Below are 118,233 nucleotides of genomic sequence, written 5' to 3'. Positions count from 1 at the left end.
GTATGTATATAAGTAGTATAAGATGGTGTAGTAGGATGTGTGTGGCATGTTGTGTGTAGTATGTGGTGTTGGGTGTTGTAGTGTATTTCTCGTATTAAACAGTCCTTAATGTGTGGAGGTATATGGAGTAGGAATGGAGGATTCCAAGAGACATGATTGTATCTCTGACAGGGATAATTATACACAGCCAAGGAGATCCTAACAGTGGTTGTATGATCCCTTTGGCCCCTGCCAGTAGGTTTTCTCTTAACGTTCTCCTCCTCTTTCTCTTTGCAGAGTCTAAGAAGAATTACATTTGGATCAGTGGTGTGTTTTGTGCTGTACTTTTATTTATTCCCGTATTTATATTTCTTAGAAGGTAAGAAACTCCCAATTAAATTTCAGCCCTGAATCTTGGAGTTGGCACTAGGAGTTCAGGGATCATAACCAGTGGATGTTGTTGGAAAGATGGGACCTTGGGGAGTTCTCAGAATTGATGCTGGGATATTGTAAGTGTGGTTGTATGGCTTTTTCTGATGTTGCATTGGGGAAGAACTCTCCAGCTCATCTTTGTGTGGTGGTTTGTGACTCTGGGGAAGTGTATTGTAAAAAGCCTCCATTACTTCTCCATAATATGCAAGTAAGAATAATAATAAGTCTAACTGTGAACTGAACCTGACCTTACTAGTTCCGACCAGGTCTTTGAACTATGTGTGGGCTGTATTTATGGCCTCATTCACACATATGGAAACCATGGGTCAGAAAGGGGAAGTGTTTTGTAACCCCTGGCTTCCAGTCAGGATTCCTTCCCCTAGTTGCTCATATTTTGTTAATAACTCAATGGGATAAACCAGAGTTTGTTGATTTGAGCAAGAATTTCTACCCTTGCTAGATATTTCAAAACTAAATATGTAATCTGCAGTTTATCCCTGACTGTGGCTCAAATAGTAAATAAAACAGCTTGTGCTTTAGAGGTCCAAGAGATTTGTTAAATATGTTGGTTAAGATGGTTCTAGATGATAAAATTGCCTTCAATTATTCACAGGCCTGCCAAGGCAGAACCTGTGCAATGGCTAATACATATCATTGCAAATATTTTAAGAAATGTGGAATAATCAGTTAATCAGAGTAAAAAAGGCTGTTTGTTTAGCTAAAATTGGCCAGCTAATTCATAGAACTTATTCACATGGTTGGACCTAGGTAATGAGACAACTGGATAAAAAGTGGTTTTCAAATGTTTCTTGTAATATTTGTAATTGTTCTCATAATTCTTGCATTCTTTTTGTTTCTGATATTCAGAAATATTAATATTATTTGAAAAACAGTAAAGCTTCATGATCAGCATGGGTTCTATGGTGGATTGCAGTGACTGTTCCATGCCCATGTCCTTTGCCATGCAATTTTTCAGTGCTTTCCAACCATGGACTGACATTAACACTGGGCTCAACATTGTGACTTACTTTGGCCAATAGAATGAGATGGAAGAGAAGGTGTGTCAGTTCCACGCCTAGGACAGAAGAGGCCTTGTGTGTTTCCATTTGCTTTCTCTTGTGTTTCTGATATTACCAAGAGAAGGACCTGTCCAGGCTAGCCTGCTAGAGGATGAGAAACACATGAAACAGAGCCAAGTCATCCCAGCCACTCTAACTGAGGCCAGCCTAGATCAACTGACAGCCATCCAACTCCTGGACATGTGAACAAGGCTAGCTGAGATCAGCAGTGCCACCAGAGCCAACTCTCAATGTGTGAGAAATACTTATTTTTAAAAAATCTACCGTGTTTTAGGCTATTTTGGTACATAGCAAAAGCTGACTGATACAACTCCTCAAGAAACTGAATTTTGACAAAAGGACTATGGCAGCCATGAAAGTGTGCTGCTTAGATCTTCCTTCAAGAGAGAACCTGCTGTGAAGAGTCATGTTGTCAGTCAATGTGCTCCAGCGTCTCTGGGATCTGCTGCAGTATTTGAGCCAATGACATGCTCTCCCTGCGCAGCTCCAGGCAAAGACAGAGCAAGGAAGGTGTCTTTGCTTTGATAAGGGCTTAATATCCAGAATATATAAAGAATTCCTACAACTTAACAACAAAAAGACAAACAACCTATGATTAAGGTTGTGTGTTGTCATGGATTGAATTACATCCCCCCCAAAATGTATCAACTTGGTTAGGCTATGTATGGTCATCCTCCATTTTGTGATTGTAATTTTATGTTAAGAGGATTAGGGTGGGATTGTAACACCACCCTTACTCAGGTCACCTCCCTGATCCAATGTAAAGGGAGTTTTCCTGGGGTAGGGCCTGCACCACCTTTTATCTCTAAAGAGATAAAAGGAAAGGGAAGCAAGCAGAGTTGGGGACCCCATACCACCAAGAAAGCGCATCAGGAGCGGAGCACATCCTTTGGACACAGGGTCCCTGAGCCTGAGAAGCTCTTTGACCAGGAGAAGATTGAGTCAAGGACCTTCCTCCAGAGCCCACAGAGGGCCAGCAGCAAGAAAATAAGTTTCTGTTTGTTAAAGCTATCCACTTGTGGTATTTCTGTTATGGCAACACTAGATGACTAAGACATGTGTCAACTTGGCTGAGCCATGATTCTCAGTGTTTATATGTGATCACTCCCATGATGGAATGTTCTGTGTGTAGCCAATCAGTTGAAGGGGAATTTCCTTGGGGCTGTGGCCTACATCTGAATATAAGCAGATGTTCTGACTTTTTGCTCACTCTGGATTGTGCAGCTGCCTCCTGTTCATCTGACCTCTGGTTCTTGGGACTTGAGCTATCAGCTTATCTGCTGATCTTGGGATTCGTCACTCTTCACAGCCTGTGAGCAAGAGCCCTGATCTCTGACCTGCTGATCTTGGGTTCCACGGTGGCTACATGAATCAAGAGAAGGCTCTATCCTGATTTTCAGACTTGGGACATTCCAGCCTCTACAATTACATGAGCCATTTTCTTGATTTAAGTCTCTATATATTTTTTTATATGTATGGAAACCCTGGTGTCATAGTGGTTAAGTGGTACGGCTGCTAACCGAAGGGCCAGCAGTTTGAATCTGCCAGGCGCTCCTTGGAAACTCTATGGGGCAGTTCTACTCTGTCCTATAGGGTCGCCATGAGTTGGAATTAACATGACAGCACTGGGTTTTTGGCTTATATATATGTATACACTTTACTGGTTTTGCTTCTCTAGAGAACCCAGCCTAAGACATTTGGTACCAAGAATGGTTCTAGAGAAACATAGTTGTAAGGATAAGTTTTCTAAATTGGTTCTCAAGTCTGGTTAGTTTTAAAGATGTTGATGACTCTGCTTCCAGCAGTAAAGAGGGCACTGCTAATCCATGGCATGAGGTGATGATACAAATATGTAAAATATCACCACCATTAGATCAGGTATGGGTGAAAGGTGAGGCTGTAGGTGAACACATGTGATATCTTTCTACAGTTTTGTCAGAATGAGAAGTATAAGGAAGATGGTTTGTTGGTCCTACTTTTGCTAGACAGAGTGGTGAAAGAAAGAGATGCACTCAAGGCTTCAGAGTCAAAGCTCAAGTGCTCCATAAATGACCTGAAGGCTTCCACTTGTGCTTTGAAAGAAAGCCTTATTTCTTGTAGTACCAGAGCTGAAATTGCCAAAAACCAAACCCCTAGTCTTATTGTAAGAGTGGCTGAATTACAACATCAGCTCAATTGCCAACCTCCATAGGTGTCTGAAGTTAAAGTAAGGGCATTGACTTGGAAGAACTGGGATCCTGAAACTTGGGATGGGGACATATGGGCAGATAATCAGGAAGCTGGGGACAGGAGCCCCTAAATTTCATTGAATCACTCCTGCTAGCAGAACCTCTCCCATCTGAAGAGATTACTTCGTTTGTCTGCTAAACCACCCTGCCCAGAAAAACCATTAGCCCCTCCACTCCCATCTAATGAGATTAGCCCTAGTCCAGCTGCCTCTAAAGAGCCCTTGCCTGGACCATTGCCTGAGGCAAATCTTTACAATACAATGCTGAATGTTCTCAAAACAATTCCACACTACCGATTCTGGCTTCTAGACATATAACTAGACTTAAGTTTCAGGGAGCCCCAGAAGGTTGAAGTACAAAGTGTGACCTAGGAGGAGGTATGCTATGCTCCAAAAGAACTGCTTGACTTTTCTAAAATGTACAAACAGAAACCTGGGGAATATGTGTGGGAATGGCTATTAAGGGTGTGGGACAATGGTGGAAGGAACATAAAGATGGATCAGTCTGAGTTTATTGATATGGGTCCACTAAGCACATATTCTTCATTCAGTGTTTCAGCTCGAGAAGTTAGGAAAGGATCTAATAGTTTATTTGGTTGGGTTGCTGAAGCATGGATTTCATGGTGGCCTATCCTACATCAGGTTGAAGTACCAGACCTGCCTTGGTATACTGTAGAAGAAGGTATCCAGAGGCTTAGGGAAATTGGATTTATCAGGTTAGACCCACAGACCCACACATGGAGTGCCCAGAGGACACACCTTTTACCTCAACTGTGAGGAACAAATTTATGAAGGGAGTTCCAGCATACTTGAAGACTGCTGTGGTTTCTATTTTATGTAAGTCAGATTTGACAGTGGGAACTGCCCTAACTGAATTAAGACACCTAACTACAAAGGGGCTGATTGGATCCCATGTTGGTAAGAACCAAGTGGCTGCACTCAGTCGACAAAGACAAGGGGGATGTTTTTATAGTAATGGACAGCAGAGTCAAGGCAATAATGAGAATAGTCTGACTTGTATGGATTTATGGCGTTGGCTACCTAGTCATGGTATCTCTAGGACTGAAACAGATAGGAGACCTACTAAATATTTACTTGATTTGTACAAATGGATGAATTCTAGGTCAAGCGAACAGCAGTCTAACTCACATCGCCAGATTAGAGAGTCACAGTCCTTCATTCAATTCCCAGATTTGAGCAAGCTTAAAGAACCACAACCCCTTGAATGAAGAGGAGGCCAGATCCCCTTGAGAAAGGACTCCAAAACTCTGTCAAAAATTTTTACTATTAATCTTTCTCCCAGCCTTACCCAACGGAATCTATGGCCTTTTATGAGAGTGACTGTTCATTGGGAAAAAGGAAATAATCAGATTTTTCGGGGATTACTGGATACTGGCTCTGAACTGACACTAATTACAGGAGACCCAAAACATCACTGTGGCCCACCAGTCAGAATGAGGATGTATGGAGGTCAGATTATTAATGGAATCTTGGCTATGTGCCTCTCACAGTAGGTCCAGGGGGCCCCTGAACCCATCCTGTGTTGATTTGTCCAGCTCCAGAATGCATAATTGGAATAGATATACTCAGCAACTGGCAGAACCCCCACATTGGATCTCTGACAAATAGAGTAAGGGCTATTATGTAGGAAAAGCCAAGTGGAAGCCATTGGACCTGCCCCTACCTAGGAAAATAGTAAATCAAAAGCAATACCGCATTCCTGGAGGGATTGCAGAGATTACTGCCACCATCAAGGACTTGAAGGATGCAGAGTTGGTGAGTCCCACCACATTCCCATTCAACTCACCTATTTGGCCTGTGCAAAAAACAGGTGGATCTTGTGGAATGACAGTAGATTGTTGAAACCCAGGTAGTGACTCCAATTGCAGCTGCTGTTCCGGATGCAGTTTCATTGCTTAAGCAAATTAATACATCTCCTGGTATCTGGTTATTGATCTGGCTAATGCCTTTTTCTCCATACGCATTTCAAAGGACCATTAGAAGTAGTTTGCCTTCAGATGCCAAGGCCAGCAATACACCTTCACTTGCCTACCTCAGAGCTACATCAGCTCTCCAGCCCTATGTCATAATTTAGTCCACAGGGGTTTTGATCACCTTTCCCTTCCACAAAATGTCACACTGGTCAGTTAAGTTGATGACATTATGCTGATTGGACCTAGTAAAGAAGTGTGAATGACTCTGGACGTATTGAGTGCTAGAGGGTGAGAAATTAATACGATAAAAATTCAGGCACCTTCCACCTGAGTGAAATTTCTAGAGGTCCAGTGGTGTGGGGCATGTCAAGATATTCCTTCTAAAGAGAAGGATAAGTTATTGCGTCTGGCTGTTCCCACAACCAAAAAGGAGACATAACAACCAAAAAGGGCCTCTTTGGATTTTGGAGGCACCATATTCCTCATTTGGGTGTGCTACTCTGGCCTATTTATCAAGTGACTCAAAAAGCTGCTAGTTTTGAGTGGGGCCCAGAACAAGAGAAGGCTCTGTAACAGGTTCAGGCTGCTGTGCAAGCCACTCTGCCACCTGGGCCATATGATTCAACTGGCCCCATAGTGCTCGAAGTCTCAGTGGCAGATAGAGATGCTGTTTGGAGTCTTTGGTAAGCCCCTATTGGTGAATCTCAGTGCAGATTCAGAGCAAAGCCCTGCCATCCTCTGCAGATAACTACTCTTCTTTTGAGAGACAGCTTTTGGCTTGTTACTGGGCCTTAGTAGGGAAACCCTGGTGGCGTAGTGGTTAAGAGCTACAGCTGCTAACTAAAAGGTTGGCAGTTCAAATCCACCAGGCGCTCCTTGGAAACTGTGTGGGGTAGTTCTACTCTGTCCTATAAGGTCGCTCTGAGTCGGAATTGACTTGATCGCAGTGGGTTTGGTTTTTGGTTTGGGGGGCTTTAGTAGAGACTGAACATTTAACCATGGGACACCAAGTCACCATGTGGCCTGAACTGTCCATCATGAACTGGGTGTTTCCTGACCCACGAAGTCATAAAGTTGGATGTGCACAATAGCACACCATCATTAAATGAAAGTGGTATATATGAGATTGGGCCTGAGCAGGACCTGAAGACACAAGTAAGTTGCATGAGGAAGTGGCCTAAATGCTCATGGTCTCCACTCCTGTCACATTAACTTCCATCTCCCAGTCTGCATCTATGGCCTCATGGGGAGTTCCTTATGGTCAGTTGACTGAAGAAGAGGAAACTCACGCCTGGTTTATGGATGGTTCTGGGAAATATGCAGGTACCACTCGGAAGTGGACAGTGGCGGCACTACAGCCCCTTCTTGGGACCTCCCTGAAGGACTGGTGAAGGGAAATTCTCCCAATGGGCAGAACTTTGAGCAGTGCACCTGGTTTTTCACTTTGCTTGGAAGGAGAAATGGCCAGATGTGCGATTGTATACTGATTCATGGGCTGCGGCCAGTGGTTTGGCTGGGTGGTCAGGGACATGGAAGGAACATGACTGGAAAATTGTAGACAGGAATTTATGGGGAAGAAGTATGTGGATAGATTTCTCTGAATGGGCCAAAGAAGTGAAGATATTCGTGTCTCTTATGAATGCTCAGCAAAGGGTGACCTCAGCAGAGATGATTTTAACAATCAAGTGGATAGGATGACGTGTTCTGTGGAAACCAGTCTTCTTTCCACAGCTACTCCTGTTATTGCTCAATGGGCTCATCAACAAAGTGGCCATAGTGGCAGGAATGGAGGTGGCAGGGATGGGCCCAGCAACATGGACTTCCACTCACCAACGCTGACTTGGCTACAGCCACTGCGAGTGCCCAATCTGCCAGCAGCAGAGACCAACCCTGAGTCCCTGATGTAGCACCATCCCTCGAGGTGATCAGCCAGCAACCTGGTGGCAAGTTGATTACACTGGACCACTTCCATCATGAAAAGGGCAGCATTTAGTCCTTACTGGAATAGACACTTACTCTGGATATGGATTTGCCTTCTCTGCATGCAATGCTTCTGCCAAAGCTACCATCTGTGGACTTACAGAATGCCTTATCCCCTATCATCGTATCCCACACATCTTGCCTCAGATCAAGAGACTCACTTCACAACAAATGAAGTGTGGTAGTGGGCCCATGGCCATGGAATTCACTGGTCTTATCATGTTCCCAATCATCCTGAAGCAGCTGGCTTGATAGAACGATGGAATGGCCTTCTAAAGACACAATTATAGTACCAGCTAGGTGACAATACCTTGCAGGGTTTGGGCAATGTTCTCCAGAAGGCTGTATATGCTCTAAATCAGCATCCAATATATGGTGCTGTTTCTCCCATAGCCAGGATTCATAGGTCCAGTAATCAAGGGATGGAAATGGAAGTGGGATCACTCACTATTACCCCTAGTGATCCACTTGGAAGATTTTTGCTTCCTATCCCCATGACGTTATGCTCTGCAGGTCTAGAGGCCTTAGTTCCAAAGGAAGGAATGCTCCCACCTGGACAACATCACTGATTCCATAGAAATGGAAGCTAAGAATGCCACCTGGCCACTTTGGACTCCTTATGCCTCTGGATCAACAGGCAAAGAAGGGAGTTACCATACTGGCTGGTGTGATTGATCCTGATTACCAAGAGGAAATCGAATTGATATTACATAATGGAGGTAAAGAAGAGTATGTCTGGAATGCAGGAGATCCCTTAGGGCATCTCTTAGTACTACCATGCCCTGTGATTAAAGTCAATCAGAAAACTACAGCAACCCAGTTCCGACATGACTACTAATGACCCAGACCCTTCAGGAATGAAGTTTGGGTCACTCCACCAGGCACAGAACCACAACCAGCTGAGGTTCTTGCTGAGGAAAAAGGAAATTTGGAATGGGTGATGGAAGAAGGTAGTTCTAAATACCAGTTATGGCCATGTGACCAGTTGCAGAAATGAGGACTATAATTGTTATGAGTATTTCTCCCTTGTGTGCATCAAGTATTTTTATTTTCTTCACTTATAAAATATAAGATGTAAATAAGGCTAGTGCATCTTTAGTTGTATGTGTGTTAGTTATATCATGTTAGGCACAAGTGTGACTTTATAATTGTCTTTATTCAGGGATTATGTATGGTTTAAGGAGGTGTGTACATGTGTCAAGTCAACAAGGGGTGAACCGTGATGGTTAAGATTGTGTGTCAATTTGACTGGGCCATGATTCTCAGTGTTTATATGTGATCATTCCCATGATGGAATCTGCTGTGAGTAGCCAATCAGCTGAAGGGGAGTTTCCTTGGGGGTGTGGCCTACATCCAATTATAAACAGGTGTTCTGGCTTTTTGCTCACTCTGGATCCTGCGGCTGCCTGCTGTTCATCTGACCTCTGGTTCTTGGAACTTGAGTTATCAACTTATCTGCTGATCTTGGGATTCATCAATCTTCACGGCCTGTGAGCAAGAGCCCAGCTCTCGAACCTGCTGATCTTGGATTCACCAGCCCCTGCAGCTACATGAATCAAAATAGTCTCTATCCTGATTCTCAGACTTGGGATGTTCCAGCCTCTACAATTGCAAGAGCAGTTTCCCTGATATAAATCTCTCTCTATACGTGTATATTAATATGCTTTCGTGGTTTTACTTCTCTAGGGAACCCAGCCTAACACACAACCCGATCAAAAAATGGCCAAAGGACTTGAATAGATATTTCACCAAAAAAGATAAACAAATGGCTAGTGAGCACGTGAAGAGATGCTCAATGTCATTAGTTATTATTGTTGTTGTTAGGTGCCATTGAGTCCGTTCCAACTCATAGTGACCCTATGTACAACAGAATGAAACACTGCCCAGTCCTGTGCCATCCTCACAATCATTGCTATGTTTGAGCCCATTGTTGCAGCCAGTATGTCGATCAATCTCATCAAGGGTCCTCTTTTTCGCTGACCCTCTACCGTACCAAGCATGATGACCCTGTCCAGGGACTGGGCCGTCCTGATAACTTGTCTGAAGTGAGAACAAGTCTTTCATCCTTGCTTCTAAGGAACACTCTAGCTGTACTTCTTCCAAGACAGATTTGTTTGTTCTTCTGGCAGTCCGTAGTAATATTTGATATTCTTCACCAACATCATAATTCAAAGGCATCAATTCTTCAGTCTTCCTTATTCATGGTCCAGACTTTCCATGCATATAAAGTGATTGAAAATACCATGGCTTGGTTCAGGCACACCATAGTCTCCAAAGTGACATCTTTGCTTTTCAACACTTTAAAGAGGTCTTTTGCAGAAGATTTGCCCAATATGTCATTTGATTTTTTTTATTATACTGTAGATGAAGATTTACAGAACAAGCTAGCTTCTCATTAAATAATTAGTACACGTATTGTTTCGTGACATTGGTTACTGACCCCACGACCTGTCAACACTCCCTCTTCTCAAACTTGGGTTCCCTATTGCCAGCTTTCCTGTCCTCTCCTGCCTTTCAGTCCTTGCCTCTGGGCTGGTGTGCCCGTTTAGTCTCCTTTTGTTTTATGGGACTATCTAATCTTTGGCTGAAGGGTGAACCTTGGAAGTGACTTTGTTACTAAGCTAAAAGGGTGTCGAGGGGCCATACTCTCAGGGTTTCTCCAGTATCTGTCAGATCAGTAAGTCTGGTCTTTTTTTGTGAGTTATAATTTTTTTCTACACTTTTTTTCTACATTTTTCTCCAACTCTGTCTGGGACCCTCTATTGTGATCCCTGTCAGAACAGTCAGTGATGGTAGCTGGACACTATCTAGTTGTGCTGGACTCAGTCTGGTGGAGGCTGTGGTAGTTGTGGTCCATTAGTCCTGTGGACTAATCTTTCTCTGTGCCTTTGATTTTCATCATCCTCACTTGCTCCAGATGGGGCAAGACCAGTGGGGTATCTTAGATGGCTGCTAACAAGCTTTTAAGACCCCTGACGCTACTCACCAAAGTAGGATGTAGAACATTTTCTTTATAAAATATGTTACACCAGTTCAGCTAGATGTTCCCCAAGACTCCCGCAGCCCTCAGCCCAGTAATTCAGTCCCTCACTTGATTTCTTGACTACTGCTTCCATGGTCATTGATTGTGGAGCCAAGTAAAATGAAATCCTTGACAACTTCAATCTTTTGTCTATCATGATGTTTTTTATTGGTCCAGGTGTGAGGATTTTTGTTTTCTTTATGCTGAGGTGTAATCCATACTGAAGGCTGTATGTAGTCTTCGATCTTCATCAATAAGTGCTTCAAGTCCTCTTCGCTTTCAGAAAGCACATTTGTGTCATCCGCACACTGCAGGATGTTAATTAGTCTTCAGCAAATCCTGATGCAGCATTCTTCTTCATAGTCCAGCTTCTAAGATTATTAGCTCAGCATACAGATCGAATAAGTATGGTGAAAGAACAACCTGAACACACACCTTTCCTGATTTTAAACCATACAGTATACCCTTGTTCTATTCAAATGACTGCCTCATGGGCACACTTAAGTGTTCTGGAATTGTCATTCTTCACAATGTTACCCATTATTTGTTATGATCCACACAGTCAAATGCCTTTCCATAGTCAATAAAACACAGGCAAACACCTTTCTGGTTCTCTCTGCTTTCAATCAAGATCCATCTGACATCAACAATGATATCCCTCATTTCACGTTCTCTTCTGAATCCAGCTTGAATTTCTGGCAGTTCTCTGCCAATGTACTGCTGCAACTGTTTTTTAATTATCATCAGCAAAATTTTACCTATGTGAGATATTAATGATATCATTCAATAATTTCCACATTCTGTTAGATCACCTTTCTTTGGAATGAGCACAAATATGGATCTCTTCTAGTTGGTTGGCCAGGTAGCTGTCTTCCAAATTTCTTGGCATAGATAGGTGAGCACCTCCAGCATTGCATCCATTTGTTGAAACAATTGGTATTCTGTCAATTCCTGGAGCCTTGTTTTTCACCAATGGCTTCAGTGCAGCTTGCACTTCTTCCTTCAGTACCATTAGTTCTTGATCATATGCTGCCTCCTGAAATGGTTGAATGTCATCCAGTTCTGTTTGGTGCAGTGACTCTGTGCATTAGTTATTAGAGGTATGCAAATCAAAACTATAATAAGATACCACTTCATTCTCACTAAAAAAAAAAAAAGTCTATAATAAAGAAAACAGCAAGTGTTGACAAGAATGTAGAGAAATTGGAACCTTCATCCATTGCTGGTGGGAATTCAAAATGGTGCAGCTGCTGTAGAAAACAATTTGGTGGTTCCTCAAAAATTTAAACATAGAACTACCCTATGAACCAGCAATTCCACTCCTAGTTATATATCCCAAATAACTGAAAGCAGGAATGTAAGCAGAAACTTGTACACCAACGTTTATTGCAGCACTATTCACAATAGCCAAAAGGTGGAAACAACCTAAATGTCCATAAACAAATGAATGAATAAACAAAATGTAGTATATATATATATATATACACACACACACACAATGGAATATTATTCAGCCATAAAGAGAAGTCCTGATACACGCTGCAACATAGGTGAATCTTGAAGACATTATGCTGAGTAAAGTAACTCATTTGCAAGAAGATAAATATATGATTCCACTGCTATGAGCTATCTAGAATAGGTACATGTATAGGGACCAAAGTTCATTACTGCCTATTTAGAAGACAGGCCTGGTGATCTGCTTCTGAAAGGTCACAGCCTTGAAAACCCTATGGAGCACAGTTCTGCTGTGCACACTCAGGGTTGCTTTTGAATTGGAATAAAATCTACGGCAACTAACAACAAAAACACTAGCAGGGTGGAAGGGAGGGGAAGGGGGAAGTTGTTGCTTAGGGGGCACTGAGTTTCTATCAATGGTGATGAAATAACTTGGAAACAGATAGTGGTGATGGTTGTACAACATGATGAACGTAATCAGTCTCACTGAATTTTACATGTAAAAAATGTTGAATTGGCAAATTTTGTTAAAATGTATTTTCATACAGTAAAAAAAATCTGAGTTATTCTTTGATGGAAGGAGTGACTTGTTATGGGTCTCATGGCTAGTAAAGGGTAGAGTTCAGATTCTTAACTAATATGGCATACCAGGAAAGGCTCCAGGGAAGGGGCAGGCATGGAGTGGGGCCGTGAAGGATGGGCTGGGTTGTTAGCTATAGAGAAAAGGGCTCACTGTATAGTTCTAGTCTGTTCTTAGAGGAGGCTCTGTCAGTTGGAGTGCTTGGCTCTCGCCTTGTTTTCTGTAATTCAGCTGATGCCTTTCCTAATTGGACAGAAGTGGAGAGGCCTTGTCTAGGACAGAGGCTGATAGGGCTGTGGAGGGTCTCCTGCCAGATAATGGACATGTGTAAAATACAGCATAGTCCTGAGTGTAGTCATCAGGGATCCTGTGGTTGTGTTTTTGCATGGCAGAGAAGCCTTATTCACATCGCTATTGGGAGTTGGAGTAGTGACCTGAAAAATAGTTCTTCGGTCACTCTGGAAGGTCACAGTGAACACATACACAGAATTCAACATGGCTTATGAATGTCTCTTGGCTTAGAGACAAGAATAGGCTCCTTAGAGCTGACCTCCTGCCTAAGGGTGATTTAGAGTGGCTTCTAGCAGTGGAAACCTTGGTGGTGTAGTGGTTAAGAGCTACAGCTGCTAATCAAAACGTTGGCAGTTTGAATCCACCAGGTGCTCCTTGGAAACTATGGGGAAGTTCTACTCTGTCCTATAGGGTTGCTAGGAGTCAGAATTGACGGCAACAGGTTTGGTTTGGCTTTGGTTTCTAGCAGTGGAACATGGGGGATGCAGCATCAGTGTGTTTGGTGCCTATTAAAAGCATATACTATAACTAGGGGAGCCAGTGAATCTCAAAGTGCAGAAATGGAAAAGGGAACATGGCAATAGTTAGAACCATTGGACCATGAAGCAGTCCAGAGCTGTTTTTGGTGGTCAAGAGGATGACACCCTTTGGAAAAAAGTAGAAAGGCAGTTAACATTTCATAAAATTAAGTAAAAGAAATTACATGATGTAGAGATCATAACAGAATAGTAAAGTAATATGAGGGAAAAATAGAAACGAAATAAAGTTAAATGGGGAAAATCACGAGTGGGTTCTTTTTTATACAAAGATAAAAAAAGTTAGATGTAAAATGTGGGTGATTGTTGAATGGAAATTATTGATTGGGTGGGAATCTATCATATTGAAAAAAGAAATGGCATCAAGGAGTCGATAAACTCAGAAATAAGTATGCTGGCCAGACCTCGAGAGTCCTGAAGAGACAGACATGAGGTAGAACTGTGGAATCCCTGGCATTCTGCTTCCCAGGTAAGTGGGAAACCAAGGACACAGTAGGGATTTAACAAAAAAGAATCAAAGTATCAGTCAGAACTGCATTGCATTGACTTTCTCTCGGTTGCCCTGAATTGAAACTCCCCCACCCCCAACAATAATGCGCTACGAGAAAAACTGAAATTGATCAAATGAGGTAAAGAGTAAACAGAGACTGTTGTTAGCAGCTGTAGGGTGGACTCCGACTCGTGGTAACCTTATGTACAATGGAACAAAATGTAGTCTGGTCCTGCAGCATCCTCACAATTGCCAGCATGTCTGAGTTCACCATTGGCAACTACTGACAGAGGCAAGACTACCCAAAGTCCGTTTGCTTCACCTTGGATACTGCTGATCCAGGGAAGAGGTGTTTGGGATGTATTTGTTCTGCAAAGAAGGATACCAGTTTATAAAGCGGAGGTATATGACTAACATATAATTTAATATATAACTTAAACCTGAAGAAAGCTTCTGGGTACTGCTGACCTGTTGCTTCTCCCAGTGAAGGTAATAAATTGTGTAGCTGCATATGTCCTTTTTTTCCAGGAAAAAGAGCCAGAATTTATTAAGTTTAGACTATATTACAGGTATAGAACTAGATATTAATACAATTTTCAGTATTATTTTATCACATCTACTCTTTATAATTAAATTAAAACTCCGTGATGTAGGTATTATCCCCACATTTCACTGTCTAACTCCCAACATCCCAAAGCTCATAAGTAGCATAGCTGGAATTTGAACCCAGATTCTTTAAAAAAATCATTCATTCATTCTTATAATTAATCATTAACTTTTGTGTACAATATTACTTGTATTTTGTACATAATATTCTTATATAATAAAGATATAAACTATCAATTTTAAAACTGGGAGATGTTTTAGCAATCAGATTAAATCAATTGATGGCTTAACTGGTCAAGTGGTTGTTGAAATACCCCCAAAAGGTAAATCAAGGATGCCATGCTATATGAATATATGTCCTGGAGTAAAAAGCAAATACATGCCTTTTATAAAATCTAAAGATATGCTTAATATATATATATATATTTTTTTTTTATTGCAGTAAAATATACAGTCATGTGCCGCATAACATCCATTCCAGCAACATTTGACCTCGGTCCCATAAGGGTATAATAGGGTTCAATAATCCCAGTCAGAAAACAGGAAGTAGCAGATGTAACTGGACGTAGCGAATGTAACAGGTTCCTGCATGCAACACGTGTATCTCATGTCTCTTGTATACAAGGCAATTGCGCTGCCAGGTGTATAATGGTACAGTACATATATAACCTATAATATGCATGTCTTGATAGTCCTACTAAATGCCTATGTTACTGGCTTATTTATATACTGTACTGTACTTTCAATTGTTCTTGTGTTATAAATGTCCAACTTAATGTACAACCCGTAGGTATGAGCCAACCCCCATGAAGCCCATTATATTAAAAATTCAAGATTTATAATAAAACAGGCTCTATTTTGTGACACACATCAAAACATTATTATTTTTATTACTGTATTATTAAGTTAAAGATGTTTTAGTGTATTTGGAAGTGTTTCTTTAATTTTTTTTATGCATAGAAAGGTACACTATATACTCAGACAAACATTTGACTAACTGATGTTAGACACAAACCATACCTAACTGTTCGGACTTAAAACTTACAAATTTGACTTAAAGACAGACTTAGGAGCAGAACTCGTTCATAAGCTAGGGGAGTGCCTATATATAATATGGTGTTCGTACAATGTCCAAATGACATAATGTCCTATTTCACAGAACATAAACAATGTATGACTCTATATATAACATAATATTTCCAGTTTAACCATTCTTAAGTTGGATATGCATTTTGAATCAGCAGTTCCATTCATTGGCATCAGTGCCTGGAAGGAACCAAGGTCAAGGGAAAGGCAGCAGTTCATACTCCTGCACCCAGGTTGGCCAATCTAAGCAGCCTGCACTTAACATCACTCTAGAGTTGGGCCTTCCCAGGATGGAAATAGAATAGAGTCTAGGTAACACCTGCTCCCCTTTCCAAGAAGCTACACAACACCCCAGGTGGGTGTGCCTGGCAAAGAGCCTTCTAATAACCTAGATTCTAGGGCAACAAAACCCACTCTTTGGTCCCAGTTCTGCTTTTCTTTAATTCCATGGTTCTTTCTTTCCTTTCAAACTGAAATAAATCTGTTTTCAACATCACCATGACATGCAGAATTCATGTCTTCTTCCTCAAGTCTTCCGCGTGCTTTGGTATAGGATAGAACTGATACCTGGACCTGGGGGAGACCTCAGAGGCCCTGGTGAGCCCAGAGACCTGTGGGGAGCCAGGCTGCTCTGTTCCTGTGACGGTGAGAGGAAGTTCTTTCTTCCTAGGAAAGGAAGATATTGGGTGGCAGCTCAAGTGCAGGGCAGAGCTGGGAGGATGCCACCTGTGGACAGGAAATGGGTCCTGAAGAAGCTGGGTGAGTACTCTCTAGCAGAAGGGCCAGAATGCACCTTGTGGGTCATATGTAGGCCTCATGGTGAGACTGGCTGGAGAAGCCAACTCCACGTGGTTAACGGGCTAGTTTTTCCAGACTAGCAATTCCATTTCATTACAGGAAGAAGGTGGACTGGCTTCTTCTCCCCTGTTGAGCTCAGGACTAAGGCCTAGGAAAATGTCACACCATCTGGTGTGAGTTGGGGGAAGACAGGTGAGAGATATGTCCCATCAGGCTACATTGCCACCTGAATGGCTGGGGGGAGCCTAGGAGCAAGGGGGAAGATGGAGGTTCATCATGCATATCTCATCTGTGAGCTCCTTCTGGTTCTCTGGATGTGTTGGATATAATTTAGGCTGTCAATCTCAAATCTGGGACCTCAGCAAGGCCTAGGGACCTGCTGAGTTACACTTTCCCGCTTGTTCCTGGCCTGGAGACAACTGTCTCCCTGTGGTGACTTGACACTTAGATGGCACCCCTACTGAAAGCTAGAGCTCAGGTCAGTGGGATTGTGTGGCAGGGCAAACAGCAGGGTTTTGGCATTGGGCAAACTCAGGTCCAAAACTTGGATCTGCTACTTCCTAGCTGTGAGATCTTAGCAAGATAACTTCTGATCCTGTCTCGTCTATAAACTCACAGGAGAACAAATAGCACTTTCTTCGTAGTGTTGGACCACAGTAACTCATGCTACTTCCCTTCCGCTTTCTGGGGCCTGGAGTGCAGCTAGCTCTGCACACAGGGTGTGGACTTGCTTGGATTGACTTGTGATTACCAATGCAGTCCTGGAGGCAGAATATCAGAAACAAAATTCTCATTGAAGTTTCTTTTGAGCTCAGGGGAGTTTCCTCATCCAGGTCGGGTCAGTGCCTTAGAGAGGGGGGTGCCTTCAGCTGGAGGTAGCATCATCAGCAGGCAAGTAACCCCAGTGGGAGGAGTTAAAGAGCAGGGTCCAGCTGCATCTCCATGCTTGGAGCTTTCCAGCCCCTCCCTGAGCAAAGCCTTAAGGCTTAGGATTGGTTGAAAGCTTAGGATCAGTGGCCTTGATTTTCTGCGGTCAAGTAAGTTATCCCTGTGGCCAGCAGGTGGCACTGAGTCCTCAGTTCTGCTAGCCTCGGGCTCACTGTCATCAGCCTGTCTGTGTGCCTGCGAGCACACAGGGAGTTTATTCTGCATGGGGTCCCAAGGTTGGGGCTTCTGAGGGGCTCTTCATTTGTAAGTCTGGCCCCTCCTCTGGCCTTAAGGAGAGCCAGCTGAGTCTCAAGAGCCAGGCTCTGAGCAGCTTTTTACCTTTTTCCCTCTAAACAAGAAACAGGGCAGCTTAGCATGAAAAGAATCCACACTGGGGGGCTGCATGGGAGCGGGGATTGGGCAGCCCAGAGTTTGGACCTGCACCAGCAGCTTCCTGGAGCCCTCCCTCTGGAGCAGCCTGGGACATACACTTGCTGATCAGATGAAAACCCAGGCCTCACTGCAGCAGCAACCCTGGCTAATTGTCCTGTACACTTCTTCCACCATTCATTCATTCATTCATTTGGTGCCTACTCAGTGCCAGGCAGAGTGCTGAATCAGGTGCTTGACATGGGAAGGAATGATCACAACCATCTTAATAGGACCACTCACCGTGGGGGTGAGGCCAGAAGCAAGAAGATCAGGCAATAGGCATTGCCCCGGCACCTGTAATCAGGGTCTGAGTTGGGAGGGGCACTGTGTAGAAAGTAAGATCAAGCAAAGAAATTCATCACTGAGGGGAAATAAAAAAGGACCTTCTGTCTTAACATTTGCTTGGTCAGTTTTCTCATCATGTGGCTGATTGAACAGCAATCACAATTGTTAACATTTCTTAAAACACATATTATAGACCAGGCACTTAAGCATTCTACATATGTTTTTCACTTACTCCCCACAAAAATTCTATGAGGTAGGTACTATTAGTACACCCATTTTATAGATGAGGCAACTGAGGCACAAACAGATTAAGGTCTTACAGCTAGAGCTCAAGAGCTCATGCTACAATTACCACACCAATACATATGACATCACCATCTCTCTCTCTCTGAGCACCCCAGCCTTCTAGTAGATCCCTGGGAGTGGAGGCAGGGCCCAGGGATATAAGTTCAGCGAATGTCCAAAGGTGGAGATGTCCAGAGGGCTGGGCCACCTGAGGCATAAAGGGGAATGGCCCTCTGAGCTGGGGGAAGAGGAGCCAGCTCCAGGTGCCTTCCCTGGCCTCCTTGCTAGGGTCCATAGCACCTCTTGAGTGTGAGGTGACAGCTGCCAGCCCCTGCCCTCCCTATTCACCAACACACTCACTGCAAATCAACATTTTTGTCTCCCCAAGAACAGCCCAAAGTTTAGGTCATGAAGGGAGAGGCTTTATTGACAAAGGAGAAGGCAGAATTCTGGGCAAGTACACACAGCACTGCCCCAAGAGTCTAGGCTCACGATCAAGGGCTTCCTTGCCTCAGCAACCTTGCTCACGCCCACCATCCTGAGCTTTCCAACACCTCCTTTTCCAGCAACCCAAAGATGCCCATGGCCACCTGTGGACAGACAAGGTGAGTGGCAGCCACTGTTGGGGAGCCAGAACCCGAGTCTGGTCTGAGGCCTGCGGTGTGTGGCATGCCCCCGGACGCCTCTCCTCACCCTCTTTCTAACTGGCATGTCAGTGTCTGCAGCAGCAGTAGCAGCTGCTGCCCCAGCCCACCCCAGCCTCCCAGGAAGGGGGACAGAATGGGCACAGGCAGATGCAGCAGCCACAGCTCACGGAGCCCTCACTGCAGAGGGCTGGTGTTGGGGCAATGGCAAGGGGCACAGACCCCATCTTCTCTTCCCTGTGCCTGAGCACTTGCCCTCCCATGTCATTAGTTTCCCAGGGCTCATCTAAACAAAGCCTCCTTTTGTCGTTTCTCCCCTGCTGCCTCCCCCTTCCTGGCCTGAGTCTGCCCCATGGAGGGGAGCCCTGCCATTCTCAGCCTGTCCCTTTCTGTGTAGGCTCCACAGCTCCAATTCTCCAGCTGGGGTGTGCTCTATCATCAACTGCCCCCCCCGGGGGCTGCCGGGGCCCACCATTAGCCCATTATGCTTCCACGGACCAAGTAGGCCTGGAGCCTGACCATGGGCATCTCTTGGTGCCACAGAAATAGAGCAGCAGACCTCCAACCTGGGGATTGTTCTTCCCCGCCCACCTGCCCATCTTGTGGTTGGTCGATCTTGGGGGCCTCAGACAGGAGATGCAGCTCTAGGTCCCAGCACCTCCCACAGCCTCGTGCTGGGTGGGTGGGGCACAAGCCAGTCCTGAGCTGGGGCTGGGAGGCACACGGACAAAAATAACCCAGTATAGGCTCCTGCTGAGGCCAGAAATAACGTAGTGACAGTGCCTTGTAACACCGTGGCCGAGCAGCAGTGGGGGAGGCTGAACTGAAGAGGGCCCAGCCTCAGAGGTCCTGGCCAGGTCACAGGGCCCACACCACATCCACTCTACATACCATACACACTGCCCATGTGCACTCAAGGGTGTGTGTGGGACCCGAGGGTCCACGGCTCAGGACAGAGCATCCGGAGAGATGCTAAACTTGGGCTTGGCTTTAGCCACTGCCATGCTGCGCTTGCGCAGGGGCCCACGGGCTGAGGCAAGGGGCAGGGCGTCCAGCAGGCTTCGGTCCTCATCAAGCTGACGGGCTGTGCAGAGTGGCGTGGGCACTTTGATGGTGTTGCCAAACTTGGAGTAGTCCACAGAGTAGCGGCCGTCCTCCTCGGCTACAATGGGCACAAAGCGCTGGCCCCACAGAATCTCATCAGCCAGGTAGGAGGTGCGGGCCTGGGTGGTGATGCCTGTGGTTTCCACCACGCCTTCAAGGATGACAACGATCTCGAGGTCCTGGTGGTGGTGCAGGTCACTGGGTGCCAGGTCATAGAGTGGGCTGTTGGCATCAATGACGTGGTAGATAATGAGGGGGGCCACCAGGAAGATGCTGTTGCCCCCCACACCGTTCTCCATGGGGATGTCCACCTGGTGGAGGGGCACTACTTCACCCTCAGGGCTGGTGGTCTTGCGCACCACCTGCATGTGGATGGTGGCGCTGATGATCATGCTCTTGCGGAGGTCGCCCACACGCAGCATGAAGCAGAGGCGGCCCTGGCGTACTGCGATGACTGCATGTTTGCTGAAGATAAGAGTCTCTGCCCGCCGGTGGGCCTGGGCAGTCTTCATGAAGATGCAGCCCAGCATGATGGCATTGATCATGAGCCCCACGATGTTCTGTACAATGAGGACCAGGATGGCCAGTGGGCACTCCTCAGTCACCATGCGTCCACCAAAACCGATGGTCACCTGAACCTCGATGGAGAAAAGGAAGGCCGATGAGAAGGAGTGGATGCTGGTGACACAGGGCACTGGGCCGCCCTCGCCGGGGGCCAGGTCACCGTGCGCGAAGGCAATGAGCCACCAGGCCATGGCGAAGAGCAACCAGCTGCACAAGAAGGACATGGTGAAGATGAGAAGGGTGTGGGGCCACTTGAGGTCCACCAGGGTGGTGAACACGTCCTGCAGGAAGCGGCCCTGCTCACGGATGTTCTTGTGGGCCACGTTGCAGTTGCCGTTCTTGGACACGAAGCGGGCCCTCCTTTCACGGGCATGGTACCGGGGCTCTGCAGGGTCCTCCGCGAGCCGAGTCAGCACATACTCCTCCGGAATGATGCCCTTGCGGGACAGCATGTCTCCAGCCGCCCCCTGGGAGGCGATTCTCCCATGGGGGTGCCCCCCGACCGGAACTAGGGCTCTTGAGCCGGCCTCACTCTGGGGTCTCTTTGCTGGCACCCTCTCACCCTGGGACCACCCTCAGCCTGTGCTGGCCTCACTTTTGACCCTTCCTCACCTCCACCTGAGCTCTGCCTCACCTCTCCGTACCAGCTTCACAATCCCAGTCCACCTGCCCATACCTCCTGAGCCCTCAACCCTGCCTATTCCCCACCTAGCCCTGGATCCCTGCTCAGCACCTCCACCAGCCAATCACCCTGGTCCTCCCCCTAAGACTCCTTCTCCCCACCCAGGCTTCCTTTTCAGCCTACCTCTTCCACCTCCAAACCTTCCACCTCCAAACCTACCACCTCCAGATCTGACCAACTAGTCACACATCCCTCACTGTTTCCCGCCTCACCTATCCCCTACCCCCACCCCACTCCCTGCTCCCCTCCAAGCTCCTGTTTCATAGCCTGACTACCCCCAATCTCACCTCCTGATATGCCCCTATTTTCCCCGGTAGCGCTCCCGCTGCTCTTCAGGTTCCCCTCCAGCTCTCGCCCTCTCTGTCTCCTGGGGATCGTGAGCCCTCCGGAGTCGCCACCCTGCCCGGCTCCACTCGGATTCCCTTACCCCCTGCGCGACCTGGCCGGGCGCACTGAGTCGCGGCCCCCCGGTTCCCCGCCACCCGTCCGCCCGCCGGCGGCCCCGGCCCGGCGCTTGTCCCTGCCCCTCCCGCTCGTCGCCGCAGCACCTGCTCCTGCCCCTCAAGCCGCAGCCGCAGCCTCCCAGCCCCCTCCCGCCGCAGGGGCGCTGTCGGCGGGCGGGCCTCTAGTCCTTGCGTCGGTCAGTGCATGGGTCAGCCGAGTCGGACCTGTGCGAGGTGGGGGTGGAAGACTGCGGGCGGGGGCACGGCGGAGGAGCGGCGTGGGGCTCCGGGGCCGCCAGGGGGAGCCCAACCTATTCCTGAGCCGGAGAGGGGCGGGCCCAGGCGCAGGCCCCGCCCCCGCCTTCTCAGGACTCCGCCTCGAGCGCCTTGAAATTGGGGGAAGGGAGGGGGAGAGCGAGACTCACCCCTCGGTGACTCGCCCTTCCTGTCCGGAGACCGTAGCCCCTGTCGCCTCGGCACCCCTGCCCCAATTTTCCCATCCGCAGTTGAGTCGATACCCGCCTCGCGCAGTGCTGGGCTCTGCGGTTCCCCAGGGAAAGGAGGCGCCGAGAGGCTGCGCCACGGATGGGGAAGGGGCTGGAGAGAGATTAGGTGGACCGAAGGCTTTTCGACTAACCGTTTCTTCCTTTTAGGGGACGCTCTTAATCTTTTCTGGGGCATAGACCCTTTGAGAATCTGATGGAAACCACGGACTGTCCCTAGACAATTATGTACCTTAATAGATGTAGGAGCACAGTTTAACATTCACTACACAGGGGATGCTAGATGCTCTAGCCCAGAAGCCTGGCCGGCTCCGTTCTTTCGATCAGGACTCCCTCTCCCACCCCGCCCCTGCATGTTAAAGCGGGCTTCAGCCTCTGGCATTGGCTTTACACCTCCTCAAAACTGAAGCCTGATTTCTTGCACCTTAGGTAATGGGAAGGAGCCCTAGAGGTACAGTGGTTAAAGCCACTGACTGCTAACCGAAGGGTCGGTGGTTGAAAACCACCGGCAGCTCCGCGGGAGAAAGATGTGGCAGTCTGCTACTATACGGATCTGCAGCCTTGGAATCCCTATGGGGTCGCTGTGAGTCTGAATTGACGCAATGGCAGTAGGTTTTTTGGTTAGGTAATGGGAGGCACCTGGGTGTGAGTGGTGTATTGGGGCTAGCTTGGGCATCCAGGCTCTTGGCTGGGACATGGGTAGTATTTCCATTGCAGGCATCAGCCTAGGGTTGCCCCTATGGCCTGGGCCCCACATGGGGTTCCCCAGTTCTCAGCTGGGAGGGAAAGCCTGCTAGGTCTCTGTTGTTGGAATAGTAATGGCCTCACCCTCTCTGTGGGGCTCAGATCCTTGCAGAGGAACCACTGACCCATGTGTGGCCGTTTGTTAGAGCAGGGCCTACAGGCAGGGGCTGGGAAGCTAGGAGGCAGTGGGGATGTGGGTCACAGTGGGGGCAGGGTCTGACTTTCATATTGAGTTTTGCTCTTTCTCTCTTTTACCCACCTGCTGGCAGAATGAACACTGCCACTTATGGTAAACATGATCTTGGGCTATATTAACAGAGGTTCAGCGTCTGTGATGGGGAGAGGAAAACATAATGAGTGAGGAGCTCAAGAAGACAGAGTTACATGGGAAACCTCTGAGGCAACTACAGTTGTTCAGTTATCAGAAGAGGCACCTTGGAGGGTCCCCTGGGAGGTTTGGGCACTATTGTGGACACCTCTGGGATTGAAAAAGGAGACAGTAGTTGTTTTGTGTGGCTGAAAGGGTAGAATCAGGACAGTGGGTAGAACAGAGGCAGGATTTGATTTCAGTTATGGAAGAGTCAGTTCTAATAATTAGAGATGACCCACATCTGTGGGGTATCCAAGCCAGGGTTGGTGGCCATCGAGGATGCTATAGAGGGCCTTGGGAATCCCTGCCATGCCCCTTCCTTCCAACCTCTTGGCATGGGAAGGATCCTCTTTTCCCTCCCCCAGTTCTGCTCTTGGGAAGCCCACAGTGAGGGGTGCTGCTGGGCCCCTAGAGGCATCTCAGAGCAGCCCTGAGGCCTCAGCCATTCCCTGCTCCATCTAGTCCACCAGGGCAAGCCTCTTACCCAAAAGGTTCAGCCTCCTACTGTTTCATTCTACATCTGCTCACACTTATCTCCCTCAAACACTACACTTGTCAGGTTACTTCCTTGTTCAAAATGCTTCTCCAGTCCCCTTTTGTTCATAGGTTTATCCCAAACTCGTTGTCCTGACACTGAAGGTTCTCTGATGTCTCACCCCACTGCCCTCATCTCCCTTCCACCTTCCTGGCCAACTAACACTCCTAAGTCATTCCCACATCACTCTTTAGCTCCTGCTGCCACCACCCCAAAGACCTTTTCTCAACCCCTTTGCCTATCCAAATCCTACCCCTCCCACTGCCCAACACAAACCCTGCCCCTTCCAGGCAGCCAACCAGGCTTCACAGAGCTCTCCTTTCCTGAGCTCCTCTGTCTCCTGCAGCATCCAGAAGGGTCTGTGCTGGGCCCTCTTCCAATGAGACTTGTAAATTATGGCCCTGAACCCTCAGAGCCAAGAGGGATGCAGGTCGCAAGACTCCTGGGTCCATACCCTCCAGGCCTGGAACAGCCAATATTGAAGGCAACATGTAAATGATAATAAAATGATACATCAATGAGCACCTGGGTTTCTTGGTTGAGGGCAGGTGTGCACTCCTGTTTTATGATGCAGATGGAGTCTGAAGACGGCTGTTGTTTTGGTCTTCCAGCTGTTGTTTTGGTCTCCCGGGTGTCTGGGCCCCAGCATCTCCCAGCCGCTACCTGACCAACTTGTGGTATATGCACATTGCTTTCCCTCTGAAGAACCATCCCTCTCTCACCCTTGAATGCCCCTGCTTGAGGAAACGAGAAGGGCCATGTGACCCAGGCCTAACCAGTCAGTGTATTCTATCCCTCTGGTCACAGATTGTGTGCGGGTGGGGATGTGACCCAAATTGGTCCACTGAAATTCACTCCTGAGATTTCTGCTGGAACTATTAGGAAAGAGCATCTCATTTTCCTCCGGGGCTACTAATTGGACAGGATGTAAGCTGGAGCTACTAGAGCCACCTGTCAATGGGGAGAGGAAAATGGAGCCCAGAAATGGGGACATATCCCTAATGTCAACACCTGCATCCAGCCATGCTTGAAGTAGTACACCTCCTGGCCTTTTCATTCACCTAAGACAATAAATTCCAGCTTTTGTTTAGGCCACTTTGCATTGGGTTCCTGTCACCTGCAGCTGAAAATCTGCTGACGCAGGGTACCCAAGCTCCATAATTCCAATCCAAAAATGAAAAGGAGAAGGATGGGGGAGGGGACCAAGCTGATGGGGTCTGATACCTATCTGATGAGATCCTCACAGAAACCCTACACAAAGAAACACGGTTTTGTCCAAGGTCACACAGCTTCTCCAGGTGTACCCAATGCCAAAGCTAGGCTGGCTCCACTGTACCCATGGCCTGTCACCATCCCCTCCCCATCAGACCAGGGCCTCTAGTAAGAAATAATCAATCTCTTTATTTACAAGTGATTTACAGTTAGAAAGCCCAGTTGAGGGGCGGAGCAGGAGTGGGGGATGGCACTTGGGCGCGACCGGTCACTTGTCTGCGCGGACAAAGGAGGCGAAGACACTGTCCTTCCGGCTGAGTAACTTCTCTGGCTTGTCAAACTCAAGGATGGCGCCACGCTTCAGGACGATCACCAGGTCTGCACTCAGGATGGTGTGCACGCGGTGCTGGGCGGGGCAGGAGAGGCGGATCAGGAGGGGGCGGGGCGGGGAGCTGAAGGGTGTCCCTCCTGCAGCCTTGAGGAGGCTACTGCCAGAATGCTCTATTTCTGTGCTGACTGCCTTTTCCTGAGGTGACTGTGACTATGAACCCTTCATCCCCTAATACCACCATTCTCCCCTCACCAAGTCTCAGCTCTGCCTCTACCTTTAGGCCTCAAGATCCAGAAATTACCCTGATATTCCACCTCCCAATTCTCATGGAGAAGTAACCCCAGTCTAGCTCACAGGGCCTGGGGACAGGAGCAGGGCCTTGGGAACTGGAGAAAGAGGGGCGTATCTGAGGCAAGCACAGGTGCAAATCCCCTGTACCCCAAATCCTGTAGTCCAGGCTCCCTGTAGCTCTCCAGACTTGTTGCCCTGTCCTGTTGTAGGGTACTCTCTTGATTACCAGGCCCAGGTGAGCCCAGGGGCTGCCCCACTAATGACAGCTGTGAAGGTCAGCCCTCTCTCCAGGTGTTCCTTCCCACCCCATCATCAAACCCCTTACCGCAATGGTGACCACAGTGCGATCTGCGAAGGCTGTCATCACCACCTTCTGGAGGATGTTTTCCTGCCAGGTGGGGGCAGCAGCTGTTGGCTCACCTGCCCAGTGGATGGGGTCAGGCCTGGCTTTGGGGACTTGGGGCCCAGGTTTGTGGCCCAGCTCCTATCTAACCCCAATCCCAGCCCCACCTCCACCCTCTATCTCTACCCAGAGCACTGACCAGGTTCCCAGCATTCAGGAGCTACAATCAACCTGTTGGGAGCTTAGCACTGTGTGTGTGTGTGTGTGTGTGTGTGTGCATTGTGTGATATGTGTTGGGTGTAGGGTTGTGTGTATGTGTGTGGTACGTGTGTACCTCTTTTTGTATATTTACCTGTGAGGTGGGTGACGGATGTAAATTCTATGTGGGTTTGTGTGCGGGGTGTATGTGTGTGCGCATGAACATGCCCTAAGACTAGATAGAGTCAGGGGTCCCCCAGCCTTTTGCTTTTTCTGCCACAAATGACTCTGGACATTAAAGGTAACTTGAGCTTCAGGACAGGTTCTCCCTAAAGCCCCACCCAGGCCCCCCGCCAAAAGCCCTGTCCCGTGAATGTGCCCAGAACCGACCGTGGCCATGTCGATGGATGCTGTAGCCTCATCCATGATGAAGATGCTTGTCTTCCTCACGAAGGCCCGAGCCAGGCAGAACAGTTGCCTCTGGCCCTGGCTGAAATTCTCCCCACCTTCTGTGATGATGGCATCTGAAAACAGCCCCAGAAGGGGGAACAGGGCTGAATAGGGCAGATGGCATGGCTTGGGGGGTGTTGAGGAATGTGTGTATGAAGGTGTATATTTGGGTGTGTGTGTCAGTGAGTACAGTTGTGTGCAAGGTTGCTACACCTTGTATAGTCCCATGGGTACAATTTGCATGGATAACCATGAGAATGGTGTCCACTAGAGGTGTGCACTGCTGCAGCCCTGGGCAGAACCAGGAGCAGGCCATGTGTGCACAGAACATGTATGTGCTGCACGCATGTGGGCCCTAGTGGGGCCTCTCTGGGTGATTCTCTGCAGCCAAGGCTTGGCCAGCCCCACTACTCCAGGAGCTGCAGCACATAGACCAGGACTCTACTGACTGCTGGAGAGGGGCAGAGTCTTCCTAGCAGCCCTGCTGTGTGACCTGAGCCTGTGATTTCTCAGTCTGGCCTCTCCAACCCCAGGGCAGAACTGGGCAGGCAGGTAGAAGAGGCAGGGCAGTTCCGAAGACACTACCATCATAACAAAGGACTTGCAATCTGGGCCCCATAAAAACATAGGGAGCCCAAATTTCCCCCCTGAAACCTGCAGAGAGGCTTGAACTAATTATGTGACCTGAGGCAAGTCACTTGACCTCTCTGGGCCCCTGTATGATGAGAGGTAGGCCTAAATGGTCTCTGGGGTCCTGCCAGAGCCCCGACTCCAAACTCTGGGCACACTTAGGACATGGGTGTGAGGTTTACCTCCTCAGCCCCTACAGGGGTCCTTTAGAGCCCAACCAACCCAGCAGCTCAGGTGGGAGTAGTTACCAAGGCCTCCTGGCAGTGCTTTTACCACCAGCTTCAACTGGGCGATCTCCAGGGCCTCCCACAGCGTGCTGTCAGAGCATTTCTTCTCTGGGTCCAGGTTAAATCTGGAGGATAACACAGAAAACCCCATTAGGGAGAGGAGCAGGGTCCCAGCTCCATCCTAGAGGACTCACAGAGGCCAAGGCTGTCAAGGAATCAGTGGCTTGGAATTAACTGACTTGAGCAGTCTGCCTGGGATGGGAGCACCAATGTGGTAGCAGTGAGGAAGACCTGTGGGTTGGGGTGTTGCCTAGGCCTAATGGGAAAGAGAGGGCATGAGGGTAAAATGTGGATCCTCTGAAGAATCAGTGCCAGCCCACAGTGCCCAAAGCCTGAGCAGGGCTGCTTGCCTAGAAAGCTGGGTACCCGCCAGGGCCCTCCTGCCTACCTTATCCTTCTCTCCTTCATACCCCAGATCTGATGGGGCCATGCCAGGCATGGGCTCTCCTGGCCTTCCCTATCCCTCTCTTCTACATACTGCAGATCTGATGGGGCCAAGCCAGGCACGGGGTTGGGGTAGGACAGGCAGTGTAGTGGGACTCACCGGATGGTGCCGCTGAAGAGGACAGGGTCCTGAAGGATGATGGAGAGGCGAGAGCGCAGGGTGTGCAGTGGCAGTTTTGCAATGTCGATGCCATCAATGATGATTCGCCCTGCATGGAGATGATGTCACAGCTGGGACACTGCTGCAGGGAGCAGGGCTGGGGACCAGGGTCCTCACAAGGAGGCAGGGGAAGGTAGTGATTGCTGGGCCTCCTGTGTGATGCCTGACCATACACCAGGACTGAGGTCCTGTCTGGTAGCTGTGGGTACACATGGGGTGCTTACCACACAGCCAGAGGGGTGGTTTGTGTGTGTGTGTGTGTGTGCGCGCGCGTGCGTGTTTGCATGTGGTCGGGGAGGCTGGTCTCACCTTCGAACATGTCCACCATGCGGAAGAAGGCGAGAGAGAAGGAAGACTTCCCACTGCCTGTGCGGCCGCAGATCCCAATCTAGAAAGAGAGAAGCAGGCATCCTCTGGGGCTCTGGGGGCTGCTAAGAGTGGAGGGGCTCCCCAGTCCTAGCTCTGAGGGTGTCAGCAGGTGTGGGAGGTCACAGCTTCTCTTCTAGTCCTGGTGTTTTGACCAGCTTCTGTTTGGGCCCCAGGTTTGGGCTTGTTTCCTGCAGTGGGTTTAGAGGGGTTCAAGCAGGGATGTGAGAGCATGTGCAGGGGGTGTCTGTAAGTGCAGGAGTGTAGGTGTCTATTTGCCTGGGCCTTGGTGTGGGTCTGGGCAGGTCTGGTACTTGGTTGCAGGGAAGTGGGGGGCACTGGTGAGTCTCCATGTGCATGGATGGGGTGGGAGGGCACAGGGATGGCTGAGTGTGCAGGGATGTGTTTGTGCCCTGCCTTGTACTCGAGCCATCACTGACTCCATCGCTGCCTGGCTCTTTCTGGTACCAACAGAAATTAAGGGACCAACACAGAGATAGTGACGTAGAAGGATGAGAAAGGCAAGGGCAGAGGTACATCCAAAGGTCAGAGATAGTGAGACTGACAGCCGCAGATAATGTCAAAGTGACAGAAACAGAGGAAGAGCAGCAGAGACAGAGAGACACACACGGGGAGTGAGGATGGAGTCAGAATTGGGTAAGAGCACCAGACTGGGCCTCCTTCCCCAGGGACCAGGGCAGTCTCATTCTCTGTCCTTTGACCCCTGCTCTGAAGCTCAGAGAGGGGTGCCCTGGGGAAAGACCCTGACCATTTGCAGGGAGGCCCTGACAATGCCCTCTAAGCCAGGAGAGTCCCAGGTGTCCATCTCATTAGTGGACAGTCAAGGAGGCAGGGTCTGAGGGCATCAGGAGAAGGGAAGGGGGAAGGAGAGGAGAGGAGGACTGAACCTCGTCAGTGTGAGGGGCCTGGATGGGGAGACTAAGAGTCTGAATGGCTGGGAAGCTGCACCACACACTGCTCACTGTCCTCATGGCAGAAGTGCCATCTAACCTTCTGTCCTGGGGAGATGAGGGCATTGACGTGCTTCAGCACAGGCTTCAGGGAGCTGTCGTACCGCACGCTCAGGTTCTGGATCTGGATCTTCCCTTGGTCTGGCCAGTTCTTCGGGATCAGTGATGGTGCTGGGGGCCAGGCTGGGGGTCAGCTAGTGCACAGGGATGCGAACCTACCCCCAGGCTCCCTTGGGGTTCCCAGCTCAAACCCTGCCCTCCTCGTGCCCTTTCCCCTGGAGTCCTCTTCTGGTGCTCCTCACCCAGCAGCCCCTCGTAGCTCTCTGCCTCAGTTTTCAGGAGCCCGTGGATACGTTTCACAGCCCCCAGCTGGATCTCCATGTCTGCTAGGTTCCTCACCATCCAATTCAGGTAGTTGGAGACCTGTAGGGAGAACAGGGCACGGAGTGGCAAGCAATCAGCCACAGACAGCGATCACTTGGTCCCATCTCCTGCCACCAGGATGGCTCTTTTCATAGCTTGAGGAGGGGCAAGGGGCCCTCAACTGCCTTTTGCTGCCCATCAGTTGGCTGTTAATGGTGGCTCTCCCTGGAGGTAGGAGGAGGGTTACAATGAATATGGGTTCTTTCCCACCACCTCTTGACCACATGGCCCCTCTGGCATCAAATCACGTTAAGGTATGGTCTACAGGTGTTTTGGATGCAGAGGGTGCCCTGGGATTCCCTGAGTGCTGGTATCTGACCCTTCCCTGCTCCAGCCCACTGCCCACTCACCATGAGGGCATAGGTGAGGCCAAGGCCCACCAGGCCGGCCGAGAGCTCCCCGTGCAGGGAGTTGGAGATGGAGGTCACGGCTGCAATGAGGACCACGCATGCACCAATGTACTCCTGCAGAAGGAGAGGAGATGGTCTGGGCAGTCAGAGGTTGGGGCCACAGTGCCCCCCACCCTACCACATACTCACTCGCTTCTAGGGCAGAGAGCAGGCCAGCCATGATTCAACCCCAGCCCCCACCGAGTCACATACACATCATCAGACCACAAAGGGGCCCCTGTGAGACAACATGTACACACAAGCTTATGCTTCCCCTACTCCCCAGCTACCTGCACACACCTACACACATGTACCTCATCAGCTGGCTCACATATGTACACAATATATATGTCATATGACACACACTCATCACAGTTAAACACACACTATTCTTGCACACACCTCAGATACACGACCCCCCAGGCAGTGATATGGAGGAAAGGGTCTCAGGTTAGACACTGGAAGGACATCTGGGCTGGGCAGGAGGGCTCAGTGTTCACTGTGCACCCGCACAGCCCAGTATCTCTTCCTCTCCTCCCACCCTCTGGTCCATATTTGGCCCTTGTTCTGGCTCCACACCACTATCAGAACCGCCTATTCTGGGACCCACAGTAGGGGTCGGTAGCACTTGCCATGCGAACTTCCAGCCATCTGTTGGCTGCTGTGAGGAAGAGGGAGGCGATATTGTTGGAGTCTGTGTATTCGAGGAGCTTCTTCTGGAACCGGGCCTCATACCTGGAGGGAAGATGAGGAGAGTCTGAAGGAGTAGTGTTGGTTCACGAGGTCTCTGGGACTCCCCCTACCTACAGAGGGGGCCATGTAGGCTTCATCAGCCCTCAATCATGCCATCTCTGCCACCTAACGAACGCTTTTCCTCCCTGGAATGCCCACTCTTTTATACTTGTCCAAAGTGGTCAAGAGTCTTCTTCAAACTCTTGTTTTTCACCCCAAGACCCATTCTTCTCTCCAGATCTTCCCCATTATAGTAAAGGGCCCCTCCATCCATTCAATTGTGCCGGCCAGAAACTTAGGAATCATCCTGGATTCACATTGAATCTATCACTAAGTCCTCTTATTTCTACCTCCACAATAGCCCTTGGCTCTGCCCACCTCTCTTCAGCTTCCTGTCCACCGCAAGCTCTCACCTGGACTACTGCATCAGCTTCCTAATAGGTCTACCTGCTGTCTCCTTACACTCCCCCTTTCCACATAGCAGCCAGCATCTTTCTAAATAACAAATTGCATCATCTCCCTCTTTCTCCCCTGCTTGGAATATCAATGGCTTCCCATTGCTTTTAGGATAAAGAATCATCTCCTTGCCAGAAGGCTGTGAGAACTGACCCCTGCCAACCTCACCAACCTTCTCCCATGCCACAAGTCCCCTGGCTCACTGTGCTGCAGCCATTCCAGCCATTTCTCAGTTTTGCAATAATATCAAGTTCTTCCCCGCCCCAGGGCCTTTACACATGTTGTTCCCAGGCCTGGAATGCTTTCTCCCTTACTGTTCACAAGGCTGACTCCTTCTCAACCTTCAGGGCTTACCTTAAATGGCACCTCCTCAGAGAGGCCTTCCCTGACCACTACTTTACCTAAGGCACATCTCCCTTATTTTTCTCTATCTCTGAAGCCTGTTTTCTTCATAGTCTTTAGCTATTTGCTTCATTTCTTTAGCTGTTTATGATTCATCTCCCTCGCAAGACTGTAAGCTCCAGGAGGACCAAGATCATGTCTGTTTTGTTCACCAATGTACCCCAGAACCTGACACTATAATAAATATTGAATTAATAATTGAATGGCGTGTCCCCTAATTCTGTAGGGTAGATCTCTCAGTACATGGAGCTCTGGAGGGCCCTTGTTTCCTCATCATGTTCTCCCCTGTGTTATTGCCCATGGACCTGCCTCCTCTCTCTGACCAGCCTGAGTTCCTAGCATCACTCTCCTTGGCCACCCCCCTCAGACCTGGCTGACTTGAGCAGGGTTCAGAGGAAGGGGCAGGAGCACTTGTTTGATGATGAATAAAAGAATAAATGAAAAGCAGCCTCAGCACCACTGGGCCTGACGAATAAACCCAGGGCACTCAGAGGAACTCAAGATGTGCCTTGTTGGGCACTGGCTTGTCACTCCCAAAAGGTGTTTGCTCTACTTTGATTATTTCTGGGTGGAGAGTGTGCATCTGAACTACATGTCTGAAGGGGATGAAATGAGTCCAAGGTGTGAGAGAGTGTGCGATTGCACAGCCAAGGGGTGGATGTCTGCGGTGAGTGATGTGTCTGTGGTGAGTGTGAAATTGTACATCTGAAGGGTTGAACTGAGTAAGTGCATGTTGAAGATGAGTGTGTGTGTGCAAGTGCACATGTGTGTGAGAGGAGGGACTGGGGCACTCAGAGTATGTGGGCCTGAGGGCCCTGTGTGAGTGACAGAGGGTCTGAGGGGTGTGTGACTGATCTGAGGGGCGGGTGTGTGCATGCGGGTGTGTAACTTGGGAGCTCCTGAGTGTGTGACTTTGTGTCTGAGGACTAAGAGCCTCAGCTCTGGAGCCATGCAGACCCACGTTGGAATATGAGCATCATTACTGGTTGTGTGTCAGGATTAAGTCTCAGTTTCCTCATCAGTAAAACGGGAATAATACTGCCTCCCACATGGACTGAGGCAATCTCTATAAAATACTGAGCCAAGAGCTGAGCACTCTTGAAACTCTTTTGGGAAAAAGTAGGGTATCTCAGGAATAAACAGAAGATTCCAAGTTCAACACCAGCACTCACTGTCTATGTGACCTTGAGTTGGTTACCCAGCCTGAGTCTCGGTGTCTTCATCTGTAGAATGTGGCTTCTCCTACCTATGTCATGGGGCTGTTGCGAGGATTAAATGCAATAATACATGTATAGCACTCTTCAGTATTTTGCACATGGTAAGTGCACAATTAATAAATGGTAGCTCTCAGCAGGGCAGGCTAATGGGCTAAAGCCAATGAATTAAACACATACAGGGATGATTTAAAATTCACCCAACATGTAAGTGCCAGGTGTGGGAAGCCTCACTGGGCAGCACTTCCTCTGGCTGCCCAAAGGCTCAGCCTGAGCCAGCAGCGTCTGAGGGTGGTTACAGGATACCAGGATCCACTCACAAGAGGGTCTCGCCCACTGTAGGAAAGTCACAATCTCTCGGCCCTAGGCCCAGCACGAAGGCCTCTGGGATACCAATTACAAGGAGAACATTGCCAAAACAGAGCAGATGCTGGCCCTGGGAGCTCAAGGAATGGGGCAAGTTCAGGCTGGAGAAGAGGAGGAGGCTCTGAGGTGACCCTGGAGTCATTTGCCAGTTTCCAAAGAATTTTTATGTGGAAGACATTGCAGGCTTGTATGGGGCTAAGAGGTGTCCAGGGAGCAGGGCTATGGCCCAGCTTAGAGCTCTGCTTCACTTTGCTTTGCTTAGACAGGCCTCCTAAGAGGTCTTTTCCCACTGGCCTCCGAGGACCCAGGGAGTGAACAGAAGCTGCAGCACTGCTCTGGGGGGTGGGGTGGGGCTGGGCCCCTCTTCCAGGGCTGTAGCTGAGCCTTGGGAGTTGGTGGAAGGAGATGTAAGCCTCTCTGGACTCTCAGCTGGTCCTTGAGCCCTGAGGTTACTCCTGGACACAGGGCTTGGTGTCGCATGGTCACTGCCATTCTATGCAGCTGTGCCTTCCTAAAAATAACCTAGAATCACTCTCTGGGTGAGGCTTGGAGATCAGAGCCCAACTATTAGGTGTCTCTGTCCTTCCTGGCCGGAGGAGAGATACCTTATAAATCAGATGGAGGTTAGGTAACACCTCCGTCCACCCCCAGGCCGCCTCAGATGTTCCCATCCTGCCCAACATCACCACACGGGGTGGTGGGAAGATGGCATAGTCCCTGAAGTTGTGGGGGAATTCCTCCAGCAGGGTGAACTCCTACCTATCCTTTGAGTCTCGGCTTCAGTGATACCTCCCCCATGAAGCCTCCCATGACTGCCTTTCTTCTACACTCCCACAACCTGTGTCCCCCCTTCTTTCAGAATATCTGTCACATGGGTTTGTCCTGGTCTGCTCAGAGTCTGGACTGTAAATAATCCAGGGCAGGGGTTTGTCTGACTCATCTCTGTCCTTTTAGTGCCTGGTATGGGCCTTAGCACATGGTAGGTGCTCAGTAAGTGTTTGTTGAATGAACAACTAGGTTCAAGTATGGGCTTCACAGGATCTTACACAGAGAGGTTCTGTAACTGCTCTGAGCCTCAGTCTTTCTGTCTGTGAAACAGGAATAATCGTGCTGACCACGTAGGATTGCAGTACAGAATGAATGCCATTGGTGTTTGAAGTACTTCTAGCATTGATACGTAAGGACTTGTCCCAGCCTTGCTTCTTGTCATGTTCTACCTTAGTTCACAGAGGCTCTGGGCTTGTCTGCAGGGCTGGAGTTTTTCTCTCTGGGGCTTCTCGTGGCTCATAGAGTTGGAGCCTACCTGGCCGACCTCCTCTGATGGAGATCTTGTGGGCTTAGGACCTGAGGAGAGGTTGGGAGAGGTGTGTCCTGGACCTTACTAAGTGGAGCCCTGAGGATTATATCCAATGACCTGTGACTCTGGCCCCACCCACACCTGGAGGAATCTAGACTCATACCTGAAGGCCCGGATGGTGGTGAGGCCTTCCACAGTTTCAGCGAAGTGCGAAAGCAATGGGAGCTGGGTGGTGTCATCCAGCTGCTGCAGGTCCCTGTGCCATGGGGAGCAGAGTGGGATGGTTAAGAAGGTAGGCTCAGGGTTCAGCCTACATTTGAATCCTAGCTCCACCACCTACTAGTGTGTGGGCAAATGACTTCGCCTCTCTAGGCCTTAGTTTCCTCATCTATGAAAAGGCAAGACGTTGGCACCACCCCATGGAGCTGTTGTGAGGACTTTATGGAAAATAAGTAAGCAGAGCATGCTAGGCACTGTCATTGTAATCCTGGGCATCACCTGCCTCACCGTATCTCTATCTGGCTGTGTGCATTTGCTGCACAACCTTGCTCTGAGTTCAGGCTTCCAGGCAGTGCTACTTCCGTTTCATAGGTGAACGACCTGAGCCTTCAAACAGCTGGTCAGAGGAATCCAAAGACCAAACTCAAAGCTTTCAATACACTGCCCCACCCCACCCCTGACCACAATAGGTTTCTGCACATCACAGGCCAGGATCTAAAGAGAGCCTTGGGGAGGAAAAGCCAGAGGTTTCCACGGCAACAGAATTGCCTGCCACTCCCCACAGCTGCACCTTAACAAAGTGCATTAGTGCCAGAAGGCCAGGCTGTGATGGAGGAAGCAGCTTCCTGGACCATCTGTCTCCAGGGCCAGACTGAGTGCCAGGGGAACAGGCGGCTTCTCTGGCAGAAGAAACGAACTTTGTAGAACAGCTCGTACAGTGTTTAAAAAGCCACTGTATTTTGTGAATATCAACGCGCTATGTTCCTTGTGGAAACCCTGGTGGCGTAGTGGTTAAGTGCTACAGCTGCTAACCAAAGGGTCAGCAGTTCGAATCTGCCAGGAGCTCCTTAGAAACTCTATGGGGGAAGTTCTACTCTGTCCTATAGGGTCGCTATGAGTTGGAATCGACTCGAAGGTGCTGGGTTTGGTTTGGGATGTTCCTTGTGGGTGCCAGGGGATTCTGGATCACACAGGCAAAAAGCCACTTACACAAACGTTGATCCTTGTGGGTAAGGTAATTATGGCCAAACTGGATCTGAATTTAATTATTATTGTTGCTAATCAGTACTTTTTTCTCCAGTTTCTAACCAACTATGTGCCCTGGGGACAGGTTCTGTGTTAACCTGCCACAGCCCAGAGTAAGTCATTTTATACCACCATCAGTACATACACACCTACACGACCAAAACAAAGGTTTCCTGCAGTGAAGCTTACCGCTACTATGTGAATACTGTCTGATATTTTCTATCCTATTTCACTAAAAAACAAAAAAAAAACATGCTGGTTGTAAGCCACAATATTGATTTCATCACCCACTAATGGGTTGTAACTGGCAGTTTGAGAAACTGCCTCAAGGTTCTTTAAAATGTTCCCTATAATTCTTTGGATCTATGAGTTCAACAGAATGATTCCCAGAAAGAACTTCCTAGAGAACGTTCTTAGAAAATTTTGAGTAGGAAAGAGGTGAACATGGCTCCAAGCCTCATGAGGGCAAATATAATCAATGGGGATGGCTGTGAGAGGCTCCCCCACTCTCCCAAGTCAACGCTTCCTGGATCGCCTGGGCTGGATGTGATTGCTGTACCATCCCCCATGCCAGGCGCCCTCTGATAACCACCCCCATGATTTCACCCATTAGCAATCAGCCTGGCCACTGGAATCATGGAATCCTCCTGAAAGCATTTGGGCAAAATGTAAGAAAGGCATAAAAGTATGTGCCCACCCTGACCTAGCAATTCCAATCTTGACCATAACTCCCATGGAAATAATTCTGATATTAGCTGTGGTGTATGTGTGCTAACAGGTGGTTATGTGAGTATTTCTATATCCTTTGCTTCTATTGTTATTACTATTATCATTTTGAAGAACATGACTGTACCACTTTTATGGTGCTGAATCTAATAATGTACAAGCTGCCCATTGCAAAGTACCTTCCACCCCTCAACCCTCCCCCTTCCCCATTGGAGGCTGGCAAAGGCTGCCATCACCTGGATGCCACCCGGAAGTACTTCTGGATGAAGTAGCACACAACGGCCAGAGGCAAGAGGGCCACAAGGAACATGGGTGTGACATAGGAGATGACGGCCAAGGCTGAGACACAGAGCAGGGTGGAACGGCTCAGGCACTCCAGTGTGGATGGGATGTGCTGGGGGAGGAGAGAGAGAGGGAGGTGAGGTCCAGGCAGGGGTGAACTCCAGGAAAAAAGACCTCAGAGAATTCTCGACACTCTGTAGGGGAGTTTCTGTTCCCTCACGGAGCACCTTGCTTAATTAAGGAGACAAGTCCTTCCTATAGGGTTAGGCCACATTTCACAGCTGCCATGAAGCCTAGTCCAGTGCCTCAAGCCTACACTTGAACTTCTAATTGCTCACCGCATGTAAACGGTCTTGTGTGTTTTGGTATTTAGTTATGTTTGGTGTTACCTGCCACGATAGCAGGGATCAGGGCTTTGTTTTCTTACCATCTAACACAATACCCACCCACTGCCGTCGAGTCGATTCCGACTCATAGCGACCCTATAGGACAGGGAAGGACTGCCCTGTAGAGTTTCCAAGGAGCGCCTGGCGGATTCGAACTGCCGACCTTTTGGTTAGCAGCCGTAGCACTTAACCACTACACCACCAGGGTTTCCTCTAACACAATGGTAAATAAAAAATACAGGCTGAATAAAAACGAATATTCCCTACAAAATCAGCCACCTTGGTTCAGAATATGCTGGAACCTTACCAGAGTGAACCAGTGGGATCTCATACAAAAGCCAAAGTGGTGTGGTTTTCTTCAGCCTTATTATTCCTTATTATTGGAAACCCTGGTGACGTGGTAGTTAAGAGCTACGGCTGCTAACCAGAAGGTCGGCAGTTTGAATCTACCAAGCGCTCCTTGGAAACCCTAGGGGGCAGTTCTTCTCTGTCCTATGGGGTTGTTATGAGTAGGAATTGACTCAACAGCAAGGGTTTTTTTTTTTTTTTGAGTTTTAGTATGAGATTTGGCCAGAGAGGCTCCTGAGACAGCATTATAATCAGATGGGGCGGGGGGAGGGGGGGCCACTGGGTTCCACCCACAGGGCTCTGATCACTTGATCTGGGGGAGCCTGGCACCAGGTAGAAAAGCCCCCAGGGGCTTGGCCTCTCTCTGAACTGGGGGAAATGGGTCACGGTCTTGTGTACCTGGTCAATGGTGTTACAATCAGACGAAAATCTGTTCAGGATGCTTCCCAGGGGTGTGGTCTCAAAAAACCTAAGAGGCAACCAGAAGAGCAGTTACTCATTCGTTTTCTCATTTACTTCCTGTTGATTGAATGAAAGTAGTTATTTATTTGTCTCTGCAGTCATCTGCAGAATGTCTAGGGAGCCGGTTCCGGCTCCCTGGGGGCAGTCACCTTTGCAGTTCTGCAGACATCTGGCCTATGTCCCAGAGAGTTCCTGCAGCCACCCAAAAGTTTGCTGGCCCCTCATCAGCCTGTCTCTAAGCCCATGTGTGACTGCTGCCACCTTTCTCAGCTCCTAGGCCCACCCGACTCACTCAGCAGCTGTCCTCATGGGGACACACAGGGCTCTGGGGACAGCCTTTCAGCTGGCTGACCCTGCGAGGACACTCTGGCTGTCATCGCTCTGGCTGTGACCCGGAGTCAGCCCAGCCTCAGCAAGAGGACTCTAGAACCACAAATTTGGGGCAAGTAGAGGATAAATAAACTTTGAGGCCATGTCGGTGGGCCACAGAGACAGCTCATGAGGCTGAAAAGTAAAATGTGTAGTCAGATGGTGAGGTCTGGCATTGACAAGGGACCAGATAACCTGTCTGCCTAGTGTGGGTTTTTATTTGTTTGTTCTTTAATAGACTTTATTTTTTAGAACTGTTTTAGGTTTACAGAAAAATTGAGCAGAAAGCACAGAGAGTTCCCATATACTCCCCTCCCCCCTGCACATCGTTTCTCCTTTTATTAACATCCTGCATTCCTGCGGTACATGTATTAACACTTTATTATTAACCGAAGACCCTAGTTTACAGTAGGGTTCAAGGTTTGTATTGTAAGGTCTTATGAGTTTTGACAAAAGTCCCCTGGGTGATGCAAAGAGTTAAGCACTCAGCTACTAACTGAAAGGCTGGTGGTTCGAATCCACCTCGAGGCACCTTGGAAGAAGGTCTGGAGATCTGCTTCCCAAAGGTCACAGCCATGAAATATGGAGCACAGGTCTACTTGGCAACACATGGGGTCGCCATGAGTCAGAATTAATTCAAAGGCAGCGAGTTTATGGGTTTTGACAAATGCATAATATTACATGCCCACCATCACACGATCATAATGAATAGTGTCACTGCTCTTAAAATGTCTTGTGCTCCACCTATTTACCCCTTTTCCCTCCCCCTAGCCCCCTAGTAACCACTGAACTTTTTACTGTCTCTATAGTCTGGGAAATACAGAACTACAGAGGCAGTGAAAAGTTCAGTGTGTTTGCCTATTAAGTTTTTAAACCCAATTGGCCAGCTGACCTGGCACTGGGCAATGGCAACCTTAAAACTCTTTCACACCAAGAGGGACAGCTCCCTGTGTCCCAGTGTCAGCTCCTGCAGGCTGGCTGAGGGAAGAGAGAAAGGTGTGGGGGGGGGGGTGCTGAGCTCCTGGGTGGAGATGGGCAGGTGGCACCTGCCAGGGAAGGGAAGCAAACATTTACCTAGAGCCTGCAGAAGCTCGCTTTGAAGGGCTGTTGTGACAATTAGGTGAGATAACCATACAAACTGCCTGCATGTGTGGCTGAGTAAATACTAGTCTCTTTCTCCTTCCTGGCACCGAGGACACTTTGACACATGCTGTATCCGTGGGTCCAAACTTGTTGGCTGTGGAGTCGACACTGACTCATAGCACCCCCATGTGCTACAAAACTGCTCCAAAGGGTTTTCTTGGCCTCGGTAGTGTAATAGTTAAGCGCTCGGCTGCTAGCTGAAAAGTCGATAATTCAAACCCATCAGCCACCCCGCAGGACAGAAGACTTGGTGATCTGCTCCAGTAAAGATTAGAACCTAGGAAACCCTGTGGAGCAGTTCTACTCGGTCCTATAGGGTCACTATGAGTTGGAATCAAATCCACGGCACAGAACGACAGCAATCTTTACAGAAGCAGATTGCCAGGACTTTCTTCTATGGCACCACTTGGTGGGTGTGAACCGCCAATCTTTAGGTTAGTAGCTGAGAGCAAACCGTTTGTATCACTGAGGGACAGAGGTCATACATCCCCATCTTACAGATGGGAGAACTGAGACTCAGAGAACTGTGACATCCCCATAGCCCCACCAGGGCTGGGGGAGGAGAGTACCTCATGGGGGCCAGGATGATCTGGTTCAGCAGGCTTCGGTGCAGCCTCTTGGCCACCTTTAGTCCCGTCCACTCCACGGTGACAGATGTGACGAGGCACAGCACAATGCCCAGGCTGGAGAGCACCGTGAACACCATGGCATAGACCGTCTGGTCGAGGGAGCACCCCTGGGCCGGGCAGAGAGTGAGGCAGGTCCCTGGGCTGTCCGCTGGCTCAGCCCCCACCCCCACCCGGCCAGTGCTGAGGGGCAGCCAGCCACACCTGGCTAAGGGAGCAGTTCCTGGCCATGGGGCTCAGGGTCAGTGCACTGTCAGTCCACTTGGCCAGCCAGTAGTCTATAGCCACCAGGACCATGTGCTTGAGCAGCTGGGAGAAGACAAGCAGCGACAGGAGCAGGATGCCAGCGGAAGACAGGTACTTGGCACAGGCTCGCCACGGGATCTTGGCGCGCTGGTGCAGCACCGACGACAGGTTGTCTTCCTCCTCGCTCTCAGCCACCTCCTCTACAGGCATCAAGGAACTACCCTGTTGCTTCACATTCCGCATCCCTCTAGGGATGAACCAGGGGGTATTTTATCCCCACTTACAGATGGGAAAATGAGGCACATGGGGATTTCATCAAAGGCTCACTATCTCACCACCCAGGAACCCAAACCTTAGTACCCCATGGTTGATCAGGCCTCAGGCCAGAATCTCACACCCAGCCCCACTGCCTGTACCTTCCTCCTCTTCCTCATCCTGCAAAAGGCCATCTCTCGAGGACAGGGCCCGGGGCAGGCCTTGGGATGGCTCTGTGGCCTTTCTTTCCATGACGGTTTCCTGAAAAACAGGTGGGGTCTGGCCAATGTCCTCAGGGTATACAGGGTGGGGAGAAGGACAGTGGGAGGCAATTGCCCCTGGTGATGACCAGAGTAAGGTTCCCAGGTTGCCCCTGCCTGGGGGAGGGTCCAGAGGAGTAGTGGGATGGGCTAGTCCTGCTCTGAGCTGGGAATCTAGCCTGGCCTGCTGGGCCCTCGCCCACCATGATGAGTCTGGCCATGCTGCAGGGCTCAGATGGTGAGGGCCAGTCTAGGGAGAGGATAAATAGCCTGGGGTTAGGGGCCAGGGGGTGGAGGTAGGCAGACTCTGCAGAACTGAAGGCTGTAGGGCTCTAGAGAGGAAGCAGGCTAGGAGTCAGGTGTGCGGGTTCCCAATTGAGTGATAACTTATGGCCCCTCGCCCAATGATCACTGAGCTCTACTATATGCCCGGCACTGTGCTAAGAACTCCAACCATATTATTTCATTTATTCCTCATGGCAACGTAGGGAGGTTGGCTTTATTATCCCCTTCTTACTGACAGGTGAACTGAAGGCCAGAGACCATGAATACCTTGTGGAGCTGGGATTCAAACATCGGTCTGTTTCGTATTAACCTACACCTGGGGAAGCTATACACAGCCTGGGGCCAGGCTCTGGGGAAAATATAAAAGAAGAGAATCCAGGCCATGTCCTCAAGACCCTCCTAATTGTATCTGAGAGACAACACCAACCAGAAGAATTTCAATAACAAGATCTCTTTGTGTACGTGCAGGACTTTCAAGTTACAAAGCATTCAATACCCAGGAGTCCACCTGATCCTCAGGCTGACCTAGGAGGCAGCATTTCACAGAGGAGAAACTGAGGCCCGGAGGCCACTCAGGGACAGGGACCCAGTTGTGCATGTTACATTATGTTGCCTTCTAAGGCTCCCTCCAGCCACTCTTCCTATCCTTCCTCTTCTTCAATACCCATCAACAGGGTCTGCTTCCTCCCGAGCAGCAATTGATGAGGCCAAGGTGCCTGCATTTTAACAAAGGGCTCTTGTTCTCAACAGATAGAAAAAGCCTTCAAAGAATGATCTGAATAGTGGAATTACAGCCTTAAAGAAAGAGACCTTTGAGGGGCTGAGGATTCCCCAAATCACAGCCTGCAGGCAGGCTTTTCTGTGCCCATGGATAGACAGGTCCCACATCTGGTAGAAATGTACTTCACAGGCCCCTGGCTGCCTCACTAGCCCCCTGAATGAACTAGGAAGAACTCCAGCCTTTCTAGGGTCCTAGAGGGATGCCCACAAAGTGTCTGCACTCCTGTTCCCTCCTCCCACCACTTCAGGATGCATCCCTGGCACCTGGGAGGAGGAACTTAGGGACCCACGGTGATTGTGCCAGGTGGTAGTTAACTCTTTGACTGACACAGCCAACGGGGTCCACTAGGTGGACTGTCTAGGCCGGTGCTATAGGAGATGGACCCATGTTTGTCTTGCTCAGTATTTACTCCTTCCCATTCATTAGCTCACAGCACCCCAACATCCCTGTTGGGAACCACTTTCTCCCATTCTTAGTGTCTGAGATTCCAGTGGGACTGGTCATTCTTCTTGGCTCCAGGGTAGACATGTGACTCAGGACTGGCCAATCATCACATTCCATATCCCTGGTCACAATGATTTGTTCAGAGGTGGGCACATGACCAAACTGGACCAATGAGAGTCTGCCCTGGGACTTTTGCTGAACTACTTGAAAGAGGCACTCTCTTTCTGGCTCTTTGTTGAGCTCTGAGCTGAGAGAATGTAAACCTGAGATACTGATGGCTCTCACTGCCACCATGAGAATGAAGCCAATATGTAGGGAGCAGAGTCAAGAGATAGGGAGAAACAGATTCCTGATGACATTGTTTGACCACCTAGATCCAGCTACACCTGAAGCTATGAATGACTTTTTGGTTTCATGACCAATAAATCCTTAACTTCCTCTTCTTTCTTTGCTTAACCATTGTGAGTTGATTTTTTGAACTGTGTAACTAAATGGTATCTGACTATTTCAGGATACGGAGTAGTGCCCACCTAGTTCTGCCCTGGGGAGCTGGTATAGGTACTGGCTCTCTTCTGCAAAGGGGCAAGTTCATGCCCAGCTCCCACATTTGTCCTTTGGGGGATTTCAGGATTAGTAAGGGTGAGAAGGCCTTTAGGAAGGCTCCAACAGAAACTTTTCCTTCAGCGGTGGCTGCCTGGCCCTCAGGGAACACTCACCTTCTCCAGTTCTTGGTCCTGGCGGTTCATGAGGGTCTTCCAGTCCTCAAAGAGCTGGCACTCAGACCTCTGGAAGTCCTTGAGTGTGCCCTCCCTCTGGATGGTGCCGTCCTTCATAGCAATGATCTGGAAAGGCAGGCATGAACCCGGTCCAGGGGCTGGCTGGAGAGGGGGAGTGGCAGTCATTCCCTGTCCTGACTGAGGAATCTGAGATGGGGGTGCACTCGTCCCTTCCCTCACCACAAATGGCCTCAGGCTCATGTTCTGCATTTGGCCGGAAGTGATGACCTACCTTTACCAACGTACTGCAAGTATTCAGAATTTGGTACAGCTAGCTTGAGCAGGACGTACTATTTTTTTTTTTTTAGTTAGTTATTTTTATTGTACTTCAGACGAAGTTTTACAGAACAAACTAGTTTCTCATTAAACAGTTAGTACATGAATCGTTTTATGACATGGTTACCAACCCCAGGACATGTCAACACTCTCCCTTCTTGACCTTGGGTTCCCTATTATCAGCTTTCCTGTCCCCTCCTGCTTTCTAGTCCTTGCCCCTGGGCTGGTGTGCCTCTTGAGTCTTGTTTTATTTTATGGGCCTGTCTAATCGTTGGCTGAAGGGTGAACCTCAGAAGTGACTTCATTACTGAGCTAAAAGGGTATCCAGGGGCCATACTCTCAGGGTTTCTCCAGTCTCTATCAGGCCAGTATGCCTAGTATTTTCTTGTGAGTTAGACTTTTGTTCCACTTTTTTCTCCAGCTCTGTCCAGGACCCTCTATTGTGATCCCTGTCAGAGCAGTCAGTGGTGGTAGCCGGGCACCATCTAGATGTACTGGACTCAGTCTGGTGGAGGCTGTGGTAGTTGTGGTCCTTTAGGCCTTTGAACTAATCTTTTCCTTGTATGTTTAGTTTTCTTCATTCTCCCTTGCTCCAGATGCAGTGAGACCAGTGGAGTATCTTAGACGCTCGTTCACAGGCTTTTAAGACCCGAGACACTAGAAACTCTGCACCTGTTTTAATAGTTTTTTTTTTAAATCTGGATTTTTCTTTCAGATCTTTTTTATATTGGGGGTCCTCATCACATGTGCATTTATTTGGGCAGGGTCATATGGCACAGGTTTCAAACTCAGGTGGGTGGGCCTCAAATTTTGCTGATCAGGGGCAAATTTATACAGGGAGCCAGGCAAGGCCCAGATTTCAAAAGTCATATAATTTGCATTTTAAAAATTAAGTGCTTTCCGATTAATCCAAGTCTGCATACTGAATATTATGGGAATTTAGTTAATGGAGTTTTACAAAATTGCATTTGATTGATTATATTGAAGTTTCTATTATGATTGCTAGGGTTTGCTTCTACAGTTTCCATATGATCCTAACTGAAACCCATCTACCTCTGGTAAGTCTGAGGGTGGGATGGCTCCCTTCCAAATGGGAACTCCCTAAAGTTAGGGGATGGGCCATCAAATGGCAGGAATCAGCAGAAGGTAGAAACTGAGTGCTTCCTTCTGAGAATTCTTGGTGCCAGCCTTGGGTATGTCCACAGGGGCCCCAAACAAGCTTGGGGAATGTCAGTGGTCTCAGATGACAGACACCAAACCCCCAGGCTGTGTAGCATCTCCCTGAGCTGCCCCATCTGGTGCCACCCAGTCTACGTGAAGCTGTCCAATGCTGGTCTCTTCTGCTTCATGGCCTTCTGTGATTGTTACCAAAACACCTGACTGACTCCTTTGCAGATGCCTGAATGCCCCCTTCTCAGCCCTCCACAGCCTGACTCCCCTGAGAACCCCTCACCCAATCTGCATGGGGTAGGTACTGTAGTTTGTGGGTCACTAGGACCACTGTCCTCTTGTCATCCCGGAGAAGCTCAAGAATCCCAGCCTGCATCAGATGGTCACTCAGATGGACATCCAGAGCTGAGAAGGGGTCATCCTGGGTAAAGAGAAGAGGGCAGAAGCAAGTAAGTGAAGAGAGGTAACAGCATAAAAACAACCAGTTATACCAGCTCTGGTCCAGGGCCTGACACTAATTAGTTGTGTGACCTTCGGACAACTCATCTAACCTCTCTGGGCTTCAGTTGCCTCATCTTAAAATGGGCTGTTTTTAGTTATCGCTCTCAATCAGATTTAATCACTCAACTTCCTGACTCTTGAGCCATCAGTGGCTCCCCAATGTCTATAAAGACCAAACTCCTTAGGATGATATTACAGGCCCTTCACAACCTTTCCAGCCTCACCTATCACTTGCCCCATCCTATACTCCAGGTCTCCAGGGAATTTGTCATTTCTGACCTTTGCCCAAGCTGCTTCCTCTACCTGGACTGCTGCTCTATCTTTTGTCTGCCTGGTGAACTCTTACTTACTCTTCAATGCTCCATCTAAGCACAAGCCCTTCCTGTGTCCTGTGTCTTGGAAGTGTGTTTAGTGGAGAGTGTTTGCCTGTGTTCAGGGAAGAGGAATAAACCAGGTATCAGGGACCTGAAGTTTCTTGTTCCAATTTCCTGTCCAAATGGTCTCCCTCTTTCCTTCTGTTTAACTGACTCATGATTCAAGGCCCTGCTTCAGGGAGCCCTCCCTGATTACTCTAGCCTTCATGGTTGACATCCTGAACAAGGCCCTTCATAGTCTGTGCCACAAAGTTGGGCCCTCAGTTGAGCTGTGGCTCCTAAGTATAGATAAATTCTGTTTCTCTAAACCTTTGAGCCCAAAAGTTGGGCCTTAGAATTCTTCAATATCAACCAAAGCACCTGACACAGAGTTTAGCATGAAGTAGGGTAGGGATAGTTAATAAGCTTTATCTCATGTTTGATTCTTAATAGTTGTCTGGAGTGCTGTGTTGAGAAGGATTCTGAGGCCAAAGTTAGTTTCTATGGGAAACAATGTCCTGATCAACTAGCAACGTCTGCCCTGGGCCTGAAATGGGAAGTAGCAGCACACATTCCACCTATTTTCCACTCTTATGGTAGAGTCTAAGTAAGTGTTGGCCGACTGGAGTTGTCCTATAGGCAGACAGCCTGTAACCAGTACTCGCTTTCCCTCATGGCTGCTGCAAAACTCAGTGTGAAGTCTGTAGTGGGTCATTTGCACTATCCTTACCTCCAGTAAGGATATTCTTGTCTATTAGTAAGATGAGTGGGTAATATCTATGGAAGGAGAGGTTTGCTCCTAAAGAGGGTCTGAGGTTGTTTGGGGGATGGTGCGTGTGTGCGTGTGTGTGTACAGGCAATGAGCCAGGGAGGCAGCCAGAGGTGAGGGCCCCAAGGAAAGTGCCAGTTGGACTGGAGCACTCACCAAGAAGACGACATTGGTGTGCTGGTAGAGGGCTCGGGCCACACTGATTCGTTGGCGCTGACCCCCAGACAGGTTGATGCCCTGATGCCAAAGAAAAGGAACACGTCATATCCTTATGGCCCTTCCAGGGAACCACGTCTAGGCCCCTCCTCAACTGTAAGCTCTTTGGGACAGAGGCCTGGCTCTATCCACTCTTTGCTCCTTCCTCGCCTTGCATACAGAAGGAACTTAGACATGCTTACTGAATTTATTCGGAAGTGGGGAACATGATCCCTAATTCTTTGCAAATTCATCATGCAGGTGCTAGGGACCATCTGATCAGTGAAAACCAAGACGGGGAACACAGGGATTCAAAGCATACAAAAGGAGGGCTGTCAGCAGTAAGGACTGTCACAGGAGTCCTATTTAAGCTTATGGAAGAGGTGTCCCATCTAGAGAGTGGACACAAACAACATAGTTCTGGGTCTAGCACAGAGCTGCATGGGCTCTCAATACATACTTGTACGAACGAAAGAGATGCCAAGTCCTCCCCAACTCTAGGCCGACCTTTCCCACCAAGTAGCTCTGAAAACCTATCTAGAACAACCACCAGTCACCCAGGGCTCAAGGAAATCATTTTTAACTCCACTGCAGGCAACTCTTCAGCCTTCATCTCTTTTCTGTTTCTCAGTTCCTGCTCTTCCTGAGAATGAGTTTGGGGCATGGTGGGGGTGCAGACGAGGGAGACCGATGGATGGGGAACAGAGGAGGTTGGGGGTCTTGGCTTTGAGAAAACCCCTTGGAGGCTGCTACTAACCCGCTCTCCTATCTGAGTCTGGTCTCCATGAGGCAGGATGTCGATGTCTGGCTGCAGGGAGCAGGCCTCAATGACCGTCTTGTACCTGGAGTGGGTGGGAGTGGGGGCACAGCTGACTGGCCTGGTCAGAGTTGGGCCTAAGCACTTGCTGAGGCTCATTAATCTCTGGGCAGCTGTGCTAGTGGTGAGCAATGGTTTTAATGGGCCTCCCGTTAGGTTTCAAGCAAACACCATATGAGCTAGAAAAGAGCTGAGGTCAGCACCTCACACAGTCTTGAGGCAAGTTAAATATTTGAAGGATGAAATTGGATGGCAGCAAATATGCTAAGTAAGTGACAAGAGGGGCCCCATGATCCCCACGCAGTGGAAAAGCTGCAGCCAGTGCCCATGATTAGGGCACCGCTGGGGTAAATCACTGCTGGTTGGCTTAGGCACTAATGATGATGGCTGATCAAATATTTGCCCAGCCTGTTATACTTCCGTAGCCAGCCTTAGCCTGGGCAGGTGCCAGCCAGGGTTCATGGAGGCATCAGAGTGTCTTGGTGATGAGTGTGTACTTAGGTGTTAGGCAGCCTTGGATTTGAGTTCCATTTCTGTAACCTACTGCCTGGGTGGCCTTGAACAAGTTACCTAACCTTCCTGAGCTTTGGTTTCTTCTTTATAAAATGGGGATAATAATGCTCCATTGCTGTTTGAGTTGATCCCGACTCATGGTGACCCCATGTGTGTAGAGTAGAACTGCACTCCATAGGGTTTTCATGCCTGTGAACTTTTGGGAGCAGATCACCAGGTCTTTTTATTGAGGTGCCTCAGGGTGGATTTGAACTACCACCCTTTCAGTCAGTAGCTGAGCACTTAACTCTTTGCACCACCCAGGTACTCACTGGGGATAATAATAGGATCTGCCTATTAAGGCTGTCATCAGCATTAGAGGAGATAACACATACAAATAGTTTGGCACTGTGCCCAGCACACAGTAAGAACTTGCTCAATGTTGGCCATTATTATCACTGGAGAGAAAATAATGCACGAGCCTTGGAGCTGGGATGGCGATGGCGGCAGGGCAAAGAGGATGGTCAGGCGGGGGCTGAGGCAGAATCGTGGAGGGTGGGGTCAGCCTTCCCACCAGCTCTGGGGCCTCAGGAGAAGGCAGCAACACTCGGCACCGCCCTCCCTTCCACCCTTTCCTCCACACCAGTTGGGTTGCCCCAATATGCCTGGGCACATGTGGATCTGTTTCCAGACAGACCATATGAAACAGGCTGGAGACCAGACCAGCAGCCTGGAGAGCAGGACGGCTTGGCGTGGGCGATGGATGGCTGCGCAGGGCAGCGTGCTGGGGCTGTGGGGACCAGGCAGGCTGGTTAAGGCTGCCATGACCAAGTCTTGCCTCCCCCAGCCCACCTCCCTCCAAGGCACTTTTACCGTTGCTTGTTAAAGGGACTCTCAAAGGTGATGTTCTCCTCCACAGTGGCATTTAGCAGCCATGGTTTCTGAGAAGCATAGGCCACGGGGCCTCTCTTCCTGGAAAAATGAGAGTGGGAGAGTGGGGGTGGAGGGCATTCTCAGGGGCTCTGTGAGGCAGCTGCCAAGCTGACGCTAGAGTAGAACAGCACTCCATAAGGTTTTCATGGCTGGGGCAAGGGGTTGGGTCAGTGCTAAGAAGGGGAGGTGCAGTCAGAATCTGTTTAGTGTGGTCTCTGGTGGCTTTTCCCTCCCCTGAGCCTGAGGGATGCTTGGGTGAGGTGCTTGATTTTGAGGGCTGGAGGGGGTCTGCTGACTGAAGGACAGGACCTTGGCTTTCCCTGCCCTATTCCTAGCCTGCCCCACTGCTGCAGTCTGCTTTCCTTCCTGACTCTACACAGAGCCACGGACGAGCTCGAAGTGTAGCCAAACCTGCTGCCATCCAGTCGATTCGGATTCATAGCAACCCTATAGGGCAGAGTAGAAGTGCCACAAAGGGTTTCCAAGGAGCGGCTGGTAGATTCAAAACTGCTGACCTTTTGGTTACCAGTCTAACGCCTAACCACAGCGCCACCAGGGCTCTGGGGTTTAAAGCATGACCAGACCAAGTAAAAACTCAATCCTGCCGTCCTTCCTCCTCAGTAGCCCTCAAATCGCTAGACTTTGAAGGTGGCAAGTAGCTCTCCAAGTTTTTTTTTTTTTTAAAGCAGAGTCAAGGAAACCACATTTAGAGTGATATGGTTTTTGAAGGCAAAAAAAAGAAAAAGGTGAAAAATGACAATGAGGTAAAGATGGTCTGTGGGGGAGGAGAAGCTCGGATCACATGAGCAGAAAAAAAAGCAGCAGTGGCTTCCAAATCATTACTTGATGGAGCCCACCCCCCCTCCCCCCACAGGCCTTCTCCCAGCAGCAAGACCCAAGCTGGGGGCTGCCCTCCAGAGCTATGGGCTCACTGGGCCTGAGAGTTCCTCTAAGGAGCCTGTCCTGGAAGGCAAATCCTGGGACATAGTACCTGACATCCGAGTCAGCTGATGTCTCCCGCTCCGGGCTGCAGCAGGGGAAGAAACACACACCTTCAGGCTTCACGTGAGTGGACCGAGTCCCCCATGAATGTTCTGAGCTCCCTCAAACCCAAACATGAGTGTGTCTTTATCATCCCTGTGGCCAGTCTGCAGTCACACATACATGGAGGGGTGTGGGGAGTGGGTCATGGTCTTCTTGGGGGACCTCCACTGCCTGAATCTGTGTGGCATCCGGAATACGCCTCTGGGTGAGTGAGGAGGGCCCTGGGGAACCTGGCTAAGTAAGAAGGAGAATGTGGGAAAGGCACCATTGGCTCTTGGGAGAAAAACTTTCTGGGGCAGAACAGTACGAAGTCCAAAGTATGGCTCCTCCAGACCCAGTTTCTGCAGAGCCAACATCTCTGGCTGACACGCTGCACAAACAGCTCAGACAGGGAGTGCTCTCTGGGCAGCTGAGGCCTTGGACATCAGAGCCTGCTGTGTGTGGGTGGGAACCCACAGCCGATGGAACTTGGGGTGGCAGCTAGAGCTAGAAGGGCTCCAGGCGAACTTTGCAGGCCCATGTGACCTGTCAGAAGATAGCCACGCGATCTGGGGGACATGCCAGAGAAGGCGCTGTCCGCTGCGGTGCCCACGTGCCCTGGCCTGCCCTGAACTGTTCCTGTGTCAAACATTCTGTCCCATTGTTCTCATCCACACCCTCATACTTGTTCTATACTGTGAGGTCTGATTTTTGGCTCAAGTAATATGATGATCACTGTGGCTAGAGAGGCTGGGCTTGTCATCATACCCCGGCACTTGAGGACAAGGTAGGAGAAAAGGCAAAGAATACTTGGGGAAGTGAAACTTCTTTGGTGTTGGAGGGCGAAGGTCAGAGGCTTAAACTTATCTACAAAGTTGTGTCCACCTTCCCAGTGCAGACTTCACCTGCCTCTAGTGGGTGTCAAATGTCCTGGGAAGAGGTGACAGTAGGAAAGATTTTGAGGGTCTCAGAACCTCATTAATCTATTCCATTTGAGTTTTTTAGATCTGTACATGGAATATAAAGTAACAAGACTGTTTCTTCCTGTTTGGTCTATGGGATGCCCAACTCATCTCCTTAGAGCAGTGCTTGTCAACTTCTTTTTTCATTTTCACCCCACCTAAGCAGCCTTCATAGATCTTTTTTTCCTAAGTGTCCTTCCCTTGCAATCAATTTTTATTTTCAATTCAGTGTTTTCTATTTACAAAGTTGTACAACCATCACTACTATCTCATTCCAGAACATTTTTATCACCCTGAAAAGAAACCCCGTATACATTAGCAGTCACTCCCTCTTTCCAGCCCCTGGGAACCATTACTCATCAACTTGCTGACTTTATCTGCTGTGAAATTTTAATACCACAGATACACTGTCTATCTGTTTATGTGCTGTGGCCCCTTGGAGGCCACAAACGTTATAAGAACCAATTTTTGCCCCCACTGTGAATGCTTGGGCCTCTGAAAGTAAGTAGGCTGCACGCCCTGAATCCATATACAGCATTCCTCATTTATAAGCTCTCCCCCGACCCCACTCAGCCCCTACCCTCGTCAGGACACACTTCCAACCCAGCCCCAAGGCTGTACCTGGCCTCCTCTCCCGTCTCGCTGTCAGGAAGGCTGTTGGGGCACAAATGGGAAAGACCAACACTGGTTACTTCTCATCTACTTACCTTTCTCTCCATCACACAGGGTCTTTGGGGAGAAGAAATCCCTGGCTCCCTTCCCCACCCTCCAACTGGATGGTCCCCAGTCAGCTTCCTTGGGGCAAAAACTGTTCGTCTCAATCTCTGTCCCTTCTGCAGCACCTAGATGAGCACCTCCAGAGCCACCAAAAAAACCAAACCGCTGCTGTCGAGTCAATTCTGACTTAAAGCGACCCTATATAGGGTCGCTATGAGTCACAATCGACAGCTCTGGGTTTGGTTTTTTTGGTCATAGGACAGAGTAGAACTGCCCCATTCGGTTTCCAAGGAGTGCCTGGTGGATTCAAACTCATGACTTTTTGGTTAGCAGCCGTAGCACTTAACCACTATGCCACCAGGGTTTCCCACCTCCAGACAGGAGGGGCTAAATCACTGTTTCTGGCATTGACTCAGAGCAGCAGTGCTGCTGGTTGGGCACCAAGATCGTTAAGTCAGACCTTGTTTTCTGGCTGGGAACACCAAGGCCTACAGAGGGAAAGTGGCTTTCCCAGGATCACAATCATTTCACATTGTGGTTTTCAATTAGGACCCAATAACTGGGTCTGAAATAAATGAGTTGCAACTGCCTTAAAAAAAAAAAAAAGGAAGAACAGACCATTGCATGTGGTCAAGATCTGTATTTTTTGCGTGAATTTTTAAATTTATCTATCAATGCATGCATGTACTGAATTGGGATTTTAAAAAATGCATTTCATACTGTCAATTATAGTAAAAAATTTTTTTGAAAAACACTGAGTGAAGTGGCCTTGATTTCGATGCCAGCTTTGCCAGTATTCTTTCCTCTGTCCCCGGCCACCCCGTAACTTTCCAGAAGCAGCCCCCTGCCCATGAAATATGTACTCTGGCATGCACATTTGGGGAAGAGCAATCTGCTGTGTTTTCACATAGATCCTACTTTAATAACGCAACCGACAGCTAACATTCACTGAACTGTTACAAGCATTGTGATAGCACTGTAATAGTATTATCTCTTAAAGCTCAAAACAGACATATGAAGGAGGTTTCTTTAAATTGCTCCCCCCACACACTTTACAGATAAAGAAAGTGAGACTCAGAGAGGTTAAGTAACTTGCCTAAAGTCACACAGCCACCAAGTAGCAGAGAAAATTGATCTGACTTCAAAGCTTCATGCTCTGAATTACCTTGCTACGTAACTTCACTATGATTTCCCACTCTACAGCTCTGATAAATGCCTTCTGTCAGGATGGACAAAAACAGGGATGGAAAAATTCCCTTCTCTGCTGAGGGCCAGAAGCAAGAGGAAACTCTGATGGATATGTAATTACCAGTCCTCACCAGGTTCTGTTCTCTGATCCTTTTCACTCCATCCTCTCAACCCAGTCTAACCTCACTCTCCCCAGTTACCAGATTGCTGTAATTTATGGACAAGCTGGTAACACGAGACAGATAAAAAGAAAATTCCAACTTTGCAGCCACAGCCCAGATAAGCCTGTCTCTGGAGCCTTCCTGCCTTGACTGTTTCCAGAAGCAAAGGCTATTATTTATCTGGGAGAAGACGTATCTGCAGGCTCCCTGAGGATCCCAGCACACAACGAGCTTTCTGGCCTAACTAAGTTTGCATCATTGCCTGGGCTGCTCAATTAGCCCTCATAATGAACTACCCTACTCTCTAATCAGCTCCTGTGTAAATCTTTTATTCCCAATGGGATTTTAAGGCAGGAAGAGCATCTTTTTCTGCTCCCACACTGCTTAGCACATGAAGATCTCTAAGAAATGGTAACTGCTAACAGACATATTAATCATTTGGGAAGAAGGACAAGGAAAGTAGGACTCATTTTGGTCCAAACTTGTGCTAAGTTAGTTATACTCACTATCTCATTCAGTCCTCACAACTACCTTATGATAAGGTGTTAGCATCCCATTTTACAGATGGGAAAGTTGAGGCTTGGAGTTTGTATAACATGCCCAGTGTTATTAAGCTAGAAAGTGGGAAAGCTGGGGTGTGAATCCTGGTTTATCTGCTCCTCTTACCAGTGTGGCACCCAGACTGAGCCTCCTGGAATAAGCCTCAAGGCTTTGTATTTTTAGTCTGAAAACTAATGAATGGTACATCTGACAGGCACTTTCTCTCATTGATTGCTGGGGCCTTACATGAGTGTTGGAGGCAGTAGATTCCTCCTGTCTGCACTTCTGGGACCAAGCACTGAGCTGAAAGGATGATTCCTCTCAAGCTCTCCAACCCCACGACCTTCCCTCCAACCAGCTATGAGCTGAATTTATAATACATCCTCCTGATCTCATTGTGAGGCTTGTAACACCACCCCCACTTTAGAGATAAATGGAGGTTCCTCTAGGTAAAGGGGCTTGCTGGCAAGAGGCAAAGTCAGCACTAAAAACCAGATCGTGAGCTTGCCTCTTCCTCTCCACATGACACCCCTTCCGTTTGCCTGCTCCAGTGGAAAGTCAGGTGCATCTGAGCCCCTGACCCCCTACCCTCCAAAGGCTTTGGGAACTGTATGGACAGACTGGGCTACAGGGTTGTCCTGAGAGGAACCAATTTCTCACTTCCTAGGGAGTCAGGGGTCTCAGGAGCCAGCCATCACACCAACTATCACAAGGCAATAATGTTCCGAGGTAGGCCCAGGGCACGCAGGGGCCAGCCTTCACAAGTGGACACAGACAGGAATAATAAAAAGTTGATATATGGGAAGCTGATGGCACAGTCTGTGACCACAGCAGATGGTGGTGGAGAGGAGCAGCAGGGAGCTTCTGGATTTGCAGTGCCTCAGCAGGAGGTGGGGAGGACTCCTTCCTGGCTAGGCTCTTCTCAGGGCCCTGCTTCCCGTTGGCTCCCTGAGGGTGTTTAACGTCATTTTACTTTGGATATTAATGGCCTTATTCTTTGTTTTCAGGAAAACAATTTCACCTGCATGTTATCTGCTAATATTGACTTTTTATCAAAATGTTTTCCTCTTAAAGATTAAGGAGATAATTTGAAAATACCCAGGATGACAGCTTATTTGAAGCAGAGCCCGGCAGGGGCAGGTGACTGTTATTAAAGTGAAGGCTTGGCAAACCTAAAACTGCTCTAGACAAATAAAGTCTACACTATTAAAAGGAAAAAAAAAAAAAAAAAAAACGGGGATAAGGTAGGCTGATAATACTGTACATGGGAAGATGTTCACAATACATTAAGCGAGAAACAAAAAGTTGCTTTCCCTAACAGCGTGCATAATAAGACCTCGTTTTAAAAATATAAGCTTGCATATACATAGAATGAGATCTGGAAAAATATGGGGGAAAAAAAAGTGAAGGCTTGGGAGGTGCCTGGAGCCAGGCTGCTGACATGCAGGGCTGACTCAGGGCTGCCACAGCCTGGTCTACAGGACCTCATTCCATGACCTTCCATGTCTACCCTGGGGCTTTGTCTGTGTACCTTTCTCCAGGGCTGATAAGCTCCCCAAGGATGAGGGCCAGGTCTTTGTAGCCTGCACAGAACAGTTTGCAAAATACATATCTTACAATTACTCCTGCGCTGAATGCCTAGGGTACAATGTGGAATAATCCCCGGCCCTGTCCTCAAGGAGCTCAGTGGTATGGGGAGACAGGTCCATTAAAAGATAATCACAATATAGTGTGAAGTATGCACTAATAATAAGGCAGAGGTCCCCAGGCTGTGGAAAATTTCACTGCCTCAAACAGCTAGCTTGTTTAGCTCCCTTGCAGCTTTGCATTAGAATTCTCTTTCCTTTGCTTGGGACGTCCCATAATTTTACATTAAAACCCTGGTGATGCATGAAGTTATATGCAAACCCCACTGCACCTGAGTAGTATGATTAAGAATGTTGCTGATGTAATTTGTGTGAACTTCCTACTAGTAAACCTCTTAAAAGTAACCTTTTCCCTCGCCCTCGCTGAGCAGTCTTGGCAGCAGCAGCAGCTCTGGCTGCCTCCTTTCCTCGCACAACGAAATAAAAGTGCCTTTCTGCTCCCCCACCTCAGTATATTGTTTAGTGGCCAGTATGAGTCATGCTGAGCAGAACCTGGGGTTTCCACCCCATAACAATAGGCGTTAGTTCATTCCAAAGTTGATGGAGAAGTTGGGTGGGGAATTCTGGGTTAGGGGACAACTTGGATAAAGGCATATGGCATAGAGAGATGTCAAGATGTATTTATAATGGCAGTATCTTGAAAGTCATAAGTTGTTCCTGGTTCATTCATTTAGCAAATACTACGTCTACTATATGTCAGGCATTGTGGATACAGAGACGCATATAAGATTTGGCCCCTGTCCCCAAGGAGCTCATTACTATCTCTCCAGTGAGACAGGCTGTATTACAATTAAAGGGTAGTAGGGGATTCTGGATTTTGTTCATGGCAAAGAAGTACACTGTCAAATAATAATACTTATAATAATAGTTATGGGGCACTTACCACATGCTTGAAACCCTGGTGGCACTGTGGTTAAGTGCTATGGCTGCTAACCAAAAGGTCGGCAGTTTGAATCCACCAGGTGCTCCTTGGAAACTCTAAGGGGGAGTTCTACTCTGTCCTATAGGGTTGCAATGAGTTGGAATTGACTCGACAGCAATGGGTTTGGTTTTTACTACAAGCTGGAACCCTGTTGGTGCAGAGGTTGACAGCTTGGCTGCTAACCAAAAGGCTGACAGTTTGAATCTACCAGCTGCTCCTTGGAAACTCTATGGGGCAGTTCTACTCTCTTCTGTAGGGTCACTATGAGTCAGAATCAACTCAATGGCAATGAACTTTTTTTTTGGTTTTGGTTACTACATGCTAGGTTAATCCTCATATCAGTCCCCATGGGTGATAAGGAGAAACTGATATAGAAAGTAATTTCTCAAAGCACAGAGCTGGTAGGTCATGGAGCCCAGATCTGAAGCCAGCCAGCCTGGTTCCAGAGCCTTTGCTCAGCGATATTGCTCGCTTGTTCACTGAAGGAATGAACTAATGGTTGTGCAAATAAAGCGCCTATCTCCCCTGAGCATTCTCCATTCTATACCCCTAGCCCTCTGCCTTGTGCCTCCTGGAACCCTTTCTGGCCGCCTGGTCAGCCAGCCTTGCCCTGGTGTGGATGGGAAGTCCGGCGCCAGAGTCACCGGAGGGGCTGCCGGCTCAAATGCTATCTTGCTCTTGGCTCACTTTGCAAGTGCATCATCTCCCTGCAAATCTGGGACCGGATATCTAGGCATGGAACTCCTGCCAGTAATAGAGGGGGGCCCCCAACATACAGCCCCAGAGCATAACTCATCACTCAGGATAGGTGGCGGGACAGAGCTGTGAATGTGCCCAGGATTTTGAGACAAACAGCAGACGAAGCCAGCTGAGTCGTGTCTGCCCATACTCCTTCTTTTCCTAACCACTGTAATGAGCTCCTAACTGGTCTCCCTTCCTGCAGTCTCTCTCTTTGATCCATCTTTCTTTATCACCAGTAGAATTCTTCTATAGCATTCAAGGTAAATATCAATTATCAGGGCCGGTATATAGTGGTGTCTGTGATCTAAGCCAAGCTTACTTTTCAGCCCCATTTTCCATCACTGCATTCAACATACCAATGCTCCAGGAACAGTTATTGTTTCACATCAGCAAACCTTCGCCCATGCTGCTGCCCTGCCTGGAACACCTTCTGCCTGCATTCCTGCTTTTCCATCTCGCTAAACTATACTCATCCGTCAAGGGCAGCTCAATACCATGTCCACAGTGAAACGACCTCCTGACTGCACAGGCAGAGTTCGTTACTGTTCCTCTGTGCACCAGGAATTTTGTTCATGGCAAAGAGGTACTATTATCGCACTGATCTCATTTCCCCTCCCTTAGAAGCAGAGACTGTGTCTTCATCATTTTTGTATCCTGTTGCAGTGTACAGGGTCTGGCATATAGTAGATGCTTCGTAAACATTGGGTGAGTGAATAAATCCATGGAGAGAAACTGGAGCATAAATCACTTTCTCACAACTTCCTAGTGCTGGCTGCAAGCTCACTTGATGCCCTCTCTATGTTTGGGAGGGAAGCTGGACAGTGGAGCAAACAGTGGATCCTGGAGATAAGAGAATCTTTTTCACAGCCACTCCCAATCCCTCTCACCTTCCCATCTTGAACAGAGCCAGGAGCTGGGGCCTGGCTGTCTATTGGGAGAGTGAGTGTTGTTGAGCGAGAGCTGTGAAGACTGGTGGGATGGCTCTGCTGAGGAGGCAGGGCGTGTGTGTGTCACTGCCACAGGAGCTGGCTTCTGGGCGGTCGCACTATTTCTTCCTGTTGCTCTTGGGCCCCCTTCTCTTTCAGCGAACTTGAGCACCAAGGTGCAAATCCCATTTCTGCCACGGAAGAGCTGGGTGACCATGGGCAACTTGTTTCACCTCAGTTTCCTCATCTGAGAAACGGGGATAATAATAATACCTACCTCACAGAGTTTGGTGAAAAGTGACTGAGACAGTGAAGTAAAAGTGCCTTGCACAAGCTTTATTCTTGGGGGAGAGCTACAAACCTCGATCAGATATCTTTTTCCCTTGGCTAGAGCTAAGAGCCAGGCTTTGCATTGATTGCAGTGGCTGTCCTCTGCCCAGGTTTATCTATACCTTTAACACCCGCTTCTTGACTCCCTTTACTTTTAAAAAACAGGTTCTATTTTATATATATCTTTCATCAATTAGCTTCTAGTGCTTTTTGGAAGTAAACAAACCAAACCAAACCTGTTGCTGTCAAGTCGATTCCAACTCATAGTGACCCTATAGGACTGAGTAAAACCGCCCCATAGAGTTTCCAAGGAGCGGCTGGTAGATTTGAACTGCCAACATTTTGGTTAGCAGCCGAGCTCTTAACCACTGCATCACCAGGGCTCCTTTTGGAAGTAGGTAGGTATAAACAATAGAGTCAGGACTGACTCAGCCTGAGGGTTCTGGTTCTTTAATTAAGGTAGTGATCTTTGCCCAGAAACCCACATGTCTGGGTTATCTCTGGCTCCTCAAAACACCCACTGAATGGTCTATATCTGATTTGCCGATGACTCAAGCTGGAAATCAATGTTTGCATTGCAACTGCCCACACTAGGAAGCAGTGTAGCTGAGTGGTTAAGAGCATGAGATTTAGAATCAAGCAGGACTAAGTTCATATTCTGGCTCTGTCACTTATCAGCTGTGTGAATTTGGGCAAATAGTGTAACCCTCACTGATAAAATGAGAACTGATAACAGTACTCATCTGGCTGACTGTCATAAGAATTAAATAAAATAATGCACCCAAAAGACTCAGCATAGTACCTGGTACATAGTAAGGGTTTAATAAATAATAACAATGATGATATTGGTAACAATGAACAGCAATTATTGAGTACTTACTGAATGTACAGTAGGTACTCAATAAATGTATGATGTAACCTCAATTGATAAGGAGACCCCATTTCTTTTTTTATTGCTGTAAAAATTATATATAACATAACATTTACCAATTCAGTGTTTTTCAAGTGTGCAATTTAGTGACGGCAATTACATTAATCATGGTGTGCAACCATCAACAGTATCAGTTACCAAATTTTCCATCACCATAAACAGAAACTCAACCCTTCCTAAACAATGACTCACTTCCTTTTGGAAGGGACCATTTCTGGCTGAAAGGAGGGCTGCCCACCTGAGTCTTTCCCCACTATCTTAGCCCTGGGGGTGGATTCATTACCTGTTCCAGAAGACGGCCCCTGAGATCTTCTGCATCTCCCCCAGCGTGGCTAGGAGGAGGGAGGACTTACCGCAGCCCACCTGCCCCACAATCATGGTTAGCTGACCTGCAGGGAGGCAGCAGATGGGAGTGAGGGAGTCTGAGCACCCACCACCCTGAAAGACAGACATATACACCTAACCCTGGGGCCCCATTTTCTCTCCTTCTACCTAGAATTTCTATCAAGTCCTCTCCTACTTTAGGCCCCTTCCTTCTGCAATCTACGTCTCCTTCTGGATCCCCAGGTCCTTCCTCCACCTCTGAGTCCCTCCTAAGCACTCACTCCCCAACCCCCTGCTCCCCAGGTTGAGCTCTGCTCCCCAGGGTGAGCTCTGCTCCCCCTGCGCCCCTCCTAAGTACTTGCTTCTCCCCCCGACCCAGTGCTTCCCAGGGTGAGCTCTACTCCTCCTGGTCCCAACAAACACCACCCTCAGTCCCACCTCCACTCTGTGCCCAAGGTGCTGCCTCTGCCAGAATGCCCTGCCCTGTGGCCTGAGGGACATCGCTTAGTCTCAGAAACCCCACCTCCTTCACAATACCTTCCCTGACTACTCTGGTCTGATCTTCTGAGACTCACCCAGACTGTCTTCAGCAGATGGTGTAACACCAAGGCCTGCCATCTTGCCTTGCCTTGCTGCTGATTATGTGCCACCTGGCACATAAGCTCCTTGAGGAGATAGCCACCCCCTCCCTCCCCAGCTTCCCTACACAGAGCACCTGCCAAGAGTGAGCATACAGTGGGTATTCAATAAATGCTGTTTTTCCTTCTCTCCATGTCATTCAATGGGACATGGGGAAGGGGCCCTCAGGTATGGCTATAGAAGTACCCTCTGAATTCCTCTGTCTCCAAAGGGGGACACCCCTCGACCATGATGGAAGGGTGAGCTGGGCATACCTCGGGGGATACGAATGGTGATGTTGGACAGTGTGGGAATCCCATTGGGGGTCCACGTGAAGAAGCCTCCGATGATCTTCATTGGCCACACCCCATTGCCCAGAAGAAAATAGAAAGGCCATTGAGCCATCAGTGTGAATCATCTCTTGCTTCCCCTCCCCCATGAAAGCCAAAAGACACTGATTCCAGTCCCTAGATAATTTCCAGGCCAGGGGAGTATGGAAACTGGCCTTCTTACACTGACCCCTGCTCAAGGTACCCTCCCTAAGAGGAAGGCCACCCTTTTTTTTGGCTGGGGTCACCTCACTGATAAAAGTACTTACCATGTTGATTGTCACAAGGACAAAATGAAATGCTACACAGTAAATGTTTAATAAATAATAATATGATGATAGCAACTAACCCTTTTTTGGGTAGGGTCACCCCACTCGGTGGAGATGGAAGCATTGTCTCTGGTTTCAGGACTCTTATGGACAAGGGACATAGCAGGGCTGGGTAACCTCTTGGGCACAGAACTCAGCACCAGTCTTTAGCCTTCCAGGTGCTGAGCTTCCTCCTGGAGGTGGTACTGAGCTCCCTCCTGGAGGTGGTGCTGAGCCTCCTCCTGGAGGTGGTGCTGGGTGACTTGGAGAAGTGCAGAGACTAGGACTCACCTGAACACAGCAGTTGTCGGCATCCCCATCTGCGCTGGGGGCCAGCCTCTGCAGCGGCCCCGTGAGGCCCCGGCGATCCTCCCATACTGGACGCTTGCGGTTCACAACCTTGAGGGGCTGGGGATAGTTAGGAGGAGGTGAGGGCCCACTGGGCAGAGAGCTATGCATGAGGGGGGAGCCCCTCTTACTGGGAGGAAGGGCTGAGGCTAGATGTAGCAGGGCATGAACAGGCATTAGAGAAAAATGCTGGGAGCAATAAGGGGAGGCGCGGGCACTCACCACCGCCTGATACTTGCTGGCTTGGCCTTGGGGTGCAGGCTCACGGGGAGCACACTGCTCCTCAAGGATCTCTGCACTGGACAGAAACTCACTCAGCTTTTGCACACTGCAGAGGAAGCACAGTGATACCCCCACCTTTGCCAGGAGCAGACTGAGGGGAACAGGAAGAAGGGGTGGCCTGAGAGAGCAGCTTTGAGAAGGTGTAAGTCCTAAGGTGTGGCCTCCATGCAGCTAGGGATGGAGTGGGAACAGAACTGTGGGCATCCTCATGGACACGAGGTTAGAAGTGTGACAGGGCTTGCCAGGACTGACCAGTGGGCTGGAGTAGATTGTTACCCTCAAAGGGTCTGGATTAGAGGTGAGATAGGTTTGTTTTAGGGTTAGTTTAATATTAATGTTGGTTAGTCTAGGTTAATTAGAGTTAAGGATGGTTGGTGTTGGGCTTTATTACTGTTGGAGTTATGGTTGGTCAGTGTTAAGGTTAGTTAGGATTAGGGTTAGGATTGGTTATTAATAACTATAGCTAACATTTGGTGGTGCAGTGGTTAGGCACTCTGTAGCTAACCAAAAGGTTGGCTGTTGGAACCCACCAGGTGCTCTGTGGAAGAAAGGCGTAGCAGTCTGTTTTCATAAAGATTACAGCCATGGGAACTCTGGGTGGGGGGGGGGGCTCTACTCTGTCCTATACGGTCGTTATGAATCAGAGTCAATTTGACGGCAATGGTTTGTTGTTTTTTTTTTTTGGAATATTGTTTGACCCTGTATGGCCAGGCACTGTGTTAACTGCTTCAGAAACATCATATAGTTTAATACCCATAACAACCTGGTCTGTCAGTTTGTTGGACTGTGGGGGCTTGTGTGTTGCTGTGATGCTGGATGCTATGCCACCAGTATTCAGACAACAGCAGGGTTGCCCATGGAGGACAGGTTTCAGCAGAGCTTCCAGACTAAGACAGACTGGGAAGAAGGACCCGGTGGTCCACTTCTGAAAAGCATTAGCCAGTGAAAACCTTATGAATAGCAGCAGAACATTGTCTGATATAGTGCTGGAAGATGAGTCCCCCAGGTTGGAAGGCACAGGGGAGGTGTTATGAGTCCCAAATCATCAAAAAGGCTGTTTTCTCCCTGAGAAATTTCCCTGTGGACCCAGAGGAGACGCCTGAAGCTTTGCTCTTACTGTTCCTTCTCTCCCATCCCTGGGTTTGTGGAAGCTGTCTGGGGGTGTTAGAGAGATAATTGCTTATATCTCCCTCATCCCTCTTTTGCTAAATGTCCAACAAGCCTGGGGACAGCCCCTACACCTCGATCCTCAAGGCAAGAACAGCCTAGGGCTCTAATCAGGCCCCTAGCCCCTGCTCTGTGGCCTCCCTTTCCTAGGAGAGCAGACCACCAGGCTCCCAATATCTGCCTCCAGTGTCCCCTCCCCCACCCTCTGGCACTCTCAATAGTTGGTGACTGGGAACAGTGACGCTGGTCCTCATCTCCTGGGGTAAAGCTTCAGGTGTGTCCTGCTCCCCACCATCACCGAAAGTCTAATCTCTGTCATTAAAAAGGCCTCAGCTACCCCGGTGTTTCTGATTCCTGGAAACAGTGGGACTAGGCATGTGTGCATATGGAAATATTATGGATCAGCTAAAAAGGTTTCTAGCAGGTGCAGCATCCTTGACTCTGTGGTGTTTACACAGAATCAGAGGGCTTGGTGGGAAGAAGGCTGAGCATTAGATGTCACTCTGTTATGGCCACTGAAAGTGGGGCCACTGAAAATGGGAGCTACTCCCTCTCCAGCCAGCTGCTCCCTGTCAGATACTCCTTTCACCACAGTTCTGCTGAGTTATGTTCCCGTCCATCCTTGAGTCCCTGCCACAGCTTCCCCATACAAGCTGCCCCTTCCCCTCCCTTCAGCTACTTCATTTTAACAGCTACTCTTTCTTGCAGGCTGCCTGAGACCAGTCAGGGTTCTATAAGACAGGGGTGTCACCTTCCTCAAGCCTATGGGGGCTTGGGGACAGTGGACAGTTTTTACTCTCTGGTCCTAGTGGCAATGGTAAGGGCATTGCCAGTTCTCAAAGAGCTATTTCGGAGGACCAAAGGAGATCTGTACTCTCCAGGTGTGGCATTCTCTAGCCAGAGCCTCTACATTCAAGCTTTCATTTCAAGAGAGCAATGTCCCTGGGAAAAGTGGCAGAGTCATCACTGGGCTCTGCAGCCTGGAAGGGGGGTCCTCCCAGAACTGAGGGCCAGTTGGAAACATGACCTGCGGGTGCCTGGGGGAAGCTGCTTCATTGACTGGGGCTATGAAGGCTCTGGGACCCATGGAAAGAACAGGAAATAGCGTGGAGAAGACAAGAGCCAATGAATACCTGAGGGATTGTCATGTTGGGGGGCAAGGAGTGTCTTCATTCTGGGTGGCTCTGGAAGGTGGGGATAGGACCAATGGATAGAAATTTTACAGAGGCCAATTTTGGCTTAACATTATTATTATTATTTTTTCTCCTGACAGTGAGTTCCCTATTCTGGGAGGTGACAGTGAATTCCTTATCCTTAGAGGTATATAAGCAAGTTGGGTAGTCCCTTCTGAAGGATGACATGGAGGGAAGCCACATATGGCCTATATCCCTCCTACCAATCACATACAGTTTCAGTGAGGCTGCCCAGATCAATGCAGAGGCACATCCTGGGACCAAACAGCTGTTGTTCCAGTGGTCACAAGAGCAAGCCCGGGGGTTGACGCATGAGCTGCCTGTCCAATGCCCTTGGCCTTGCCCTCCTCTCACCTGACTAGAGCTTTGACCGTGGATCGGACCACACTGGACAGCAGGAACAGCGGTGTGACCAGGATGTGGAAGAGAGAGAGGGAGGCGAAGGCTACCGAGGGAGAGAAGTCGGCCTCCTTGAAGAAGCTGACATGGCCCACAAAGGTCTGTGGACAGAGGCACAGAGGAGGTAGGGGGTGTGTCAGGGCGTGGGCCCACATCCTACTTTGAAAACACAGCCCCATGAAAGGAATCGACAGGGCTGGGGTGGACCTCAGGGACCTTCTGGTTAGAGACACCTTCATAATGGAAATGTCTCTAATGCGCTCAGGACTTCAAGCTGGAGGGAGGCGGCTGCCCTCCCTGCCGGGCCCCTCCTTACCAGGAATGACCAAGGAGGAGCCCTCAAGTTAGATCAGCGCTGCTCTCCTCAGCCAGCAGCCTGAGTGCTTATTTCCCCAGCCCTCAGTCGGCGGGGGTGGATGGGCGGGTAAATGTAAATACAATAATTACAAAGCCACCTTCTCTCTGTGCCTGCCCCCTGGCTACCTGGCCTGCTCAGTGGCCGCTGTTACCCAGAGTTCCCCAGAGAGCTAGGCCTACAAATCATGTTGAAAGTGAATTCCCAAGCGTGCCTGACAGGCTGTGAACTCAGGACTGATCAGGGACTCTGGCCTCAGGGGAAATAAATGCGTCTTTTAAAAGACTTGCAGCTGTCAGGGAAGCCAGGGAGGGGAGCCCTGAGTGAGGAGTCCACAGGCTCATGGGGGCACGGCCTTTCTCTAGGGGCATTGCCGGCCCCACTGCTGAGCTCACACACAGCTTTCAACAAAGGCACTTCAGAAAACCACCACTGTGACATTTAGTGACGTGGAGAATTGTTCCCGGCATATTCTTAAGTGTAAAAAAGTGGGTTACAGAACTGCACGTGCAGCACAATCCTATTTTTGTAGAAATGACATATCAGAGGCCTTAAAAAAGATGGGAGGGAAACGCAGTCAGGATATTACCAGTGGGATTAGGGGCGAGTTTAATTTTCTTTGTGCTTTTCTGAATTTCCCAACATTACAACAATAAACATCTTTTGCTCTTATAATTAAAACTTTTGATAGCGATTTTTTTTAAAGAAAACTTAATTTCTCTAAATATTAAGGCTTGGCTTTTTCAGGCCTGGAAGCAGAGTTCTCTGTCTGCCTAGAGGAGGGCAGGGACATACTCTGTATATAGACTTCCAATCAATCACCCCATTTTTGGCCCTGCTGTTAAGCCTAAAGGAGCCCTGGTGGTGGAGTGACTAGAGTGCTCAGCTGCTAACCGAAAGGTCAGTGGTTCAAACCTACCATTCGGTCCGTGGGAGAAAGATGTGACAGTCTGCTTCCGTAAAGACTTACATACAGCATTGGAAACTGGGGCAGTTCTACTGTGTCCTATAGGGTCGCTATGAATCAGAATCAACTAAATGGCAGTGAGTTTTTTGGGTTTGCTGAGCCTATCTTCCAAGGTGCCTGAACAGAAAGGCCAAACCCTGGGTGGCCCTTCATTACAGACATCCCACCATCACCACCCACCAGGACATAAAAAAAGGGGACCCACTTACGATGAGGACGGCTGCAATGGGGATGGCCGTGTTCATGAAAACTGCAGAGGAAGCATAAGGGATAGTTTAGCAGAGGAATGAGACAGCAAAAAACGAAGACACCTAGGGTGGTTGGAGGCAGTGCAACCCATGGAGGCCTCTTCCCAGCCTACAGGATGACGTTGGAGTAGGGTAAAGGCTGAACTCTAGCCCTATGGCACCTCCAGTTCCTTACCCTGTTTCCCTCAAGACTGTTGTCCTATGGGCCCTCACCTCTATTGCTGACTTAAGCCTTTAAATAAAGGTGTAAATGCCCTTATGGACATGTGGACAGGGTGAGAGAAGCCCCATGGGAAAGTGAACGGAGAAGGAATTGGAGAGTTGGCTCCCCGTAGCCAATTGTAAAGTCAGCAGGGTGTGTTTCTCGGGCATCAAGCTGCTACTCCTTCCTCTGTCTTTGGCTTCTGTATCCTCCCTAGCCAGGTCTCCTGAGGCTTAGTGGCTTCTTAATTTCCGGTGGCTCCTGGGAAGGATTTCAAACTCATTCACACTTAGGTATTAGTGACTAAAAACAGTTTAAAGCAGAACCTCCCTCTGATCTAAGGCTTAGAGGCCATGCCCAGGGCAGCTGCTCTTGACTAGGTCACTTAATCAAAGACAAACCACCAAGGGTCAGGGGATGGGTATCACAGTTATCTAGTGTCACTGTAACAGAGATACCACAAGTGGATGGCTTTAAGAAAGAGAAATTTATTCTATCACAATTTAGGAGGTCAGAAGTCTGAATTCAGGGTGACAGCTCCAGAGGAAGGCTTTCTCTCTCTGGGGGAATGTCCTTGCCATCAATCTTCCCCTGGTCTAGGAGCGTCTCAGGGCAGGGATCCTGAATTCAAAGGATGCTCCTGGCTCTGCTTTCTTGGTGGTATGAGGTCTCCCATCTCTCTGCTCACTTGTCTTTTCCATATCTCAAAAGAGATTGACTCAAGATACAGCCTAATTTTGTAGATTGAGTTCTGCCTCATTAACATAACTGCCTCTAATCCCCAGAGAGCAAAGAGAACTGGACTAAAAGTCAGAGAAGGGGGAAATCCCTGTTACTTATAAGCTGTGTAAGGCCATTTACCTTCTCTGTGCCTCAGTTTCCTCACTGGATTTTTATAAACACGTACTTCTTTATAGACCTGGGCTGTTCGTTCTGAGGACAGAGGAGATAATGCAGGTGACAGGCTCTGTGAGCCCTGTGCTGGCTAAGCATGGTATTTCATGTGCTACTTTTTTTTTTTTTTTTTTATGAGCTTAGCCCTGCTCCACAAGGCCACATCTGCTCTGGCCCAGGTATGAGATGCCCGAGAGAACACTGGCCTCAGGCCTTAAGTCCCATGGAGAAACTCCATGGAGTAAGAGGTAACCATCTCAGCTGTCTTCTTCCCATCTTACCCTCCTCCCTTCCATGAACCTCTTCCAGGCCAGCTCAGAAAGGAGCCTGGTTCTGCAATTAGCTGAATTAAAGCAGAAGAAGCTGGGTTCCAGAGACAGAGGGCTCAGCCTGGGTACACAGCCCCTGTCTAATGAGTGGCAAAGTCTGACACTCTGAACAAGTCCAGATGGTCAACAGAATTCCAAGAAGCTACTGCCCACTTACTCCAAGAATCCTGCACCGGCTAATACATACACAGTGTACCCTGGAGATGTGACCTTAACCTCAGGGAGTCCCAGCTGGGTGAAAGAGAACTGGCCCTATACTCTGGGGGCTCCCAATCTAAAGAAGGAGACAGGAAGCATGCTCACAGGGAGCCCCTGATATGATGAAGAGACAGGACCCCTACCCCTAAGAGTTCCTTGGCAGGTAGGAGAGACATTGTCCCCATCTTTGGGAGAGTCCTAATCTGATGGGGGAGACATGGCCCCTGTCATTGAGGATCTCCCAGTCACATGGGTGGGATATGACTGAGCCTGTGGGACACTGAGAACCTCTCTATTAGGCTTTTAATCAACACCAGTATCACATGTGACTGTGCTTTAAGTGCCCTTTCTAAAGAGGGCTCGATGGTCTCCAGGTGTCCACTTGCAATGCCATAGCCCCTCTCTCAAGGTCCCCAGCAAGGGGCACTATAAGCAGTCTTAGTTTTACCCAGATCTGGGCCATAGGGCATAGCCAGCAGCCTGTTCATCACTGTCTGGGGAACGAGAGGAACAGCGGACCCTCCTCTCGCCTGGGCCCTTGACCATCACTAACCTTATAGCTCTAAATATGTAGTAGCCTTGCCCCTTCCCCACAGGGCCAGTTATTCCAGACAGCTCCCTCAGGGCAGGGTCTCTCTTCTGCCCCTCCCTATAAATTACCACCGAGGGGGTACTCAAGCTAGAGGAGAGGTCTACACACTACTCTTCAGCTCCCCTGCCCCAGGCCAAGATCTCTCCCACACAGTCTGTGGCTCCACTCCCAGCTACAAAATAAGATCAGAGATGGATTGTAAATTGCTATTGCTTGCCTGGAACACAATCTGGTGCTTTGTAGCTAGAGCCACACAGAAGTTCAGACCTTCTGACCCTGTAATCCCTCCCCTGGGAATTTATCCTGCATAATCATTCAACAGAAGCACAAAGCCGTGGTCAAGATGGTGTTAGCTGTCACATTATCTGTCACATCAAAACAAAACCACCACCACAAATCACCCAAAACCGATTAACAAGGAACAGCCAAGAGGAGGAGTAAAGGATGGCCCATCAACTCTAGGGAGAGATTTTATAGTCATAAAATGTGTCCTAATTGACATTTTATTCTATTACATGTTTTCCCTGGTCCTGATTTTTTTTTTTTTAATTTTCTATTTTATTGTATTTATTCTTGTAGTTGCCTGAACTCCTTTGAGGGATGAGGCTATAAATAAATTTACAAATGAACATTCTGAAGCTGATGCAGCAGCATGGAGTATGCTTATAATTAATTTCTGCCCTGTTCTGGCTGTTGTATGGAGACGCTAAAGAATGAAATGTAATTTTCCATTTCCCTCACCCTCTCTTGCAAGGACAGCCTTTGTCTATGGGGTTCTAAGTCTCCTTCCTGGTGATGGTTGGGGTCGGGGGCTGGAATCTACAGCTGCATGTGTTTTAGAGGCCTCTCTGGAGATAACACCCACCCCCCCACCCACCAGGCCCTGGGGTGGATGTGGCTGGGATGTGGGATGTGAATGCCGGAGCCTAGGGAGCTGGGGATGTTGCAGGCACTGGTATCTCTCTGAGCCCAGCAGGCACCCCTGAACTCTATAGCTGGGGCACGGGGAGGGGACAGAAGGTAGCTGGGTGTCCATTTGTCATGAGTTAAAGACTTGAGGTCTGCCTTCTGCTTCCCAGAACCACATGAAGCCCTATAAGTTTCTAAGGTGGTGGAGGGGTAGGGAATAAGACCAAGAATAGATTTTTTTTTCAACTTTGGCATGGGGTGGGCTGACTCACCTTGATTTGATTTAGGGGAAAAAAAGATCGTGACAGTACTCAAATGAATGTTAGGGAGGAAGAAATACTGGTTAAATAATGTTAAGTGAGAACAGAGGAATACAAAATGATGCGTGTAAGCGTGGAAAAGTTCAGCTGCATGTAGGCAGGGCTGAAAGGCAACCTCTATAAAGTGAAAGATCTTTTGTAATGGTGTAGAAATACGGATACGTGGTTTTTTCTGAAAAAAAAAAAAATTTCTTTAAAAGCTATTCATTCCAGAATTATTTTTCAAGGGTCTACCCTGTTCCAGGCACTATGCTAGGTTCTGGGGGTGCAATGGTGAACAATTGTGTCAGCTTCTCATGAACACTTTGCCCCCCAAACAAAATAAAATAGCAAAAAAATGAAAAAAACAAAGCAGGGCTCAAATATCACCTCTCCCTAGCTTTGCCCAAAGAATGTTGCCTGGCCTCATGGGTCCCCAGCAGGGCATCACAATACTAGGAGCTGTTGGTTTCCAAAGCAGTGATAAATATTTCATAAACCCTGAGTCAGGAAGGCGTAGCCGGCTGTTTGTGCCTCTGGTTAACTTCAGCTTTGCCTCCGCCCTGAGCCTAACTGCAAGTTGCAGCTGCAGGAGGGGAAATGTATTTTGAAGGGCACGGGGCTACTCCCCGTTTAGTCTCAGTGTCCAGGAAATCAAGCGAGGGGGAAGGAAAGCAGGTAAATGGTGTGTCTATTGCTGGCTGCCGGGGAGGTAGTGTGGAGGAGGCGCCACAGTCGCACTGATTTCTGCCTCGTTAATTGATGAATCTTCCCAGCTCTTCCTAAATCACCCTCTCCCTACAAACCAGGCCAGGACATGCAAAGCAACCCACTGTGGCCACGCCAACTGGCAGAAGAATTTCAGGAAGCTGGAGAAGAAAGGCGGACCAAGTCTTGAGGTCACCTTGTCCCCCAGCACTGGCTGTTCTGAGTTAGGGCCTTCACCAAGGAGGACAGAGGAGAGCAAGACTTGTAAAGAATATCCAGACCCTGGGTTGTGGGGAGGGGCAGGTGTTAGGTGCCATGTGAATGGGATCACTGGCACCACCATGTCTCTCCCCTCCAATGATGGCAGAGTTGGTTTTTTGTTTGTTGTTTTTAGGACAGAGTGTGAGGCCAGTCACATTCATCTAAGGAGGCCCTGCCTGACTATGGTTCAGACTCGGGCTGGGAAGGGAGGGAAGACCCCTAACCAGTGGAAGAGATGGTGAAACACATCTTGCCCTAACTCAAACTCCTTCAGTGGCTCCCCTGACCCTCAGGATAATATCCAAAGGACTGAACACAGTGTACAAAGTACCACATGTCCTGGTCTAGTTTTTACACTCTTCACACTGAATTATGTCTAAGTCTTGAACAACCATCCTCTTTCTCACCTCTAGGCATCGGTGACTGCTGTTTCCTATTCCTGGAACACTCTTCTCCCACGTGGATAACTTGTCATCGTCCTTCAGTGCCCACTAATAGGTTTCACCTCTGACAAGGCTTCCCTGCCACCCATTACCTTAAGACTAGGATGTAGACAACTCCTGTGGGTACTCAGGATACCCATTCTGTTCCTATCACTCATCACACCATTGATATTGCTTGTTTGATTGGCTGGCTTCCTAACTAAGCTGTAAGCAACCTTTGGGCAGGAATTGACTTGTCTTCCCACCACTGCATTCTCAACGCTGAGCAGAGAGCTTGGCACATAGTAGGTGCTCAGTAAATATTTGTTAAATAAGTGAATGGAACGTGTCTGTCAGTTTGTCATACTGTGGGGGCTTGCGTGTTGCTGTGATGCTGAAAGCTATTCCATCGGTATTCAGATAGAAGCAGGGTCACCCATGGAGGACAGGTTTCAGCTGAGCTTCCAGGCTAAGACAGACTAGGAAGAAGGACCCGGTAGTCTACTTCTGAAAAGTATTAGCCAGCGAAAACCTTATGAATAGCAGTGGAACATTGTCTGATATAGTGCTGGAAGATGAGCCCCCCAGGTTAGAAGGCACTCAAAAGATGACTGGGGAAAAGCTGCCTCCTCAAAGTAGAGTCAACCTTAATGATGTGGATAGAGTAAGCTTTCACTACCTTCATTTGCTGATGTGGCACGACTCATATTGAGAAGAAACAGTTGCAAACATCCATTAATAATCGGAACCTGGAATGTACGGAGAATGAATCTAGGAAAATTAGAAATCGTCAGAAATGAAATGGAACACGTAAACATCAATATCCTAGGCATCGGTGAACTGAAATGGACTGGTATTGGCCATTTTGAATTGGTCAATTTTTTATAGTCCACTATGTGGGGAATGACAGCTTGAAGAGGAATGGTGTTGCATTCATCGTCAAAAAGAACATTTCAAAATCTATCCTGAAGTACAATGCTGTCAGTGATAGGATGACATTCATACGCCTACAAGGAAGACCAGTTAACACGATTATTATTCAAATATACGCACCAACCACTAGGGCCAAAGATGAAGAAATAGAAGATTTTTATCAGCTGCTGCAGTCTGAAATTGATGGAACATGCCATCAAGATGCATTGATAATTACTGGTGATTGGAATGGGAAAGTTGGAAACAAAGAAGAAGGATCAGTAGTTGGAAAATATGGCCTTGGTGATAGAAATAATGCTGGAGATAGAATGATAGAATTTTGCAAGGCCAACGACTTCTTCCTTGCAAATACCTTCTTTCACCAACATAAATGGCGACTATACACATGAACCTCGTCAGACAGAACACACAGAAATCAAATTGACTACATCTGTGGAAAGAGACAATGGAAAAGCTCAATATCAACAGTCCGAACAAGGCCAGGGGCTGACTGTGGAACAGACCATCAATTGCTCATATGCAAGTTCAAGCTGAAACTGAAGGAAATCAGAGCAAGTCTATGAGAGCCAAAATATGAGCTTGAGTATATCTCACCTGAATTTAGAGACCATCTGAAGAAGAGATTTGACGCATTGAACACCGGTGACCGGAGACCGGACGAGTTGTGGAATGACATCAAGGACACGATACATGAAGAAACCAAGAGGTCATTGAAAAGACAGGAAAGAAAAGACCAAGATGGATGTTGGAGGAGACTCTGAAACTTGCTCTCGAATGTCGAGCAGCTAAAGCAAAAGGAAGAATTGATGAAGTAAAAGAACTGAACAGAAGATTTCAAAGGGCGGCTCGAGAGGACAAAGTCTTATAATGACATTTGCAAAGAGCTGGAGATGGAAAACCAAAAGGGAAGAATACGCTTAGTGTTTCTCAAGCTGAAGGAACTGAAGAAAAAATTTAAGCCTCAAGTTGCAATAGTGAAGGATCCTATGGGGATTTTCCCATTAAATGGCGCAGGAAGCATCAAAAGAAGATGGAAGGAATACACAATCATTATACCAAAAAGTATTAGTCGATGTTCAACCATTTCAAGAGGTGGAATATGCAGATGACATGATCTTATACACAGAAAACCCTAAGGAATCCTCCAGAAAACTACTGAAACTAATAGAAGAGTTTGGCAGAGTCTCAGGTTATAAGATAAACATACAAAAATCACTTGGATTCCTCTACATCAACAAAAAGAACATCGAAGAGGAAATCACCAAATCAAATACCATTCATAGTAGCCCCCAAGAAGATAAAATACTTAGGAATAAATCTTACCAAAGATGTAAAAGACCTATACAATGAAAACTACAAAGTACTAGTGCGAGAAACTAAAGGGCTCTGTACATGTGCCCTCTTTCTTCCCTTCTCTAACAGCAAAAGGCAGTCTTGAATGCTTCAAAGGTCAGCGGAGCAAGGGCGGGGGTTTGGGGACTATGGCTTCAGGAGACTTCTAAGTCAATTAGCAAAATAATTCTATTATGAAAACATTCTGCATCCCACTTTGAAGTGTGGCGTCTGGGGTCTTAAATGCTAACAAGCGGCCATCTAAGATGCATCAATTGGTCTCAACCCACCTGGATCAAAGGAGAATGAAGACCACGAAGGTCACACGATAACTATGAGCCCAAGAGACAGAAAGGGCTACATGAACCAGAGACTACATCATCCTGAGACCAGAAGAGCTAGATGGTGCCCGGCCACAACCGATGACTGCTCTGACAGGGAGCACAACAGAGAACCCCTGAGGGAGCAGATCAGTGGGATGCAGACCCCAAATTCTCATAAAAAGACCAGACTTAATGGTCTGACTGAGAATAGAAGAATCCTGGTGGTCATGGTCCCCAAACCTTCTGTTGGCCCAGGACAGGAACCATTCCCAAAGACAACTTATCAGACATGGAAGGGACTGGACAATGGGTTGGAGAGAGATGCTGATGAAGAGTGAGCTACTTGTATCAGGTGAACACTTGAGACTGTGTTGGCGTCTCCTATCTGGAGGGGAGATGGGAGGGTAGAGAGGGTTAGAAACTGGCAAAACGGTCACGAAAGGAGAGACTGGAAGGAGGGAGCGGGCTGACTCATTAGGGGGAGAGTAAGTGGGAGTATGGAGTAAGGTGTATATAAGCTTATATGTGACAGACTGACTTGATTTGTAAACTTTCACTTAAAGCACAATAAAAATAATTAAAAAAAAAAGGGGGGGTGGCATATGATCAGGAACCAATGCTACTGAAGGAAGAAGTCCAAGCTGCTCTGAAGGCAATGGCGAAAAACAAGGCTCCAGGAATTGATGGAATATCGACTGAGATGTTTCAACAAACAGATGCAGCGCTGGAGGTGCTCACTGGTCTATGCCAAGAAATATGGAAGACAGCTACCTGGCCAACTGACTGGAAGAGATCCATATTTATGCCTATTCCCAAGAAAGGTGATCGAACCAAATACGGAAATTATAGAACAATATCATTAATATCACACACAAGCAAAATTTTGCTGAAGATCATTCAAAAACAGCTGCAGCAGTATATCGACAGGGAACTGCCACAAATTCAGGCCGGTTTCAGAAGAGGACGTGGAACCAGGGATATCATTGCTGATGTCAGGTGGATCCTGGCTGAAAGCAGAGAATACCAGAAGGATGTTTACCTGTGTTTTATTGACTATGCAAAGGCATTCGACTGTGTGGATCGTAACAAATTATGGATAACATTGCGAAGAATGGGAATTCCAGGACACTAAATTGTGCTCACGAGGAACCTTTACATACATCGAGAGGCAGTTGTTTGGACAGAACGAGGGGATACTGATTGGTTTAAATTCAGGAAAGGTGTGCGTCAGGGTTGTATTCTTTCAAAATACCTATTCAATCTGGATGTTGAGCAAATAATCCAAGAAGCTGGACTATATAAAGAAGAACGAGGTATCAAGATTGGAGGAAGACTCATTAACAACCTGTGTTATGCAGATTACACAACCTTGCTTGCTGAAAGTGAAGAGGACTTGAAGCACTTACTAATGAAGATCAAAGACCACAGCCTTCAGTATGGATTGCACCTCAACATAAAGAAAACAAAAACCCTCACAACTGGACCAATGAGCAGCATCATGATAAAGGGAGAACAGATTGAAGTTGTCAAGGATTTCATTTTACTTGGATCCACAATCAACACCCATGGAAGCAACAGTCAAGAAATTAAAAGACACATCCCATTGGGTACATCTGCTGTGAAGGACCTCTTCAAAGTGTTGAAGAGCAAAGATGTCACCTTGAAGACTAAGGTGCGCCTGACCCAAGCCATGGTATTTTCAATCACATCATATCCATGTGAAAGCTGGACAATGAATAAGGAAGACCAAAGAAGAGTTGACGCCTTTGAATTGTGGTGTTAGCGAAGAATATTGAATATACCATGGACTGCCAGAAGAACGAATAAACCTGTCTTGGAAGAAGTACAACCAGAATGCTCCTTAGAAGCAAGGATGGAGAGACTGCGTCTTACATGCTTTGGACATGTTGTCAGGAGGAATCAGTCCCTGGAGAAGGACATCATGCTTGGCAAAGTACAGGGTCGGTGGAAAAGAGGAAGACCCTCAACGAGGTGGATTGACACAGTGGCTGCAACAATGGGCTAAGTGTAACAACAATTGTAAGGATGGCTCAGGACCAGGCAGTGTTTCATTCTGTTGTGCATAGGGTCGCTATGAGTTGGAACTGACTCGACAGCACCTAACAACAAGTGAATGGGAGAAACAAAAGCGGTCTGGGCCAGTTGAGTATTACAAAATAGAAAGCAGAGCAGCAGGAAATGAGCCTGTGGCTCTGACCGCACACACACAGCTCCTGCTCATGGGCTCTGTCTCCCACAGGACTGGGAAGGTAAGGACCGTTCCTACCTCCTCTAACCCTCAGGGCCCAGTAAGGCCTGGCGCAGAGAAAGGGCTTCAGAATGGATGTTGCACAAAAGGCAGAAGGAATTGGCAGCATGCCAGTCGGTTGACTGGTAGGGCCTGGAACTCCTTTGTCACTTCTGCAAAGCTTATCCTTAAAGACATGGCCAGATGGACACCTGGGGTTATGCTGCTTCTGCAAGGAAATAAGAATTGAACTGACTTCTAAGGGGAGTGACCACAGCATTTGCCTCCATCTTTCTTCCACGGATTCTTCTACTCATCGGAGTCCTTCCTGCCCATCTTGCAAGGTGCGGCCCAAGCCTTCGCTTGCATGCAGCTCTGTGTGAACCCCCAGTCCAAATGGGCCTCCTTCTTCTCTGTTCTCTGCCATTTACTGGCTGGGGGACCCTAATGAGTCATTTCACCTCACTAGGCCTCAGTCTTCTCTGCCGTGAAATGGGGACCATAGAGCTAACACACTTCACAAAGTTGTTATGAGGAGTAACTGCAATCAGCCTTGCTAGGCAGCCAGCACAGAGCTGCCCACACAGCTTAGCACTCCCTGCCACCACTGTTCTACATATGTTAGTTCTGATTTCTCAGCTAGAGAATAAATTCCTTAAGGTCCAGGAGCACAACTTATCATCTCTTGCTTTCACCAAGCTGGGCACACAGAAGGGGCTCACTCAAGACACACTGAGTGACTTACATCTCTGTGTTTCTTCAAGAGGAAATGCTGATTCTGGATTTTGATGTTGGGGGAACAGTACTGTTTCCTTTGCAATGCCCTGCCTCGCCCTGTACCAGCTCAGGGCTCCAAACACAGGGAGCTCTCAGTGATGCTGATGCGAGACCATCAGATAAAGTGTCAGAGATAATCTTTTCTGCCTGACAGTTGGACAGCGGGGCCACGTGGACGACCAGGCTGAAAGGCCCGCAGGCTTCACCTGGATGGGCCCATCAGGAAATATGACTCTGGGGCTCCTCCGCGGTGCCAGGACCCCGTGGTTGGTGCCAGGGGCAAGAACGAGAGATATTCCATTACCTCAAGCCTAATGACCCGTGTCTTGGTGTCTTGATCCCTGCTAACTGAGAGCAGGAGGCAGGAAGTCCAGGAGGAGGTAAATCAAAATGCACTCAAGGTATATGCCTGCAGCCGGAGGTGACCCCACCCTGCCACCCTGTCTCTCCCTTCATCCCCCCTCCACTGCTAACTAACAAAAAGAAACTCATCCCAGAAAGGGCAAACACACTGAGCAAACAGCACTTGGCTTTCAAAGCTCTCACTTAGGGCTCTGCCCTTTCCCTTCCCCACTTCCCTCTGCCAGGGACAGACCGAGCTGCTCTGTTTATCCATTTGAATTGCTCAGCCCTAGACAGGTGAGGGGCCTGGGCAGGGCCTTGCATGGCTCCAGGGTCCTCAGCCCTTCCAGAGTTATCTCAGCTCTTGACGACATGAAATCTCCTCTCTCTAGGTCCTCCTGGCCCCAGCCCTTCAAAAAGCCATGGGGTGGAGTGGGGGCAGAGGGACAGCAAGACTTGCAAAGAATATCCAGACTCTAGGTTGAAGAGAGGGAGAGGTGCTGAGTGCCCTGTGAATGGGGTTCATCAGCACCCCCAGAGCTAGTTTTCAGAGGGCTCCATGGGACAAAGAGTACCTATCTAATAGGTTTCAGTGGGCTAGCCTGGGACCTAGACATCTGTAATGCTGTTTACATAGGAAAACATGTCCCAGGTTGCAGTTTGGAATGCAGGAAATGAGTATACGTATCCTAGGAGCAGCCAAAGTAGCTACCACCTGCCCCCATCTACACAATCTGAAGCTGCCCCCAATTTCCTGCCTGCTGTGCTGGGAATCTAGGGGACCCAGGGCCCCCACTTTTCTTGCTGCTTCTCTTCCCTCTCTCCCATCACAGCATTGGTGAGCGAACCCTCCCCTACCCTGCTATGCTACTGCTGGGAGAGGGAATCCCCTGGCTTTGGGGGTAAGGCCTCCCCCTCCTCAGCAGCTGTTCCCACTGATGGGATGTCTGGAAACCAGGTGCCTGTAACTCAGGGTCTGTATGGGGTTACTGTCAATACAGCCATCCTCCAGGGGAGGCAGACCTGACAGATAAAAGGTTGACCAGTGTATGGGGCTGGGGGCACTGGTATGACCAACTCACAGATGGGTGGTGGCAGTTTGACATGTTGTTATGTTTACTTGTTTGTGTTTACATTTAATATCCAGGTATGCTTTCCTTTTGAATTACTCCTTTAACATATTTTCTCCCAAGTTGCAGAAAATATTTTCCATTTACCTCTTCTTTTCATATTCTGTGTAATTTCCACAGATCTATCTTCTAATTCACAAATTCTCTCTTCGGCTATGTTAATTTGTTTAACCTGTATGCTGTGTTGTTTTTTATTTCTATTCTTTTCCTCTCCAGGGGCTTCCACTTGGCCCATCCCATCATAATGACTCTTAAGCTACAGTGTGAGATCTGTCATATATATCCTAACTACATGCTTACGCAGTAACCACCGTGAGTTGGGTCTATGGAGCCACTACACTGACTGTGAGACTGATTGAGATAAACTAAGGCCAGAACTCCACTGATTACCTGACTTTCATAAGCCCTCTCTCTAATCAGGGAACTATTGTCCCTGGTTGAAACTAACTGAATTAATTTCAATAACTAAATTTTTCATTTCTAGAACTTCTTTTGGTTTTGTTTCCCTCCATACTTCCTTGTTTTGTCTTGTTGGTTTTATACCTTCTTCTAGCTCTTTATTTTATGTGTACTTATTTTATTATGTCTTTCAGACTATTCTATTATCTCCAGCTATTGAGGGACATATTCTCCTATTTTTTTTGCATTTATCTACTCTCACTCTTGGTTGTATATTTTCTCTTGTGAATTTTTATTTATTATTAGCTCATCATTCAACAGGAACATTTGCCATGGGAGTCCCATGTTCTCTGCAGAGTTGTTTAAATGTGTTGTCTCCTGGAACCCTAGGAGTTTTACCAGTTTTGGTCTTTTTTTGTTTATTTTTTCCTTGTTTCTTGGCTTGGGATTCCCAAACCACATGGTTAGTATAAATTCAGACCTTACAGCTGTGAGTGCCTTAAGCTTGGGCTTCTGATTTTTAAGGATAACTTTTTTTACTTCATGTGGCCCCACATAGATAGCAGTTTCCTTGTAATTTCCCCAGGGCAGTGGCAGCTAAGTGTGAGATACGAGAATTTGAAACTGTTGTTATTTATTTACTGCTCTCTCTCCATAATGTATCAGCTCCATGGAATGGGACCTCATGTTTCGTTTTTACCACTGCACCCTGAGGGCCAGCACACTGCAAACACATAGCGGCTCTCAACACATATTTGCTGAATGAATGAAGGAAGAACATGCTGATTTCCGAGGCTCTGCAACCAGAGCCTGTGTGACTGGATAATCCCAAACTTCTCCCCTCTGTCACCCAACCAAGCTCTGACTCCCTATCCTAGCATACAGGCAGCTGACCCAGGCTGCTAGTTGGAGTGGACTCACTGGAGATGGAGGTGTAGATGGCAAAGGCCCTGAGGCTGGTCATCTCCTTCCTGCGTGTCACCTCCACCCGTGTGCGGAAGATGTTCTCCCAGGCGTACAGCTTCAGAAGCTTGATGCCACGGAGCATCTCATTGGTCTGCTTCAGCCTGTCGTTGGAATACTCCTGCGGGATCACCAAGTCAGAGAGGTATGTCCCCCCTCGCCACCGCACCCAAGAGGAAAGAGCCGAGTCAATGTTCTCACCACCCTGCCCAGCTTCTGGCCCATGGGGTGTTCCTGCCCCACAGGGATGCTCCTGCCCTCTCCATTAACCCCATTTCACAAAGAAACTGAGCCTAGGGAAGTGACCCGCTCCAGGTCAATGACAGGTCAATGTGGGGGGAGTGGGGCTGTTTGGCCCAAGCAGCACAAGAGGAGGGGCCTGGGGGAAAAGTGAACTGACCCACTGATGTGAGAGGACTGAACAGGGAGAGGGAGCAGGTAGACATATGGGGGATGGCTGGGAGGAAAAGGTGCTTGCACACCTGTGGATACTCACCAGCGTGCTCCTCTGGGCCTGGGAGAGCTTGGTGGCCACAAAATACTGGACAGGGGCCAGGAGAATGATGACAGCTGCTCCAATTAAGGCACTGACTCCGAGGATGTAGTAGAGGAGAATTACACCCACAATTATCTGAAGGGGATCACGGGGGGCAGGGGTTGGGGGAGGCGGTGAGTTCCCTTTGACCTGGTGGCTGCCCTGCCAGGAGGTGTTGGCAAAATCCCTCTTTCCCTAGGCCCCTGGTAGGACATGCCCCGGTACCCAGGGCTCCAAATTGGGGCAGGAAATGTGACAGAGCAATTCCAGAGAGAGGGATTAGCATAACAGGCTCTCACACCAGCAGGGAGAGAGCTACGAACACTTCTGGGCTGGTAACTAACTGCATTTATCTACAAGGCTGGCCGCAGCGTCAGCACTCTCCAAGTCTGTTTTCCAGATTGAAGTCTCAGTGCTGTGTCACGGTGAGTGTGACAGCACCTTCTGTTCTGTTTGCTGGCTATCACGGTTGATATTTCGCACTCAATGGATAAAAAGTGATAGATAAGCAAAGGAGTAAAATTGCTGCATCCATGCCAGACGATACTCCCCCCGCCCCAGGGTCCCAGAGTTTGCTTTTTATTCGTTATGCATGTTGTGTCTAATTTTTTGGTGAATCTGGCGAGTATTCTCTGAAAGGGGAACTTGTTCTATTTCTAGCATTATATACGTGACTGCCTGCTTCTGAATATTTATGAGAAATGTAAATCACTCTTTTCAGCTCCTAAGCGTCAAAATAACAGTTTCTCAGGTTCCATCAAAGGCCGGCACCTCTAATTACAGGGCTTATTCTAGAGGAACAGATTGCTGCCTTCCTCGATTGAAAAAAAAAAAAAAGTATCCCTGGCTTGGCCCTATACCTCAGGAGGCCTACACCAATTTGGCATCAAGCACCACCTCAAGGACAGAGGAGTAGGTGGAGGCTCTGTAATTTCCATTAATCATAGAACGAATGCCTTTTGCACTAACAGATACCACAGGGGCTGGTTAGTAACCCTTCACCATCTGCCTCCTAGTGTTTAACTGACATTAAATGCTGGCACAGATGGGCAGAAGAGCGCATTAGGAGATGAAGAACCCTTCCACCCCGCTGGGCCACACTTCAATCACCTTCCTGGGTATTTGTTCCTGACATCCAGTCCGTTCATCAGTTGCTCATATGGAAGCAATCAGGGTGTCGTTCAGCCAGCTTGGGGTGAAGAGACACCATGTAAACTCCCAGGGCACTCCCAGAGTAACTCACAGTGTGCCTGCTGGGTCGGCTCATGCACCCAAACCACCTCTAGGTGCTTGGAAGCTGCTGGGGCAGGAGCTGGAGCTGGAGCTGGAGCTGCTGCTCCCAGGCTCCTTCTCATGCTGCCCCTCCCCCTGTGCTCCCAGACTCCTTTGTCCAGTGTTCTCTCCTGTAGGCGTCTGAATGGACCTCATGGGGGAGAATATCAGAAATCAGGGATTCCAAGTGTGCAAAACAAGCGTGGGGCATAAAAGGGCTATTTTGTCCCCTATTCAGAGTGTACTGTAATGGGGAGACCGCAGTCCCTTGAATCTGTGGCTAAGGGGGAGAATATCAGAAATCAGGGATTCCAAGTGTGCAAAACAAGCGTGGGGCATAAAAAGGCTATTTTATCCCCTATTCAGAGTGTAGTGTAATGGGAAGACCGCAGTCCCTTGAATCTGTGGCTAAGTTTGAATGCAGGCTCAGTGCTTTTCAGCTGTGCAACCCTGGGCAAATCACTTAACCTTTCTGAGTCTCAGCTTCTTCATCTTTAAAAATGGTGTTTAGAATGCCCGCTTTGCAGGATGTCCGTGAAGATTAAATGAACATATATGATAGGAGTCTAGAAGAGTGCCTGGATCTGGGATTTCTGCTTCTGGCCTGAGCACCAGAGCAAAGATTCATTCACAGCACAGGGATCACAGACTGTGTGGTGAAAGAGCTCTGAGGAGACAGAGCAGAGGAGGCCAGGGGTCCGGTAAAGCAGGCTGGAGATTCTCCTGCCATCATCAGCAGGGAATGTACCATCTCCAGAGCCAGCTCCTAAGGTTGTCTGGCTTAAAAAAAAAAAAAAAATTATGCTCTTGATTTCCCAAAAATAATACAGGCTTATTGGAAAACTTAGAAACACACACACAAAAAAAAAATAAAAATTACCTTCCGGTTCCTTTTTCTGTGTGTGAATCTGTGTGAGCATATGCACCCATATATTCCAATTTAGTAGGCAGCATGCTCCGTATTCTATTTTGTAACTTGCTCTTTTCACTTAAAAGTATATCATGAACACTTTGCAATGTAATTAAGTAGTTATAATTCCAAGGTAATTACTCTGCTACAATATGACTTTTATTGTTTGTAAACGTGTTCCATGTATTATTATTCTGAAATTTATTTAAGGTTGGGTGCACTTTGAAAGTCTCAATGAGACTGACTTCTCTGATCATCAAGAGAGATACCCAGACCACTTGCAGAGCCTGGGGCAGTATAAGGATGCAGGGGTACACCCCATGGAGATACCAAGGTACCCCAAGGGAGTAGAAGGTACAGGCAAACAGGTTTAGGTTCAACTAAGTCAGGACTTTCTACAAGTCTGAAGCCTGAAAAGAAGGACTGGAAGATGGTAGGCTCCCAGTCATTGGACATGGACAATCAGATTCTGGTTTTGTGTGCCCCCCCCACCCCCCGCCTACCGTATCCCTTACCTGTACTGGCATAGCCCAGAGGTTTGGGCACAAGAAGAAAAACCACATGAGCTGGTTGGTGTCGATGGCAACCAGGTTACAGATCTGCCCAGCAGTCATTTCCCCCATGGACAAGTTGGAGGTGGACAGGTGCATAATTTTATTGTAAATCTTGGTCTAGAAATGAGAGCAGAGTGTTTCACATGCATCACCATCCTTGTAACTGCCACTCCAGATGCCACATGTCTACAGCGTGCCATGGGAGTCTCAGACGTTCACGGAGCCCTCAGAGCAGCCATGTAAGTGGGCACTGTATTCTTGTTACAATTTTACAAATGAGGTAAACTAAAGCTCAGAAGGTAAAGGGCTTCGATTACAAAACAGGTAAATCTAGGAGGCAGCATCCCAATGAGGAATCCTCGTCAGAACTTGCTACTTTCTTAGGAAACTGCTTCCAAGGCAAGCGAGGCCTTTCCCTCAGGGACAGGACTTAATTAGCTCTTAAATCTTAAAAGCCGATCTTTATGTCCAATTGTATTCTTGATTTACCACAGGCCAGTGGAGAACAGGCTTCAGAGCCATAAAAATGGTGAAGCGGGCAGGCTCTGCTTCAATGTGGCCATCTCCCATAGGGGAGGGGGCACACCCTGGGGCCAAGGCCTGGCTTAATTGAGCCTGGGAAGGTCTGATGCAAGACAGGACAATGTCAGTGTCCATCGGTGCTGTCCCTGAGGTCCAGCCACCCCCGAGGACCTTGCTCTGCCTCCATGGTGTGGACAGAGACCAGCCATGTAATGACTCCCCGGTGAGGTCTGAACCTAAAAGCTCTCTGTGCAGTGACCGTGCCTCCAGGAAAAATAATTGCAGTTTTCAGGCTGCGCACTCTTGAATGAAATTCTATTGTGCATTTTGTTGTAAGGCAGGTCCTCAGCTCCTAATTCATCTATTGTATAAACCGAGGCTTTTTTGTGTCAGGTTTGCTTAAAGCACAAATCCACTCTGTGCCCTTTTGTGAGCATATATGCACCAAGGGAAAGGTTTAAAATAATGGGAATAATTTTTTTTTTACAAATCAATGCAAATTCTGGAGCCCTGGTGCGCAGTGGTTAAGAGCTTGGCTGCTAACCAAAAGGTCAGCAGTTAGAATATACCAGCTGCTCCTTGGAAACTATAGGGCAGTTCTACTCTGTCCTATAGCCTGTCCTACAGGGTTGCTATGAGTCGGATTCGATGACAACTTTTTTTTTTTGGTAATGCAAATTCTGGGTTATGTGAAATCATGCTTCAAAGAATAACCACCTAGTTTCAGGGACATAGAGTTCTCAAATGAAGCATTATTAAGTAAAGAACACACAGAAATGCACAATTGACTAATAGCTAGTATATTTCAAAAATGTAAATAATATATAGCATATATTATTTACATTTTTGAAATATACTACTATCAGTCAAGTGTGCATATATTTATAATGTAGTGTATAAGGAGCCATGGTAGCACAATGGTTAAAGCACTCAGCTGCTGCCAAAAAGTCAGCAGTTTGAACCCACCAGCTGCTCTGCAGAAAAAAAGATCTGGCGATCTGTTCCCATAAAGATACAGCCTAGGAAACCCTATGGGGCAGGTCTTCTCTGTCCTATAGGGTTGTATGAGTCAGAATCAACTTGATGGCACACGACAACAATATATTATATAAACTAAACCTGCTGCATTTGAATTGATTACTATTCCCGGCAACCCCATATATTACAGAGTAGAACTGCTCTCCATAGGGTTTTCTTGGCTGTAATCTTTATGCAGTAGATTTCCAGGTCTTCCCTCCAAGGTGCCACTGGGTAGATTCAAACCACCAACCTTTTGGTTAGTAATCCAGTGCAAACCATTTGTACCACCCAGGCACAGTTCCTGCATTTTATATATTAAACGTATGTAATGATAGCACATAAGTAATATATACATAATGCAGGAACTCTCTCTGCTTAATAACTTTTCATACAAGAAACATGGTTGTTTTGGAACTCATGAAGACACAGATCCTTATCTATAATTTTCTATAAATCTTTGAAAGGAAGGTTTTTTTCCTCTCTAATTTGTTTTCATAAGTAATGTCCACATTTCCTTTTTGTGGCATATGAATTAATCTCTCTTATTAATGCAAAAAAAATTTCTTTTTTTTATTAATGCAAAAAAAATTCAGACAGTTTAATAAAAACAATTACATGCTAATACATTTAAAAAACCATTCTTGGCTCTTATAGCATAATTGGAAAATACTAGGATGATATGTGATTTATGATATACAAATAGGGAGTAAATTCAATTACAGAACTTTCTCACCACAAAAACTGCTGCTGTTTGTGGCAGTGTGAGCGTGCTGAAGGAGCCTGAGCAGAGGCTGGGATTTTCAGAGAGGTTTTGTGAACTGAGCAATGTTTGATTTCTCCTAGCTCTGAGCCCCTGTGATTCTTACAGGGTCTTAGATTTTCCTGGGCTCTTCCCACCATTCTCACATATGACATCCCTGAGTAAATGACCCCGCTTTCATAGTGAAAAACACTGGGAGTGGTCAGGGTTGTCACCTACACTGCACAGGTTGTACACTACACAACTCCACGGGCACCATTCACATGGTGTACAGCAGAGTTTGGACCATGACACCCTACCCAGCCCAGGTTATACCCTTCTCCTCTTAGACCCTTTGCTGTAAAGCCTCTGATTATGCTTCGCGCAGGACCCGTCAATGTTAATGATTCTGAGGAACATTTCTGAATAAGGAAGTATCTTTGGGATTTAGCTGTAAAATCATGCTGCTGATCACCTGAGAATTGCTGGTCTGCTAGTTGTCCTCCAAAACCCATTCTTTTTCTTTCACAAAGAGAAATTTTAGCAGGGCATACATGGCCATCAAAAATAAAGAACATACTTTCTAGCCTCTGTAGGTATAGCCGTGTGGCCAATTTCTCATCAATGGAATGGGAGAGGAAATGATATGTACAACTTCTGTGTTATGGGCTTAAAGGGAAGAGGCATTCCACCCTCCTGTCCCTTCTTTTTTCTTGCTGATTTAAAAACGTAGATGTGATAGTGGGCGTTTCAATAGCTATCTTGGACCATGAGACAAAAGTTACCCAAAAGTGAGGTTGGCAGAGAAACATTATAGAAGGAACTCATGTCTCGGATGATTGTGTAGCTGCCATACTATCCCAGACTGCCAACCCTGACTATGTGAAAAATAAACGAATGTCTACCCTATTATTGCTGTCATAGTGGGTCTCTCTATTGCAACAACTGAACCAAAATTCTAATGAAAACACTGATGCTTGGGCAACTCTAATGTCTACCTTCCCCAAAGAGGCCTTAAATCTTCCTCGACCCTGGCCATCCTTCCAACCTACTCAAAAAGAAAGCCACAGAAGAAGGTAGGAGGAAAAGCCTAGGCCTACGTGAACTTTCAGAATAGATAAGTCCTCTCTCATTAGTGACCCAAGATTTAAGAGCTCAAATAGATCTAAGAAGCTATCTAGTCCTAATATGTCAAAAGTTTTCTTTCTGTTTTTTTTTTTTTAATCCAAAGAAAACTGCTTGGTAGGAGAACCCAAAACACCACCTGGAGAAGGATTCTTAGGCTGCATTTGCACTAAGCACGAGAGAGTGCTGTGATGGATTAGTGATGTCTGCCACATTCACGGCTGAAGAACAAGGGCTGAGTAGTCAATATCTCAGATCTAGTCCTAGGCTCCCATTTTACAAAGGAGAAGAGGGAGGCCCAAAGAAAGGAAGTGTCTTGCCCAAAGTCACATGGCTACTACGTTACAGAACCAGGACTAGAACTGCTTTACAGAGCCCAGTCCAACGCGCTTTCCTCCATTGCACACTGCCCTGTCAATGGTTAGTGTTTCAAAACACTGTTAATTACAGGGCAACAAAAAAATAAATTCACAGCAGAATTTTTCTTGAGTGTCTATGGGGATGAATAATGAGGTTCTTACTGTGACATGAAAAAATAATCATCTAAGTACCTGTATTGCTCCTCTCAAGTTAATTCCAGTTTCAATGGCGACATAGTAGGAAGCTTGCAGAAACGTCCTTTGCAGCAGGAGAGCGAGGAACAAAAGCACAGCTAAGACGTAGGCATTAGCAAGGAACTCTTGGGATGAGACAAAGTAAACCCCGAGAAATTGTGTCTGTTGGAAAGAGAAGTTCAGAGGTGGCTGTTATGGCCAGCAAAATGACAACCATTATTAGTACATAATACTGTGCCATATGGTCATGGTTATTAAAGGACCCTTCATACTTGGAAAGCCCAGTGCAATTGTTTATGAGTGGGAAACCAGGTTGATAAATCCAACTAAACATTTCTCTAACTTCAGGGAGGGTTGCCTATAGCCTCTTCCTCGTTCACTTAGGGGGACAGAATGGGGCCCATTTCTAACGTGAAGCCCCATAAATATGAGTTCCTGCTTTGTGGCCACCAGGCCCGGGGCACTCACTCTGAATGGAACAAGAATAAACAGAATGAACCGTGGAACAGTCACAACTCCTAGAATAAATCCCACAATGTGTGTTCTCTATTTTTCTGCCATAAAAACAGAATTAGCAGAGGTCTTGTCCCATACTTGCTGACAATCTGCTCTGTAGTGATGTCTAGGTAGAAAAGACCAGTGGAAACGCAGCACTGTAGTGTTCCCGCAAGAGAGTTGTAAACTTGCACTTAAAATAGACTGGACAGATTTCAGACCCAAGGCCCCCAGCCTGGTGGGCTCTCAGAACTTCCTCTTAAATTTAAGGTTCCGTTACTGCACTCTCAGCAAGATCTCAGATGTTAAGCAATGGAGAAAAACAAACGTTCTGACTTTGTTGCTAAAGATACCAGAGAACAACAGTGCTTCTGTTTCCAGATTCAGCATCAACAGCTCCCAGCACAACTTTGACCTTGACTAAGTCCACTGCTCATCAGCGGTGTCACATCAATGTTTCCATGAAGGCAGAACTCTCCCTTTCAAAGACTCTGCTCTGAACTCTGCAAGGTATTTGGAAGGGTGTGGGAGCTGCTGCAGGGTAAAGAGTGAAGGGAACTGGAACGAGTGATGAGCAGGAGCCGGGGGGCACGTCCAGGAGCGGGCTGAGGGGAGACCTTTCTCTAGAGTCAGAAGTTCCTGGGTCTTAGATGCAGGGCTTCCTGATGGTGGAAAAGACCTCACCCCTTGGTCTAATGGGGACCCCATAAACCAGGTCTCATTGCTCCCTGGACTGTCTGGTCCAGCTTACAACTGTCTCTCCTTTGCTCTCTAGGATTGGGGTCTTCTCCTATTAGGGACAGCAGGAAGCTGACTTACGGAGACCACTAAGGGGTACATGCAAGATTCCGCATATAAGGTGATTGAAAATACCAAGGCTTGGGTCAGGCACACTTTAGTCCTCAAAGTGACATCTTTTCTTTTCAATACTTTAAAGAGGTCTTTTGCAGCAGATTTGCCCAATGCAGTTGTGTTGTTTGATTTCTTGACTGCTTCTTACATGGGCGCTGATTATGATCCAAGTAAAATGAAATCTTTGACAACTTCAATCTTTGTTTATCATGATGTTGTTTATTGGTCCAGTTGTGAGGATTTATTTTTTTTTTTTCATGTTGCAGTGCAATCCATACTCAAGGCTGTGGTCTTTGATTTTCATCAGTAGGTGCTTCAAGTCCTTCCCCACTTTCAGCAAGAAAGGTCGTGTATCTGCCTGTCACAGGTTATTAATGAGTCTTCCTCCAATGCTGATGCCGCGTTGGTCTTCATATAGTCCAGCTTCTTGGATTATTTGCTCAGCATAGAGATTGAATGAGTATGGTGAAAGGATACAATCCTGACACACTCCTTTCTTGACTTTAAAGGATGCAGTATCCCCTTGTTCTGGTCAAACAAAATACTATATGGTATTTATTTATTAAATATACTTGTCAGTATTTGTACATTTTAAACAAAGCGACAAATTCTCTTTATGTCAAATTGTAAGTCCTTGATGTGTTATCTCCTGCTGTGGTGCCTTCAGGTTATTGGCAGTGGCCAGTGTCCTCACGCTCATTCCTGGATTCCCCAGGCCCTTCTCTCCTTGCTGGGCTCCCCCAGGGTCTGCCTTCCTTAGATCGCACCCCAGGGCTCTTGGCTAGTCTAGTATCCACTTCTTAATCAAAATTTGGTTATCCCAGGTTCCATCCCTTCTAAGCTGTCTCTCTCAAGAGAGATCCTGTAATGGCCTAATGACTCATAGTTGTAGGGAGAGTTTTAATAAGTCACAAAATTCTTGATCCAAAGAAATATAGTTTCTGACCCCGGCGGGGGGGGTGTGTGGGGAGGGGCACAGGGGGGTGCTGTTAAGGCTTTGTCTTTAGAGCTGTATAAAGAGAAATTGTTGCTTTTTAAAAATGTACAAATATTGACAGGGGCACTTAACAAATACTACCTGTAGACTAAACAACATAAGCAATCGGTTGATTTTTCCAGCCCTCACCCTCAACCTATCTGAGCTTCAGTTTCCTGTTTCCAAGCCCTCATCCTCAACCTAAATAAGGCTATTAAGGGTCTCTATTTCAGGGAGTTGTGAGGATTCACTGTAACAATGCAGGTAAAAAACAAAAACAGAGCGTATAGGCACTCAATATACAGTAACTTCTGCACTATTCATTAAAAATTCATTTCCCATGTGCCTCCTGGATGTCAGGCACAGAGCCTGGTACTGGGCACACAGAGGCCAGATGATGCAGTTCCTGTTTTAGGGGGCTCAAGGTCAAGCTGGGGAAGGAGACAAGGAGTGTTTTGTTGGCTGAAGCATAGGTCGTCAGGGAACATGGAGGAACGGCATATAACCCAACCAGAGAAGGCTTCCTGGAAGAGGTGACATTTGAGTCAAGTCTTGATGGCTGAGAAGAAGTTAGTGAGGTGAAGGGGAGTCCTCCAGTCCATAGCAGCTACACAGGTATTTTCATGAAGAAATCAACACAAGTACCGACATAACTAAGTCAAAGAAGCACCAGTCCGTATAAGTTCACAAAGTTGCTCACAGTGATAGACATAAATATGGACACACTAGCAGACACGCACAGAAAAAGGCACCCTGACAGACACAGGGACAGACACAAGGACACGCACGCAGATTCATAAGCAGTTCTCAGGAGAACTCATTCAGAAACAAAATACAAACCTACACACATTTCCCCACTGAGGTTTAGAGGTGTGTTAGAAGCTTTGGCCCGTAGGTCAAACCCAGACTGTTTTTTCTTTCTCTGGCTCGCTCAGCTGACAGCCTAGAGTAGTGCTGGCAGGTTTCAGGAGCCAGCAGGTCTTTGTGAATCCAATTCTCTTGCCCTCCAGGCCAGATCACGGGCCATGGCCAGCCTGGACCCAGCTTTCCATGAGGAGTGGAAGAAGGCAGAAGCATTAAGTATCTGACAGCCCCTGACACTTTCAGCAATTAAAGAAATAAAATATATTTGTCCTTGCAAATGCCAAGGGCAGTGTATTTCTTGCCAACTCTGAGTGTCCTGTAAAGGGCAGAGAGGACTGGTCAACCACTGATAATGATGTAAACAATGGGTGCCTGGCTTTGCAGACTGCAGTGGGATGGACTCAGGCTGGGCAGAGCTTGGCTTCCTCACCAAGACAGCTGTTAAAACACTGCAACATGTGGCGAGAGAGATCCCTTCTTCTGTCAGTTCATGAAGACCAGAATGGCACCTATCTCTCTGAGTTAGAGCCAGACGACCTCAATAAACGACTCCTTTTCCCCCTTTTCTGCGTGTAGAAGCCCAAATGAGAATGACACCATATCCCTGGCAACTCCAGGGATATGACACTGGAGACTATATTTATTTTCAGCTCTCATTTCTATGTCTGTAATTTGCTGATTGTATTTGGGCTACAGGGAACAAATATTAAATCTGATAAGGCCTGCTGCCACTGAGGCAGGGCCATCTGGCTTAGAGATTTATGTGCCGACAAGTAACTGGGACCAGAGCATTCCTATGAGGGACAGTAAATCTCAGGGGTTATGTATAAACCAAGGCAAAGCTAACATTCAGATGAGTTAAAGTTCTAAGTGTTGTTCTCATCACCTTTTTGGTACATCCCGCCTCCAAACTCTCTCTTAGGAGAATCCCACAAGTTTGGGAAATGCAGGAAGAAAACAATGGTGTAGACAAGCTGCTAAGGGCTCTGGCTGGGTCACTTCCCCGAAATATTAACAAATGGCTCCCTGTCACTGTGGGGTTGCCAGGGAAGGGTATGCTGGGGTCTCCTATGGTCAGAACAAAGCTGATAGTGACACTCTCTGAACAAGGTTAGCAGTCCCTCTTGCTGTTTTGTTCGTTTGTTTACAAATAATTTAAAATATTTACTTTCAATTCTCCTCACTAGGAAACTGCTAAAACTTATAGACTGTTGTGCCTAAAGAAAATGTGGCTAATAGTTCCTTTCTGTTGCTGTCTAGATTCTCCTCTAAACCAAAACCAAACCAAACCCACTGCCATCGAGTTGATTCTGACTCATAGATTCGCCTCTAGTTTTTTAAAAATAATATTTCATTGTGTTTTAGGTGAAAGTTTACAAAGCAAATTAGGCTCTCCTTTAACAATTTTTATACAAATTGTTCTGTGCCATTGGTTGCAATTTTTACAATGTGTCAGCATTCTCATTATTTCCATTCTGTTTGTTCTGTTTCCATTGATCTAGCTTCCCCTCCCTGCTCGCCTTCTCATCTTTGATTTTGGGTAAGTGTTGACCATTTGGTTTCATACAGTTAATTGTTTAAGGAAGCACATTACTCACTGGTGGTATTGTTTATTTTATAAGCCAATCTATTATTTGGCTGAAAGGTGAGCTGTAGAAATAGCTCCAATTCCAAGTTCAAAGCGTATCTTAGGGCAATAGTCTTGGGGTTCTTCTAGTCTCTTACCAGTCCAGTAGGTCTGGCCGTTTTTAGGAATTTGAGTTTTGTTCTATATTTTTCTCCTATTCTAACTGGGACCTTCTATTGTGTCCCTGGTGAGAAGAGTTGGTAGTGGTAGCAGGACACCATCTAGTTCTTCTGGTCTCAGTCTAGAAGAGGTTGTAGTCAGTGTGGGTTATTAGTCCTGTGGGCTAGTTTCTTTTTTGAGCCTTTCATTTCCTTCATTCTCTTTTGCTCCATATGAGTAGAGACCAGTAGTTGTATCTTAGATGGCCGCTCGCAAGCTTTTGAGACCCCAGATGCTACTCACCAAACTAGGATATAGAACATTATCTTTGTGAACTATGTTATGTCAACTAAGCTCTCCCCCAAGGCTATGGTCCCAGGCCTTTTAATCCTGTAAACCAATTCCACAAGTTGTTTGGATACGTCTAGGAAGGCTCTGTAGCTGGCTTCCTATGTGGTTTGTTACGTATGTGGATATATATACAGTATTACATGCCTACAGATACACCTGTACATGCACGTGCATTTACTTGCATATGCCTTCCAGACACATATATGCATCCATATCCACCTATGTAACCACATACATATTTTTTGGTTGTTTTTACTGTTGTTGCAAAATTGTATATGTTTTTACCAAAACTGTCTCTGTTTATCATGTACTTCTTATTGTCTTTATTTACCTTGGTCAGGTTGTGCTGACTTCACCCATACTTGGAATTGCCTTTCCCATTACCCCGGTGGTGTAGTGGTTGAGTACTATGGCTGCTAACCAAAAGGTCAGCAGTTCAAATCCACCAGGGGCTCCTTGGAAACTCTCTGGGGCAATTCTACTCTGTTCTATAGGGTCGCTATGAGTCGGAATTGACTCGACAGCAATGGGTTTGGTTTTGATTTGGTTCCCATCACCAAAAGTGACAAGTGTCTACTATCTTGAATGTAATTGTAATTGCCCTTCTCTCTCCCTCCCATCCCTGGTAAACATCAAAGAACTTTGCTTTGTTTATATCTGTTCTTGACTTTTTATAATAGTGGGATGATACAATATTTGTCTTTTTGCGATAGACTTATTTCACTCAGCATAATGTCCTCCATATTCATCCATGTTATAAGATGTTTCATGGACTCCTCATTATTCTTTTTAGCTGTATAGTATTCCATTGTATGTATGTACCACAATTTGTTTATCCATCCATTCATCTGTTGATGGGCACTTAGGTTGTTTCCATCTTTTTGCTATTGTGAATAATACTGCCATGAACCTAGATGTGCATATGTCTGTTCATGTCACTGTTCTTGTATCTCTAGGATATACACCCAGGAGTGGGATTGCTAGATGGTAAGTTATTTCTATTTCTAACTTTTTGATGACATGCCATACTGTTTTCCCTAGTGGTTGTACCGTTTTACAATCCCTCCATCAATGTATGAGTTCCAGTCCCCCCGACAACCTCACCAACATTTTGTGTTCTCTGTTTTTTTATCATTGCTATTTTTTCAGGGGTAAGATGGTATCTCACTGTAGTTTTGATTTGCATCTCTCTAATGGCTAATGATCATGAATATCTTTTTATGTATTTGTTGCCTGCCTGAATGTCCTCTTTGGTGAAGTGTCTGTTCATGTCCTTTGCCATTTTTTTTTTTTATTGGATTGTTTGTCCTTTTGTTGTCGAGTTGTTGAAGTTTTCTATATATTTTAGAGATTAGCCCCTTACCAGGTATGTCATTGCCAAAGATTTTTCCCCTGTCTGTAGGTTCTCTTTTTACTCTTCGTAAAGTTTTTTGAGGAGCATAAGTATTTAATTTTTAGGAGATCCCAGTTATCTAATTTGCTTCTATCATTCATGCATTTTTAGTTTTGTTCGATTAGGCTATTTATGCCGAAAATTAGGTCCCCTAGTTTTGACCTAATTTTTTTAGTTTTGACCCTATGTTATCCTCCAGGAACTTTATAGTTTTAGCTTTAACATTTAGGTCTTTTGATACATTTTGAGTTAGTTTTTGTATATGGTGTGAAGTATGGATTCTGTCTCATTTTTCTACACAGGGATATCTAGTTTTACTAGCACCATTTGTTAAAAGAGGTGGTTTCTTACCCCACAGAATGGACTTCGACCCTTTGTTGAAGATCAGCTGCCTGTAGATGGATGGATTTACTTCTGGGTTCTTAATTCTATTCCATTGGTCTATGCGTCTGTCATTAAACTAGTACCAGGCTGTTTTGATTACCATTGCTGTACAGTAAATTATGAGATTGGGAAGTGTCAGGCCTCCTTCTTTGTTCTTCTTTAATACTGCTTTAGCTATTCAGGGCCTCCTTCCTTTCCATATGTAGTTTGAGATTAGTATTTTCATTTCATTAAAGAATGTCATTGGGATTTGGATCAGGATTGCATTATATCTACAGATTGCTTTTCGTAGTAATGACATTTTCACAATGTTAAGTCATCCAACCCATAAGCATGGAATATTTTTCTGCCCTCTCTTTTTACGCCAAGTAAAGTTCAGAGGCTCAAAATCCAGAGAAGACCTCAAAAGCCATCAGTCTAAATAAGCAAAAAGAGTTCTTACATTTTTGATTGAACAAGAAACCTTTGTGTCTCAGTCTGGCAAACTCCTACTCATCCGTCAAGGCCCAATTTAAATACCCTCTCCTCTTTGAAGCCTTCTATGATCACTGGCTGAGTTAGTCATTCCATCTTCTCCCAGTTCCCTGTGTGTGTGTGTGTGTGTGTGTGTATACCTCCTAATAGTAGTATTTAACACATCACATTAAAATATTTTATTTCCATTTCTCCTTCTCCCATGGGATTTCACAATCCTTGGACCCAAAGGTGATGGAGCGATAATAATAATGAGTCAATTTAACATCATGCTTGTAAAACCCATGTTATGGAGTGAAAGACACGAGTTCAAATCCTGACTTTGTCACTAACTAGCTGAGAGACCCTGGGGAAAGTTACTTAACCTCTTGAGTCTCAAGTTCCTTACCTGTAAAATGGGGAAGAGTATATCTACCTCATGAATTGTATAGTACATGAATTACATCTCAATAAAGTTGTTAAAAAAAAAAACTTGAAACAGTTGTTTCAGGGATTAAATGAGGTAATACAAGCAAGCTACTGTACACATCCAGGTAGATATTAAAAAGTCAGTAAGTGGTTGTCAATATTGTTAATAGTCCTTGTCATAATCATTGCCTCTTTATTCTCAAGGCCCAACCCAGGTCTGGCACGAAATAGAGTTCAATAAACATTTGCTGACTAAATCAAACAGATGTGGAGCGTCTCATATTCCTGACCAGAGGTGCTCAGATGATTAATTATATCCACAGAAAAATTAATATAAACCTCCTAAGGATTAACTACTGTCTGCGGTTTTAGAGCCCAGGAGATGAATAACATTACCCAAGGGGGTGGCATAAATTATTAAGATCCATAATTGCTAATTCTCTGAATTGTTTTTAGACTGCCTGTTTGTGGTTAGAAGGTTATAATGATGTCCAAGCTGGAAAATAAAACTCCGAGTCTTACTAGGAGTGACAAATTTTCCATTTTGTGACCATCTAAACCTAAGCAGCAGCAAAGAAACAAAGGAAAGAATAAAGACCTTCCTCCATGTGTAGATGTAACTGCCTCAAGTAAAGGAAAATAACCCCCCAGAGAGATTTTCTGTCTTTTTGTCTAACATATTTCAGTTGGTAGCAACTTTAGAGCTGGAAAGACCATTGGATATCATCTAGTCCATTGACTTGTAATGTTTTTAAGCTGTGGAACACTTTTTAAAAAAGAAGGTTTAATGTGAAAGTTTAACAAATTAATAAAACTAGGACGGCTTTGAAGTTTGCGGAGAAAAAGCCCTACCCGTGGAGATCTGCCTCTCCTCTACCCCTTCTACCCCTACAGCAGGCTCCAAGACGCCCTCTGCAGAACCTTGCGTCTAGTCCATTCTCACCTCTCAGTGGCAGACATTGAAGCCCAGAGAGGTGAAGTGACTTGTCCAAGGTCACACAGCAAATGAGTGGCAGTGCTGGAGCTACAGCCAGGTCTCTTGACTTCTCTCTACTTCTTTCAACTACACCCGAAGGGTCAGGACTACACCCAAAGGGTCAGGACAGCCCCCAGAAATCTGTCTTTGTAGTGAATAGAAATTCAAGGGCTAAGGTTCTGAGATTCCCTGGGGCTTTCTGAGCCCTTCTGTTTTCTGAGCACCAACTACAAGGTTCCAAGTTGCTTCATGAGCAGTCTTCTTTTTCCAAAGGCCAGAGGCCAGATTCCTTTCCTAAAATTAAATTCCCCGTAGGACAGATACCAGCCTGTATCTATACCACTGGGAACTATCCACAGATTCTCTAGGGCTCAACTAAATGGATCTTTCCCCAGGCATTTTAATGATCAGTTCAGCCATTTCATTCCATCTCAGCCTCATTCAATATGCCTCGACTTCACTCTATCTACCTAAAGCCAATTCAGCACACAGTTCTTACCCCTACTATGTGCCAAGTGCCAGGAAGGGGCTATGGCAAGAGAATGCCAGCTGTTTCCTAATATGCCTTTCCTTCTTTTTTCCTGAATACAAAGCCCTTGATTATTAATCGTACATATGGCTGCCTATAACAAATGCTGTATTTTCCAGCTTCCTCTGCACCCGAATGTAGCCGTGTTACAAAATTCTGACCAATGGGATTGTAGGCATTCCTTCTACCTTCCTACTAACTGAAAATGTTGACCTGGTCGCTGGAGCTAGAGCAGCCACCTTGGGCCATAAAGTAAAAAGCTAGGTTGTGGAGAAACGAGATAGAAGGAACCTGGGCCCCAGCTCATGAAACCACCAAACCAGCCCTGTACTGTTTAACTTTTGTTATGGATTGAATCTATGTCCTCCCCCTCCCGCCCCACCAAAAAAAAATATGTGTATGGGAATGTGGATCCCCATACCTATGGATGTAATCCTATTTGGAAACAGGGTTTTCTTTGTTATGTTAACGGAGCCATATCAGCGTAGTGTGTGTCCCAAACCTAATCACTTCTGAACAATATAAAGGGCAGTACAGACACAGAGAAGGAGCCCTGATTGTGCAGTGGTTAAGTGCTTGGCTGCAAACCCATCAGCCACTCCTTGGGAGAAAAATGTGGCAGTCTGCTTCCGTAAGGATTACAGCCTTGGAAACCCTATGGGGGTGGTTCTACTCTGTCCTATAGGTTTGCTATGAGTCAGAATTCACTCAACAGCAATGGGTTTGGTTTGGTATAGACACAGAGACAATTGAACACAAACGAGAAGATAGATGCCACGTGAAGATTGCCAAAGAACCAAGGATTGCTGGCTACCAGAAGCTGAAAGAGACAAAGAAGGACCTCTTTCTATAGCCACACTCTTAATTCAGACTTCCAGCCTCCTGAACTATGAGAAAATAAACCTCTATTCTTTAAAGTCATCGGCTCGTGGTGTATTTGTTACAGCAGCACTAGGAAACTAAGATGCCTTTGGGGTTTATGTGAATGAGACACAAATATTTATGTTGTTCAAGTCACTGTTATTCCGAGTTTTCTGTTACTCTCAGTGACTTTAATCCTAACTGATGTAAGTGCTATGGATATACAGAGCTGAAGAAGACAGAATCCCTGAAAAGCTATTTAGAGTCTATTAAGGTGACATGAACCAAACACCAATAAATTTAAAAAATCATAGAAGCTCTAGAAACTGGGTAAACAAATGCATTTTCTGCAGCTTTCTAAACAACAGGGAGAGGTATTATGGTGGTGACAGTGTGGTGCGGGGAGTAGGACAATATAAACCTCTCGGAGCAAAAGCTCCCCTCCTGGCATTTCTTTTGACCAGATTCTGGGCATCCTCTGAATTGCGGAGTATTGCTGATATTGTTGAGGGCTACGTGCCTGTGTGAAAGCCACCCCTGTGTGACCACCCTTCACACACAGTGGCCTCCTGCACACACAGTTCATTCTCATGCATGAGTTATAACCTTCCAGAGGGTATTCTGCCCTAACCTGGGGCATCCTACCTTGGGCTGGAAGACCCGATTCTCCTTCCCAAGGTGGTCCACGATCCCAAATATGCACAGTGGCCCGGCGAAACCCAGCAAGTCGGCCAAGATGCGGAAAGTGCTGCTGAGGATCAGGCGTCTCCCGAAGGCATGGCAGAGTGCCCGCCAGATGGCCCGGGCACCCTGTGTGCTCTGCGTGTCCTTCCGCTGCCCAGAAAGACCCATGGCCAGATCAGAGTGGCCCAGAGCCCACTCTTGGGAAGCCCCTGGCCCCTGCTGCCTGGGGAAACCCAGTGGCCATGTCTGCATGAACAGGCTAACTCCGGAAAGAAATCATGGAATCAACAAGTGCATGGCTGGGTGGGCCCTATCAATGCCAACATGGTCCAGATGTGGAAACTGAGGCCTGAGGGGGATGTGATTGATCAAAGTCACACAGCTGGTCAGGAACTGCCTGCTGAGAACAGCTCGGCAATGAAGGGGTAAGGGGCAGCGGCATCCAGGGCACAGACAGTGGAAGGGGCACTGGACTGGGAGCTGGGAGAGTGGTTCTGCCAGCTATGTGCCAGCTCTGGAGGGTCACAGCCTTCCTTGGGGCCTCAGTTTCCTCCTCACTGATATGGGGAGATCCCTGCTTGGCCTGTCTCATAGGGTTATATTGTAAGGATCAGGCCACTAACATCCTCATCTCCCAAATCTGGTGAAAATTCCCACCTTTAGAGTCATTGAGCTCCCAAGGGAAGAGCATGAGGGGTGAGGGGAGTCACTTCCCTTCTCAGGGCCTCAGTTTCCTCATTTGCACAATGAGGATGTTGGACGAGATGACCTAAACTGTAAGAGCCATTCCAGCTGTGTCTGTCTTGTGAATCTTTAGTTCTGGGCTTTTTCCTGTTTCACTGGGTAACTTTGGTCAAGGCTCTTCCCCTCACTGGGCTTCACAGTTTCCCCAGCTGCCCCACCAGAGGTTTGACCTGATGCCTTCTGAGGTCCCTGTCTGTGACTCTAAACTGGAGGGCTGGAAGTAAACAGTGTGGCCATGCCCCCACTGACCGCCTGGGTGTCAAAGGCCTCGCAGAGCCGCTGGTAGTTGGTGAGGGCCCTCATGGTGATGGGCAGCTTCCCGATGGCTCGGAGGTCAATGGGCTTCTTGTGGGCAGTCTTGATGAAGGCATTCATCCACCAGTAGGTGCCCTTGGACAGCAGGTTTACGAAGGGCTGCAGGAAGCGCACTCCCAGGTCCTGCAGGTCCTCAGGGGGCTTCACCTCCCTTGGTGTCTTGAAGAAGATATATCTCTGTGGGGCACATGGGTGGCAGGGTGGGTAAGTGCAACCCTCCCACCCTTTCCCAGCAAGGACCTGGGGTTGTGACATCCCACCCTCGAATTCTAACACATGGCACCATCTCCTGCCTACAAGGATTCCCAATCCTGAGGCCTCCTGAATTTGTAACTATTCAAGGTTTACTCTGAATCCTTCTGGCTGCACTTGAAATTGAGGTGCGGAAGAGCAGGAATCTCCCATATATAATCCTCTCCACAGATCTAAGGATACCATCATGTTTCATATAGGATTCACAAAACTTGGAGTCATGCAGACTGGGCTCAAATCCTGTCTCCTCTACTCACTAGCAAGGTGTCTTTGGACGAGACACATCTAAAATATTTTCTCATCTAAAAAGGGGGTGGTACTTGGCATCACAGGGTTGCTGTGAGGGTCAGTTGAGACAGGAAATGTGAAGAGGCTTAGAACCAGCAAGAGAGAGAGAAAGATTGATTTACTTCAAGGAATAGGCTCATGTGATTGTGGGGGGTCTGGCAAATCCAAAATTCGTAGGTCAGGTGACAGGCTGGAGGCTCCTTGCATAATGTAATTCAATGTGATGTAATGTATTCAATCAATCAGTTAAAGATCTGAAGAGCAAAAAAGGTAGTTTCCCTAGGATATGGTCTGTCTCTAGACTATAAACAGATATTTTGATGAACTCTTACCTCACTCTTCCTGATCTGTGGAGCTTAGGATGCAAGCCAGCAGGAGTCTCCAGCCTCGTACCTGACCTACAAATTTTGTAAAGTCGATTCCAACTCATAGCAACCCTATAGAGCAGAGTAGAACTGCCAGATAGGGTTTCCAAGGAGTGGCTGGTGGATTTGAACTGCCAGCCTTTAACCACTGCACCGTTGGAGCTCCTTGAACTTGCCAGTCCTCAACAATTGCAAGAACTGATTCCTTGAAATAAATCTCTTTCTCTGTATGTATCTCAGTGGTTCTGTTTCTCTAGAGAATCCTGACTAAGGCAGGCTTTGTACCCTGAGAATCACCAACTAAAAGCAGAGGAGTCAGAGAAAAGCAAATTAAAGTAGTACCTCACACTCATCCGACTGGCAGACATTAAAAAGAGATAAAACCCTCATTGCTGGCTGGGAGGTAGGGAGAGAGCTCACTCATTTATTGCTGGTAGATTATGGTCTTTCTGCAAGGCAATCTGCAACACCGATTAAAATTGACCCAGCCTCTCCACTCCTTGGAATCTCTCCCACAGAAATAAAAGCAGGGATACATAAAGATATATTTAATATAGCATTATTTACAAAAACTTGGCAACAAAGTGAATACTCATCAAGAGGGTAATGGCTGAATAAATGATGGCTTATCCACATAGTGGAATGTTACGCAGCCATTAAGAAGAGTGAATTGGAGTCATACCAGATGACCTGGAGGGAGTCCTAAGAGGTATTTGTTGGGTAAGAAAAGCAAGGTGCAGAAAATTGTATACAAAATGATACCATTTTTAGAAAACAAATATTGAGGGAAAAAACTCTATGTGTTGAGAAAAAAACAAAAACAAAACCTGAATAAAAGGCTTTGTATATCTAACATATATCTAAAGATACATGTTTAAATAGATGTGTATGGCATTATGTCAATAATAAGTTAACAAAATATGGAAGGGTAAATTAGATTGTTAATTTGGGTTGCCTGGGAAGGTGGGGGCATGGGAAGGGAAGGTTTGAATCTAAGGTGAGGAAGAGAGAAGGAAGGGGGGTAAGCAAAAAGGATAATGAAACAAAAGACATGTACGCAATCACACTTACTTATTTATATATATGTGTGGCTATATGGATAAACTAAAACAGAAACACCAAAAAAAAAAAAAAAAACCCACATCCATTGCCATCGAGTAGATTCGAACTCATGTTACGCCGTGTGTTACGGAGTAGAACTGCCCCACAGGGTTTTCTTGGCTGCAACCTTTATGGAAGCAGGTGGTCAGGGCTTTCTTTCATGGCACAACTGGATAGGCTTGAACCAACAACCCTTAGGTCAGTAGCCGAGGGCAAACTGTTTGTACCATCCAGGGACCTAAACAAAAACAATCCCTCTCTGTCTAAAAAAAAACAGTACCTGAAACTTTTTTCTTTCTGTATGGTTAAACACAAAATCTTTCAGCTGTGGCTAACACATCCTGTCACCTTCTCTCCTTCTGGGAGCCTTGGGTAGCAGGCAGCTGGCTAGTGGCTGAGCACTGGCCTCAAGTCCCCTCTGTGTGAGCTGGACAACAAGCTGGCTCCTTCTTGGACTTGCCTACCCAGGGGCAGGACACAGGTCAGAACCGCAATCCCTGCTCCTTGGCTTGGCCCAGGCGGTCTTTGGTGCTGGGGTGGGCAGTGGCCTGGGTGTGGCCTGGACACAGCCTGCTTACCCTCACCCTGATGACATTGACCTCCACAAGGAACAGCATTCCGTAGAGGATCACCAGCAGCCCTGTGAGGCAGAAGCGCAGCTGAGAGAAGCCAATGGCGTGGTCGTAGAACTTGACAAACTTGATGGTCTTGGTTATGAAGGCCAGGGTCCAGTAGACTAGTAGGGCTGCCAAGGAGAGATGGGAGAGCACAGAGGATGTGTGTGCACAAGTTCACGTGTGTGCACACTCATGTGTGTGCAAGTGTATGGGAAGGAAGGAGAGAATATGAATGTCAGCAAAGGAGGGATGTATGTGACAACCATGTGTTACAGGTGTGAGTGTGCACATTTCTGGGTAAAGGGGTATGCATGCACGGGTATATGAGAGTGGGTCACTTCTGGACAATGCACAAACATTAAAACATTCACCACGAGTATCTTCAAAAACATCAATAATCTTGGAAGTCAAGCTGGTCGACCAATCTTAACAATAAACAATAAGAATAGGAAAATGATTACCTGAGTGTCATTAAGTTGCAGGCTCTGTGCCAAGTAAGCACTTTACATTATCTCATTTATTCTTTACAAGAGGGATGTACTGCTGTCACACCCAATTTCACAGACAAAATTATCAAGCCTCAGAAAGCTTAAGTAATTGATCCAAGGTCATGAAGCCTGGATTGGCCTAATGCTGGTGCCCATGAGTATAAACTCCACGTTAGAATGGTTTCCTTATGCAATTTTCAAGCTGAGACGGTCTTAAAGGTCATTTAACCCAGCCCTTTCATTTTTCAGATGAGGGAACTGAGACCTGAAGAGACGAAGTGACATGCCCAAGCTTGCAGCAAGCTAGTGACAAAGAGGGTGAGAGCCCAGGTCCTGGTCTCCCAGCCCAGAGCCTCAGGAAGCCCACAGGAGGGTGGGGATACAGAAAAAGCAGGGCTTCAAACTGGTTCACTACAGTTTGAATCCCTGCTGAGAATTTACATTTTAACCCCAGATAAACTGAATCAGAATCTACATTTTAACAAGATCCCCAAGTAATTCTTATGTATAATAAAATTTGAGAACCACTGCTCTACTACTGGTTCTCAGAATTGGTCCCTAACCAGCAGCATTAGCATCACTTGGGGACTTGTTAGAAATGCAAATTCTCGGCCCTGAGGAAAAGTGAGTCACAGCTCTGTGCAGCAGTGCAGTATAGTGGTTACAACTGGAGCCCTGCAGGTAGATACACCTGGGCTCAGATTCTGTGACTTAACCGCGTGGCCCTGGGTAGGTCATTTAACCTATCTAGGCCTTAAAAAAATTTTTTTTTTTTTTAGGCCTTAGTTTTCTCATCCATAAATGGGAATAATAATAGTGTTACCTCAATATGTTGTTGTGAGCAATACGTGGAAAGCATTTAGCACAGAGAGCCTGGCACACAGTGGGTGCTCTTTAGACATTAGTTCGTAATATTTTTATTACTTCCAGATCTCAGACCTCTTGGCTCTGCCTTCTCTGGGGCAGGCAAACATTAGAAACTATCGGTGGATTCTACAGCCATTTATCTATTTATCTATCTATTTACTACTTGTCTATCTATCTTTCTGTCACCCATTCACCCATTCATCCATCCATCCATCCACCTATCCACCCACCCATCCACCCATCCATCCATCCACCCACCCACCCATCCATCTACCCACCATGTATCTCTGACTTCTCATTCCCCAGCCACCACCATAAGCCACTATCAGCTGGTAACAACAAAAAAGCAATAACTAATAAAGTCCTCCTTTCCCAAAACCTGCTAATGTCAAGTCAATTCTGACTCATACAGACCCTACAGGACATAGCAGAACTGCCCCATAGGGTTTCCAAGGCAGACTACCACACTTTCTTCCACGGAGCAGCTGATGGATTCAAACCACCGACCTTTTGGTTAGCAGCCTAGCACTTTAACCACTGCACCACCAGGGCTCCATATGCCGATAAACCCATTGCCATCAAGTCGATTCCAACTTATAATGACCCTATAGGACAGAGTAGTACTGCCCCATAGGGTTTCCAAGGAGCACCTGGTGGATTCGAACTGCTGACCTTTTGGTTAGAAGCCATAGCTCTTAACCACTGTGCCACTAGGGTTTCCCTCCATATGCAGATAAGGTCAGCCTAAGTTCCTTCCAGCTCCTTTCTCGCCAGAACTACAGTGAAGAAAAGAGGCTTTCCTAGGTGGGCCTGGATGTGAATGCCAGGGTGTCCCTTGGGGACCAAAGCTAGAGCCTGCCTCGGCCTTGTCCTGGGCTGGGAACCAGGTCAAGACACTAAGTCCTACCCTATGGCCAGAGCTGAGCTTGCCCAGTGGCTTGATGCTGTCATTAGGATTAGTCATTAGTATCCTAATAGGATTAAAAAAAAAATTGCCATTGAGTAGATTCTGACTCATAGCAACCCTGTAAGACAGAGTAGAACTGCCCCACAGAGTTTCCAAGGAGAGACTGGCAGATTCGAACTATAAGGCAGAATTCTCTGCTTTCTGGTCCCAGCCCTTAGGACAGGGATGATGTGCCCCCAGCTTGGTCTGGTTTCCACGTCACAAGGAATCCCACTGCTGGAGGCCATCCCCCTGCCTCCACACCCCTATTCTTCCAGACAGACACAACCCTGTACATCAGAGCCTCTTTAGCCCTTAATGAGGATCAACTGCTGGGGCCAAGACTTAAAAATATGCCTCATTAGTCCTGCAGCTGACACAACCTTGCTTGCTGAAAGCGAAGGGGATTTGAAGCACTTACTGATGAAGATCAAAGACCACTGCCTTCAGTATGGATTACATCTCAACAGAAAGAAAACAAAAATCCTCACAACTAGACCATAAGCAACATCATGATAAATGGAGAAAGGATTGAGGGTGTCAAGGATTTCATTTTACTTGCATCCACAATCAACACCCATGGAAACAGCAGTCAAGAAATCAAAAGACGCATTGCATGGGGCAAATCAGCTGCAAAAGACCTCTTTAAAGTGTTGAAAGGCAAAGATGTCACCTTGAGGACTAAGGTGTGCCTGATCCAAGCCATGGTGTTTTCAATTTTCTCATACGCATGTGAAAGCTGGACAATGAACAAGGAAGACCAAAGAATTGATGCCTTTGAATTGTGGTGTTGGGGAAGAATATAGAATATAGTAGGCAGGGACTGCCAAAAGAACAAACAGGTCTGTCCTGGAAGAAGTGCAGCCAGAATGCTCCTTAAAAACAAGGATGGTGAGACTACATCTCACATACTTTGGACATGTTATCAGGAGGAATCGGTCCCTGGAGAAGGACATCATGTCTGATAAAATAGAAAGTCAGTGAAAAAGAGGAAGACCCTCAACGAGATGGATTTACACAGCGGCTGCAACCATGGGCTCAAGCATAGCAATGATTATGAGGATGGCGTAGAACCGGGCTGTGTTTCGTTCTGTTGTGCGTGGGGTCACTATGAGTCAGAACCGATTCGACGGCACCTAACAACAGCAACAACAAAGTCCTGCCCCTGACACGAAACAGGTATGGTCTGATTTGATTTTCTCAACAACCCTATGACTTAGGCAGGCCCTTACTATTTCTGCCCAGGTGGCAAAACTGGGTGTCCAAGGTCTCACAGGGAGTTAGTGGTGGATCCAGAACGAAGCCCAGGGGTTATTTCCACAGTCCTACTGAATCTACCGGCTGCTCCTTGGAAGCCCTAGGGGGCAGTTCTACTCTGTCTTGTAGGGTTGCTATGAGTCTGAATGGACTCCACGGCAACAGGTTTGGGTTTTTTTTTTTTTTTTTTTTTTTTTGGTATAGGAGCACTATGAGTCGTAATCAACTCAAAGGCAATGGGTTTGGTTTTTGGTTACCCTGCAGTGCTAGGGGCTGAGCAGACACAGCAATACTCAGCAAAAGCTTAGTGCTTGGTTGAGAGAAGAAGGAAAAAGGAAATGGTATAAGGCAGGGGCTGCCAGAGGAGAGTTCTAAGCTCTGAATCCCCATTACTCCTCTCTCTTCCCCTCTTTTCTTCTCCCTCAGCCCACATCTCATCCAATCCCAAGTTCTGTCAATTTTACCTCCTATCTTGAATCCATCAACTTCTCTCTACCTCTGTGGTACCACCTGAGTCCAGACCACAACCGTCTCTCCTGTGGACCACCTTGAGAACCTTCTCACTGGTTTCTCCACTTTCCCTCTCACCTTCCTCCACAAAAAAAAAAAAAAATGATCATGTTTAAAACCCCTCATTGGCTTCTCATTGCTCTTGGGATAAAGACTAATACTTGTGTGGCCTTTGAGGTCCTTCCTGCCACTCCAGCCTTCAAAGTCCAGCACCCTTATGTTCTCTGCACTCCAGCCTCTCTGTCGTTTTTCCAGATTTTCTAATATGCTCTGTTCTTCCTGCCTCAGGACTGTTGCATATGCTGTTCTCTCTGCCTGAAGCACTCTTCTCACCCATCTCTCAGTTAATTCCTATCTACCCTTCAATTCTCAGCTCACGCATGACTTTCTTATGGAACGTTTCCTTGACCTCATCTGGGGCTCCAGGATCCTGGTTCTTCCATAGAATAATATAAGCTACATTGTAGTTTATCTTTCTCTGGGACACCAGACCTGTGACCAGACATTAACCTCTAAAAGAGCTCGCTGTTCCCTCAACACCCACTGCCCCCTACCCTACAGCTCATGGGATGCATTCTCTTCACATTTCCATGTTCTAGAATTTCTGGCCCTACGGAGCCTCTTCCCAGGAACAGAGCTCGAACAAAAGGGAATGCAAGGAGTTATGCAGTCCTTGTTCCCTGGAAGATGATCAGTCCATTCATTCGTGATAATTTATACTTTGAGGAGAGAACATTATGTGCTTGCTGGAGAAAGTAAAATGAACTCATCAGATGCCCAGACAGGGTGTTTCTGGGGTGCCAGTCAGTCAGGCCCCAATGGTTAATGAGGGGCTCTCAGCGGATGAGGAGCTGCATCAGAAACTGAGTGGGCAGCTCTCTGACACCTGTATTTAACACTCTTCTCTCTCAACCTGCTGCTCCCCACCCCCATCCACATTCACATAGGGGCCCTGAGGTGAGGAGATCACCTGGGAGATCCTGATGGAGTCCACCTACCTTACATGGGAAGGTAGACCTGTGATTAGCTTGGGAAACACCCTTTGCCTGCTCATGACACTGTGGTGTCACTGGCTTGATGTCAGTTAGGTGCTGTGACTGCTAAAAGTCAGTCTGATTTAATGATACACGGCTGAACTCTGTCTAACGGCCAGGTATACAACCCCACCTTAGACATGCAGACTGAGCCCAAAACACAGAAGCAGACCTGTGGATTTCTACCTTTGGCTCAAGCACACAGTTTGAGGACCAGACACATGAACAGCCCTTAGACACGCAGTCTCTGAAACACATGCAGAGTCCCCAGGATCTAAACCTAGCTCTGCCCCTTTACTAGCTGAGTGGACTAGTGCGAGCTACTTAATGTCTGAGCCTGAGTTTTCTGCTCTATAAAGGAGAAATGGTAGTGGTTCCTACCTCACAGGATTGTTGTTAAGGATTAAATGTGTTAATATAAGTAAAATCTTAGGAAAGTGCCTGGCTCAATGAGTGTTCACTGTTATTTTATCTCTCTGAGTTTCAATGTCCACATATGTAAAATGGGGGTAGTAACATTACCAAGAGGGGATTTTGGGAATTAAATGAGATTATCCGTGTAAGAAGCCTAGCACAGAGCCTGCCACGCAATGTAGGTATTACCGTTGTCTTTGTCTGAGACCTCAGTCACAAGCATCGGAAGCCCTAAACGGGCACTAATTCCTGAGTCTCCTTTGCCAGCTTCTCCCCGTTGATCCTTTCTAAATGTAGGCAAGCCACAGGGTCTGGTCTCGGGGCTTCTCCCTTCTCTCTCCATGAAGCTTCATCCAGCCTCAAGCTATAGATGCCACCTACAAGCTGCCCACGACTGCTGGGTGTGTATCTCCAGTGCTGACCTCCCACCGAATGTCCAGTATGTTTATCCAACTGCCCACCGAACACTTGAGCTGGCTGTCTTAGTGACATCTCAAACCCAACATGGCCAAAACAGGAACTTGATTTCCCCCTCTGCCCCTCCAGAAAGCCTACTCCTTCCACGGCCTTTGCCATATAAGCTATTAGTACCACCACTCACCCAAGCGCTCAGGCCCAAATCCTAGGAGTCTTCCTTGCTCCTCTCCTGGTCCCTGACTTCATCTCCTACCACTCTCCCCAGTGATCACTTGACTTACCCACACTGGCCTCTTTGCCAAGTTTGTTCCTATTAGAAGGCTTTGCTGTTTTCCCTGCATGGGACGCTCTTCCCCCCAATATCTGCATGCTCACTCTCAGAGACTCTCCCTGCCCGCTATGAACAGCAACACCTCTATCATCCTCTACCCCTTACCCAGCTTTAGGTTTTTCATTGCATCATCACCATCTATTTATTTATTTATGTGTGTTTACTATCTATCTCCTCCATCAGACAGTAAGCTCCATGAAGGCAGGAACTCTGTCTTCTTCACTTCTTTGAATCTCTAGTGCCTAGAACAGTGCCTGACACAGAGTAGGTCCTCAGTAAACATTATCTGAAGAAATGAATGAAGGCACCCATCCCTCCCCTTCCTTATCCCTTGCCCTGCCCCTACCGATGAGCAGCTTGGGGAAGTTGGAGGTCTCGATGTTGTGATAGTAGACCACAGAGGTGACGGCGGCCATGAACGCCATCCCAGCTGGCATGTACAGGTGGAGATGGCGGGATTCAGTCACCCTGAGATGGGGGCAAGAGAGAGACAGGATGTAGATGTGCTGAGTACCCCAGTAGAGCAGACCCACGCCTCGTGCTTATGGCTCAGCACACAGTAGGCCCTCCAGCTCTACTCCATATACTGGCTGCTCTGTCCACAGCCCATGCCCCAAACATACCTGGTAACTAAGGGGCACAGCCAACAGCACAAGGCAGCACTGACACCCCTCCCCAGGTGGCATAAAACAACACTAATTATAGTCAACATTTATTAAGCACCTTTCTAAGTATGGAGTCCCTAGGTGGCACAAACAGCTAAGCACTTGGCTACTAACCAAAAGGTTGGCAGTTTGAATCCACCCAGAGATGCCTTGGAAGAAAAGCCTGGCAATCTACTTCCAAAAGGTTACAGCCATTGAAAACCCTAAGGAGCGCAGTTCTACTTTGACACACATGGGATGACCATGATTCGGAATTGACTCCACAGCCACTGGTTTGGTTCTGAGCACTTGATGTATATTAACTCATTTCATTTTCATAAAACCCCATGAAGTAGATAAAAACTGAGGCATAGAGAGGTTAAGTAACATGCCCAAGGTCACTGATTTTGTTCCCTCCCTTGAGATGGGAAGAGGGGCATGGGCAATACCAGATTATCCACTCCCCACTTTAACTCACAGAGCCTTTCTGGTAGGTGGAGCCTGGCCTGGTGATAAGACCCACAGGGAGTCAGATCCCTCTCCCAGACCTCAGGCTTCCTAGACCTCCTCTCCTCAGGTGAGGTGGCTCACCTCAGTTGGCCCTGACTGTGCCCTTCCGTGGCTCCTTCCTCAGCCTGACACCAAAGGCCCAGGTGACATGGACTGAGTCCATTTTTCAAGCACTGCTCAGGCTGCTCTTCCTGCTTCAGCCATGTCAGGACCCTCTCCATTCTCAGAAGGCCTCTTATAATCTCCCGCTGCCCTTGCTTATTCTGTTCCTTCTATCCAGAGTACCAGGTGTCCCTTCCCTGGAGAAGATGACAGCCAGGAGGGGCAATCATACCCAGAGTTAACTGTCCAACTGGGCAGTCTATGTAAGTGATACCTCAAATGGGCAGAAGGCTGAGGGAGCCCAGTGGAAGGGGTAGGAACCAGGAAAGCTTCACAAAGGAGATGGCACCAGGCTGGACTTTAAAGGATGAGCAAGAGTTCAACAGATAAGGGGTGAGGGGCATAGCAGCCATGTTGGGATCCCACGGGGTCTGGTGGGACTGGGGTGTAGATATAGAGCATGTGAGGTGTTCACCAAATAGCTTTCTCCCCTTCATCCTTGCTAAAAGAACTACAGGTTTGCTCCAGCAGCAATGCGCCCAGCTCCTGGGGACGGATCACCATCAGTCCAAAAAGCCATGCAATTCCATACCCCTTTGCCAGTGATTGCTTTAAGGGCGGCCACATAACCTAATTCCTGCCAACGAGATGAAAGTCTGCACAGTATGATCTCCCTGAGAAGAAAGAGGCACATGAGAAGCACGCCCCCTTTGTCCTTGCTGAATGATACCTCATGTTATGGACTGAAATGTGCCCCCCAAAAATATGTGGTGTAAATTCTAACCCCTGTAGGGGTTAGAATCCCATTTGGGAATAGGTTTTCTTTGTTACATTAATGAGACAGTATTAGTATAGCATGCATCTTAATCTCTCTTGAGATAGAAAAGAGATTAAACAAGCAAGCGAGTGAGCAGAGACGGGGAAAGACAGATGCCATGCCACATGAAGACCCCCAAGGAGCCAAGGAATAGAAGCTGAAGAGACAAGGACCTTCCCCAGAGCAGACAGACAGAGGAGCCTTCCGCTAGAGCTGGCACCCTGATTTCAGACTTCTAGCCTCCTATCTGTGAGAAAATTAAGCTTCTGTTTGTTAAAGCCACCACTTGTGGTATTTCTGTTCAGCAGCACTGGATAACTAAGACACCTCACTAATCTACGCTGCTTTGGTTGTTCCGAATTCAGAGCATTGCACACAGAAATAATACTTAAATGAAGACAGGAAAGCTCTACAGGTTTAAGACACCTTAAACCAAAAAACCAAACCCACTGCCGTCGAGTTGGTTCTGACTCATAGTGACCCTATAAAACAGTAGAACTGCCCCATAGAGTTTCCAAGGAGCACCTGGTGGATTCAGACTGCCGACCTTTGGGTTAGCAGCTGTAGCTTTTAACCACTACACCACCAGGGTTTAGTTAATCATTAAATGAGACTTACCCCGAGCCAAATCCGAGTTTGAAAAATCCTGGCCTTAACCAGCCCCTACTCCCACTTGCCTCTCCACCTGCCACCCTCCCAACCCCCCCGCCAGCTTTCAGTCAGGTCTGAAAACCTAAGCTGGGATGGACTGGAGGTGCCACAGGGGCAGGGTCTATGGCTTGTCCTCCTGTCTGCCCCTTTCCAAGCCTTCTTCCATGCTTGCCTGCCCAGAGATGTGAGTTCACAGATGGAGGTCAGCAAAGACCAAATGAAAGGTGCTGACCTGCCCCTTGGGGAGGAGATGGCCAAATGCACTGAGCTGGAGAGTTTTGGGTGGAGGTGCAGCCCCATACAGGAGGAGCTGCTGGATAGCAGGCAAGAGGGAGTCCCTGACCTGACTCCTCCAGTTTCCCAAATTCTGGAATATACCATCGTGAGGCTTACTTCTGCCCAGGGCTCTGCCACTCTATGCTCTTGACTCTCCACACTGGAATTACATCTTCCATGGCTTCATGAGGCAGGCCAGGCAGGGATTACCGTGCTCATTTCACAGGTAGAGAAAGTAAGGCCCAGGAAGGTTGGATGACTTGTCAATAGCTGGTACATAGCAGAAGCCTGTCTTCCTTCTCCACAGTCAGAGAGTTTTCCTCTCTGTCACCCCAGCTAATTATAGCCCAGGAGTATTTCTGATCTGAGGGTTCACAAGGCATCCCTCCCTCTCTAGCATCTGTGCTGCTTTGGAAGGGGTGTTGGGGTGGGAGGCAGACGTGTCACCTGCTAGTTATGTAGCAGTATGCTTTCTGACCTCCTTGCTGGAATGGCAGACTTGGATAATCAGGAGTCGCTGCCACCCTAAGGCAAGCAGTTATCACAAAGATGACTGCTGAAGCCAGGATGCAGGGTCACTGGGAGGTGACAGGGGTGGGAGGTGTGGGGGGAATGGGGAGCATCCCATCCCATCCTCCTGCCCTCTAGCTACAGGAGCCAGGGCTGGCAGGAGAGAAGCCTGGGCATGACCTGAATTCAGTTTAGAGGGGCAGGACCTCGGATAGTCAAGGCAAATGTCCCAGCCCACCCCCCATCCGACTGCCATGCCTTCCGTCAGGCAATCCCTGAGCCTGCCAAAGCTTCCATGCCTCATGCCTCATGCCTGGTTAGTGAGATGGCTGCTCTGCTGCTGACACACCATTTCTAGCTGCAGTTATCTCTCACCTAGACTATGGAAATCACCTCCTAAATGCTTGTCTTAGTCATCTAGCGCTGTTGTAACAGAAATACCACAAGTGGATGGCTTTAACAAAAAGAAATCTATTCTCTAACAGTCTCGTAGCCTAGAAGTCCAGATTCAGGGTGCCAGCTCCAGAGGAAGGCTTTTCTCTCTCTGTCGGCTCTGGGGGAAGGTCCTTGACATCAGTCTTCCCTGGTCAAGGGGCTTCTCAGAGCAGGGACCCTGGGTCCAAAGGACACGCTATTCTCCTGGCTCTTGTTTCTTGGCGGTATGAGGTCCCCTTGTCTCTCTGCTGCTTCTCTCTTTTATATCTCAAAAGAAATTGTCTTAAAACACAACCTAATCTTGTAGATTGAGTCCTGCCTCATTAACATAACCGCTGCTAATCCCACCTCGTTAACATCATAGAGGTAGGATTTACAACACCTAGGAAAATCACATCAGGTGACAAAATGTGGACAATCACACAAGACTGGGAATCATGGCCTGGCCAAGTTGGCACATATTTTTGAGGGGCACAACTCAATCCATAACAGTGCTGTTTCTACCTCCAGCTTCACCCTGCCTCCAACCTGTCCTGGACACTACCCTCCCCCACTTAGGTCCTCACTTAAAAGTTGATTATATCACTGATTACATCTCTCTTCTGCTCCAAACTGCTGGCAGAACCCAACCCAAACACTCAGCCTGACATTCAAAGCCTTCCCTGAGATGTCCCAGCCTGGTTTCCCAGCCTCAGCCTCCATCGCTCCCCTGCATGTGTTTTATGCACCGGCCACTCTGCACTGCTCCCCACCACCACTGCTTTCCTCCCTCCCCGCTCCAGCGCCACTGGCCCTCCCTGTTATTAACTCCTTGCCTATCAACACATAAGTTATCCTTCCAGGCTCAGTTCAGAATCTCCCTTATCCCTGAAGCCTGCCCAGCTCCTAATCAGAACCAAGCCCTCCTTCCCCTCCCTCCCCTCCCCGAGTATTTACCTACAACAGTATTTCATTGAGTCTCCTGAGGACTCAATAAATGTTTATTGAACGGGGTCACTGTGAATATAAAGATGAAAAAGACCCAGATTCCAACTCTGAGATGCTTTCTGACTCAGGGGGAAACATTTTGGCAAATAGATAGATTTTAACATACAATATAATCTGTGCGCTAGCAGGGGTTGAGAGGAGCGAGGTGTGAGGATTGAGTGGCGAGGCTACAGGGAAGGTGGGCAGGAGAAGAAGGTTTAGGACTGAGGCTAGAGGCAGGTGAGGCTGACCCCGAGAAAGCTGGATGCCAGACTGAGGAGCTGAGACTGCACCTTGTAAACCACTGGGAATCAAAGAAGGGTTTTAACTTTTAAGCAAGTGAGTGACATGCTTAGAATTTTTTTTCCCCCCCCCGAAGAAGGTAACTCCAGCAGAATGTGGAAGAGGCCTGGCATCTTCCACGGGAGTTGAGGCAATCTAGCAGGCTCTAAGATTATTTTACTGGGCCTTGGCAGTCAGGTCTGTGTTCCTGTTAGCCTCCGGGACTGAGGGCAGGGCCTGGGTCTCACTCGTTTCCATGTCTCCAGCACCCAGCACAGAGCACCTGACATACAAGATGCGGGGTAAACAGCTGCCAGATTTATTAGGAAATGATGCTGGCTCATAGAATGCAGGTGAGCTGAGGGCTCTCTGGGCCTTTCGGGAAGCACTGTGAAACAGACCCACTCTCACTCACCCGTCAGACAGGATGCCCTCCGCGATCTCACACACCAGGACAAACAGCAGCATGAAGGTCAGGATCCAGCGCAGGTTGTGTCCCGGAAAGTGGAGCCACGTGCTGTGGTGAATGTGCACCTTGGAGCTCTGACTGCCCCATCCTGCAGGGAGAGACAGTGAGAGGCAGGCAGGCCTGGCCCACCTAGGGGAGACCTGGTGGGTCCCAGGAGGGTGCATGAGATCCACAGTGAGGCGTGGGAAGTGTAGACATTTGTACATGTGTGCATGAGGATCCCCCAGTGGTACACATGAAACCAGGCCATGCAGGCCCACATGGGCAGGCACCTCATTTTTATATGCGGCTCTCATGTGACAAGTCATCAGGTAGATAAGCTGTTGGGTTGAGAACGGAAGTTGAATGCTAGTACAATTTTTGATACGCATTTTTTTTATGAATATATGTTGCATATGCTTCCTATTTCAGCCTAGTTGTTTGTCAATAACTAGTAATCCTGCTTCTGCAGTACCCTTTCTCTTTTTAATTTTGTGACAATCTTCCGTTTCCTCCCAGAAAAAAAAAAAAAAAAGCTTCCTCCCAGGAAATCGAGTCGATTCCGACTCATAGCGACCCTATAAGCTGTATGTAAACGTTTTTTTTTCCCCCCTTAGTTAAAATGAATTAACACTTTTGGGGGAGGCAGGGGGCATCCTGTAAGTTGACAGAGCTGACCGACCTGGGGGATTCTAGCTCTTGGAGCGCGGTGAGGGGTCCCGAGCGAAAAGGCACACATTGCAGTCCCGGCAGGGGCGCCCAACTTTGCAGAAGGCTTTCAGGCCGGGGCGATCGGAGCCGCCAGGGTCGCTGCGCCCGCCAGTCCGGGCTACTCGGGCACAGAGCCTGAGAAGTTGTGTGACCGAGACGCGCCCCGGCGAGGTAGCTGAGGAAGGGGATCCAAGTCCCTGGATCCTGCCTCCCCTCACCCAGGGCGCGCGGGGCCGGGGATTGTCAGAGGCAACAACCTGGCTCAGCCCGGGGGAAGCGCAGGAGTTGGCGGGGCCTCTATTCCGGCCTCCGAGGGGCAGGTTGCTCTCTTCCCTGGGCCCAGCGGCGACCAGCAGGGAGGGTGTCTTGGAGGAGGGGTAACCCCGGCTCCCTAAGCTGCTCCACCGAGGGCGCGGCCCGACCCCCTCCCGACCTTTCCAGTGCGAATGGAGACCTCTGCTTTCCCCTTTCCCCACCCCAGCTCCCGCCCTGCTGTGAGGAAACTTGGGGGTCCCCTGGGTCAGGGACGTCCGCTGTGTTCCGCGCGGGTTCGGGGGCACCCTGGAGAGCCAGGAGGCGCGGGAGTTGGGGGTGCCCGGGGAGTGAGGGGATGAGCGGCATGTGAGTGCCGTAACTGCCAGGCAGAGCACGGAGCAGGAGACCCCGAGAGGGAGGCGAGCGGCGGTCGCGGGGCCGGAAGGGGACGCGGAGCCGAGCGGCGCCCGGTGCTTCCTCCTCCTCCTCCCCCTTCGCCTCTCTCCTCCCCTCCTCTGCCTGTCGCCGCGCGCGCTCACCGATGAAGAGGATGGGGAAGGTGATGAACAGCAGGAAGACGTGCGGCACCACGTTGAGCGCGTCCACGAAGCAGCCGTTGTTGAGGACGCCCTGGTCCACCCGGTAGGCAGCCGAGTGGTTCTCGCTGCCGCAGAAGGCCAGGGGCATGGCGGCGCGGGCTCCGGCTCTGGCTAGGGCTGCGGCTGGTTCCGCGCGCCTCCCGCGCCTCTGTCCCTCGCTGCTCGGCGGGCGGCGGGCCCGGCTGTCAGGCTCCCGCCCCCCTCTCCCCGCGCCGGCCCCGCCCCACCGGCCCGCCCGCTCCCGGCTCTGCTCCACTACCTGCCCGGCCCGGGGAGCGGCGCGGAGCCCGACGGGCGGGGCCGCGCGGGGTCCCGTGTTCCAGCTGTGCGGCCCGCGCGCCCAGATGTGCTCTGGGACGCTTTGTGAGTGCCCGTTTCGCGCATGCGCAGGGGGAGAGTAGGGCATACCGGGTGCGTGGGTGGGTAAACGCAAGTTTAGGTGGGAGGGTGGGGGCGGAGCAGAAGAGAGAAGAAAGGTCCCCGTGGGCCTGGAGTGGGCGGGTTCGGGGTCCCAGAGGGCAAGTTCACTGCCCGGGGGTCTGCGGTGTGGGCTTGCTTGGGCAAGGCGCCGGTATAGTTAGACCGGAGGGTCCTGTTTGGGGCTGAGTGGCACAAGGCCCCACCCTTCTGGACAACGAAAGTGGCGAAAGACGTGACCTTGGGGGACCCTCGGAATGTTTTCAAAAGTGACCCTAGGCTCTGGATGCTCAAAGGTGCTTAACAGTGTATCCAGCACTTTCACAAGTGAGTCCTCTCAACACCTCTGCTAAGTGCAGGTTATAATTCCTCTCCTGTTTCCTGATGAGGCGAATGAGACTCAGGGAGGTTGCGTGACAGACCCGAGGTCGCACTGCTAGCAAGTGGGGAAGCAGAACCTGAACCCAGCTCCTCAGATACCCCCTCCCCCATCTCCCTCACGTGTGCCTCTAACACATTACAATCACGGGTAGATGGATCTTGGGTCCAGTTGAAAGAGGCGATTGTGGGATCCTATCTGGCAAGAGGGATGCCAGGCAGCGGGGAGACAAGAGAGGGGATGTTGCCTTAGACTGTATTCTTAACCTGACAGACTTAGGGGTTCCAGAACCTCATAAAATAATAAAGAACAAAATTTTCTTCCTACAAAGATAACACTTTCTGGAGAGATTCTCACTGGTCTGTGCCTATGAAGAAAAAAGAGAAAATGGGATTTTAGATGAGATTAAAGAACTTCCTGAGTTAGGGGTATGGAGCATAAATGCATATGTTCTCAGGAGGAGCCGGGGGGCACCAAGAGAAGATCCTTTCAGCCCTAGGAGCTTCATCTCTGCTAGCTTCTTTGTTCTGAGATACTCTGACCCACCCCCATGCCTCCCACCTCCCGCCCCCCACCCCCAGCCTTTCCAGAATGCTGTCAGACAAAACCATGGCTCTGGCCCTGGCCTGGGGTAGGCAAGGGCAGAGCCAGACACCAGGGTGCAGAGCAGGTGGGAATGGAGGAACAAGCTGGGGAACACAGGGTCCAAAGGCCTCAGACCATCTCTGACTTTTGGGAATCTCTCTGAAGCCGAAAGATGTTTCCTGCAGCATCAGTCAAAATACTAAAAACTTGGTGGCAGTAAATGTCCAGCACCAGGGACAGGAGTTAATTAACCAGGGTGAATGCAGCTGGTGCAAGGGTGATACCTGGGTCCATGTAGCCAAGTGGAAAAAAAGCTTATGAGATAATGTCAAATGAAAAAGCAGGAAGCAAAATTGTGTGTTTCTTATGATTATAGGCATCTTAAATATGTGTGTTTGAATGCAAGCGAAAGGGGAAGCTCAGGCTTGGAACTGGCTGTTGCATTAGGGTGGTGCTCAGTATACATTAGCTATCATTGCTGTGATGGTGGTTATTATGATTGCTATTGTTATCATCCCTGTGCTTTAAAAATGAGACCGCTAAGACTCGTAGACCCATGGTCACACGGCAAGATTTTTTTCTTTTAGATTTTGGAGCTTTTTTTGGTTCCACGTTTTTTCATACTTTCCTCAATGTTGTCATTTTGATTTTTTGCAGTTACAATTTCTGTTTTTCACACTTTCAGTGGTGCTATTTTTCTTTTGAATAATAATAATATATGTATTTTCAAGAACAGAGTCCCCAGTCCTGGCTCCATCACTACTAGTTATGAGATTTGGGACTAGTCACTGTTTTGTGCTTCTGTTTTCCTCATTTCTAAATGGGGAAGATGATAATGCTGATCCTGGAGTATTAAAATAAGAGGACGGGTGTGAATGTGGTTTGTAAACTGGGGAGATGGCGCAGGCTACAGGGGTGCTCCTCAGTGAACGTTATGGGGTGCATTGTGTTCCCCCCAAAAAATACGTTGAAGTCCCAACCCCTGGCACCTATGAATACAGCCTTATTTGTAAATACAGATGTAATTAATTAAGGTGAGGTCACTAGAGTGGGTCCTAATCTGTTTATGATTAAACCAAAAAACCAAACTTGTTGCTGTTGAGTCAATTCTGACTCAGAGACATACAGGGGAGAACACCATGGGATGTGGGGGCAGAAATTAGAGTTATGCTGCTACCAGCCAAGGAGCTCGTGGGGCTACCATAGCTAGAAGAGATGAGGAAGGATCTTTCCCTAGAGCCTTCAGAAAGAGCATGGCCCTGCATACACCCTGAATTCAGACTTCAGCCTCCAGAACTATGAGACAGTAAATTTCTGTTGTTTTAAGCCACTTGCTTTAGAGTGATTTGTTACTGCAGCCCTAGGAAACTAATACAATCAATGAGGGCTATTTAGTGGTCTCTCCCTCCTTTCAGCACACATTGCCTGGCACAGGCCGAACGCTTGTCTCTTCTGGGCCATTTGAAATAAGCAAACAAAGCCTGGCCTAGCTCTGGGTGTGAGAGTTGCTTTAAAAAGTGTAGTCAGGTACACAAAATAGCATGGAAGGACTTCTGCCGACCGCAGGTTGTATTCTTGGAAACAACCCAAGTGTCCATCAATGCCTTAAAACATCAACAAAAACAAAAAACATTGTCTTATCCATAGTGTGGAGGAGCCCTAGTGGTGTAACGGTTAAGTGCTTGGCTGCTAACTCAAAGGCCAGTGGTTTAAACCCACCCAGCGGCTCTACAAGAGAAAGAGACCTGGAGATCTGCTCCCATAAAGATTAAAAAAAAAAAAAAATGCCTAGAAAACCCTGTGGGGTAGGGGTACTCTGTCACGTGGAGTCTCTATGAGTTGAAATTGGCTCAATGAGACCCAACAACAACAGTCTTTACAGAAGCAGATCACCAAGTCTTTCTCCCAAGGGGTAGCTGGTGGCTTCATTCAAACCACAGACCTTTTGGTTAGCAGCTGAGCGCTTAACCATTGTGCCACCAAGGGCAGTTCACATGGGGTCGAAATTGACTTGCCAGCACCTAACAACAGTAACAACATCCATGCTGTGGAATACTGAAAAGCAAGTGCAGAGAATAAAATAGGATTATGGGATTGTCATGAGTGGTAATGGATGTGATGGCAATGGATTTGGTAGTTTTTTTGTTCGCTTTTCTGTTTTTTAATATATACCGATGTGGAAAGATGTCCTAGATATAGATGCAGAGCAGCATGTACCACGTGAAACCATTCATCCCTGAGACAAGAGAAACAGACACACAGTTGCCCATGTCTCTGTGGGGAGGCACTGGGTCCCTGCAGCTTCCCCAACTCCAGTGATGCTGTCCTGCTTCTGATACAGGGGGCTGGAAAAAGGATAGACACGAGGAGCTTGCTCCAAGTAAGGATGCCCCAGTTTGAGAATTCACTGCCATCCTCCTGGCAAAATGGAAAACCTGGGCTGGGATTACAGGACTTGGATTCTTGTTCTCACTGACACACTGGGTGGGCGTGGG

The 118,233-nt window shown here is 47.8% G+C and overlaps 2 protein-coding genes across 4 annotated transcripts; both read right to left on the bottom strand.

Annotated features, from left to right (window-relative positions):
- Positions 1-19,702: 19,702 nt before the first annotated feature.
- Positions 19,703-21,789, bottom strand: KCNJ11 (potassium inwardly rectifying channel subfamily J member 11). The gene has a single exon (XM_003411987.4). The coding sequence runs from the start codon at positions 21,186-21,188 to the stop codon at positions 20,016-20,018; it is 1,173 nt and encodes a 390-aa protein (XP_003412035.1). The 5' UTR covers positions 21,189-21,789; the 3' UTR covers positions 19,703-20,015.
- Positions 21,790-25,403: 3,614 nt separating this feature from the next.
- ABCC8 (ATP binding cassette subfamily C member 8) lies at positions 25,404-114,520 on the bottom strand. 3 transcript variants are annotated; one of them, XM_064288368.1, is made up of 39 exons: positions 114,298-114,520; positions 112,760-112,901; positions 107,498-107,619; positions 100,849-101,015; positions 98,199-98,441; positions 97,167-97,355; positions 86,230-86,394; positions 82,234-82,389; positions 79,498-79,632; positions 78,960-79,122; positions 65,702-65,742; positions 64,126-64,271; positions 61,352-61,457; positions 61,073-61,189; positions 60,420-60,495; positions 59,486-59,591; positions 51,722-51,754; positions 50,107-50,142; positions 49,056-49,154; positions 47,631-47,715; positions 46,835-46,915; positions 45,339-45,476; positions 43,550-43,711; positions 41,225-41,324; positions 40,767-41,008; positions 40,506-40,672; positions 38,362-38,431; positions 37,183-37,340; positions 35,139-35,231; positions 31,141-31,243; positions 30,470-30,583; positions 29,999-30,119; positions 29,737-29,867; positions 28,669-28,747; positions 28,300-28,408; positions 27,717-27,820; positions 26,779-26,912; positions 26,173-26,235; positions 25,404-25,631 (listed from the first exon to the last, which is right to left on the bottom strand). In XM_064288368.1, exons 1-39 carry the CDS (start codon positions 114,443-114,445, stop codon positions 25,494-25,496), a joined length of 4,782 nt encoding a protein of 1,593 aa, XP_064144438.1. In that variant the 5' UTR covers positions 114,446-114,520; the 3' UTR covers positions 25,404-25,493. The 3 variants fall into 3 exon arrangements, with proteins under 3 accessions (XP_064144438.1, XP_064144439.1, XP_064144440.1); XM_064288369.1 differs by having other exon boundaries at positions 43,550-43,675; XM_064288370.1 differs by having other exon boundaries at positions 25,518-25,631; positions 26,173-26,267.
- Positions 114,521-118,233: the final 3,713 nt, after the last annotated feature.

This window comes from Loxodonta africana, chromosome 7 (genome assembly GCF_030014295.1).
Source record: "Loxodonta africana isolate mLoxAfr1 chromosome 7, mLoxAfr1.hap2, whole genome shotgun sequence".
Classification (NCBI taxonomy): domain Eukaryota; kingdom Metazoa; phylum Chordata; class Mammalia; order Proboscidea; family Elephantidae; genus Loxodonta; species Loxodonta africana.
Note: the sequence above shows the minus strand (reverse complement) of the source record. Positions and strands in the feature narration are given on the sequence as shown.

What these genes read in the sequence shown, in the direction of transcription:
- KCNJ11 (XM_003411987.4), bottom strand. Translation starts at nt 21,188, where the DNA reads ATGCTGTCCCGCAAGGGCATCATTCCGGAGGAGTATGTGCTGACTCGG.
- ABCC8 (XM_064288368.1), bottom strand. Translation starts at nt 114,445, where the DNA reads ATGCCCCTGGCCTTCTGCGGCAGCGAGAACCACTCGGCTGCCTACCGG. An exon ending in AGCACTGCCAGGAGGCCTTG is followed by an intron (nt 26,913 to 27,716) that starts GTAACTACTCCC and finishes GGCTGTTTTCAG; the next exon opens with ATGCCATCATCACAGAAGGT. An exon ending in GCACTGTGGTCACCATTGCG is followed by an intron (nt 25,632 to 26,172) that starts GTAAGGGGTTTG and finishes TGCCCCGCCCAG; the next exon opens with CACCGCGTGCACACCATCCT.